The 123769-nt window shown below is 38.2% G+C and overlaps 3 protein-coding genes and 2 long non-coding RNA genes across 6 annotated transcripts; 2 read left to right on the top strand and 3 right to left on the bottom strand.

Moving 5' to 3' along the window:
- Positions 1-779: 779 nt before the first annotated feature.
- LOC119727141 lies at positions 780-5239 on the bottom strand. The gene is made up of 2 exons (XR_005270903.1): positions 3714-5239; positions 780-3383 (listed from the first exon to the last, which is right to left on the bottom strand). It is a non-coding gene; the product is annotated as an uncharacterized LOC119727141 (long non-coding RNA).
- Positions 5240-9923: 4684 nt separating this feature from the next.
- On the top strand, positions 9924-46149 carry LOC119727401 (periodic tryptophan protein 2 homolog). 2 transcript variants are annotated; one of them, XM_038199266.1, is made up of 19 exons: positions 9924-9987; positions 11831-11902; positions 12126-12238; positions 12599-12693; positions 13037-13136; positions 13695-13838; positions 14344-14479; positions 15103-15293; positions 15527-15670; positions 16265-16472; positions 17430-17581; positions 18375-18522; positions 19163-19313; positions 19891-20071; positions 20460-20607; positions 22225-22393; positions 22868-23086; positions 34258-34483; positions 44502-46149. In XM_038199266.1, the coding sequence occupies exons 2-19, from the start codon at positions 11885-11887 to the stop codon at positions 44677-44679; spliced, it is 2721 nt and encodes a 906-aa protein (XP_038055194.1). In that variant the 5' UTR covers positions 9924-9987; positions 11831-11884; the 3' UTR covers positions 44680-46149. The 2 variants fall into 2 exon arrangements, with proteins under 2 accessions (XP_038055194.1, XP_038055195.1); XM_038199267.1 differs by having other exon boundaries at positions 44480-44567.
- Positions 46150-68323: 22174 nt separating this feature from the next.
- LOC119729318 (muscarinic acetylcholine receptor M5-like) lies at positions 68324-76280 on the bottom strand. Its single transcript, XM_038201944.1, has 2 exons — positions 75579-76280; positions 68324-70886 (listed from the first exon to the last, which is right to left on the bottom strand). Exon 2 carries the CDS (start codon positions 70750-70752, stop codon positions 69385-69387), a length of 1368 nt encoding a protein of 455 aa, XP_038057872.1. The 5' UTR covers positions 70753-70886; positions 75579-76280; the 3' UTR covers positions 68324-69384.
- A 2838-nt stretch (positions 76281-79118) lies between these two features.
- On the bottom strand, positions 79119-92771 carry LOC119727182 (mitochondria-eating protein-like). The gene is made up of 11 exons (XM_038199046.1): positions 92549-92771; positions 91310-91415; positions 90123-90351; positions 89222-89317; positions 88316-88450; positions 87624-87834; positions 86806-86964; positions 86060-86235; positions 85562-85694; positions 84508-84610; positions 79119-82671 (listed from the first exon to the last, which is right to left on the bottom strand). The coding sequence occupies exons 1-11, from the start codon at positions 92633-92635 to the stop codon at positions 82604-82606; spliced, it is 1503 nt and encodes a 500-aa protein (XP_038054974.1). The 5' UTR covers positions 92636-92771; the 3' UTR covers positions 79119-82603.
- Positions 92772-95921: 3150 nt separating this feature from the next.
- LOC119727183 lies at positions 95922-120099 on the top strand. Its single transcript, XR_005270918.1, has 3 exons — positions 95922-96049; positions 98474-98608; positions 105890-120099. It is a non-coding gene; the product is annotated as an uncharacterized LOC119727183 (long non-coding RNA).
- The last annotated feature ends 3670 nt before the right edge of the window (positions 120100-123769 follow it).

Raw genomic sequence — 123769 nt, forward strand, 5'->3', positions numbered from 1 at the left:
AAATTTAAAATGAAAAAAATAGAAAGTATTCTCTCAATTTAACACAGCAAAGAAAAAAAATAGAAGTTCCACTTAATTCCATGAATGATACCAATTGATGGAACCAATAGGGGCCTAGTATGTGTATGAAGCTGTGCCAACTGACAAGGAAACACTTCTTCAAGCTGAGTTATCACAAAGTATCACTAAACTAAACTAAATATTGATGCAAGTCCAATCAGTAACTAACTACAAGTCACGACAGCAGCAGTCTTCAAAGCTTTGATTAATCCACATGTTTGTGTGATTTATGCGTATGTCAATAAAGCTTGCTTAATTTAATCAGTATGACAACGTGTAGATTCGTTTACTTTGCCTCAAATTTCACAAACGTTGCAGGACACAACATTTAAATGATAACTTCTGACATGGTTGATCAATCTGTATCTCCCTAAATTGACCTACATGTATCACCGTCTGCGAGTTTTTCCACGCCCCTAATTAGACAACCCTATTGAATAGTGTGCATTAAGTTTTGTTTGTCTCAGATTTTGCACGTTCCGCATCCATTTGTTTGAAAATATTTCACAAGCTGCGTTGCCGACAAGATTCTACCACGATAGGTTAATTGCCTGTCAATTTTCAAAAACAATTTTTCTTTATCATATAAAGAGTTTGAATCGCAAAAGAAGACTTTTGTTGAAAATGGCATGTTGAATTGAAATATTATTTTCCGGGGGGGGGGGGGGGAGGAGGGGCCAAACAGGAGGAGAAATAATTAGTGATAAGACAGTAATTGCAAAGTCTAGGAATATAAGGTGTGCCCCTATTAACTTTAGATTTTAAAACAATGCCTCCATCTTTATATAGAAACTTATTGTTCTCATGGTTCTTTTACTCTGCTTTAGATGGACATAAAAGTTACTGAAATGAATTGAAACAAGATCAGACAAGAATGGAGGCAAAAAGCCTAAGAAAGATGGAGTAAAGAGATGAATAAAGAATAAATACTGAGGGCAGAGTACCAAAGAAATGGTTGCCCAAAAGGAAGGGAGGGGTTGACTCTCAGAGATGGCTAGCAAACAGCTTACATGACCAGGTCTACCACAATATGAACGACCACTGACATTCAGTAATAAAAATTGTGTGCACAAGACCGACAAACTACGCGAACGCCCCTAGCATCTTTAATATACATTTGTATTTAAGTAGTCTTCGAAAAATTATGACCTATTAATGATTGCACTTAAATGGCTTCCAATACCTTCTGAGAGCACCCCAAAGACATCCTTTGGTTTGAAAAATAAATAAGTGCAAAGTTTTGCACAGAAACACAGGTGTATGTACTTTGCATGTGATAAAAGTTGAGCTTTTGGTTGTGTTGCAATTAGATGTAAGATGAAAAAGAACTACAGTTTAGCAGAGGAGATACAGGCAGAGGAATTGCACTGTAAGACACTGAGATTCAGCTTCACATAGCTTGATTTTGGTTTCAGTTTTGATGTTTCTTTTGGCTTAAATGCAGAGCTGTGGTTGTTGCATTGCAATAGCAAACTGATGGTTAAGTTGGCGAGAAAAATGGGTGTAACATAGAGAATGAGGAATTTAGGAAATTTGGGGGTATTTAGAAAGGAAGCCAAAATTTAGCCATAGATTGAAAGGAAAAGCAACACATATTGAACTTATTGTCAGCTACATGTTATCCTGATCCAGACTGGCACCTACAATTCACTAACATAACAGCATGGCTTTCTCAAATTTATCATCAATCTCAATCATTTGCAGAAACAAGAAACATTTTCACTTCATTATCTGTCACCAAATTATTATCAATATTAAAGTTAATAGTTAAGACAGTTTTGTTTCCTTGACTAAAATCTTCAACCTTCAGGTAGCTCAGAGATTTAAAGTGTCTTAACTTTTCCATCAATGATTTAAGAATGTTTAGGCAGAATGTTGCAACTTAATGCCACTTTTTCCTCATATCACTAAAGGTCATTCATTGCAAACATGTTGAAAAGACGTGAATCTGGGACTGTGAAATGTTTCCAATTTTGTTAGGAAATACTTAGTTTGGCTAACTACATTCCTCCCGAATGTTGAAATGTTGTTCTCAACATCAAAGACCGAACCGTTGGGATAAAATGGCATTTGCAGCAACAGAAACTACATTTTCGCATGCTCAGAAAAAAAAATCTATTCACATATTTCAGTTTTCAGAACCAGATATTATCAGGTTAATAAAGTCATAATTTTTTACGACAAAATGAAATCAATATGAAAATGAAACAAATGAAAATTAATCTTTTCTAGCAACCAAAGATATAGAGTATGTGTGTACAATTTGCTATGGAAAATTTTAAAACTAATAAAGCAACAACTAAAAAAGGCATAAAGGATCATTTGCTATTCATGCATTTTCTTTGTTTCCAACAATAACATCAACACAATCAAAAGAAGAGTGTTCAAAACCTAATCAGTTGAACTTTCAGCTCTGTAATTATTTCACATTTCAAGAAAACAGTAAAGCAGGACCTTTTGATCACTACACACTATTTTGTCAATAGCAATCTTTATTCCCCAAAAAACAGTCAAATGGCTGATTGTTGGAAAGCACCTTCATTTCTGGATTGCATTTGAAATGACAGCATGCCAGATAGAATTTACGGGTCGTTTACATGTAGTACCAGTACTATCCTTAATCCAAGTAAGCAATTTAAATATATTGTGTTAGGTTGATTGAGGGTCAAATGCAAAATGATCCTGTATGTCTTTAAATAAAAAACTTTTCAATTCATAACTGTATTTTTCACTTCAATCTCTCCTATGAAAACCTGCTCCATCATATTAACAACATGTGCACCGGACTGCAAGAGCTTTGCGACAATTCCATCTGCTTGCAAACCGCTATGAAAGTCACTGGACACTTACATGTACTGCAAATAATTAGGTTTCTCTTTGACAGTTCACACAAATGAAATTTCTTGATTTGATGTATATCAAATCACACAGCAATCTTTCAAGAAGGGAAACTTTCAATTCCTGTCTTTCAGAAATGACTGTCATGACCATTGCTTAGAAATTATTCTCATTTCTCTTTCTTCTTCAAATTACAATGTATTTTCCATGATGCTGTCATGAAAAGTATCAAATTTCTTTCAATCAGAACATTGAGGACAAACTCCAATTCACAAGAATAAATGAGAGAATTATGGTCATTTACAAAGGAGGTTGTTTGGTGCACATTGTGATGAGTTTTGATGGAGCAGGTTGCATTCTTGGTTTGACTCACCCTTAAGGTCATCCCAGTCACCATGGTGATGGTCATCCAGCCTGTCCTGCCTAGTCTAGGCACTGGTCTGGTCCAATCCAGCCTCAGCATGGTTTGCAAAGATCAGTCTCTTCTGAGGACAGATTTCAAAACCAACAGTCAAACCTCAATTCTCTAATTTCACTTTCAATTCCATTTCCCAGTCAGCAATGAAAAGAAAAATCAGAAATTTAAATAGAAATTGTGATTTGTCCTTAATTAGATCAACAGGGAAAGTTCAACGGGAAATGCAGACTCCAGTCTAACAGGATTTCATCTCAAAAATTCCATTTGTGGACAATATACACGTGTAGTAACACATCTTATAATAAAAAGGAAGATAATGATTCTTCGTTCCAATTGGTTTTTTTATTTTTTGTTTTATTGATAAAAGTAGACTACAAAGAATTCACGAGACACTTACCAATTTGGAGCACTCGATCATCCTGAGAGAAGCCAGAAAAGATGTGATGATGACCTCAGGATGGTGCCTCATCCCTCACAGACAGGTGCGGTCATGGCGGATGATTTTTAAAAGAGCCGTCTCATTCTCACCAGGTTCGATCATCAACTTCAAGCACTACGCTGGTCCTGGTCCGCAATGAATCCTTGATGAGTCATTGTTCGTGATGAGGCCTCTGTTCTTGGAGTCAAAATCCTTAGGAGAGATGATTATTTTGCAGGCTTTTTGCAGTGCAACACAATGCCACTCGCCAGGCTGGTGGAAAACTCAATAACACTCACTTGGCACGTGTACCGTACTGGATCAGCGCGTGTAAGGGGGTATTTGTTCACTATTGTGCGATACATACAGGGTGAGTCAGAAAGAAATTACCTAAATTAATGATTTTGTAGTATTTTTAGGAACAAAAGAATTTAAAAATATGTCTGAAAAGAACATCTTCCACTCATTTCAAACAAAAGTAACTTGTGATTGATCGATGCTACTTGGAGGAATGAATGTTTTGCAGAAAGAACCCATTTTTATGAGTGTCGATGGAATGCAATATTAGAAGCTATCAAGCTGCTGGGCTTGTATCAGTGGCTGGGGGGGGGGGGTATGCTTTGATCATAACTAAAGCAACTGAGTGAGAAGCCCTAATAGCGTGGGGTCACAGAAGGTGTCTGGGAAATCTTGGATTTTAGATGCTCAGTGGTGAAGTCTGAGGCAATTTCTAACCACTTCAATGTTTTGAGCACAAAAAAAATCATATTTTAAACATTTTCGAGTTTGAAGTCACTGAATCGGCTAATCTGAACTATAAATAAAGCTAGAGTATTTTTTTTTTCAAGAGTATTTCCAATTTTGGAAACTTTCTTTTGACTTGACTAGGAAATTGCATAATGCAACATGACGTTATCATCATGACCTCAATTATAAAAACTTAATGGAGATTAATGAATTTTCCAGTGTAATAGCATCCCCTATTTGACAGCTTTAGTTCAGGAAATTTCCCTTTAACAGGAAAGCTTCCCTTAACAGGATCACCACCGGGAAGGTAGCTGTCATGATCCCATGTTAGTAGAGAGAGGAAGAGGGAGGGGGGGGGGGCAGAAATAAGACGGTGCGTGCGAGAGATGGAGAGGGAGGAAAAGAGAGGAAGGAGAAACCAGGGAAGAGGAAAGGTAGAGAGAAATGTAACGGTGCGTGCAAGTGACAGAAGGAAAGAGTAGGTGTAGAGAGGAGGGGAAAGAGGATGGAGGAAGAAAGGTAGCCATGGACCAGTGCGTGCAAATGATGATAGACAGGGGATGGAGGAGGGGATGGAGGGAGGGGAGGGGGGTAGGTGGAAGGAAGGGAGGAGGTATGGGGAAGGAATGTACGGTGATGAGCCAGTCAGGAATCACCAAGGGGAGTAAGGGAAAGTCTTGTCTCAACTGTGGCTGCAGTGCAATGACTAGCTCCAGCGTTTCACAGGTGAGAGGCAACTCAGCAAATTGAAGGTCCATAAACTCAAGCAATTGGGTACTACCTAAAAGTCACTGTAAGCTTATCAGATAGTCAGTTGGCTTGTGGTATAAATCAAGAGTACACAGTTGAATAGCCATTTTCCCCTACCTTTTGGTGGGTGGGGTTTCTATTGGAATGGCAAATTAACCAAAAGCACAGTCAAATCAAGACTTCTTGCAGAAATTAAAGCTAAACTAATTAAAGTTCAAATTACATGAAAGCCACAACTTTGGGCAAATTCCCTCTTTTGGGGGCGGGACACTAGTCATAATTAGGGGGTGGGGAAATTAGTCCAATTTAATTGTTCTACTTCCATATTTACACACCTTTAAAGTTTCTTCTGTTATTGACGTGATAATTTTTTTTTGTCTGTATAATTATTCTTGTGCATTTTACTTTTGAAAAGGAATTGTATAGACTTAGATTGTAAACTGCTGCAAGGATGCTTTTTAATGTTTTGTTTCAAGTTGAAATTTTCAGCTCAACATGTATTTTCAGTCGTGTCCCACCCGGCTGTCATAGGAAAGCGCACATGTAAACAAAGAGTGACAGGACTATCGCTCAAACATTTTACAGAAATGTTCTTGGTTTTAATTCAGTCCAGTTATTGTTGACTTTGAGTGCACACTAAATCTTAAACTTTCAAGTATTTACAGTAAGTATTCACATGGTAAGTTCACACAAGTTGAACTCATAAAACCTCAGCGATATTGCACCCTGATGGCCTTTTGACATCAACATGTTTCACATTTTCATTCGTGGCAAGTTTTCACACGGCATAACGCAACTCAACCAAACCAAGAAAAACCATATATCATTTAGTCAAATATTTGGAACTTCAGAAAAGAATGATTTCAATGAGAAAAAGTACATGTACATACTGTTGTGGTTGAAATGCACAAGATCTGCAAATTGTTTCAAGGACTCCTTGGGCAGATGAAGAGCAGACATCGGCACCTCCCGGCCGGAATGTGCGGACAGACAGCTGCACTCAGACACCCAACCTGATATCAAGATCAGAAAAATCAAACATTAGCACTTGTACTACATTGTATTACATGGTGTCTATTCTTATTGGATGGTCTGAACCCAGCGATGAATGTACCAAATTACAGATACCTTCACTCAGACACCCAACCTGGTATCAAGATCAGAGAAATCAAAAACACTAGCACATTAGCACATACATACTACACTGTATAAGCCTGTTATGTACTTTTGCAATTTTTTTGGGGGGGGGGGGGGCTCAAGAAGTCACACACGCAATCAATGGATCAGCAAAGAAAAGAAACATTTAATTGTGAGCGGTAAGTTTATCAGAATACTTGTGAAAATCAATTTGGTAACAAGTGAATAACACTGTGAGTAAATCTTGTAGTGTGGCCTTCATTAACAGAGCTGCTAGTTGGAGGGTACCATACATGTTGTAGTGCCAGCGCTCCACTCAGTAGAGCTAGGTGGCGCCCTGCATAAGCTGTTTCGTTGATACCGCCATCTTGCTTGAAATTGTGATTGCGCAATGGATCGGGGGGGGGGGGGCACACGTGACCCACACTGAAAATCCGTAACATGTTCTTTTTCATGAAAAGAACTCAATTTTGGATACAGAGTTTTAAAAACCCGATAAATGGGACATTAAGCTGTCCATAGGTGAAAAAAAACCCAGAACCGCTGCACCTTTCGTACCGTAATATCAGTACTATACTTCTTGACATACTCATGTAAGTTGCGCCCATAGAGCTATATTAAATTACTTGAGTGCTAACTTCGTGTATAAAGTAATGCCTGCTGGGCGCATCCATGTTTGTGCACAAACCTATGGAGACCTAGAAAGTTTGTACGGCTTTTATACGGCTATTTGCATATATCTGCGTTTGTATTCCATACCAGTGCGTTATCGAAGCCAATATGCCCAATTTGCTCAACGCAAACAGCGCAATGCGTGCACGTATTCGCTGCAGATGCTTTTTGCTGTCACATTTTTTTGAACCGTCAATGACACGCTTAAGTTGTTTGCGTATGTTCTACTTGCGCGTTGCATGTAGAGTACACTTTCAAAATTCAATCAATCTAATTTCATTATGTTCTACAAACACGCACATGAATTCAAAATGCCTGCACCCAGGAAGGCTTCAAAGAATCTCCGCGCGCAGAATGACTAGTTAGCGCTCTAGTAATTTAGAATAGCTCTATGGTTGCGCCTAACAAACATGGCTGGATTATGTCAGTTTTTAGACCAAAATGCTGAAAAATATGCCCTTTACGCACTGCGGCAACCTGACACGGAAAAATTCTGCCAACCGGACACCACTTTTTTCAATAAATTTTCTAGCGCCAAAAGTTACCTCTTTTATGGTTATTCCCTCCACTTTCCAACCTCTACTCTCACCCCCTCCTTTCCTTAATTTCTATTTATCAATCAGTCGCTCACTTCTTCGAGATTCGAACCTCGAACGCTTGCTTGATACACGAGTCTCTTAACCGCTAGGCCGCGCACGATCGCTGTTGCAATGATCAATCTTTGGACGTATTTGAAGTATCCATTGAAATAAACTAAATATTCATGAGAAAATAAATATTCATAATGACGTATTGCACTATAATTGGCCGGCTAATGCGACATCTCATGCGACGTCATGGTTATCGATGTCATGCGTACAACGTACCGCTGTTCCAGACACTTCAATCAGTTTTGACCGGCTGCTTCAACTCAGATCTGCACTACATGTGCATGCAAAATGTGCTCCAAAAACACATTTTTACCAATTTTTTTTCGCATGTCCACTCTTTCCTGGATTCCTCTTGGTTGAAATCACAAGGTGAGGTGAAAATTTGGATGTTTGGCGGCAGGTAAGTGGTGTCCGGTTGGCAGAATTTTTCCCCTGACACTTGCAGGTGCACCGCGGGGGTTACGGTACTTGCACTTGTACGCATGCGCATAATATCATTTTGCTTGTACCCCGCGGCGCGCGGAGGAGGGGGGGTATGGTTTTTCTATGCTAATTAGAGTCAGTTTGCTTCAAAAGCAAAAATAAACTACAAAACAAAGCCTAAATGTGAAAATCAAAATTTGACAAAGTTCTGCATGTTGGGGTACATGTTCCAAAAATGTGGCCTTAATTTACGGAGGTAGTCCAGTAAATTGGCCACATTTATGGGGCTATGACCTCCCCATGCCTTTATTCACGTGTGCCCCTGAGCCATTGCGCAATCACGATTTTCAAGCAAGATGGCGGTATTCGTGAAACGACTATACGGCTTATTCTAAATCGACCGAATCGGCATCATTCATAATTATTGGCAAAATTAGTTTCAAACAAGGTTCACTTCTACACTCACCATGTTGGCGGACCCTTAATTCGTCAAATGATTGTAATTTTATGACTCATAAAAGTTATTTACGGCGTAAAATCACCCAAATTCGAAGATGAAACATGTCGATTTCCAGTACGGGCGAAAAATTAAAATGGCTGGCCGAATGAAAAGTCGGCCGGTACCCGTACGCGGGGATGCACACAAATGCCGATAGGTTGATGTGTACCAGGGAAACACGTGTCGCAACTTGACAAATTCAAAGCAAATTCGGCGCGCGCAGCGCTTGTAGCGGGTAGTGCTAGTGGTACTCAACCTTGCTCGTATTCCAAAACAGCTTGTCATACTGACAACATCATAATGAAAAACTATGCAGATTTATTTATAATATCTGTTATCATTTGACAGGCACACGAGGTATTTTTTTTTCAAATCATGGATCAGTTTCCATCTGGCCTAGTTTCGTCGATTCAGCTTCATAGGCGGATCCAGGGGGGGGGGGGGGGGGTCTACGGGGGCCGGCCATGTCCCTCCAAAAGGAACCCAATTTCGGTTTCTTTTTGTGACGTTGCAAAAGGGCAGCTACTTGCATATAACACCCACACAAAACCGAAATTTTGTTGAAACAATACTTTAATCAAATTGTGTTTATTGATCTTTGTCACAATATATATTTTATATATGAGGGCGCTATTCATATTTTTTTTGGGGGGGGGGGGGCAGGGTAAAGCCGCATACTTGAAAATAAGCGCGGATCACAAGCAGGGCTTTGGGCGTTATATTTTGATGTTACAAATTAACTTCCGTTTCATTCAAACACAAGTTTACAGATTATAAATGTATTTTCATAATGATATTAATTTCTAGCATGGTAAACCTTGTGATATTAACATAGTGGATAAGTACCATCCGCAATCCGGGCCACGCCACCATAACATCGGCTAATTATCACATGCATGCATTCTGTTCGCGGCTTCGATATCTTTTAATTCTTACCGTCAATTAAACAAAATTGATACTTTTTGCTTTAATAACTTGATCAGTTATTCAGTAGCAGATGGCGCAGATTATCGTTTGATCTCGAGTTTCAATGTCCATTGACCAGCAAAATCATGAAACAAGCTCTTGCCTATAGGCCGGATCCAGAACACAATTTTTGGGGAGGGCCATTTTTTTTCCTCCAAAAAAGTGGGCCCAAAAATTGTCCGCTCAAATTTAATATGAAAATGTATTGGTGCATGGTGGCGCAGTTTTAATGCCTGTGCCCTGGCCTTCGAGAATCTCATTTTCTTAGGCCGACCGTACCGACCGACCGACACACCGACACTCGAGTGACCAAAAAAAAAAAGAATAAACAAAACAATTCGTATCGAAAGAGGGCGCTGTTGCACGCACAATCGGTCGTCTGGTCGAACTCTACAGCATGGCAAATTTGGTTAGTAGTAAATTATCAATTTAAAAAAGTACGTTTGCATAATTTCTGGTATAAATGTTATAAAAAATACGCCTCCGCGTTTTTTCTTCAAGAAATGGACATATTTGTTGGCACCAAATGCAAATATATATCAAATTTTCGGACTAGAAATTTCGAGTCCCAATTTCCGGACAAGTCAAGAGTATGGCAATGCACGCTACGTGCACACGATCTCTTTTTATGGAATGGTTTTAATTTAAAAGCCGCTTTTTGTGTCAAGTGAGAGGATAAGGAATGATTCCCAAATCTGGTCATCATTATTCACAATCACACTAATTTGTCCCTTGAGTGGTTTATCAATTAGAAATGTCCGAAAAACTTAAAAAAGCCAAATTTACTAATGGCTTTTACTTAAAGGGAATATACATCATTTGCTTTTGCTGTTATTTTCAGAAATGGATGGAATTGGGGGGTTGGAAATATATAGCAAATATAGTTACACTGACTTTTTTGAGGTTTTGGGTTCGAAAATGATATAAAAACCAAGAAAAACAATCATTTTCCTGTAGTCTGGTTCCCTGACTCCATATATAAGAAGAAACAGCAGTTTACATACATTGGGGAATTGTAAGGTCAGGGAACCAGTCTAGCTGTCGTGTACCCGTTCATAAGTGCGATGGTCAATTGGGGCCAGTATTTGAAAAAAAGTCATTTTTTTTCCAACGCTGGTCGGCCGATCAGCGTTGGAAATTGATACAAAAATACCACTTTTCTTGAAAATGACAGAATACTAGGTGCCATGATTTTACAGGATGCTTTACACTTTCATTCACTAACAGTCCAGCAAGGTATTTCAAAATGATTTGGTAGTTTTATTTTTTGATGTTTGCAAATGTTGTATTTTCCCTTTAAGCAATAGTAATAGTATGAGCATGACTAGTAGCAGAGAAAATCGAACTTGAGTTGAAGTGTTTATGTGGGCTTATAGTAGGCCTATAGGCCTACTGCCATTTGAACTTTCAAAATCACTAATCAGATGAGCGATAAGGAAATGGGCCAACTGAGATAGGCCTAGTCTGAGTAAAACTAGCATGAGTACTGGTTAGGACTCAATGAATCAACTTTTTAAACATTTGGACATGACTTGGACATTGTCTGGCGAGTAGAGTCCTAGGTCATTCCTTTATTGCGTGTACCATTAATAAAATTCCAATCATTTTCATCAGTTGCACTCATTAGTACCCCCATGCCCCAATCAAAATCTTCAGTTTTTACCCCCAAAACAGTCCTGAAACTGCCTTATGCGTCCTTGTAGTTGCTGTAGGAATTGAAAATACAAATGGTGGTAGTTAGGTTCATGTAGGGTTAGCCTTAAAAAGGAAAAGAGAAATTTCACCTTCAATTGGGAAACTGATCCTTGTCATGCTGGAGGGCGCCATTTTCGATGTTGTTCGATGTTGTTGTATGATTCCAACTGAAGACATAACAATGCCCTGACATTGCGTACGCTGGCAACTGTTTCTGAACAAAAGAAAACAAATATTAAAGGTATTTTGCTGTTAGTTTAATGCTGTTATTCTAATGGGTAAGTCACCCCCTCCCCCATGCTCGTTCGACAAATACTGTGAAAATATGTGACATAACATGTGACGAATGTTGACAAGGCAGACTCATATGTTAGGCTACCTACATTGTATTTTTGCATCACTTAAGTTCTAAACACCAGGATGGGCAAATGCATAATTTATGCTCACCACAAATGACATTTATTCATCCCAGAAAATGGAAGCTTCTGCATGAATTCAAATGAAAAAAAAAATGTAATTTAAGATGTTGACTAAGTAAATGTTCATTTTTTTCCCAGCTGTGATTCTACACAACAATTTCTGGTAAAAAGGAGGAAGAGCAGCCAATCAAAATGAGATTTTCTTTCAAGGTATGTGTTCATGTGTAAAGTGTATGTGACATGCATTGACAGTGCAAGACTCCTACAGTACAAAAGTACATTTTAAATGATTAAATAAGGATTCTAATTTATGATCAGAAACCACTGGTACCTCACACGCTTAGACTTATTCCCATTTAGTATGTGTTCATTAACCTGTCAAATCCAACGGTTTGATAATAATTTTCTAACCCAACCTTATTTTACCTTTTAGTTTTCCAATCTGCTTGGAGCAGTGTATCGTCATGGCAACCTAAACTTCAGCTCTGATGGGAATTGCATCATCAGTCCCGTGGGCAACAGGATCACCAAGTTTGACCTCAAAAAGTAAACAACTGTTTTTCTTTGGAATTATTCATTACAAGCTAAACCCATGAACAATACAACAAGGGGAAGATTAGCATGCATTGTACATTGCTACATTAGAACATGCCATTAAACCTCACCTTTGTGAACCTTACTGTCTATTTGAGAGTGAATTTTTTAATATTTGGTTGTCAGTCCCTATTTGATGGTGGGACCGTGGGAATTTTAATTACTCAGAATTAATTTTCTTGCGTTCCCCTCCACATTTTTCATCTTTGCCTTATTGATTGTTAACCTGATATTGTGATGGAATTCCTTTGTTCACTTCCAGAAAGAAAAGCATTTTTGACAATAAGCTTACATGTACATTGTTTATTTTAGCAACAAGTCTGAGACCTTCCCTATTGAAGCACGGATGAACATAAGCTGTGTGGCTTTATCCCCGGATGGCTCCACCTGCATCATTGTTGATCAAGGTAAAAATTAAGTCTGTAAGAAAATAACTTACAGTTGTAGTTAAGGTTCTGTGATAATGCTCACTGAAGATTGTTTTTCTTACAGTGAACATGCTCTTTGAGTCCAAGTAGTACTTGCTATATGAATAGTCTCTATCGAAAGCTTTTCTCTGAACGTTGTCTGAGAATTACAAAAAAAACCTCAATTAGTTGATGATGTAGCAATTCATGTTGCCAAGCTGACTGTGAGCCATGCCCTCGGCAGGACAACATCTTTAAGTAATATTTATTAGGTATTAACGCCTTTTCTCTTTAGGAAATGATGTTGTTTATAATAGGATTGCATGTATTTTCTCTTTCCCAGAGGGCGCCACAATGTTGTGCAGTCTTATCAGCAAGACAGTATTACATCATCTACACTTCCATCGACCAGTTACTGCAGTCAAATACAGCCCCGATGGAAAGTATGAATCAATCTTACATATTAAACACATTTAAGTAAATGGTGAACAAATATTGATTAACTGACATTAAATGCCATTTATTGGTCAATTTCCATTTATATGTCAATCTCCATAAAAGTTGTTGTTTACGTCTTATTACTCGCAAGCTGGACACTCCATTATATAGCTAGAGATGAGTTTCAAACAATAGAAAGTAAACTTGTTGAACTTTGTACTGAAAGTTTTGATTTTTTGACTGAAAAGGTATTTATGAATTATCTTGGAATTATCTGGAGTGCTGATAATTACCTCAGCTTCGCTTCGGGTAATTATCAGCATTGCAGACTCCAACCAGTCTCCCAAGCACATATAAACATGTATTGGCTAGATCTTTCTTTGCAAACACTACTGGATGTAATTAAATCCAACCATCTTGACATCAAATCAGAATTTAAAAGATGGCAAAGTATTGTTGGTCACATATTAAAGCGCCTCTAGATATGTGCCGCTAGGGATTTTGAAGGGAAAAAAAGTTCAGCGTTTTCCATTGAGAGATTATTTGCCCTGACTTTTCAATAGGAAAATTGCATTGACCAAGGAGACACTTGTGCAGGTATACCATGCACCAGGCAGCACCAGAGAATTCAACCCATTGTTGTTACATCGGACGTACTACGGAGCATATGATGATACAACATGTATTGATTGGTCTTCAGATTCCAGGTATGCATGCTCATATTACAACGTTTTCTTAAAACATTAACATTTGTAATGTCCACCCCTTCACTGCTGTAATCAATACACAGTGTATTCACAGTGTTGTCTGACGGCTTGTGAGAACAATTATACAAAGTTATGCAACTATCAAATGGTTTTGCTAAGTGCATAACTGCTTGTGTTCGTGCCAAAATGTTCATATTATGTATCTATCGACAATATATAATAATACTGTGCAACGAGTTGGTCATTTTTTGATAAGAATGTAAGGTAGCACTTTGTGACCTACGCACAAGAGCCAAGCACAGTTCCAAAACTAGCAACTTATTCATGGCCAATTTGCAACTGAATCTGCACTAAACCCCAGCATCTTGAGAAGTTTGGGCATGTTTGGTGCTCACATTTAGGTGTCTCCTGTTAACAGTATTAATTTCAATTTTCACTGCTGAGAAGGCACTTCCAAATGTCACTTTTTAAAGTTTAATCTGATTTATTTTCAACCTTGTGACAGGGTTTTTGCTGTAGGTTCTAAGGATATGCACACTCGTGTCTTTGCTACATCAGACATGGAACAGTTGGTTATCTACACTCTAGGAGGTCATAAAGACTGCGTTGTTTCTGTCTTCTTTGAAGAAAACTCACTGGATGTATCCTTATGTAATACTAACTCACTCTGTAAGTTGGCTTGAATCCTTCTTGAATTATTAAACACCCAACACCTCATGGTATCAATGGCCTTTCCTTAGCACTTAAGGAATATGGTGGCAGAAGTTCCATGTTAAGTAAAGGAGCATCTCAAAAGTCCTGGATGTTCATGGTTCAGTGGAACATTCCCGTTTGAATACCAGACAACCCAAATCCTTCAAAACCAGTGATCGGCCATGAGCCAAATCTCTATCAGGGCTAGAAGTTCAGGTTTGTCTTACTTTACTAGGGAAACAGCAGGACGACACCGTCATTTTGTTTCCCTTTATTTCTAATTATGTGCAAATGATGTGGCGTGCACAGGGTAAATATCAATTAACATGTTCAAAAACTACTTATAACTGAGAAATGAAGTTGCCACTTAGAAGTTAAGACGAGATTGCACGTTACAGGCTTTGGCCCACGCCTTTAAAACTTACCCTCAAGTGACGCATATTTTGCAAAATCGGTTGGATTCAAAGGACACTTTCCATGTCTTTGAAGCGTTGAGATGATTTCTTGTAAAGGCTCAATGAAGGAATATAAGAACTGTTTTATCTATTAATTCTTAACGTCTTCATATCAGTTGTATAGCATCAGTCGTAAAGGAGAACTTGTGATCTGGGAATGTGATACGGACTTGAAGGATCTACGACCTTTGGATTCATCAGCGAGTAACCATAGTAACAAAGCAGAAAGATCACTGTCTGCTGAACAAAGAACAAAAGAGAATGAATCGGTTGATCGGAACAAGGCACTCTACAAGAAGATAGCCAGGTACATTGTGTGATTATATACACAGTAAAGTAAAGAAGTGCACTATGCAAATGTCTTGTCTAAAGCTTTTGTCTTGGTCTATCATAAGTATATGAAAATAATGCTTAAAAAATAGAAACTGCCAAAGCTCTGTACAACACATTTGTACATGCATGACATAAGTGAAACTGTGTACTGCTGTCTAGTTGACTGCTTTGCATATATTCCATTATTATATATATTTCATATTGCAGACACTACCTCAACAAGGAGGGGGACTTCACACAGTTGACATGTGCTGATTTCCACAAGAAGAATCACATGTTAGTGACAGGCTTTGAATCGGGGACCTTTCATCTTCATGAGCTACCTGACTTTAATCTCATCCATTCACTCAGGTATGTTGGTTAAGTCAGAATGCCCATTTGGGATTGAAATTCAAGTGTTAAATATGTTATACAGTGTTCAATTTAAGATGGAATTTTGCTGTTATATGCCATTCACCTGAACAGCCCAAAATCCTTCTGTATGCAATACATGTATGTTGTTCACTTTCCGTTGTTGATGCCTATATTTTATTTTGACTGTGAACAAGAGCAAGATCCATGGACACACCCTTCTCCCTCCCCCCTTTAAGGTTTTTTTTAAGTGTTAATGTCAAACCCTAAGTTAAGTTTGACAGCATAACATATTTGCTGTTTATTGTGAAAAAGTTAAATATAGCACACTTTTGCCCACAATTTGTACCCATTAATCCTTGTATGTGGAATAGCTTGAGGGATGTTTGGTTGTGAACAGTTCTCTATTCTCAGCCAGTCATAGTCCAAGCTGAGTCTCATCCACTCTATGCAGTTGTCCATCCATGTCTTTGCCATATCTGTTTCTCTGCAAAACCTACTTCCTCCCTACAATGTAGGCTACCTTTCCATCTGATCAAATGCTCAAACCTAAATGGTTTCAGGTGTATTTTATTTATTTGCTTGTCTTCCCAGTATATCCAACCAGTGCATAGCAGCAGTGAGTTTTAATCACCCAGGGGATTGGATTGGGTTTGGTTGCTCAGGACTTGGACAGTTACTAGTCTGGGAATGGCAGAGTGAATGCTACGTCTTGAAGCAACAAGGTCATCATAACAACATGAATTGTTTGGACTTCTCACCTGATGGTCAGCTGATTGTAACAGGTGGACAAGATGGAAAGGTGAGATTGAATTGAGATGAAATCAACTGTCTCTAGGAAGTTTTCTTGTCTTGGTTTCTCTACCATTCAAGGGATCATCTGGGAAGATTTGTCTCTTTCCTTGGATTAAATGTCTTTTGCATGCAGTAGGAAACCAAGAGGTCGTTCAGACATTGTTTGAAATTCCCTTAACCAGTTCGTGCCAGGATTATTTTGACATAGACTAGACCCAGGTGCAGGATTGTTTTCATGAACCTTGTTGCCAGACGGGCTTTAGGCTGTCATCTGCGGGTAGCACACCCTGATATTTCTTGCGTCGCTCACTGTGAGCGGGTCACAGACACATATTTCTGGCCTTGTTCGTCATCATGTTTGCCGCATGCCGCAAGGGCCAGCCGGCCCTGGCTACGATGTCAACAACGGTGACACGTCACGATGGCGAGAGGTTCAGACTATGTAGCGAACTGGTAAACAAAATGGATGAAGTAAAGGCTCTATTAGCATGCGGTTTTGGCTGAGGCAGGAGTTCTGGACGACCTTAGATACTGAGACAAACCACTTCGAGTTGAACTTGCTGTATTTAAAATGATATCTGAATGCTCAGTAGTTTTATCTTTGCAACCAGCTTCCCGCTGTGAGCAACTGCTTTAACTTTTACCGTTTTTGCTCAAATAACATGGTCTGAAGTTTGCTGACAACTTTAAACCATGAAGTTCTACGTGTTTCAGCTTGCTCACACTTCTATATCAGTACACAAAAGTTGCCTTTGGCTGTGAAGAACCTCATATATTTTGTTCAGTCTCAAAACTACATGTATGTAGTGCAAGTTTGGTAATAATCTGTACGGTTCAACAAGTACCTCAGTTGATATTGCTTGTGGCTTTTCAGGGCTACATATGTTTTGCGTAATGTCTAAAACTCAATGGGGCAGTTTTCATGGTTTGACAAGAATCCTGTTTCTTTTTTCATGAAATCAAGGTGAAGGTATGGAATAGCAGCAGTGGTCTATGCTTTGTGACATTCAGTGAACATACTGCATCAATCTCAGGAATTACATTCAGTGGTAAAGCAGGCAAGGTGGTGGTATCCTCATCACTTGATGGTACAGTCAGAGCGTTTGATTTACACAGGTAAGTCCTACATTCTTGCTCTTTGACAGTCCATTTTTATCAAGTAAAATAGCCTCCTTCTTAACTTAGCTTAAAGGTAGAGTACATCATTTGTCATTTGAATATTTTTTTCATTTCAAGCAACAAAAGTGCTCAAAATCTAAGGAAGGATGCTGAACAGCTAACTTGATGAAGTCTTAGCTCAATGAAACAATTTTTTAGGATCTCACTTTCAATTCAAAAGTTACATAGTCATGTTTTGAATTGCGCCTAAAATTATATTCCAGATGTTCTCATTCAGCCGATTGCGATGCGATGTTACGCACAGAACCAACGAATAATAGCAACCCCGCATGCGTGTGCGTCTTGTTGATGCTAGTGTACTCTTATTCACTGATTCGCCAAATTTCAAAGAAACAGTACTAACGGAAATTTTTTTTAAAAATGTGTCACTTGACGCATCTTTGGAAAAGACCGTTTATTGTTTTCTTCAAAATACCAGCATGCCAGAAGGAATAACTTCACACGGAATTAAGTCCCATTACTCTCTTTATAGCAAGTATGCTTTTCAACAATAATTTTGTCACTAACTTTTTGGATTTACTCTACCCTTAAATCATTGTCTGCTATAATATTCCAATTTATAGAGTAGGATTGGGTGTAAAGTCAAACTTGTATACAGAATGAACTGCAATCATATTACCGACATTTTTGAATTATCATCAGTGGATCATTGTGTTACTGTTTTAAGAATAACAAATCTGATTGCTTATGATTGTATACATTATTTGTTTTCCTGATTACTTTATTCCAGATACCGTAATTTCCGCACCTTTACATCTCCTCATCCTGCTCAGTTTGTTTGTCTGGCTGTTGACTCCAATGGTCAATTAGTGTCTGCAGGAGCTCAGGATAGCTTTGAAATCTTTGTCTGGTCCATGCAAACTGGACGTTTACTAGAGGTAAGAGCAGATCCTATGTCATGTGAATGCAACAGTGAAGTGAAATTTATGAGGTTAACAACTGAAGTGTCTGGTGATGTTCATCGTAACCCTAAACAATTCAATCCACACTGAAATTTGCATTAAGTATGAACCCTTCTCTGGGGATCTTAGCATCAAACCATTTATAAGAAACAACAAGGCAGTTGCAAACAGCATTTCAACTGGAATGATAAAAGTTATCAAATGTAAAATGAAATATCAAATGAATCCTATTCTGGAACGTATGTTTTGCAACTTAAGTTTTAAGTTTTGCAACTTGTGATGGTTTGCAACTTGTGAGGTTGTGTGCGAAATCATCGGGCTTCCATATATCATGTGACCATCCCACTGGGTCATCAGTTGCCTGACGAAGTCCAATGGCTTGGGACGCAGCATCAAAGTTGCAAAAGTTAACTTCCAGAAAAAGATTTGTTTGATATTTTATCTTATACTGCTGGATGTCTGAGAACATGCATCATGAACTGTAAAAGTTTGAGGGTTGTGGCATTCTGATCCTAGCAAACTCTACTTATTTTGTGAAAGATTCCTCCAGGGTTGAAACATCAGTCCCTTCTTAAGTGAACATATTACCACACTTCTTCCTCGTCTTGTCTCTCAGGTTCTTGCTGGCCATGAAGGACCAGTATCCAGCCTCAGCTTCAGCTCAGTGGCAGACATATTGGCTAGTGCATCATGGGATAAGACAGTCAAACTCTGGAATATTTACGAGCACAAAGGTGCAAGGGAGACTCTACAGGTCTTGACTGATGGTAGGCTTAGTTTGTTATTGGTAGTCATTTCATCTTTTGTTTATTTTGTGTTATTGGCATGTGACTTATAAAAGTTATATGGTGGAGTTTTGTGTGTGTCAGCAAGATGTTAAGTGTAAAATGTGATTTTGCATAAACTGGGTCATTGTCCTCCAAGAGTTATTATAACTACGCAACAAGTAAAAAAAAGATATTTTAATGGCAAATTACAAAGTACAATGGGAACAGGCAAGGAGAAATGCCCCACTTTGGACCCTAAATTTATAGAATGACATGTATTGCTCAATTGAAGCATTACCATTTAGGCAAGTTTCAATATTTTCCAAACTCGTACTAATGAATGAAGGGTTAAAGAACCATTCCTTTAGTTTCGAAATTTGTTCACCTGTTTTTTTTTCTGCAAACCTTTCATTCGTTAGTATCTCCACCATGCAAAGCCTCAAATGTAATATTTTAGGCTTTGCATGGTGGAGTATCAGTATCGTTTTGGTTTGCGGTAACACCACGTGTTACCGCAAACCGAAACGATAAAGCCATCAATGTTATTCAAACTGTTACTGTTTTGACATTGTAACAGGTCTAGCCATAGCCTTTAGTCCTGATGGTCAGCAGTTAGCCGTAGCCACATTAGATGGTCAGATCACATTCTGGAATGTTCAAACAGCCACTCAGACAGGATCTATTGAAGGCAAGACGGATCTTGGAGGAGGGAGGAGAGAAGGTGATATGGTTACAGCTAAGACATCAGCTGCTGCTAAGTAAGACATTCATCTTGACTCTACTATTCATAAGATGGAATCTACTATTGTAATCTACTACTGGATACAGTGCCTGAGCAACCGTATCAGGAGATCTGGTATTGAGTAGCTGAAAGAAATATGGAATTTTTCGTTCACTGTTGACAATGTAAATCTTCTAGGTTTACAAGTATGTATGAAGCAAACTATCCTTCAATGTCAGTACTCTTTTACTCTTCGTTATTGGTATGAAGCTTTGTGTGGAGCTTTGGAGCCATTATTGACACTGATGTCCAAGTTATGTACCGAGGGTGTGCCTTTGTTAAACTTAATTATTGTTGGATTATAATAGATTTGGGAGTGCTTCTTGCAAAAATTAAGAATAAGATGTTTTTTAATTTGTTTGCAGATCCTTCAACACTTTGTGCTATTCAGCAGATGGGACGTGTATTCTTGCAGCTGGTAAATCGAAGCATGTTTGCATCTATAACATACAAGAGCAGATGTTAGTCAAGAGATTTGAAGTGTCATGTAATCTCTCATTGGATGCTGTGGAGGTAGGATAACATGTGTATTGGCTGTGTGTGATAGCACATGGTGATAGTTCACAAGAGCACTGTGCACATTGGAGGATGCATGAACTACTTATTCTGTATATGTACAAACTGGATATGTCTTCCCGTCAGCAGCAATGTGTTTGTGTATCTCTTTAGAACATATATGATCTTTTGCATTCATGCATTTGGTCTGTTTCCAATAATTATAGCCACTCAAAATGCCAGGAAGAATGTTCCAAACCCGACCAGTTGAATTTTCACCAAAGTGGATATTACATTTTTTGAGAAAACAATGAAAAACCATGCACAATATTTGTTCACAGAACACAATTTTATCAACTGCAGTCATTGTTCCAAAAGTAGTCGATTCAGTGATTGTTGAAAATCACCCAGACTTCTTGATTATTTTGAAATGACGGCAAACCTGACAGAATAATTTCACGATGTAGTTAGTACCAGTTTGATCTTTAATCCTTGAAAACATCTTTTTGATAATTACTTGGGATAAATGCAAATAATCCTATATGCCCGTATATAGTTAAACATTGACTGACTTTGAAGTTATATATATTTGAAACAATCCACATCAAAAAGTAAACAAGGAGAGTTTCAGTCTTCAAAAATAAAAAGTAAAAATCTGCCCCGCCCCCTCTGCTTAAAGCCTGAGTGTAAAATTGCATCAATGAGGGCAGCAAACAGAAAAGGCCTGTTTGCTTACGTCATGGTACAGCTCCAGCACTCCTACATGTACAAAACTCAAAGCTGCTTGGCCTGTATTGGTTCTGCATAGCATTAAGTATACATGTACAGTACATGATGCATGGATGCTTCTGTTGTGGCTGAATTCTCAAGCTTCCCAATATTTTATTCATTCTGCTAGACAGAAGATTTTCGTAAAATCTCTACATCTTACCTCCTTTGTTAAATCTTCTTAACTAGACGCGCTGTCAACAATAGGCCTACATTGTTTCAATTCATGATCAAAATTGAAATATGTGAAATGCATTCATTATGCATATGTAGAAGTGTGGCACAACACAGTCGTTTGATTGTAGAGCCGTACCTTGATGGCTTTCGTTTTCCTTCTGGTTTTTAGCAGAGTTTTTTTACTTGTATATGTTTTATGGCTGAAACCCCTTATTTAATTTTCGATGTTGTGGATTGTTTCAAATATATGTAATCTTGAATATTAGTCAAAGTTTGCCACATTAATGTGGTTAATCTTTAACTCTCCTTGTAACTGAGTGAGAGGGTACTTGCTTTGGAGTCTATTGGCTGTGTGCATGAACCAATGAGGGCAGTATTGCACCTAACAACGGCAACTGGAGGGTATGAGATTGTAATGGTCTACTTTAATAAGCTGTCATCTGCTTACCTGTAGGTAGCAGTGACATTGCAGCAATGAATGATGTTAAGTGGACTGGTTCCTGGACCCTCATGGTATATTCTACACTGTCTTAGGAGGCACTAGAAACCTGGGTAGAAATGAAAGCACTTACCTCTCTAGTACGTGTAAATTGAGAGGAAGTTTTAATCTCTTACTATTTTGTGACAATGAGGAATACATACCGCTACCAGTATGATTTGAAGTTTCTCAATTCTTCTTGATTTTGGCAGGAAATGTTAAATCGTCGTAAGATGACAGAGTTTGGAAACATTTCTCTGATTGAGGAAGATGGTGATAGTTCTCAAGCAATCAGTCTCCCTGGTGTTACTAAGGGAGACATGAGTTCAAGATTCTTCAAGCCAGAAGTCAACGTATCGGGGGTTCAATTCTCACCAACAGGTATCCACACTTCAAACTTTTGATACTCTTGATAGTTTTGTATAAATGCTTTTTGACCACCCACAAGAACTATGTGTATGGGAAACATTGCACACACCCTCTGGACAGTGCAACACGCAGGCCAATTTTATTTGGAATGTGCACCATCTTCAAACGTTTCAGCTGATGGGTACATGCATGTGGTACAAAACACTTTCATCAATTGTTGATCCATTAGGTACAGTTTCAGAGATATCCTGTTGTTAAAATGAACTGAAAGCAACACAAATGAATATATGTATTTCGATTTGAATTCTAAAATCTATAACTGCAAACGTCATCCTGATGTTTCGTTCTGTGTATCACACAGAAAACATCATTTATTAGCAGGTTGGGATGCTTAAACTTTCAGTTGTTAAATATGTGTAAGGAAAGCCCCATTGCTAAGCAGTTAATTATAGTTCTAACAAAATGAGGAATTGTGGATTTTGACAGGTCGTCAGTTTGCTGCAACTTCCACTGAAGGTTTATTACTCTACTCATTGGACAATGCCTTGACCTTCGACCCCTTTGATTTGACGCTTGAGATAACCCCCAGCATGGTACGTGATACCTTACATCGTAAGGAATGGAGTAACGCCCTTATGCTGAGCTTCCGAATCAATGAAGCCAAGCTGATTCAGGAAGTGGTAGAGTCGATTCCATTTGAACAAGGTAAGATTTCAGGGAATTATTATCAACTTAACCTTAACTCCCTATGGTGATTTCCCAAGGAACCTTCCTCGTTGCAAATCCCAACACCATATGGTAAACTGTGCACATTAACAGTTGGACTCTGTTTATATGTGGTATGCCTATTCCCGTGTAAAGCACAGTCAGTTTACTAGTGCAGTACTCATCCTAACATATTCCAACAAACCCTGGTGTTGGAGTTTGGCTGGTTGGGGATCGTTAGGGTTCATGTCTCCACATCAAGTCCCATAGAGCCAGACTTATTATATCAGATCCTTAGATGATTCTCTCAATGGAAGCACTCAAGGAAGAAGCCATCTATCATGTTAATGAAATCAAGGACTCTTCCAGAGTCCACAAGCACTGTAGAGCAGAAGCCTGAAGAAACCTAGAGGGAAAAGAAAAGCCATTGAAGAAATGAAAGAATGAAACAATTAGACTTTAAAATGACCACATAATGGTCATCAAGTGATTTTCATGAAGGATGACTCACTGCAATGTCCTTGTCTCTGTATTGATGTGTGCTGTGATGTGTTGCATGAGATATTTCAATGTAACTTGAACCTGTCTATGTCATGCATAAAACATTGCTTTCATCATTCCCAATTAATTGGGATTGGCCTTGATTACTCAAGGGTATACATCCAGGTTAATCAGCCAAACTACTGGTCTCATGTATCATTCAAGCAATAAGGAGTGCACATTATCCTGACAGCTTTCACCTTCACCATCATACACCTGTCAATTTCTTTCAAAATTTAAAGGAAATTCAAAGGAATCTGTAAGCACATTCATTCTATCATATGAAGCTTCAATTTGTACCTAATTAAAAGATCGTAAAGTAATTTAGTATTCTTTTAGGGCATTATTGGGGGGGGGGGGGTTGAAAAATATGTATATATATAGTAATGCATTCTTCCAGTTTGTCTCTTAAATTGAAATCCTTTTATCTCTTCAAATAAATGTCTGTTCTCTCAATAATAGAGTGTATTAATCTTTGATGTGCCTCCAGGCTAGCTACATGTACATGTACATGTATCCTGAATTCATTTAAATTTGACATGCGTGATCTCATTAGCTGCTTCTATTGTATGCCCCCCTGGCTGTCAATCATGAACAGGTGTATGGAAGTCATTGTGAAATTGTAATAGCTGGATGGCAGATGTCTTTGACAGTTGGGTACGACAGAAACATTTATGTAAGACTTGGGATCACTTCCCTGAAGTGGTTTTATTCTGTGCTGGGGAAAACGTCTGTTTACAAAAACATTCTGAGTTGTATACTTATTCTGAGTTGTATGTATACATTCGGCGTTGTAAACATAACAGTAATTCTGGTGATGGATTTAAACAAATCTGCAGCTGTTGAGCTGCTTTCTTATGTTCTTTTAATGTTTGTCTTCATCTTCATCGATATGCTTCTTCATACATAGCACTGGATACAACGTGCTGCTATAGCTATAGTACTTGTGGATCAGATTAATTTGGATGATTAGTCATTGTTTAGAAACGATGTTGGAGAAAAAGTTTCAAAGCTTTCACTAGTGGGACTACTGACCCATGTTATCTTTTTGCAGTATTTTCCTCCTTTTCTAACTGTACTATGAATCTTGATGTTCATTAAAATGAGTTGTTATTAACCCCCACTACTCCCAAAGTGGGTCCCCCCCCCCCTCCTGGCCATCTTTCAATACAGCAGGTCAGAGGAGGCATTTCAGACAGAGGGTCTTAATCCTGACAATCTTCATCCCTCTTCAATCTTCAACTACAGACCTACACTGTTTATGGACATTTACATATACAGGACATAAATACCTATATTATAGAAAGTATGGGGACAATATTAATCTCTTTAAGAAAGATGAATTATGGGCCAGTGACGCATACACTGGCAAGATGATACTGCGTTATAGTCCAGCAGCCTGGAGTGACAACATTCACAAGATTATGAAATACAAAACGTCTTATATTGCCAAGCTGAGGATTGAATGTCTTAAGGCTGCAGGTGATGATGAAATCCAGTCTATGGATTCAACTTGCTTCAGGTTTTCTTGATGCAGTCAAAGACTTCACTAAATCTCCTGCCATTGGCTGCACCTGTCTGAGAACACCAAGTGAAGGGTGCAGGACCTTTACCATAACACAAGTATTTATTCTGCTTTCCGTACTAGTTCACTCACAATGTAAAACTCCTGTGTTAATAAGATGGACAATTCAGGCCAACAGAGGGCTCATTAGTTTAGACCAGAATGAGGATTGAGTGCTTTCAGTCTATTGTATTTCTTGTACTTAAATACTTAGGAGACAGCACTCCTGTAATCACAGAGTTGCACAATTTGCTTTGGCTACATTGGCCTTTCTCAGCGAGGGATGTTTTGTATCACGTTTTGATAACGCCATGGAGCAAGCTTCATGATCCACCATACATGTACCAGCTGATGACACCTGTCATTTCTATACATTTCAAAATTTAAAAAAAATGTGCCCCTTTTTATTTTGTTGGCTCTTTGAAAGAAAGCAGAATATTTTCGCTGCTGCTGTTGAAGAATAAAAATTTCAATTAGGAAAATTGTCAAGAATTTTCATCTGATACACACGTCAGTACGCATAATTAACAAGTCTTTTTATTCTTCAGCCTGCAACAGAAGATCTTTGTAAAATGCCAAGATCATCAAGTGAAAGTATCTTTGTACAGTCTAGCATCAGTTTTCTTCCTTATTTGAAAGTCTTTCAAAAACACCACAAAAAAAAGACAGTCCACACTCATTGGAGGGTTCATAATTTTGAATCTGTTCGTCTTATGATGACCTCATTTATATAGACTTTTGGGGAATACCCCGTTTGCTACTAAAGACTGTAAATCGTCTTAGATTGACAACAGTTTATGAAAATTGATGCAGTTTGAAAAGTTGCAAATTTAAAGATTACGCGAGAAGAAATTGCTAAGCGCAACCACACATGCCCGTAATTGGCCTCTATCGACTGCTAAGTGCCGGAACAAAACACAGGTAATTCAATTCGCATGCTCCCATGCATGCAAGCACTGTGCGATCGGTATTCCCTGCCGTTTATTTCGGGCAGTGTGACATTGTCACGCAACAATTACCACTTGCATACTGTTTAAAATTGCAACTTTTCAAACTGCATCATTTCTTTCACAAACCGTTGTCAGTGTTGGATGATTTACAGTCTTTGGTATCAAATGGGGTATCAATATGTAGCTAACAACATTCCCCAAAGTTCTATATAAATGACGTTATCATAAGACGCTCAGGTTCAAATCTCCAATGAGTGTGGACTTTCTTTTCTTACGGTGTTTATTTCACAATGACAATCTTGAAGCTGTAATTGAAGCCCAGTCCACTCATTGATTAGCATTGCCCACAGTCCATCATGCACTGTATTGATTTTTATGCCGATAGTCATAGGGATGAGAAGACTTGAAGCCACTTGTAGAAACCTAATCACTGTGTAATAGTGAGCTGTTTAGGTTGTGCTGACCTCATGCAGAGGTTTTATCATTGTGGTTAAATACGGAGCTAGCGATGGTGCTATTGACCCGAACAGTTTAGGCCAAAGCACTACTGTACATCAATAACAACTGATTTAGCACTCTAAATCATTGGCACAATCCTCTAATTTGTTTGTTGACCTACTGAGCACTGGCCACTGTAGCGACGTAATTAATGTGTTTTGAAGGGAGGGTTCATTGAAGAGAGTCTGTCTCCGCTGTTGAAGAAGGATTTGAAGAAAAGCGGAGAATATTAAACCAAGGAGGTTTTGTACGTGGCAAGCTTTTAAAAGATGAATAATGATAAACAAAAAGGATGTTCGACAAAGGATGTTGTTAAAGTATGCTTGTGACGTTCTTGTGCGTACAATTTTTGTCTGTTTTTCTGAATAATAAGACAGATCTGATCATTCAGATCACTGGATCCTTTATTCACCCTGGAATTCTAAATCATTTTCATATGTGTACGTGAAACGGTATAAAAACAAGTTCTTTAATTTCATAGCTGGAGGCATCAACTGGTGGGTATTCAAACTAATTATTGACAGCATCCCAGCAGAGATGTAATGAATCCTGAAAGACCAGGTCATTCACATCAAGGGCTTGGATTCAGTGTATTGCTGAGTAGAATTGAGAGTTGAAGCTCTGAAAAATTGTAATGTCAAACAGTTTAATTTTTGGCGCAAATATATTCTACATCACATAAGCGTCATTTTTTGCTTGCACATCGGTTCATTACAATTCTTGAATTGAACACATAGACCTACAAGTCCATGTAGAAGTGGACATGGCTGAAAAGTGGAAATGTTTCAAGTTTATGAACTACACTCATAACAACCTCAAATTTGCCATCAAATCAAAGGGGACAATAAGACCCGGGCCCATGTCATGGCTCTGCTTACATTTAGCAAAAGTCCATGCTCTTAGCAGAAATTCTGTGCTTACGGTAAGCGTATTTCATGGATTAGCGAAGAATCTTGGCATATGCGTATCAGTATGAGTAATTCCGTAACTAAGGATGCCGTGCTTTCCGGTAGTTGCAGAATTTTTCTGCTAGTGCTGTTAGCAAAAAATGGTGGTCATAAGCACTGAATTCCGTGTCCTTTTTTTGGGGGGGGGATGGAGTAACTTTACAACTAACCAAGATTACATGTCGCATTACGACTCACAAAACATGTACATTGTACAAATGCTTTTTCTTACGGCTGTGTTATAAGTCGATGTATCGATCGATTGTACCAAAAATGGGGAATTAATGGCTGCACATGTTGATGAAGGAATCTAAATTGGTGCTACATTGCTTGATATGTAACAAAACTAACAAACGAGTACAAAACAATCAGTGACAAAAGCACAAAAAACAAAAGCATTAATCCCAATGATATTACTGTCCAGATTGCCATTGAAATGTCAGATGCAGAATGTAGTTCTTTTCAGTTGGAATTGAGGAAACAAAGTGCACATGAATCAATGTCCAGTAATGCGTGATCAGTTCCAATAGAGACCAATATGAAATCTGAAAGGGTTAGGGTTACATTGACGTAACATGATAGGTGGGCAAAGTCTCACATTTTCTGATGAATAAATAAATTAAATTTTTGCATGTCGGATTTGATAAAGTCCTTACTTTTTCTATTTCGTGGTTCTAAACTATTGATTGATATCTGAAACCTTTCCCAGTCTGTGCATTATTCAATTTCTGGAGGATCATTGCATTCTGCTTGAGGAATTCTTCATAACATTCTAAAGATTTAACAGAAAAACTTTAGAACACCCAGAATTTCATAATGCATACCTTTGAAATTGTATACTCTGCTGCAAAAAAAAAACACCTGAATGTTGCTGAGAATTTGTATTAGGGTAGAGGAAAAGATTTGCAATGGTATTTGACTGTTTATTGAATATATTACTAAATTACAGGTCTGTTTCGGGCTAGAAAAAAAATACGGCATCCCATAATTGTAACGGTCAATTTTGTGAAGCAGGTTACATTGTCAATCATTTGGTTTTCAGTTTTTGGATTGTGCGGAGCACAGATTTTACTTTTTAATAAATATGTAGTTTTACCGGTATTTGAATATTGCTTTCTTCATCCATTTTTATCATACGTGTGTCAAATTCATTCTGAATGAAACAATCTTCAATCAATGGCTTTGCCATGGAGTCATTTTGCAGACGTGCCGAATTGAAAAACGCCTGTGCTTGTAACTTGAGTAACCCAAGATAGAGAGCGTGATGTTTGAAGTGATTGTGAGCAACAAAGTACAGTAAAAACAAACCAGATGAGACGTGATACCCAACCGGTCTTTGTCATGCTTTACCATACTGAAATTTGCCCCATATCTGCAATCAATGATAGTAAAAGATGGTGTTTTTGGACTCAGTTCTCCTGGAGTGTCTGAGCATAAGAATCCTAAGTTGCTCATCCCCAAGGGTTTAGCTGTGCAGCCAAAATGACTATTGCTTTTGCACTTTGAGGGAAAATACCTGGTGGAAAATAATTTGGCCAGAGTCCCCGGTGTGTTGAATTTGACACTGTAACCCAAATAATAGCCAGTACATTAGAGGACTATTGATTACCGGGAAAGGCTGGTTGGCCGCTAGCTTGTCAGCTAGTCAGGGAGCTGGGTCAAAATGAGTGTTAATAAGAGGCAGCACCTCCGGCTCCTAATCAATTAGAGGTAAGGAGGGAAGGGACATTTGATAGGTCTCCTCAGGGCTCCGCTCCCAATCTTAACTGGCTCTGAATGTGTCCCTAGCACTCATTGAAATAAATCAAAATATCCTACCCATCTCAAATGTTCCTGTGTACTTGTGAACCGGTATTTGTTGACATATTTGTTTTAATTTCAGAAAGGTGACTTATACATGACACTGGTGACCCTTTTGGTCATCGATGAATTCTTTTGATGAGTGTACACAGGTGTACATGTACAGGTTCTGTTTGAGTTTAGGGAGATAAGCCCTCTCCCTATCTTCAACAAGTGCACAGATATTTTGATGCAGATTACCCAATTTCTCCCATTTTTGTCTGGAATATTTGTGATTAGATTCTTGACAAAAGTCTATGCATCCTTCACTTATATATGTTTCATTCATTACAGTAGCATGATTGTGATTCTCCCAATACCTGCTCAACATTGTTTCATTGCTGTCTTTAGTATATGCAGTCAGAGTTGAATACTTCCCGTTACAGCAGTGTCTCATTGCCTGAGCCTAAGGGCTTTCCTCTCATTGTCCATGCTTCTTCTTTCTCAAATCGCACTCTGCGCTTCAGTCATAAATGTCAGTCCGCTCTGCTTTCTCCCCTTTCCTCCTCTAATGTTCGGTAATTTCTGCCGTTTTCCATTCCCTAAATTGACTGGATGATGACACACTTGCTGCTAATTTGCTCTCGTGGGTATGCTAGTGACAGCTACATGCAGTCATTTCATCTGAGCTGCAGTCCAGAAACACTGCCTGAGCTTTAAAATGCTAATTTTATCAAGTTTCTCCTAAAGTGTATTAATCATTGGAGAAATGCTACTGTAATTTATTTTGACTGCCAAGTCTTAAATTTCTAATAAATATCTGGTGAAGATCTGACTTCAAGTATATATTTTATAAACGTTGAAAACATATAAGAAGATTCACAATATTCATGATTCCTGATTTCAACTGATAATGTCTTGGCTGTGATTTACATTATTTTACACATATTTCTCTGGTCATGCTGGTGGAACAAATAGTACACTGAAGGGTTACATGTACATGTACGTTCCCCAAGTATGAATGTAAGAGATACTTATCTCTAGAATAATTTACTTCTCAAGATTCCTGTGATGTCACATGAATTTCATTGAAGTTACGGGTAGTCCTTTAGGGAATACAGAAGGTTCAACGATCGTAGAAAGGTTTCAGTCAAGTTGCATGTAGCTGAAATTTAAAGGTTTGTCAAACTGAAGCATGAAAGCAGTGTTGAATGAGCACCGTACTTTGACTGAGAATGAATGTGAATGTCTGAACTCGCAGTTTGACACAGCTACATATAAAAGAAATTTACATCTATGATTGGAAACAGATAACAAACTTTTTTCATTACAAAGATCCCTACCCATAATCCCTACCCATGATCAAACCAAAGTTCCTGGACAACACAGTCCATTATTCCAGTACCGGTACTTGGCTAACTCGAAAAAAGAGTCAATGACAAGGACTGTTGTACATGTAATAATGACAAAGCTCTTAGTAGCCAGTGCTAATTGCAATTTATGTATAGGTTATTTATAATGCAATACATCTTGTGATTTACAATGTATATGTAAAAGCAGTTTCTTTGGTCAAATTGCACTTTTGACCATCATGTGGTTGTAGTCCATTATGCCCATGTATCCATCACAGTCGATAGAACAGATTGGGGAATAAAAGCCCATCTAGTCCCGAATGATTCACGCTTACGTTCATCGATTGTGCAGTAATGAGGAGCGTAATAAGTGTATCTCATGAGGCAGGAACAGCCTCAGAGTTTGTCGATTTTCCACTGTATAAATCAGTGGTGTGCACTGCATGGCAATGTAACATAAAACAACCACAGCAGGAAATGTATACACAAGAAAGTCTCTTGGGAGTGACGGTAGTAGGCATTGAATCATGCATGAACACTTGATGATGTGTGGACATGGTGCCAATATGCATCCTATTCTTGCTTCTCAAGATGGGGAAGCGGCTAGCCTGCTGGGTCATCTTACTGGCTCTTTCTTGTTCCTCATTGCTGTGTCTTGAGGGGCTCCATTGAGATCTGACCCAAGATGTTCTTTTTACCTGTGAGGTGTTGACACAACAGAGCTGCTAGACCATTAAATGGGATGAGCAAAGTTTCTCTACACACTTCGGGAAGATTCCTGTTTTTCAAGCAAATTGATGGGATTAATGCAAAGTACTAAAACAAATGTGAACTTAACCTGTGGCTAGTTGCAAAATCCGTTTATTGTCTGAGAGTTAGAAAATCTAGCTTAGCTTACTAACCTGAAACATGTCAGCAACAGAGTTGTAACGAGTCACTAATTTTTGTGACTCGAGTCGTGTCGAGTCATTTTAAAGAAGTGACTCGAGTCAAGTCGAGTCATTAGGTCAAGAAGGTCGAGTCGAGTCGAGTCGAGTCACAGTGTGTAGTCGAGTCGAGTCGAGTCAAGTATTTAGCTCGAGTCAATTCGAGTCACAAATATTTGAACACTATACAATAAATAAACACAAGAGAGAAAGTCTTTTGGGGCTTTTTTAATTTTACATTCGGGCTACTACATGTGGTGACACCACATTTGACTCAATGAAAATAAAACGGGGGTGCCAGCTGATCGCCATTCAACTAATGGGGACACTGATCAAATCACGTATGATGTACATTATTCGTGAAAATTCTATCGTCACGTGAACAAAAACCAGCACTGGCGCAAGTAATGCAAATATTTTTCGCAAAGTTTGCTTTTATTTTTGGGACTCAAGTCTTATTAGCCTTCCTCGAGTCGAGTCGAGTCATTCTGATGAGGGACTCGAGTCGAGTCGAGTCATTTGCTCGTAGTGACTCGAGTCGAGTCGAGTCATTTGCCCTTAAGGACTCGAGTCGAGTCGAGTCACCAAAAATTGTGACTCGAGTTGGACTCGAGTCGAGTCATTGACTCGAGTCATTACAACTCTGGTCAACAAACACACAAAATCTTCCACATGTGTTTCCATTGATGTCTGCAAGGACGTACAGTTGTTAGGTCATGTTTTCTGGTTAGCATCTCTATGAAATGAACTTTTAGTTTGCCTTGTATGACTGGCATTTATGTACCTGAAGATGGGAAAAGACTGAACATATCTTGTCAGATTGGCACATCTTTACAGGACTTGTTTAACATTAAACATGTTGCCTGGCATTTGAAGCCATGAGGTCATCGGCAACAATCCCATCTTTGCCGTATCGGCAAGTACCAGTAGAAGACTTGATCAATCTTTTTATCATCACTTGAATAACCCTCAATCGGAATCCTTCACACTTGGCTAGGCAGGTGCTGATGGAAAGTTTCCAATAATCTTTGGCCACAGCATGCTTCAGGATCCTAACACACAGTCCATGTCTCTTTGTGGTTTGTGGTACCTCCTTGTGGCTTGGGAGCTCTTACAGCAAAGCTTTTTTTAGCTTGCATTTTGGATGCAATATGCATCAAACTCAAGTCCAAGAAGGCTTGTTTTTTTTTGTCTTACTTTGGATCCAATCCATTTGAATCCGTCCATTTGAATTATAGAAGATGACAGTGTTTGCTTTCACTGTCCTAGCATTGATTTTGTCCTTTCTGGTTTCTGTCCGTCTGCAAGTATTGGCTGATTCACTGTATTGCTGTTGAGTCTTTGAAGCTCGGCTTCCGTTAGCCGGTCCCCTGTCGGTTTGACCGGCCCCTAATTGAATTGCTCGCTTCTCTTCTCTCGTGTCTTCTCCTCACTTTCTCTATTGTTTTAGGTTAAGTAAACCTTAGGTCACAGATGTGGGTTCCTCCAGGAATGTTTGTGTCAGGCTTTTACTAGGAAGCTTCTGAAAATGAACATTCAGTGACTGAGCAATACACCTCTGAATTCCCATGTTCTTTGCATTAACTTCAAACGACATGTGTATGTACTGTGCTACATTTAGAAATGTGAATTTGTTGTGCTGGGATATGAGTGAATCATTTGTGCCTTAATTTTGACCGATTTAAATCAATCCATGCCAGCCACTCAGCAGTACTTAAACGCACCATATCAACATGTATAATACTGTCAGTCAAGGAATGGTACCTTCAGTTGACAAAATTACCACAGCCTGTCAATTGTACCAATATGAGTCCAATTTTCAAAACTGTTAAAAGCTGTCACCTAATAGATATTGACAGATAGGGTATCTCTCTCTTTTTTGTTACTGAGAGAGGGAGGACACTATATGGTGGTGCAATAAAAAGGAAAGCCACTTTTGACAGCAGTTTTCACCTACTTGTTGAGCATATTTCAAAAATTCAATTTAATGGTATTAAAATATTGATCTTTAAACGTAAGTGACAAAAAAATGATTGCAAATGCATATTTTTGTTCTCTGAGATATGGTAGTTTAAAAATTTCATGTGCCAAACATGTTTGTCCACGGACGGCTTTATTCTATCCGATTAACTGAACTCAGGAGCTTGATTTGAAGACAAAAATACTACACTAGACTTACACATGGACAACATTGATTTTGGTGATTTGTATTCAAAGAAGCATAATAATACTATTCTTGCGATTTTTTAAAGATTTTTTATTATAATGTACTACATTATAAAAAACAGTTCAAATATAAAGTTAAGTAAGTACCGGTATGTAAAATTTCCTGTCAAAAGTGGGTTTCCTTCTTTTTGCACCACCCTGTAGTATCTTGTGAAGTCACTTACATACATGTTAAAAGCTCACCACAGCTTGCTCGTTTGAAAGGGTTCCTTCTTTAGATCAATGAATGTTGACAAACAAAACAATAAAACTACGAAAGAGAGAACTTTGCCATGCCACATCAGAGGTCTCCGCTAATACCATTTCCTGTTTACATGTACTATGCTATTGAACCATTCAATCTAATTTGTGCTGTTTACTCTCTCTTTGTTCTTTTCTTTTTGCATTAGTTGAGTCAGTATGTCGGAGCCTTCCAATGACCTACATTGAGAAGATGTTGAGTTTTTTAGCAACTCAACTTGAGTCATCAGCTCATCTTGAGTTCTATCTGACTTGGTCTGAGTGTCTCTTAACCCTTCACTGTCCAAGTTTCCAGACTCAGTCTAGCTCTACCCAAGCATTGCTGAGATCACTGCAGAAAAGCCTGACTAGAAAGTTCCAAGATCTGGGCAAAATGTAAGTTCTCTCTGATTTCTTATGTTATAAAATGAATTCCAATTCATGTGTTTGATATGAGTAGGTACAGTTGCCACCTGCATTTACTGATGACAACCTTGACCAGCATGGTGGTGAGTGGCTAAGACATCTGCACTTACAAACAAGAGGACTTAGGTTCCAGTCCTACTACCTGAATTGTGAACCTCCCCCCCCCCCCCAACTCACTTACATGTATACATCACTAAAAAGCAAATTCTTGGTTTTGGTGCCTAACTAAACTTTGGCAGAACTCATTTATAAGTTGGTAAGTAATCTGCTACCTCAACAGGTTGTAATGTAATTCATACATGTACATATATGTGCACATTCTCCACAATTTTTTATTTTTTTCTATAATCTATTCCGATTCAGAGTCAAAGTGTGTGCCTAACAAGGAAATTTGATTACCACATTTCTCATGGCATATTACATGTATCGTATAAACAAGCTGCTGAGATATTGTATGGTAAATGTTGTCTGCCTCTACTGGCAAATCGTGCTTAAACTAATTACACGGAGCTGAGCGCGATCAAAGCATGTGATAGAGAGTAGTAGTAGGTGTGTAGACCATGTATGTACAGAAACAGCACCTGCTTGCCTAAGGGATATACACCCATGCCACTTTGCACCCCCTCGCATCGTTACATCATTGATTATCCATGTACAATCTTCCGAGCCCTGGAGCATCATGGGAATGACAGCTGTTTGCTGTTGGTTACCGGGTAAGCGTATACCAGTTTGTGAAAGGATGCCCGCGGGTGCATCTTGAAAGATGCCTGGTACCGTGGAAACGTCACACAGTTACCGTGCCGTCTAGTCAATAATCGGCCTCCTCCTTCCATTATGTGTTTGCATGAAGTGATTGTAACTGTGTTTGATTGCTGCATGTCAGTCTTAAAAGTTTTGAAATGGGTGTGCCTCAAAGATAGTTTTGCTTAATTGCCATCCTCCTATTTCTATTCCCCAAATGATGTGGCTGCAGAATTCATAGGAACAATTTGGTGACAAGCATGCAAAGATGAAGCTTTTTATTTTTTCTGTTGTGCATACTTGTACGTGTACTGCAGTCATGTTAATGTTGTCCAACGTTTTCAACTGTTAGCTGTCAAATCTCCGGGTCTGGATAACCCTTGCGTAAATGAAAAGAAAATGTCCATCCCTTGAACTTGTCACTTGATTCGTTTGTGGCACTCAAAATCCTGGCTAACTAATAATAGAACAGCTGAAGTGACCATAATTTGTGCTGAGTTGTGACATTGGAGCTGCAGAAGGATGAATACATGCGGCATGTGTGGCGCTCCTTGTTATGAAACATTATGGCCAAGTGTGTTGTGATACTTTGTAAAGAGCTTTGAAATGATAAAAGTGTGACTAGAATTTATAACAATAATGTGTGACACTAGGAATGTAATAGATACAAAATTCTTTCTCACCCAAACATGCAGGTCTACAGGTTTATGCAGGAGTTAAAATGAGATTGTTAAAACAAGGCTATATTTTAAAACTCATTTGGCGTGATTCAGTATTAAACTGGCAAACATCTTCCTCCCCCACTACACAAGGAGTCAGGACAAAGCCATAACCAATCCATTTATCATAAAAATAAACGAGAAACGTGAACAGGAAACATTGCATTTAATCCATTTTTGTTTTGTGAATATTGATTTTCATTTAGGTGTGAAACATTTGGGAAGTGAAAATCTTTTAGAAATGATTGAATATTGGTCATTAACTAAATACTCATTGTTATTGGTTTCTGTTGATACACAAAGCATGTATTACTATTTTTGGATATAGACCTAAGTAAAAATGTTTACTTCTGCAAAACAACATCCTATAGAACTGACTATGGTTTAGGATTGCTAATCAAGCAGACAGTCTGCCTGTAATGCAACCCTGCCATATCATGCTATTCTTTGTGTCACTAACTCGCCTTCTTACCAACCAAAGTGCATAACTACCTCCGTTCCAGACCTCCGTTGCATTGCCATAACATTTCCTTTCACTAGGAATATGATTGTAGTATAATTTGATATGACTCTCGTCCCGATGGCACAATACACCTGCAGTGTGAGGTGGATCAGGTTCGTCAGCTTTCTAAGACATCGCCAACCTTTTCTAAGGTGTCCATAAAGAAAGTGCATTCCCTCTGATTATGAGTCAGTTGTTGGCTCTAATAGGATCCGTTCTGCTTGACTTGGGAGCAGTGTGTTAGTGTGGGCGTTTTCTTAGCTCTGCTTCTGTCTTAATTATGAATAATCCTCAGTAGGGTTCCTAGTGTAGACGTTACTTCATGAGAGTCAATGATCTTCCACGTCACACTTTGCTGAGATAGCATGGTCACTCGTGTTTGGAAATCACAGCTTTGTTAAACAAACAATAAAAAGGATATTTTTATTTTGACTACATGTGGCCAATATGCTAAGTTTTGAATTACCTTGTGGTAATTTCAAAGTTAAGCTGAAAATTCAGTTTTTTGTAATATATTTAATCCATATTAGGAAAAGGATATCCTCAAACTCAATGCATTTTTCTTTAGGTACATTCCACTACCAGCATAAACTACGCATGTACATGTATACATTGTCCACCTTAACTTTCCTGAGCACCCAGAGCTAAAAGATGGTATTAAAAGAAGAGATAATCTCTGGATGACTCAGGTATGAAATGGACTGCCATCACATGCCTGTCATTCATAACACTCTGGCTAACCTACCCAGAGAACAACAGGTTTCAAGTGACATATCTCTGCAGGTGATTTGCTTTCACTCGCAGAGAAATGTGACGGAGGATTTAATATCTTGAGGATATGAGGCTGCAGGATCAAAATCAATACGAGGGATTGGCTGGGTTTATAAGGAATGGATTCTACTGATCTATGAGTATTAACTGGAAATTTGAAACGGGAACAATCTGACGTATGACTAGGAGATATGCCAATTCACAGGTCCCCACACTTAAAATACAAGTTTGTTTTTTTAGTTACAAATTTTGCATTAGGAGAATTCCATTCCATATGCCAGTCAGAAGCCAGGGACTGTATGTGACAGGGTACTGGGTGCAAGAGTTTTTCTTAGCAAAATACAGTTGTGCTTTTCAATTCTTTGTGTGAAACAAATAAGGGACTTTTATGCATTTCAAGAAAAGATGTAATAGTGCAATACTTCTGAAAGCATTGTCCTCATTAAATAATACATGTTCTTGCCAATGCTTGCTTTCTTATTGCACTCTGAAAGGACTGAACATTCCAAAGCTCATATCAGATTTCTTTCATGACAGAGCTTACAATTATACTGTGTCTTGTAGTAGTGCAGGCTTGGATCCCCAACAGATGTGACTGAAAGAGGTACTCTTGTCCTGGGAGAAGCAAGTCTTTTATTTCATTTGAACACTTAATTGATCAAATTCCTTTTAACAGATTATCTGCCAATCATTTCTGGATGTTTTTGACTCGTATTATTACCAGAGCTTGTCAGTTGTCAAGGTGAGAGACTGCTTGTACTAAATTATTCAACTTGGCGTTACAGGAGTCATGGTTGAATAAGTTGCATTCATGCTCTGTCTGCAGTCTTGAGTTTGTCTACCCAGCAAACGTTTGTTATAGTACATTCCTCATCTGTCCTTGAGTCAAAGTCTTGGCAAATACAGCTGTGTCTTTATTCAATTCAATGAATATGTTTGTTCAACTCTAACTGTTCTTGGAATTCAGAGAAATTGAGAAAAATTAGCCATTCCTTGCTCATTTGAGCCTCATTTATTGGATATTAATTCCATAAAAACAGTCATCATTTTCTTTAGGTTTGTGCGTAAGGAAATTGTAAAGCAGCAAGGCATAGGTTAATTAATTTCTGTTGGTTTGGTTCATATGGGATCCGTGTAGTTGCGGACATGGATCATTAAGCAGATGATCACAGTGTAGGCAGAGGCTCATTCAGTTGTAACTAATTAATGTCTGTTCAGCCTTCATGGACTTTAGTGGGTGTGTGTCTCTTGAATATTTTATGCCTTTGTGCTTTGCATAAAGGAATTATTTGTTGAGTCGTATTTTTCACTGGGTAAGAACTGAGAAAACATGCACTTCAGATACACATGCACAGTGCATAGGAATCCATTGTGTGAATACTGGTTACATGTGAAGTGAATCATTGGGCCTGAACTGTGAAGTCACAAAACACAAGCACCACGGTTTGGATAGATTAGGATTCGGATTAGGATTATTTCTTTTATCATTTGTCCATTTTTTATTCTTAGCAGCAGTGAAGCATTTGATTAGACCATGAGAGTTCACATTTTTGTGAAGGTTGCTGCCTTGTTAGCTCTTCTCTACACCTTTGGTGACGTCTAGCTGACGTTGTCATTGTTCACATTTGCACATATACACGTAAATTAACAAAAAAAGGATGCACAAAAGGCTTACTCATGCCAATCCCAGTGACACCAAACCACCTGCCACTAACTCCACAGGAGTGAATGGATACTGTAGTCCCTACATCCAAAGTCAGGCTGTGGCTCTTTAGAAGTGGAAGGATTGATAAGTAGAGGCATTAGTGCCATCAACTTGATGTTTATGGTGAAACAAATGAAATGCCATGGTCATTTGTATCATGATGTGACTTATAACAGCCGTGCCAGTTATTACACAAGGCTGTACATACAGGTCTGCACACATATCCCATAAATCAAGACAAGTCATAAATGACTCACCATAAGTATCCATGTGAATAAATACAAGCCTTGAACGTTGATTGCTGTACCATTCCACCCTTGGCTGCAAATATGCTTCCTCGTCCTGATCTTAATTAAAGATAAATTCCCCAGATAGCAGGGGTCTACCTATCGTTCAGTTTGTGTTATTAAGGCTTTCCTTGGACTGTTTAAATTTAAAGAAATTAAATTGGATGTGGCGGCATCAGTAATTGGAACTATTTCAATGATAAATCCTGCACACAGTTGTATGCTTAGTTTACCTCGTAATTTATTATTGGAAAGCTTTGATGTCTCACACAAAAATCACTAAGCCTTGATTGATTATTAAAGTTTCCATTCAAAATGACAATATAAATAATTTCAAAAATGAACAGATTGCATTTGTTTTAACGTGTTGTATGTAAACATATTCTACTGCCATAAAAAAATACAGCTAATTTTTGAGCCCAGCTTGTAATTTCCTCAGGTTTAAAAGGCAATACTGAGGCTTTGATTGCCTTGTGGAATTGTTTTAGAAACTTGATACAGTCACTCGTGGAATATTATTTCAGACAACATTTCAGTAGAATCTGAGATGTGTCTAATCATACACACAATTACCTTTGCCATGCCTAACTTTCCTGTTACTGTTAGAATAATATCAAGCACTTAAGATAAGAGTTTGGATAAATGTTTCCCTCTATCAAGGGATATGAGTTTTATTCATACACGTCCTGTAGACACTGATAACATTCTGAGACACTCAACAGCTTCTTAAATGTCACATAAAAGCGAGGAAATCAAAGACGTACACACATAGAGGAGGCTTTGTAACTGTTTTTGCACTACAGTGTCTACTTAACCTCTCAGTTGGGTGTGAGTTTTGATTAAACCCAGTGGCTTGAGTCCATTGTCTACATGGTTCAACTTGTCAGTTATGTTTACAGTCTGTCAATGTGGTCATTACCCTCTGCAAGACATCTTGTCCTCTTGGATTTCCCAGCTACACTATCTATCCTTATATCTGCCTGTCCTCCTAAAGTCGTTCAGCACCGCACATTTTAGATACGCAGTTGAATTTAATTGTAACTTAAAAGGCAGAGTTATGCCTATTGTGATTCAAATTGGAGTCTGATCAGAAGTTCTTGTTTTTTCCCTGCTGCCATTCTTCCATTCTTCAAATCCCCAATTTCCCAGCACTAATCACTTATCTTCCTCTTGAGTCCAGACAACATACATACCATCCTCCAGTTATTGGTCACCAGAGACAGTTGCTTTGGAACCTCTCATTTCATATCCAAGCATTTCCTCCTTCACACACACACACACACATCACTTCATACTCCCCAAAATTCACGTCACTGCGGTGCTGTGATTGTCTCTTTTGATACTTGTGCACTTCAAAGGTCCCAGTAATTTGATTTCAATTCCCGACAGACAAGGCCTGTGGGATATTGAAATGCAAAGTTTCTCTTTAACAAGCACCAGGCGTGCTAAGTTTCACTTCAAACCTGAAGAGAAACGGTCGTTGTGAGTATCAGTTGACCATTCCTGAGTGTCAACTTGAAGAGAACTTCTTATTGGAGATAACATTTTTGTTTAAGCAGATGTTAGGTCTACATGTACCGGTACATGTACATTTGTAAAAACTCAATGTCCACTTTCAGATATCATCAGTGAGCTTTTCCAAGAAGTTATCTAATCAGGAGTTTTAAAAAAAGAGATTGTTTTATTTAAATTTCTTATTTTTGATAACGAGCATTTTAAACATTTTGGGAACATGTCAGTTTTACATGATTTTTTTTTCTGCTGTTGTAAAAATGTGTGAACTACTCAACTGCCCTCTCTTGTTCAATGACAGACATCTTGTTTAATTATATAGCTTAATGCATACATTCACTAATTAACTACTGTACTTCATTTGATGATTTAGTCTCCAGAAACTGTGTATTTCCTGCCACTGCCATTTTGTTGCCAAAGAGGATGGTATACATGTTCATATGCAGCATTGTCCCACACATGTAACTGTTGGCAATATGTACATGTACTTAGGAAAGCCTTTTATGGCATTCCAACCTTTGTACATACATGTAAGTATGTAATAATCACAAACCTTGAGCACAGCTACAGCCATTCCAACTTAACCCTGCCCTCTGCTGTCTAAATTAAAAATGCTTCCCAAAATAGAAAACTCATATTCTAGGAATTTAAGGTCGCTAGTAAGATCACGTATCTGTGCTTTGCTTGATTACATTCTGAGATGACTTGGTCTAGTTGGAATTGGCAGCGTGTAAATGAAAAATATTGCAATGATACATTCAGAATGTCTAAGCAATCAAAATTTTAAATAAAAAAATAACGGTCTGCTCTTGTGTATTCTTGGAATTTGAGGTGGTAATAGACTTTGCTGTACTGAAACAGTTGGCTGGAGTAATTTGAGATTGTAAGATATGTTGTCATCAGTGATCATATCCTCATTAAACATCCCTCTGACCTTCTTAAAGCAGTCAAATACTCTTTCAAGATACACCTTTCTGGATTGATATCAATTGGTCTTTTATGTGTATTTCAGATGATTGTTGTTTCCCTGGTGTTCACTTTCTCATGTTTTTGCAGTGCAATTTCTTTTGCATTGGATGGAGGGCTCAAGACCAGTCGTTAATTTTCTTTTGGTAGGGTGATGGAGAATTTTAAATTAGACATTTAATGATTCCCTGTGTTATTAATAATGGAAATTTTACAGTTTCATTCAAATTAAAGTACTTTTGTTGATAATTGTCACAATAGATCAGGAATAATTTCTTTGGGGGAAAAAATAATGTTCTCAGAGAGAGAAAAGAGAGTCTAGAAGAGCACAGCCCAAAGAACAATCCCAGCTGTTGGCAAGAAGAATTCTCTAGTTTAAGAAGAAGTGTATCAAAAAGAGATGGTATTTCACCTCAAATAGAAAGTGTGACCGTTTTTGCATTAGAGTCCTTAGTGTCACCTACACTTGTTCATGTCTGGCCTGTTTGTCAAGACTAACTTGATTATCTCAATCAATTTGTCTACGTTGATTACTCTCAATTACCCCCAGTGCTTGCCCATTGCCTGTAGTCACCGCTTTTCCCACATTCAGAGTTCCTTTGTTCATCAGTATAACACCATTGGGCGCGTGTCTGTGATATGAAGTCAGTCATATGTAACGCAGGAATCTGCTGAAATTTCATTAGTGCTTGCAGCCAGAGATTAAGGTTGAAATGGAGCGTTGGCTGTACATACCAGACGTGCTATCAATTAGCCAAAGTGGCTCATGCATGCTATGAATTGAGCAACCAGAAAAACCATGAAATCAATCTCAGGAACATGAGGAAATGAAAATCAGCATTGCAGTTAGGACACAGAATAGTCATAAACAGCACTCACAAAAAGTTCAGATGGAACTCTGTACTAAATTAAACATGTCTCACACAATTTTGCTTAATTTTGGCTAGTTTGGTCTGCCATGGAGGACTGTGTCACAAATCAAGTAAATGTAGTCTCACAATCTAGGGAATTTAGGTTAAATCAAATGTCTCAATGATATAAACAAACTGATGCAGTTTTGATGATTTATCTGAAAGATTTTTTTCTGCGAGTGTGAGTGCCAGGACACCTGCTTTTTAACTCCAGTTCCTGTCCCTTCAAATAATTGCATCCTTTACTCTGAGCTACTTTCTGTTGTTGTCATCATGTGTTTTTAGAAAAGAAATATATGTTTGGTTTATTTGATTATTTTGGTTTATTTTAGATTGATCTGTGTACATTTATATGTGATATTTTGTTTGTGATATTTATTATTGATTGAATACCATAGATATTTTTTGCATACATGTTTGATATGTTTGATTTTATTTTGTGATATTTTGTTGCATTATGATTAGTTGGCTGATTTCACTTCATTTGAGTTCATTTATATTGAGAGATCTTTCCTTCCTTTTTATGGTGTCTATTGTATGTTTTGTCTAATTTTAATTTGTGACCCATTTTACAAATGTTCTGTGTTGTCAGAAAACTCAAGAACTTTGTGGAAGTCAGAACTATTGGGTCCTACTTTTAATTAATTCATATTTGTGTCTTTGTCAAAGTTTCTATCATTTATAACCCATCAGTTTTTGTCAGCTTACCAGCTTCTTTCTAACCTGCTCAAATCTATATTCATCACTTTCATTTATTTTTGCTATCTGTTTTCCTGATAATGTTTTCCTGATTCTCAACCTACCTTAAGACTGGTTCATACAAGATCAATTTTGTAATTACACATGTACTGCTGATGTCATGGCATTGCTTTATGTTAACATTCATAAGAAATATGAACTTCAGGGATGAAATTCAAGATAAAGCCAAATTATAAAGTCAAAGTGGGAAAATATCAATCCTTAGATACCGGTACACCGTGATGATCCTTAGATACACCGGAAGATTTAAATGTTTACAAAAGTAACTGAGGGGAAGTTTTCATTATTCACTCTTATAACTTGAGAACAGATAATAAATGCATGATCTAATCAATACAACTACATGTATGCACTATTGTATCACCATCCATAGACATGAATCATGTATAATCCTAATCCTATAAAGTATGGAGTCATAAAGTGACATTTCTGTAATGGTGTGCGGGGACTTTGTGAACGGCAATTTTTGCACTTACTTGACATGTGCAGCCTGAGACAAGAACTGATCTCTGGGTATAATTGGAATTAAAGGCCCAAGTACAATGCATTTCTCCTAAACCATCTAATTTAGTGCAATTTTGCTGCTTTTCTGACATGGCTTTCAAGATGAGATACCAATTTGATTCATCTCCAATTCACTTTGACTTTTTACTACAAAGATTCTTGATCCATCCTGATGTAAGATTTCATAAATTGTTCACTTTTATACTCATCTTTCTTGCTAACCTCTCAAATCACTTTATTTCCTGTCATCACTGTCTCATGAATCCTTCTAACACCCTGACCATTTTTCCACCAACTTCAAAGGATTTCCCCCTACCATCCACTTAATTAAGCATTTTCTCCTTTTTTTTGTTACCAAAGCCACTTGCAAACTAACAGTGTACAGTCAGTACCTGGTTTTCTTACAGGTTCTATGCCATAACTGCCAAGTAATAACTTGCACTTTTAATATTTCAATCCATCATCTAAATATCATCTAATCAGTCACTGCTTAATTTAATCAGTGCTGCTTCCACACAGTCATCAACTAATCAGTTGATCAGCTGGCTAATCAATCAATCGATCAGTCAGATCAATCCAATCAATTCAGTTCTTCTCTTATTCCGTATTAGGTGTGACAGCAATCGCTTCAGCTTACAGTATATCTTGACTCTTGGTAAACAGAGTTCCTCCAAACGATCGGCAAGTGAGATGGGAATAGAAGAGGTTGATTCAGAGGAGGATATTGAAGAGCAGACATATGAGATGGATTCCGATAGTGACCAATCGAATCTTGCCCTTCTTTATTGACCTTTGACCTGACTAACATAATGTCATTGCAACTAAGGAATCTACATCTGTTCACAGTTGGCTGCAGTTTCTTGGAATTCTGCAAACTATCATTTGCTCATGTTAAATCTGATGATGATGAAGTTATTGTTGCTATGGAAATCAACTGGAGATGATGCCCTGTTACCTTGGAAATGTTTACTCTGTTGGCTGCATACCTGGGATAGGATGGCACAACATGTACGTTATCCTAAGCTCACAACTGAACTCATGACTTATGTATGCAACAGTGCACTGAATCAGAGTAATTTACCTTGCTTATGGATATTCATGCCTTGTGAATGTACTTATGTGCCAGTTCATACTGTTGAATTTAGGAGATGGGGAACAAGACCAACTGTTGTTTATTCCTGCCATGTTTAATGGAACTTGTTTAGAGTCACATGATTTCGGGGAGAAAAAAACATGTTTTGAAATTAGAACCTTAATGGCCCAAACAGATCACAATTCACATTAAGTGGAAACACGCAGAAATAGTTTAAACAGCCATTTAGTTATTTAGGATTGTGGAACTTTGTGCTAGCAAACCCTTAGAAATGAATTTGTGTTTTGGTGTAACTTGGAGGATTTGAGATGTCATCATCCAGAGTTTCAAAATTTGTATAATTTACCTTGCAAATGTTTGAAATCAAAGATTATGTAATAAATCTTGTCATTTTGAGAGTTGGTCAAACTTGCCGCATTTCCTTGGAGAGATGTACATTTAACCTTGATGTACAACTTGCTATGAGAAACTAGAGCACATTGAAGTAAATTCTCTCGAAATCATGAAACGAAGGAATTGATTTGACTCCTTTTTTTTTCGCCTTTGAAAAAAGGGTTCTTTATATTGGTATCCCTGTATTCATTCTGAGTGCAGGTGTATGCATGTACATGTTGCTATCAGCAAGATACATATAGCTACGAGAAATCTCTGGAGCATTATCAGGATTAAAGGAGTAATCATCCCTCGTCTTTGTCCTACCTCACCACCTGCTGATGATAAGTCTATTCTCCCGAGTCTTGAGCTATGGCATTGATCCTTCCATACATGCAGATGGACCACTAACTCACGCTAGGAATTTGAATTACAAATTACATTCAAAATGGAAAGGGTTACTAGCAGAATGAGAATTTCAACCAAAGATAGTCCATTTTTTCTGGATATCCAAAATCGTCAAACTCACATCCTCAAGATTCCAAATTCAAATCTACGATCAAGTTGCAAAAATCCCAAATAACATCTTGTTTTCACACTAGTGATGTAATCTTGAATTTTTGGCTGTTTAACCTGATCTTCATGCTTTATAAAGCATATGGTGAGCTACTCAGATAACACTGTTAGAGACTGTGTGTGTTTTATGTCTGAAAAACATATGCTTGCGATAAAAAGTAGTTTATGATTGCTTCTTGTTAAGAGAAGAATAAAGAAACTCACAAAATACACTGATATACTGTTTGGTTTTTGCTTGATTTATTTCTTTCTGTTTTGTATTTTATCTGTTTTGTATAAGTTTGAGGTAAGCTTTTTAATCTGTTGCATCGATCAATATCACAATACATGTATGTATATAAAATATCAGCGTACAACGTATCTTCTCTCCCAAATTGCAAGCCCGTCTTTGTAATAAATTGACCGTCATATTTAGTAACATTGAATACGGAAGGGCATTATGAGTACACAGAGATATATGATAAAGTACAGTGACCATTCATCGCTAACATATCGTGACCTTGTCATGGCCTTAAAGCCCACTCGCTTTGTGCATGTTTAAACCTTGGCGTATATAATGCGACATTGATATACTAATTGCTTTGGAAAAAAAAATTATGAAATAATTCACAGTAAATCCTTATCTGTAGGAATTGTCAAAATAAAGACCCCAATCAATCCTATAGGCCTATTTAGAACCGCACAATCAAAGAACTTTTATGTGGAAAAGCAACAAATTCTCGGCTCGTGTTCTTATTATATCATGAGTTTTTAGGCTATATAGTTGAACAAAGCAAAGTTTGATTAAAAAATTTACTTGAATGCAGTGCCCAAAATATCTGGTACAGGTAAAATAATTCATGGGTTTTTTTGTGAAGTGGTATACACGTATATCGGTCAAGTGCTCTCACTCGTGTCTCGTTAACTCCCTTGTTTGATAAGTCATTCGCAGCACTCTTGATTTTCTTTTGCGGACTTTCAAAGTGCAGGGATCATTTTGTGGTGGCAGATCTGTTTTTGCAGCCACGAGGTTACGATTTCAAAAAATATCACTGTAGTTTCAAAGTACCTGTTTATCCAAAGGAGAACGAGTATTTGTAAGGTTTTTTGTGGGGGAGTTGTTAATTTTCTGGTTTGATAATTTTCAGACCTCAATTAATCCATCAATTTTTTAAAGTTCTAAACCCGTATTTTCTATGACATGGCTTCCATTTAGACGCATACTTCCCATATAATGTGGCGCATTCATTCATCATTTGCCGTCTTTACCCATTTGTTTCGTCCAAGAATCCAACGAGCATATAATTTTAAGTTTGGGAAAATTTAGCGTTCATTATGTTTGGACGCATGAGGGCGTCAGCGGAACTATTGTGTTTTCTTTTTTTCAAAAAGTTTTCCATATGGAAATATATGGGTTTGATTATTTTCTTGTTGGCATATTTGTAGTTATAAGACGATAGCAAGGTATTTGGCAATCTCTGCTGCTTTGCCTATCAATCATACCATCCTGTCCCAAGATACTTACCGATAATTGGCCAGAGGAATTGGCGAGGAATCAGTCTATCTTTCCAATCTGTCGAGATGGAAGCTCGCTCTAGATGAAATGCTTTAAATCATATTGGAGTTCTAAAAATAAGACTTGAGTTATTGCACCCTTGTAAACAGCCGTGTTTTATTGCTGCAGTACTACATTCAATTATAAGTCCCATGTAATCATTCCGTAAAAGCCACACAGAGCTAAAACACAGGGATTATAAGTGCAGTGACGTTCAACATGTCACAACAGTTATATTTCTCAACTTCAAAGCTAAACCAGACCTAATTTTGTCATTAATGTGAGTCTTTTCTCTCAGGTTTCCAGTTGGTAAAATTTGATAATGTAAACAGTTTTGACTGTTTTGTTGTACGTGTAAGTTGCGCCCTCGCGTGTCATATCATAGCAAACAATTAAATTGGTATACACATTTGATTAATGTAAGATTCTTCGCCAATTTTGTTGACACAAGACCGATTAATTTCGATCTATCCCCCCCCCCCCTTAGCAATCCTATTGAATTGTATACGTTACTTATGAGATAATTGCAAACGGAACTCTTTTAACGATTTGTTTCGCTCAGTGATCTTTGCGTTTGGTTCCAGAGAGACTTGCAAATGTAGCGTCATTAAACAGAAGCGATTAAGACAGGTTCTTTAGATAAAGCTGAAAGAAAAACAATCATCTCTCAAAAAGAACTTGAGTAATAAAGAAGCTTGTAATAATGAAACAAACTTTCCATCTTACAGTTGTAAGTGTAGGGACCAACCCATACTCACATGTGAAGCGGGAATTCCGCATGTTCTGTGCTGCACCCCTTTTATTAGTCTTGCCATGCATGGTGATGGCTGTATGACCCGTTACTGTAGAAAAGCGCTGCAAATAAGATATTAAGATATTTTGCCCCAATTTTCATTTCTAGCTATTTTCATTTACTGTCCCAATTTAATGTGCAGAGTTTGAGATTGAAATATGTTAAACCAGCCTGCGATGTTGCAATGCAACGTCCGCATTATCCTCTCTCGCAGCAACGGAGGTGCGCTGTTCATTTTGATTTCATGGCTACACGTATCCTGTGAATTCCATAGCATGGCATGGGGATTTATCATTGGTAGTAGGATGAAGGATTCACTCACCGCACAAGGTATAGGGAGGAATTCCCCAATTAAATATTGTGGATTCTGTGGATATCTACATAGAGTGTGATGTGATTACTTTACTTCAAGCATCCCTTCTCCCTCTGGCATACATGGAGTAATCTCAAGACACCACCGTTCCTCCCTCTTCCCGCCGAACACCTCGACCGCTCTCCGAGTCTTTGGATTCCTTCACATTTTTGATTAATGTTCCACACGCGTCCAGGTCGTTGGTAACATTTACGATGCATCTTGATTAAAGCCTGTGGATTGGGTGCTCGCAAGTGGCCTCCCAGACCCTAGCTCTGACCTTTTTGATGTGTATGAAATTTCTCTACACAAATAGTTTTCCCATGCACTTTGTTATCAGTTGATCAAGAAAGGGTTGCATTGAATATTTTACTATTTTCCGTAAACCATTTGTCAGTTACATAGTTGTATAAGCATCCTCTTCCTTCTCTGCAGTTTCAATGAAAGTAACCTTTGTCACCATAATGACCCTTTTCAGGGGAAATTGACTATCAAATTACTAACATTCAGAGAGTCTTGTTACCTAACGTCAATTAAATTAGCAAATTTGTCAATTACATGTGTCAAATTTAATCAATTCCTTCAGGACTTGCCTAATTATGGTCTCAATTTTCCTTTGCGAATGGCAATTGTTGGAATTGAAGTCAACATGAGGAAACGTATACCTAGCTGTGTATGAGGAAAGATGAGATTAATATCGAAGTATCCGCATGCAGTCATATATGCCCATTGGAGCAATCAAAAGACAGTCAATATATCTGACCATGTCCAGTATTTCAAAATAGCTTCATGGTCTTGCCTATCCTGTGCACATATCATTTCCCCGTCTATTTTACCCCTTTAACGTGGGCATTGCAGTCAATGCGCTCTGAAATTCCTCCGAAATATCAGCTCCTGTATTGTTTTCTGACATAAAAACGGCGAAGGCCAAAATTTCATTTTAAAAATACCGAAACAAGAGCGGAATATGTTTTTTTCACAATTAACCCAATAAAAGAATTAGGTTCAGAATTACCTTGATATTTTTCACAACTTAAATCTCGTCATTTCGGACTCTTCATGGCGAATCCGAGAATGTAATACCGTTGCTTGGAGTAAAGTATTGTCGAACGTGTGTTCTTGCATTTTTCTAAAAGAATAGTGTGTTTGTCCGTATCAGGTTGTGCTCCCTCATGACGAATGAGCCCAAGAAATTGGTAAGGAAGAGCGTCTGCACAGAATGCAATCGCAGTGATTACTCCATCTTTCAATAATGATCAATGTGTGTGTTCCTCCTAGCTTCGCATTTCTATCACAGTAGCCCTTGGTTGTCCTATTACACAGTTGTGTGTTTTTTTCTTTCTTGATAACTCGAAATGAATGGCCAAATCACTCGGGAGAGTCCCGGCGTGTGGGAGACAAATTAGAGGTCGGCAGAGCCTGGTCTCTGGAGCATAGTCGTGTATGATGGGATTAGAAGATGTAGCTGGTCGGTGAAAAAAAATGATAAATGGTTGCGTGTGTTTGACGTGCTTCTCCGTCTTAAATGCAGGCAGAGAGTATACCATTAGCAGCGTCTTACTGTTCCGTATAGCACAGATTTTCTCGGTATATTTGCCAGACAATAAAAAGGTCGTATATTTGCAGAGTAATCCTCGAATAGATGTTTTATTCAAAGGTTAATTAAAGTATAGGTCGCGATGACAGTGCACATTAAATTGGCTGTATCGTATTCAATGCTGGTTATAATTTAATTAATGACCAACAATTATAACGAATTTTGAACAGTTATTTCATTTTTTTTACACTATCCAATAATGGTTGAATTATCCGACGTAAAATAAAACAAGAAACACCATGCAGCACACGTATGAATGCTAGCAGTCATGCGTGGAGGATTGATTAATGTTCCTAATTCACTAAGAATTGTATCGGTAGAATTACCTGGAAAAAACGATTGTAGGCAATCACCAAAAGCAAACATACCCCTTGATAAAAGACAAACGTGATGAATTACGAAATTTTATTCACATATTATATTTTCACCATGCGCAGCGCCATCGTATTTAATCGATAACATAGGCCTAATGCACAGGGTTAAATTCATAGATTCTGTTTAAGCGTGTCTCGCGAGGAAACAAGATTGGAAGAGGGAAATTCGTTTAACCAGATGAAATAAAATGGCATTGCTTACGTAAATGCTTTTTATTGAGATGTTCCAATTAGGCAAAAACAATTTGTGAAAAGGGAATTCGTATTGCCATTATCGAACTTTGTGTTTGTTTGCTCGGTTTGTAGGTTGGTTGGTTGGTTGGTTGGTTGGTTTGCAAGTATCGCACGAACTGCCGCCCTTGAACATGGATCTCCTCAAGATGTTTTCAATCATGCAATTAAGTTTTGACCATTGATGCGCAAGAAAAAAAGTATCATGAACCCCTTCCTTATGAGCAGACTAAGGCAATATACAATTTGCAAACATCAACCAAAAAACTACCAAATTATTATGAAATATCGTAATTGACTGTACGTGAATAGTCTCAAGATTCTGTGAAATCATGGGGTGTGCTGTTATTTTCAAAAAAGTTGGAATTTTTTTATCTATTTCCAACGATGGTCGGCTGACCATCATTGGAAAAAAAATGTTTTCCAATATTGCATGCCCCCAATTTAACGAATTTATTTAGACAACTTTTTGTTTGCAATCGGTTACACATCTGTGAACGGATGCGAGCCAGCATGTCTGGTTCCTGACCTGAGAATTCCCCGATGTCTATAAATTGCTACGTTTTGTCTGCAGTTATAGGTCAAGGAACCAGTCTATAAGAACAGCAATTTGATTCTTGTTTTTTTCCAGCATATATGAACACAACACTTTAAACACGTCAGTGTAAAAATATTGGCTAAACAATTCTAACCCACAAATCCTTCCATTTCTGAACATTACAGCAAAAGTCAACGTATATTCCCTTTAAGTTTGTAATGCAAGCATTACTGGATACTACACGGTATTACAGCACCAGCTGTCTGTAGAAGCCGACTCAAAGCTTTGTAGATCAGGGCAAGTCGGGGGCTAAGCTGACCGTCTTACAAGCGCTATTTTCATAGGCGTACTTCCTGTAACCGTCTTGCCGTCTTCACGGTGTCAGGCAAACCGTGCTTGGAGACATGTTTCATTCTGTGAGTCATTCAACTCCATCTGCAATGTTTGGTTACCTTCTGCTTGGATTGGCGAAGAGGACACATCTCCGGCATGGTAAACTCAATCACATAACAAAATTGAGTTTCGTTCGTCAGTCGTCTAAAATTTACAATGTTTTCGGTACAGTGCAAGGACAACTGTGGTTTTCTCTGCACAATGCTTCCAGAAAGTTTCCCTTTTTCCCGGCTCGATATTCGACTAATATCACATTTCTCTCGCAATACATTGATTAGTAATCCTGTTGGATGGATTCATTACATGGAGGTTGAAAGGTTGAAATTTGAATTTGCTGAAATCTGAGTATTAATTTCATCTTTTTTTGGCCGTGTTGATAGAATATGTTGTTTTTTTCTGAGACTATGTGAAATGTTTTTTTTTTTTAAATATTTGATGGATGCTCCTATGAGATTCTGCATTTCCAAACGCGAAGCAAATAGAAGTTTGCCACTTAAGCACATCAAACTGACATCCGATTATGTTGGATTTGATGACAGAAATTGACTTTTTTTCTAGCAAACGATCAATAGTTCTAAGGCTGTTTTATAATTGTCCGTTTAGTATGCGCCTGGGAAATTCTTAATCTATATTTGAAGCTTAGAGACTGGAGTAGATTTTTATTTATTTCGGAAACGCTTTTCTGACTTGCAACATTATTATCGGGAAATATTTGTAAGGTCCCCCCCCCCCACATGAACCCCCCGAATAATTGTCCCTTTCCGCACACAAATGGATCCCAATGATGACCAGATTCGGCGTTGATTTCGACGGTTCTAGCGTAAAACCAATGACAAAGCTTAAAAAGGAAGCAAATTATTGCTTCAAGATTGTATGCATCTAATGGGAATTGCTGAAATCACAACTTCACCCCGAGTTGTTGAGATAGTGAGTTCACATCTTCCTACCGCTCATGCCACCTGCATCCTGCTATTCATTATGTGCCTCATCCAATCAGTCCATCTCTACTCAATTAAGATCCGAAATAACCTATGGTATTCGGGGAAATGGCAGGGCCTACAGATCTTATGGTATAAAAATATATTAGTGGTATAAAAATATATTAATATGAGATGACCGATTGCGTTGAGTGAGGAACGAGTCCAGATTATACACCCACGAGTAGCTAAGCTGAAAATGTGATTTGGATTGCAGACTTGTCCCCTTTATTTGTGGTCCGTTAGTCATAACCAGTCCAATATTAGTTTATATCAGTCAACTATGAATGATTGGTTACCACGACTCAACGAATTTCTGAATGGCGTTCAGACATAGCTTTTATTTATTTATTTTTTTTTTTTTTTTACAGAATGTGCACTTTTTTATCCGTCATTTTTTTTCTCAAAAGTACCCCTAACCTGAAATATCACAGGACGTTGACGTTGTAGTCACTTTTTTTCTCTATGGACTGGTAATGCAGCTTACCTAGCGGAACAAACGCCTCTTGACATGCAAGTAATCGTAAAACTTAATTCTGTCAAAATTTGCATAGTTAACAGCTCTTGGAAGATATAGGCTAGTATAGGTTTACGCGATTAACTGATACTGCTATTTTTTTATAAAAGTTATTTGGAAAGATTTTCCGATTGGTAAATATAGTAAAAGTGTCTTAGTATGTTATGGAGTTACTAGTGATTTTTCTTTGTGGTAATAAGTACCTGCCATATTCAGATAGATGCCTATAGAGGGCGCCCTCTATTCCTATTATCTGTGACAAACGATTTCACAAAAAGAACAGAAAGTGAAAAAATTAAGTCGTCTAGAAATGATGGCCTAATAATTTAGTTATCCATATTATATTAGTATACATGCAACAATTCTTCCTATACCGGCTCCATTGTTTATATTGAGCCTGCAATGAATTTAATCAATTAATTGAAGGAATTATTCAGTTTAAATTTGAACTGTAATCAAATGTAATCAAATGCTTTGAGGGAATGTGACATGTCCTGCAGATTAGCGAATTCATGGTGTCATAATCCATTAATCATGTATCAATCAGGAGTTGGGGGTGGTTGCTTTATCCAGTGTTAATGAAATTTCCTTTATTTTCCAAACTTGAAGTTTAAAAATTGAAACAACTAATGTATTGAATTCCGAAAATAAAAGAAAAAGTTGAATGTAATCGAATTCTTTTAGATCGAAGTTATTTTAAAATATCACTATTTGCGTATTTTGTTCACTCAACTGCTATAAGTGTAACTGTTTTTCATCAGAATAATGGTTAAGCTATCCGGCCAAAGACCCTGTATAGATCGCCACGTAGGCGCCGTATTCCCTCGACACGACAGATATAACTAACATTGGACATTCACAGAAAGCCATTTTCGTAACACCTATCGTATGAACCCGGACAGGAAAGGCGCTAGCACACTAGTTTCTAAAAACGGAACTTGTGGAGCTATCAGACACTGAAACAAAAGTCCAAACCGGTTGTTCGTAGCGCCAGAATTCCTACCGTGCAATATCAACCGACTTGAATTGGTTGGCAGCCCAGGGCAAGGAGTTTGAAATAACTACGGGCTTATAATTGATGTTTTATCTGTGCCGAAGGGAGTATTCTATTCTATAAAACACCTGCGGATTGAAAGCATCCTTATACTGATCAACTTTGCCTCGGTTAATCTAAAAGACATTGACCTGGGTAGGTAAACACATTGATGACGTCAATAGTGGATGATTGTCGTTTATGGGTATTGCTTCCAATTATACCTTTGAGGTATAGAATGGTTGCATCATGTTATCACATCTGTCATTGGTTGCATTGCTGTTATGTAGAATTCACACGACCCTTGTAGAAAATGCAAGCCCCTTTCTTAATTCATATGCAGATATAGCAATAATTATTATAATATAAACAAAGAAAAACAAGCTACGAAATACAAAACTGATTCATCTGGTCGTCCAAAGCTGTATAAGGCCGAAACATCTTATCAGAGCCGTAGCTAAAATTGTTGACTACTACCCTTTACGTTTTGAAGGCCTGGAGGTTTCTCAGTACAGCACACACGTATTTTTGGATTTTGCTAGGGACGATTCGTGATTCAGAAAAAAAAGCAAACGCTTCTTTAATAAACTGTTGCTTTTTATAGACTATGTATTCTGTGCTAAATAGACATGTTAAGATTGAAACATTTTACGTTTTGAAGGCCTGGAGGTTTCTATACAACACACACGTATTTTGGATTTTGCCGGGAACGTTTCGTGATTCAGAAAAAAGGGAAATGCTTCGTTCAATAAACTGTTGCTTTTTATAGACTATGTATTGTGTGCTAAATAGACATGTTCGGATTGAAATAATTATTTTCGTGGTAAATAGGCCAACGTATAATGTGATTGCAAAACGCAAATTGTCTGGAATGTTTTTATTACCATATCCATATATACCCCTCAAAGTTAATCATAATCCACACCTCTATAAATGAATACACATTAATAATAATACAAAAATACATTCAGTATGACAAAATGTCTTCCCAATTAATTAATTGTCATTGAAATGATAAATCTGACAGGGTTACTTTGGGCCAAGATGTTTGGGAGGTCGGGGAGTCCAATTGAAGAATAAATCCTCGAGAGTAAACAAGTGGTATACCAGACCAACTCATTTCATTGTGGAATGAAATTCTAACACCCTGCAGAGAACTGTTATGTGTGAATGGTGAGGTATAGATTCAAAATGCAACACCACAATATTCAACGACCACTCATAAATCAAAAAGTGTTTCTACAATTCTATTTTGCGTTCAGCTGAATAACATCCGCCATTGGGGAATCACATGTCGGAAACATTGTGAGTTAGTATGACAGGCCTGGGAAATTAAACACTTCCATAGAAAATTGTGACACCGTTGTTTGGAAAATCTATTTTAAGTTGAAGATATGGAAAGAACCAGTGTTTGCATTTTGGATACATTTTTCTGAATTGGACAAAAGTATGCACTTCTTTTGTCATAACTAATATCCAGGAATCTATTTTTACTTTGCGTTTCAACGTCAACTTATCTTTTATCCCGTCCATTGAAAAGCTACCATCATGGAAATTGATCCATTGCGGTTTGGATCACGTGGGTGTATACGTCATCATGTTTGCTGGTTATTTTTGTGCCTTACTGTGATATTTATGGTACTTGAACGTGTGTGATTGAGGTACTTTTTTATTAGACTTTCAGGAGGGGATGGGCTATAATTAATGTCAGTATGTAACCAGGACAAACAGGCTCTCAAGTTTGGAGGTGAAGGATTCATTATTTTATTTCTTCAGTTGCAGCATGGCAGCTGTGCACAGCCAGGGCTGTGAAAACGTATCTTTTCATAAAAAACATTACAACATGTGCTCTGGTCGGTGGCATCTAATTTTTAGAAATATGCCCATCACAAAAAGGTTGCAAATCTTTATACCCTTTCAAATAACATGGTCTGTGGGTGGCTTATATCTCAGTCCCTTCATTGGAACACCTCTGAAGTTGTCCAGGATATTGTTGCTTTTCTGCCACTTTCAAATCTACCTATATTCCCAACTGTTTTATTTCCAAGCATAAATACACTGACATGTGTCCGTGCTTTACGTTTTATCTGCCATGTTTAGTAAATAAATTGCTAGGGTCTTGATACATGACTTGTTTTAGATACACTCTGTGTTGCGAATTGATAAGATCAACACCGAATGCTAAAAACAATAACAAAAGCGGGTATAGGCCATCAAGAAGTTGACGTTTGATGTGAGAGTGCATCAGAAACGGGGTCTGCTGAAATTGCAACTTTTTCAATTAAAAAAAAATGAAATCAAGTGTAGCTGTAGAAATATTGAAATCTAAACCAACATATTTCCGAATAGCCCTGAGTCATAATGACGTCACGCTTTGTAGTGTGCGCTTCAAATGACAGTCACGTGTGGACGAGAGCTACGTACCAAGCGTTCTGTCCCCCATTAGAAAGCGCACATGTAAACAAAGCGTGACGTCATTATGTCTCAGGTCTACTTCGGTTCCCCCCATGCAAAGCGGTTACTTGGCAAATAGTCAGAGGGTCAGTATTTTAGGAAGATAAAATAGGTCTAAGTATGGTTCAGCATTGAGAAGATAAGACTCGTGACATTGAAACTACTTCAGCTCAATCCAAACGATCATACTCTTCGTTTGGTTGGGTATCTAACAGCTTCCATTGGCCTACTTCAATAATCCAGACTCCAAACCAATAAAGTAGTCGTATATTGCCTCTATGCACACTAGCCAAGCACCACAGCTTTGCACCGTGCAGTTCTAACCCACAGGGTCATATATTGATAATTAATTAGCTGAATCTGGGGAGCATGACGCCTGTCGCATATGGACAGCCTCATGTAGCCAAACTCAATCTAATTATGAATAATGTAACACACTTTAGAACCTTTCGGGATGAACCGGAGAAGACTTACTGTATCCTCGGGCCATACAAAGTGTTATACATCTACACGTACACTCATAAGAGTTCAGAGATGTCATGCAAAGACCATCTCTTTTTGGTTTTACGCTCGTCAAAAATCCAAAAATCAGTTTATAAATTAATCCAATATTGTGTCATAGCATCTTTGTAGAACACCGTTGTTTAAACTGCTTGTATCATAACTATTGCGACGATCGTTTAATGTTCAGTAATATCTCATTATGAAAGAAATGTCTCATTATGAAATGAGTTCATTTCTGCTTGGAAATTTGACAGAGGTAGCATGCTGATACACTGTACATTCCCCAAAACACGACAAACTCCGCAGTCTAGTGTAATATAACTTTATCATGCTGCCACCATTTCAGTCATGTTCCCTGTAACCAATAACAGTACTGAATGATAATGTTTTGTGTGAAAAAAGGAACCAGACTTTTTTTCCTTCCGGCCTCGCTTCGGGTTACGTTGATTTGAATTAAGAAAAATCATGATGGCCGCAACATGATAATGGTCTATGAGATGACTTTTAAAAGAATTGAATAATTTCTTTTAAGTTTAACGCAATATTCTTTGAAGATTGAATCCATTTACAGCGCATTTACAGGAATCGATTGGGGGGGGGGGGGTATGAAGCATTATCAAGTTAGTGTTGACAGCAATGTGAATACAAATCCAAGGTCGCGTCCAAGGTTGATGTCAATCATGATTAATGTGTATTTCCTTGTCATTGCTATTGTTCCGCAGGTGTTAGTATCCGTTCCGTCGATGCGTGTACTCCCCCGATTGGCTCATCACTTGAACGCACAACCAACTCCCAGTTACAGTACAGGTATGATCATAAAGGTTCACTAAAACGCCTGATTATAAGGCCAGTTACCAGACTAACATACACTTGAAATCTCTCAACATTTTGATTGCAGTTTTCTCAGGTCGGTCGTCAGAATTATATGGTATATTCCTACTTCATTATAGGTCATAAGTGTGTTTTATGTCGGTCTAATGATAGAATATGAACTTCAACTTATATGTCTTAGTTTTAAAGGTAGCACAAGAAAAACAAGAAAGTGTTGGTAGGGAAAATTCCTTCGTGTGCAATTGGAAGCGCTATATTAACATCATTTAAACAATTCTCATTTCAAACTTTTTTTTTAAGTCATCCGGCTTTGCTAAAGTGTATCAAGTGTTACATCCTCTTACGATACATATGATATAGCTGTCGGCCTGTCGGTATCTTTAAAAGTATGCAATTACGGGAGCTCACCATTTGATTACCACTTCTGGCCTGGTGGTCATACTAGTCTCAGTTGGCTCATGGAGTTTGTTATCGTGTAATTCCAAAGAGTGTCAATCTAATAAACTCACATCGGTTATACCCCTTGAAGCCCTGGCTGGGGTCCCGTTGGTTGTAATGCTGTTACAATACTCAAACACGTAATTACATCGGGTTTGCGGCATACAAGTAAGATGAAGGGGGAACGTTAGCCGTTGGCCCGGGAGCACATCCTTCCGACGCATCCGCTGTAGTCTTGGAAATCACCGCCTTGGATTTGCGCCTCAGTGCTCCCCCTCTCTCTCCCTACGAACTTCAATGTGTTCAGACGCCGCCTGTAGACTTGTATCCTCCTGACAGAGGACACCTTGCTATAAACTATCTGTAAATTTGACTCTAATTCACCGAGAAATTTGAGATTAATCGCTAGCCTTACCTATTGTGACATTTTTGTTTTCTTTGTGTTTATCTACGGCTCTTTTACTTTGAAAAGAGCTCTTTCTCGATATGTGAATATGCACACGCTATGCGTCTGTCGTGTTTTATTTCACGCATGGTCTGTTCTTGACAGCTTCTGGGGTGTTTCTTAATCACTTCGCTTGCGGGGGTTAAGGTGTTCAAAATGATGCGTATGCTTTATTGGGTGAAAATGAAATAGATGGTTCAAATGAAAGATGACAGATGAAGTAACTACGAATGTGCTTGGTGGTTCTACTTGCAATTGGCAGGTTTAGGGCTGCCTTTGGCGATATTGTAACGCCTCTCCACACCTTAACTACTTCAGAGTAAACACAGGCCTTGATTGCTTAATAACCATGACGTTAATTACAGTCAGCTGGACAAGAACCGTAGATTATAATACCGGTTTAGCTGAGACGGGCCTGTTGCGGTATTATTTTGTACCCTTTATCACGTTTGTTTTAAACTACCGGTGAATCAACTTTAATCTGAATATTCTACATGCATGTCATGTGGGGGTACTGTAGCTAGACATCTGATAGTCAAGTGAAGGTTCGTAATTCTGAGACTTCTTGTCAGATTTAGCACAAATGACGAAAATATGGAACTGTTCCAAGATAGTTATCATGAACATCAGGCATATCTTGGGTGGTATCATTATCTCAGTAGCTTAATTCGATTATCACGGTTTTAGACTTTATAATTCAATACAATCATGAAGATCAAATGCTATTGTTGTATGACTAAATACGGATATAAAAATGCCCCCCTGAGTGCTGTGACTGAGCTCAGTATCGCATCCATCGGTCGCTTCCGTAGAGCAACTCCCAAGTAATAAATTGCCGATTTGGATGACATTAAAACACAAACGACTGGCCATATCAGCCGCGGTGTCTAGAACTGAAACAATAAGCAAGAGTGGTTAGAAGCAGGGACTTTGGAACCATTGATCTACTGATATGAGCGCTTGATAAGATGTTTGTCTTGATGTCTTTCACTCATCAGTCGTATTCTTGTTGAAATTGAATCTATAGGACCATCTAAGAAGTTTACTGATGCTGTGTGAGGATTGGTACCACAAGGAGACCAGTGTTTGCTTGATTTATGAGTAACCTCATGCAGATATCCTGGAGTGCATTCCTCTTTTCTTTTTCGTTTTTTAGGGGGTGGGGGCTACCCGGGGCGTGTTGTTGTCAGGCAGCAGTTAAAAAGTTGATGTTGGTGAAAAAAAATCATCACAACAGATTTGGTTCAGCTATGTCAAAGATTTTCTTAGCCGCTTAATGCGTCCAAACAATCCGTTACCGGATATTGAGACTTTTCTTCGTATAGTAAATCAGCAATGGAAACTAAAATTCTATTTCTTAATTTATGAGTCGGATACCTTTCAGCTAGTCCTTGAACCCTCAGTAATGTTATGTATTTTCAGCAAAAAAAAAACCTCTTTATTAAAAAAACAGCTTGTCCAGTTTTCCGTAATTTGATTCTTAGAGTAATACTCTGCAGTGTATTGATTTTTCCTGTTTAACAGACATGGCGTTATTGATTTGGGTGGATCCCTTAAACCATAATCAGAACATCTCAATAACAAGGGAGTAACTGTGTCGTCACAGACCTGGTTCTTTAATCAAAGTATTAGACTCATCTTAGTCACTTCACGGTTCCTGAAATGATCAACAATATCATAAGGCGGTGAAGGAAGCTGGGTCGCTAGATTAGATGGCACACAGTCACCAGTCTAGGACATAAAATTGAACGGTCGTGTTTGTTTGGTCTGTTGCGGTGAACATCCATCCAATTTGTCCCATCTTGGGAGTGATAGTGCTATTAGTAGATCCTTCCTTGACTGATTAAAGAACGAAGGCCAATGCTGACTGCCGTTTGGTATTAAGAGTCTGCGGGAATCACCCAACCAGTCGATATATAGCAGCCGTTCTGGCGTCGGCTTGTGTACAACTTTAGTCCAAACAGCCCCGAGAACACTCAAGATATGAGAGCACATTTTCAGCAGGAGTCACGCATTAGAAGTACTGCCGTCGATTTTGACAGTGAAAATTGAAAACCGAGGTGAAGAAACCTACATCTCTTAAATTAGATAAGCTATAGTCGCCAATATTAAAATCTTTTTGCGTTAATCAAAACCTGAAGGCTAATGAATCTTTTGAAAGGATTCAGGGTTAGGCGAACGAAGGTTATTGAAGGTGAAAGTTTTTATCATAATATTACTTAAACCAGCGATCAGTCAGCAATCTGAAAAAGGCTTTAGAATAAAAATCATGATGCAAAAGTTAGCTCATGCTTAAATTCGTTGGATATCGTATTATGATAGCTGCCGACTATATTGGTGTAACATTAAATATCATATTAGCGTACAGTTTAACTATTTATATTTATAAATTGATTGTACTATTCTCTCCAAGAAAACTCCGAATTGTAATTCATCACTGTTACGTGCATTGATTCAGCTCCAAGCATTCTTAAAATGGATGGAGTGTAGTCATTACCACGGGTTGACTCTGTACATTTCCCTTGCAGCCATCCTTTAACTAGATGGGTTCTGGCAGTCTGTCTATGACCTTGTGTATCAGTTGAGCATAGCCAGATGCAATCCTCTACTATCGATCTGTCAGGCTCCATTTAAATATTTCTCTGAACCGGCTCACTGATTACACCGTTGGATGGTCGTGTACTTCGATTTTCGTCGCTATCTCGCTTCCATTTTGCCACATGTAAAGCGACAAGCTATTGCAAACAATATGGCGCATAAGAGGTGCATCTGTGAGCTATCGGCATTAAAACAATTTTTAAAAATAATGAAATACATGTATATAAAAATGATGAAGTAAATAAAACAAGTAAAAATTAAACATCAAATAATATACCCGTAGCAACAAATTATTCAATTGAGTGATTTCAAGTCCGATAATTACAGATTTCTGTTCTTTTTGCGGGAATAATCCTACAGACTATTTCGATTGCAAACAGTTTATTTTCGTTTTATCACTTTGTTTTCTGTGTGTGTAGCATTTAATGAGCTCATTTTGAACATACTGAACACATTCGCATCTGTTTAATATCAAGAGATAGTAAACCCAAGATTGGTTATATTAGCATTCGTTGTTAAGAAAATGATGACCCACGTAACGTAAGCAGGGGAATATCAACAGTGGAGAGACAAACAGCAACGGAAAAGTAAACAAGATGAGATAAATCTATTGCATTGGAAAAAAGAAAGTTGAATTCTAAATAAAACATAGTCTAGTAGGCGGGCTACTCGAATATCCCGCAGTAGACATCATCTGATATTAGAACAAATATCTGTTCACCGGTCTGTTACCATGGTAATCTGGCAAATAAAAGCACTTTTCATAAGTTGCAGGAGTTTATAGATATCAGATTTCCAAGGTATTGATTGGACAGGAGAAGATGTGCACCACGATAAGGCCAAAAGACGTAGGCATATCGTCTCTCCGTACGAGTCGTCATGGCTTTTCAAACCAGTTCATAAAACTTGGGTGTTTTTTTTTTTGACAGGACAAACATTCTGGCAGCTCCATTGCAAAGATGGAATTTTTTCAATTGGTGAATTCGGTAGCCCCTCCCATTTTTGTTTGAAAGTTGTTTTGTTTTTTTCGGGGAAAGGTGACCTAAATGTTAAATGACGATAAAGAGATCGTGACGTAGGGTTGACGTTTATGTTTGTGGTGCTTCAGTTGTTGTTGAGTTCAATTGTGGTACCGTTAGTATTCTTCCTGTTTCTGCGCAGCCGTCGTTTGTTGGTGGTGATGGGCGGTGATATCTGTAATGGTTCGCTGGTCGTACATACCGAGTCTATGTCGGCCCTTTATTTACGTCTATTGCATTCGTATACTGTTACAATTTTATGAATTAATTCCCTCGCATCGCTTACTATTAGAATTAGTATGTAACCTTCTTCAATTAATACTGTCCAACTATCATAAAGCCTAAATAGCCTAAATATGAGACCTGGGTCTTCGTTGTTCAATTTACCTTCTGACTGAAGAGGGCGTGTCTCAATTTCACGAGCCATTCTTCTGTGTATTCACTTGTGTATTATACTATAGACGATGACATTTTCCCCTGGAATAGCTTTACAATTAAAGGCTTAAAATAGTGTGATTGATTAAATCATGGAGAAATAAGAACAAGAACCAGCAATTTCCCTGTACTGATATAGGCCTATATGGCGAATTATCCTAATCCTATAAGCATAAACTGTAATTTTGTCTCGAGTACGATTAATAATCACAGGGTACAGCTGATAGTGATTGCTCAAATCACAATAGTGATTGCTCAAATCACTATCAGCACTATGTTTCAACATCTTGTACCTACTCGTAAAACTATTTACTATCTAAACGTAATTCCTTAAAGTGTTCCATTTGTTTTAATTACCGAGGTAACGATTTCTAGCCATCACTAAGTATAGTATTACATCCTTAAAACGAGAAAAAAATTGCCGGTTTTTCCGCTGGCTTGTTTTTCACTGTCGTCCGACTGATGTGATTACGAAAATAAAACTCCGCGAGCCTTAAGCGAAAACAAGTGTGGACAGCGCAGTGAAGGCGGAGGTACGGTGTCCTGTGTGATAGTAGCTCGTATTCTCTACGCACGTTGGTATCGCCAGCTCATTACATGCGTAGGCTTACTATATAGCAAGATGACGAAAGCTTGATCATTACAGTTGAGAGGTTGTTTGTTTCGCTGTGCAGTTTTGATGGGTTTTTTTAAAGAAAAACAACGCAATAGTGCACAAAACAATACGAACAGAATAAAAATCCAAGCAGATCGGTAACATCGAATGCAGCCAAACACTGACAAGTCTGCTCATTTGATCCACATTTGTTGTGTTGAACACCAAATTACTTGACCCAGAATTTGGTATTGGCCTGACTATATAAAACAAAATGTATTTAAAAAAAGAAGAAGACAAAAAACGTAATTAATGAGGTCCATCGAACTTGACCTGCTCTCCAGCCGCTAGACCCCAGCTAACCATGCGTATTATCAGACAGCAGTTTCCATCACCGGCGTCTACGCAACGGCTGATGATGAAATAATCGGTCATCTTGTTCCAAGTCTACCTACGACACGACTGCCAACATTATCCTCCGCTACTACCAGACAAAAATGAAAAATATGTCTCAATCAGACTTATTAAATATTTACCCGTAATTACGCGATGGTAATAACCAAACATTGATTGTTTATGAATTGCCAATTTCATAAGAATGTGTCAGTTGTACAATCGGCGACACGACATGCTTGAATTGTTCATGGTTGGTGTTGATATGTTTTCCTCGGGTGCAATGTATGTGTGACCGAATAGGTAAGAAAACGTATATAATTATGGCCCAATCAAAATGGTCAAAATGAGTGATACATTTCAAATCTATAGGGGACAGACAGGAAACGTACTAATAGCTTAGAATGAAGACTATGACGTTATTTATTAAACACCACCAGCATTAAAACAGTGACAACACGAACACAACTGTAGAAACTACATCCGTTTACAGTTAATATCATTTTTCGTCAACAAGGACAGGTTTGCCATTAAACCATTTTCGGCATTCTCTAACATCTATAATTGAGAATTCTTAGAAAACCACAATAGAGCTGCTGATAATAATATCATAACTCATTGTTTCAATTTACAATTCGTATTATTAAACAAAGAACTACTCTGGCAAAGCCTCATAATTTCCAGACTCACCATATAGTAATGCAATGGTATTGAATAATATGACATGTAGGCCTACAGTACCATGCATATTGTTATATACGCAAGGGTTGATGGGAGCTTTAAGACCTGTGAATTATTGTGTTATTGAATTTTCGGGAGGTAATTATAAATTTTAGATGAGAACTACCGCTTGCTATCCAGTTGTCATAATTAAAAACCACACGCTACAAATAACACACGTTGCTACCAGTCTCATGTTTAACTAAGTAAAATAGATGTGAACTTTTATTAATTCCAAATATGTCGTATTGGTTTTTGCATGTACTGATAATGTTCGGAATTAAAAGAATTTGTTTTTATGTGAAATTGTACTATTTAGAAACAACTATCATGTTGATACTGTACTGCGTATAATCCAAGATTTAGAGCAACATGAAGTGTCATCGTCGACAATTGGAAAGCGGATGATAGGAGAGCAAAACTTTGATCAATACCCCATGTTAATATGTATCCAATAGTCACAAGTTTTCAGATCGGTGGGTAGTCATTTTCCTGAGAAAAAGTTTTCCCTCACATTGATTTTTTACCTCTTCTAATTGAATTTAATAAAAAAAATTAAAAAAAACTTATTATGGCAGAACGGTAAAAACACTCATTTTAACAACCTTTCAATATTAACGTATGCGATGTAATTTGGTCTGCTCCAAAAATAACTGACACATGTTCAATGATTTATTATTCGGGTTTTCGAATACAAATTCGAATCAGGTTTCTATAGTATTGCCCTTTGTTAAATTATTCACCTATTCAGCTGATTAGGTTTTATTCTCTTAATCGTCCTAGTATATCTTATTATTGTTTATCATTATTCAAAAAACATATCTATACCCTCAAGCATTGATCACTTAATGTTACTCTTTGCGTATACATGTATCAGTCAATATTTTAAATCAAAGAAGCTTTCCGTTTTTATGTTGATTCATTAATATACACTAACCTGCTGGTATTTGTTTTGTAAAAAATATAGTTTCATTCCTTTGTTTTCCCAATAATGATTTTGTAATATCGTATACTATGCCGCATAATTAGCAACAGTATACAAAGGACACATTAGGAAGTCAGCAAGCACGGGCTCCAATTTGCCACCGAAGTACTTGTTCAAACATTTGCATGATACTCTAATAAGATCATGGAGTTTCTATCACGTGACTAGTCCTATATATGACTGTAGTTTTGTACAAATAGTGTTTTTTTGCGGCACTTTTAAAATTCTGAGCTTATTTCTAAAGCTGACATCAACAGTATTTGGTCATTCCGCATGTGAATAATTTGAACTTCTACTAACATTAACATTCGTCAATAGTGTTCTGAATGAAAATACATGCATTTTGAAGCACAGTATATACTAAACACATGACTGACACGGTAGATACATATCTCCTCAATAATAAGCATTTACAGAAATGTGTTGACGAGACATGAAGTGTGGGAAAGACATTGCTATACAAAGGAATTCCAATCAAAATACCAACATCACCCACCATACAGGCTAATTTTAATAATTATAGATCACAAGAAACCACTGCTATTGCTCAATAAGTTAGCAGACAACGTTTTCATGTACATCATGCTATCCTCAGCTGCTTAGTTACTTAGATCTAAGCGATAATTTAATTGCGTATTCTTTATCTAGGGTACGATCTGAATATTGCCTTTGGTAAAAACAAAGTATTCAGTATTAAAATAAAATAATCTTGCATTCTTCTCAATTATTATGTTTAAACATTTAATGCGTTATTCTCATTTTGGTGAAGATACGCACCCTTTCATACCCTTCCTCGGACCTCCCATCCAGTTATGCATCATACTTTTCTTCACGTGCCTGTAAACGAGCTATTTCTCGAGCAATTTCTTGATTTCCAACCTCGATGCAATCTCCAATATCGATGACAAGGTCTGTGGCCAGTAATAAATGGCCTAAATTAAGGATGTAACGAGTTATAATCAGTAACTGTCTCAGACGCGTCTCGTGCAAGTAATGCTAAATTGTAGCTGGTTTCATTTCCCTTGTCATGAATGGACACAGATTGGTCATCGAATCAAATGGGTTTTGGGGTATTTGACCATAAATTAAAGTCGGAACAATAAGGTGCCAGACAAGCACAATTAAGGACAAAAACATTCCCAGGATACATTGTGAACTCTACTAGGATGTCATATTTTACAGACTAATTTACTGGTTCTGTAGTTATTAACTTACATCTGTTTTAACCGTTTAGACAAGACGGCGAAATTCTCAAATTTGTTATGCCTATTGTGTAAATACATGTAAAAAGATCATCATCAATTAACTAATGATCATACAAGGCGCGATAAGATTGTCACACACATTTTGTGTGAATTTGATGGTTTTAATTTATTTCAATATAAACAGTTTGTTTCTTTTCGTCAAAAAGTACAAATAAAGAGTTTGTTTCTTTTCGTCAAAAATTACAAATAAATACAGCAAGGACCTACCGATTGTGTACTAAATGGCCGTTGACGGTCATTACTGTAGTACACGAAAGTGTAATACCAAAAAAAGTCCAAAAAGAAAATCATTCCTTATATAATGCAATGAATGCATTAGCGTTTAAATGTGGAACACAAATGTTACACTAAATGGAATAGTTGACGATCATTCGTTTCGTGACTGTATCTCGATTGAACTTGCATCCCAAATATCTTTAGGTAGGCAACCTTAGCATATTCAATCATGAGAACGGCTGTATATATCAGTAGCTTAACCTGGGAAACGTTAGCCTCAAATCAGTCAGCACTTTCCTCAGTTAACACTCTTCAATTACTCCCCAACCTAACGCAGCATTGATACGTGTAAGGCCGACCCAAGAACTCAATCTATTCCCTCCATCACTGATCCACCGAAACATAAACCGCTGTCATCAACCAAAAAGGAGTCTAATTCACGATCAGGGACTTACTTAGTAGTCTGGATACCTTGTAGGAATCCTCTTTCATAAATTGACGTCTTGGTTGGTTCATGATGAACTAGGTAACAAATATGCCTTGACGTTGTGTGCTCACAGAAGCACTCAAGTGGTCATGATACGGTGACGGCTTGAAATGAGGTCAAGTAATGCTCTGGGTTTCAAATGAATGTGTGGCCAGAACCTACAACCCCCAAAACCCCTAATAGTTGTGGTTTTCTGTAATAAACGAGCGTGACGTCAGCTTAATAGAAAGAATTTCTAAAGTAAAGTGACAGGTCAGATTTGGTCCAAAATGTCCTCGATTGATAAAATGCAAAGACCCACTCTCGAAACCTTTTAAGTTGATATTCCTGAATGTTAATATTTGGGGGTTTTTTTAGAGCTTGTGCATTTACCTTTTAACAGCCTGTACTGTTTAATTTGCGGGGGAGTGTGGCTTAGGGTTTGTGACTCGTGATCAGAGGGTCAGGGGTTCGAATCCAGCTGCTGGCCATATGTTGTGTCCTTGGGCAAGCCACTTCACCCACACTTGCCTCTCTCCACCCAGGAATATAAGATGGTTATCGGCACTAGCTGGGGAGTAACCTGCGATGGACTAGCGTCCCATCCAGGGGAGTTAAAATATTCTCCGTCGTTTCATGCTACTGAAACCAGAGATAAACGCCGGCCTGATGGGCCACATTGGCTCGTGACAGACTTGACTTACTTTTTACTGTTTTGTTTGCCTGCAACAAAAACAAAATGATTAATTCTGTCCATCATTCTACCTACAATGTAACATAAGTACCCGTTCTATTGTAAACTGATCTATTAATCGTTGTTGTCGTTTTGGTGTTTTCCCTGGTTTCCTTCTATTTCTGAATGTTCATTACAGAAAAAAATGACTAGAACCAGCGATATTATAGCTCCCGTGCTAAACTACACACTATACGCATGTGCAAATTTAACCACTGAACGGACTTCGAAACCAGCCTCACAAATTTTGCACTTTGGTTGTTTTTTGACTTGGTATTGATTCATAAGAAGATTCACAAGTTGAACGTTTTTGAGTTTTTTTTACCAGAAATGTAGACACTAAAGGCAATCTTGTTTCGCAAACACCGTTCATGACTAAAACAATTACAAATCGTTCATAATAGCCGGCATTCCTTGATTTGCCCTCTCCGTTATTTTAGTTCCATTGATTTTCCCAAGTAAAACATAACTATTAGTATTGTAGTTACATGACATGTAAAGTTGTTACCATTTTTCGTGTTTTTTTTTCATTTACTCTGGAGGCAAGAAGGGCTTGCGTTTTTAATTAAAGTGATAATTTTTTTTAACGTTTTGAAACGGACGGGATACCTAGGTATCTCTTCACATGCATCTGAGGGAAAGGGAATTGTTTTTGAGACCGATTAGAAATTAAAGAACAACTTCACCAGTTTATGATTCTTAGTATCGTCAGAGGAAACTTTTACATTTTTGGTGTGGAGTTTACTTTGGAAATTTTAAATAAGTTTACACCTCAATATTAATTTTGATGGGTTATTGTCGGCTGTCATAAAATTTGTTGAGGTTAAATAGACAGGATATACACTAAAGAATCGACTTTTCTATTATGCTCAGTATAGGAACTATTGGCATTGAAACAGATAACCATTAAAGACACGACTATAATGCGCAGAATATCTTTGCAGTTACATGAATAGTATAAATATTCGTATGGAAGTTACCATTTCCACGCACCATTCTTAAATTATTAATTCTCTCTCAGTAATGACTCGCCTTCCAGCCATATTTTTGTCCATCGCACAGTAAGATTCTCTTGAATGCGATCTTGAAATCCCTGTTGGCAAACGCATAACACATGGGATTGAAGGTGCTATTGATGTAGCAGAGAAAGTAGCTGAGTTCATACAAGTACATGTTGACGCAGTCAGGGCAGAAGCCTTTGACTATGACTAGGACACTATACGGAGTCCAACAGAGAATGAAGATACCAAGTATGGCACTAAGGGTCCTGACAGCCTTAGCCTCTTTCAAGCTGTTTAGAGCAGCGGACAGTGTCTTGCCTATGGTGTGATCTTTACTGTTGGGACTAGCTTTCGTTGAGGTTCGATGTGAACCGTGCGCGATTCTTTCACTCTCAGAAAACTCGTCTGTTTCTGACGGGATAGTGACTCTCCTTCGCTCACCATCGACGCCACAACCGTTATTGTAATGTTTGGAGCATGAAGCACGATCGCTTACGTCATTGTCTTCTTCAGGATGTGGCGGTAATGGCAGGTCCCTCGTTGGGAATGATACTGTCTGTTCATCTTCAGAGTCTAGCATGACACCAGATGAAAACTTGCGATCATGGTGGTTGTTATTGTGTGAAGTGTCTGCAGGTTCTACGTGGTGCCTCACACTCAGCCTCCCAATAATTCGTGCCTCACGCCTCACTAGACGCCTCGTTAAGAGGTATATGCGCATATACAAGATAAGAATGACAACAAGTGGTAACCAATAAATCATTATGATGGATCCAGCAGTGAAGAAAGCATCATTAGTAAATTGTACCTCACACTGATCGTGTGGTACGGTACGTTCTCCTTCGAAGAATTGCCAGCCGATGATCGGTACACCAAAGAGAAGAATAGTAGTGATCCAACTGGCAATTATTAAGAACAAGACACGTGTACGAGTCATGTCACTTTGATATGTCATTGGATGAGACAAACATCGATATCGATCAACACTAATAAGAAGTATACCAAGCACAGAAGCACCACAACATAGATAGTCTAAGAACAGCCATATGTCACAAATGACTGGTCCTAATGGCCAATGGTCAATCAAAAGATACATTGTATACAGTGGCATAGAGAATGCGCCAATAATGACGTCAGCAAACGCCATACTGATGATGAAGTAGTTACCAAGAACACGAAGTCGTCTCTCACGACAGAATGCGACAATGACCAATGCATTGCCACATATGGTGATTAAACTGGCTATTCCGGACAGTACGGCCATGCAGATGATCTTGACTATTTCCACGTTGGACAGTCCCTCATCGGGTGCTGCGCTGGTGCAGTTATCCCCAGTGCAATTGGTCGGTGCATCCATAGTTTCCACTGTTGCAGTCAGATCCATGTCAGTTGTTGTTGTCAACGGTCTACAATACTCCGAGTACCTTAGTAGGTCCTGTCGCAGGCCCTGTTCATGACCTCTGTCCAAAGGCTGAGAAGGTTCAAGAAGGTAACCATGGTTCTCAACGTCTTACATGCCTGCAGATAGATATAGCAACAAAAATCAAGATACTCTGATTACTTGCTCTTCACAATGGTACCGTTGTGGTCTTGATAACGTTTTCATTTCATCAAATGTTGGGCTAATTTCAGCAATGTATTTCTCTCCAACCGTAATTAGTTAATTTGGTTAGTTATGGAGAGTGAAATTAAGGGAGCATGTATGTCGCCGTTTGGCTTCTGATAGGCCTACGCGTTTCCCATGAAACGATTACAGTTGGAAAGATCAAAATAACGCTCATGCGCGCAGCTGTAATGCGGTTTTTGTGGAATTATCCTGCAATAAACATGATGATATTTGTCTTGGTATTCTTAAATACTTTCTTTGTTATCATCGTAGTCATTTTTGATAGTAAAGATATGAAAAGATAAAGATATTGACAATTGATGTGTTGTGCTTAGGGTTTACTTGCAGCTCTTTGATAGAAATATAAACAAATGGAGCTGACTCTGACGTCATCTAGGCCAATGCCAAATGCATTATTAAAACGTTTGTTGTTGATTGATACGTTGTGTGCGCTATTATATCGAGTGGAGTTTACAGGTGTGAAGGTAGAAATTGCAAACACGTCTACGGACGAGCCTTGATTGGGATTCCTTATCACGCGTCTAGTCCTAGTAGCATGAACGACCTTGATGTTCTGATAGAAACTAGACCGTGTATTCATGCATAATGATAGCATCATCTACTGCATTCAACAAGACAAAATGTATCTCTGTGATTGCAGAGTTAATGATAATGCTAGGGCATTGGAGAATCCTTAGAAATATATCACTCAGGATTGTTAAGACTTCAAAAGGCAAGTAATTGGTTGAAACCTAACGTTTCGGGCAGTGTCATCTAACCTTCTTGGTCAAAATGTCACTTCAATGGTTTCTTGACCTTGATGTTGACCTTAAACATTCATTTTTCTCAAAGATACTACAGTTCAAACGGTTATTACTGTTTACAATTCATAAGTAAATAACAATTACTTTCAATATTAATTTCACCTGTAATTTGAAAATATCAGCAGGAATTATTTTGAGGGATGGATTTAAATGAGAATTCGTAGGTAAAACCTTCAACGAACGAATATTTTGGTGGTTTGCAAAAAAAGTTGCTGCATATAAGCAGAATCTTTCCAGTTGAGATTAAACACATTCCCTCGGGTGACGGCAGGGGCGGGGAGAGGTTAACAACCCACTTTCCTGTTCGTTCACTACAGCATGCGACGCTTTCTCGTACGTTCACTACAGCATGCAATGTTGACGGCTGTGCTTTTAACCATTCACTTTCAATTTGCTGCTAGTAGTAATATTCAAGATCAATTCATCACTGGTTACTTTGTTCCTTTGATCTTAATGGATCTGGAAGGTAACTGAGCGTTGCTTGCCGCCCGAGTTAACTAATGCCGTGCTCTTTCACGTTACAAATGCTGACTACATATCTGAAATAGCTAGCGAAATAGGCTGTTTGAAACAAGAAACGATAGTCTCAGGATAAGATTGATTTGGGCCTTAGAGGTCCCTTTACAAACGTACGTCTAAACTTCGTTCTACTCGGTATCATGCGTACTTGCTTGACGCATTAATTCCATTCCGCCCTTAATTGTCATTTTATCAACAATATACATGAACATTATTTGGATGCGGTAATGAGAGAAGTATATTTGACACACTTTATTCGTAACAGCAAACGGCTTACTGATTGAGTGACCTGCGCAAATTGTATCAGTTGTAAACCTTAATAATATATAACGATTCAAATGTAAGTAGAAATGACCATAGCAATTTCATTCTGTTCATATACATGTATATATATATATAGTGTATTTTACTTATTTCACTTCTGGTTGTCTATCTTTCTGACGAAATGGGCATGACGCAGTGAGTTTTTGCATTATTTTAACATTTTTCTAAAATTGAACATTGAGATTGAACCGTGTTTCCTTTGCCCCCTTTTTGCCAAGGGTTATGCAAACCCAATTTCCGAATGCATTTACAAGCATCGTGTGAATGGTAGCGTTTTATTCATGTCTCTGGGTCAGTTACTTTGGCGTAAGTAACTGATTGATCATGTGACCTCAAGGGTGGAGATTCAATTCTGTTGTGTGGCCGTCGAAGATTTGACGAGTAAAATTAAAGGCGCCACGTTCTCCCTGTCGGGTTTTTTTTTATATTCGACAGTATGTTTTTTATCGCATAGGGCCCTATATTTAATTTGCAGATTTATGAATTTTGTCTTTGCACGGCAGAATTTGATTTACTATTTAGAAGTTCCATGTATTTTAATGCAATCCTTTAAACCATCAGTGTGTCCAGTTGAATTTATAGGAATTAAAAGAAGTCCAATTCAAACCGTCCATTTATCACTTTTAATTTTTCCCCTAAATAAATTTTATTCTAGTTTCATGAAATAACACTAAAAAAGGAATCATTTTGTGAAATATGTATTCGACCTCTTGGAAATAAAAATGAAAGCCAGACAGCACTTCAACTTGTCAGCTGTGTCCAACTCTTGCATAGTAATCTTCCAAGCTCGGGACTAGTGTCCATCATATCAGGCATACATTCGCCGTTTTCATCTACCAAGCGCGGAACTAATGTCCATCATATCAGCCATACATTCGCCGTTTTCAGTCTCAAGTATCGTACATTTTCGTCTTGTACTTTAAAAGCTTCGACCCCGCCACAGCTTCACGACTGAGCATAAAAGCCCGTCATTTCTCCCGACTCTATTTACCATCCTCAGCATATATAGGTCACCTTAACATTTCAAGTGCTCGCCGTTTTTTGCCTTCTGTGTGGCGTTATGGAATCGTTGACTTTCTTACTGACCCTTATGGACTTGAGTGGTTCAAACATCTTCACTGGACACAGCAAGTTCTGAAGAGGTTCTTGAAATAAAATCATATACAAATCAATATAGGCCTAATATTGTCTATGCAAAACAGTCGGATCTTTATTGTCCACAAGTTTCTATAAGTTTGCAGCAACGACTAACCACTTTGGTTTGGAGGTGAACCGACTTTCGAAAGTTAAGAATTATAGTTGATGACATCAAGAAAAGACGAAATGAGACATGAAGTGAAGGATGTCATTAAAAGACAGTAGTGATAAAGTCGAATACATGCATGCACTTGACTCAATTCCTCCGTTTTTATTATAAATCAAATTGAAATAAGACTCAAGCGGCTGCATCCCATCTGTGTTTTTGTTGAAATCCAAGCCGTATCTTACCCTTAACGTGTGGTCGTCTGTGCCGCTCTCTCATAGTTTCTCTGGTCATAAGAGAGCACTTATCCATCCACTCTTCAAACACGCAAGGCCTGGTACGCATCGTATAAGAAGCACACCCCTGGAGACATACTCCATCAGCAGCTCACTAACCACGTCCAACCCACGGACAAAATATAGACCTGAAAAGTTCTCAAGTATTGCGTCTGGCAGTGCACGACAAATTTGCGATGGAAATAATTATAGCTTCCATTAAGATTTGTGCAACGAATTTCAAACACAGTTATTGAGTGCTATTTTTAAAGGCAGAGTGCAGTGGCGAGTGCAAGATCTTTCAATGGAATTAATTAAACATAAGAAAATGCTTTCTGATTTCTCAAAGCGGCACACTTTATCACTGCTTAGGGGCCCGAACATTACAACGGAGGCAAAGTAACGAACGACAAGTTCTGAAAAGGAAGTTCTGAGACGAATTTCAAAGTTTGTGCTTACGATTGACCGAGCCACAGTGTTCATTTTAGGGTATTCTTGTAGTTGTTGGACGAATCGTCGGAAACGTATAGTCGTTATTTATTTTGAATATCAGTTAAGACAGAACTTTTGATTTACATCTTCATTGTTTATTTACATAGGACATTAAACTTGAAATGACGGAATAGTTGCGATCGATGACAACACTTCACTGAATTGAAGTGGAATAAAAACGTCGAATTTGTGTTTTGGTTTGGCAAAATTTCGATTCAATTTAATATGCGGCGAATGATAATCAGATTGAATTGCTGCCGTTGCTGAAGCAGCCAGGATATTTGACGTTGGTGACTCCGAATTAGTGATTATTCGTCGCTCAATAAATATCGGAAGTGAGCACTCTACGCTGTCAATCATTGGTTGGTTTAATGTACCGGTAATGAATTATATCAATTTCAGGATTACTAGCTGCCAAATCATTTACTAACTAAGCTTTTTGTACAAAACAGTACAAAGTTGAATCTGATGAAAGAAATCGTTCATGAGCATTAACCTCTCTATGTCTTTTTGTCCTCAGCTTTATGCCGAAAGTATTTCGCCACGACTAAATTTGTTTGTTAGAAATTGTTGATGACGTTTTAGCATAAATATCACGAAAATATTGATGTACAGTTTAGTGAGAAGAAGCGACAATTTCATTTGTCTTGTAGCTCCTAATCATATTTGATAAAGTAATGATTCTTTACTATTTCAAAGATCTGTTAGATGAGAGTTATTTCAACAGGGAAACCATTTAAATGAAAACCCTTTTTTCGATTTTGTATTGATCAGTCTTTAAATTTTGCTGCTGGAGGAACCATCACGTAAATGCAACTTGATTTCCTCACTCAGATTCCATTAATCTTACCAATATTTACCTAAGCACACGTAGCCTATAGGTGAATGCTATGGCATTCCCATTGGTCCTATATAGACAATTCTTACCTTAGTCATTGAACGTGATTCTACTTTGTTTCTTGCTTCAAGCCGAGCATCTTGTTATCATGTGTTCGCCTACGGAGAAACTGTTTCCTCAGTTGGTTGTCTCAAGCCTCTGGTCAAAGACGTTCATTAAAGAGAGCAGTCTGTAGCCTGCCCGTATACTGGCAGAAACCTGTCACATCATCATCACACCTGTAGTCAAATACTGTCTCATCAACACATTGTCGAAGATGACGTTAATGAATCGCTTGTGTATCTTTAAGTGAGTCTTTTGATATCAATCACTGTGTAGTTTGTTCCTGTTCTCCGCTATTCCTGTGTTAATTTACAGAGCCTATCATTTGTACATCCACATCATGCACTAGAGGTAATTAAACTCAGTTCGATTGCGTTACGTCATCGTGGTTGTATCTCCATGTTTGCTGTATGTAGCTCTGCAGACAGCTATGTAGCAATCGATTTGCTTCGGTGGGTGGGACTGGCCCTGGAGTTATCTAGGAAGCGAAATGACAGTAGGGTAGGGTTTAGTAGGCTAACAACCTGATGAAATCCACCTCATCACACTAGATTCTTCAAGCTAGAAGTATTGCCGAGATGTAAATTCGTGCAGGATTTCTGTGCGAGGGAGGATGTGAGTAAATTCAAGTAGAACTCATGGTTAATTGCTGTGGATAGTGCGTCGAGCGTGACTACCTCGCCCGGCCGTGTGTTCTCCGGTATCATTATGAGGCGAGCGTGGTGAGGTAGGCAGTACAGACCAACCCTCTTGTACGGTGATTCTACAACGCATGCTCCATAGCAACCTAGTGCTATCCACTACACATCGTGTCACGGTCCATCTCAATAGACAACTCGCTTTGTCGCTTTGTCATCTGCTTCTTATGAAACAAGGGGTGGGATGTCCATGCCAGGGTCAATACCAGCGTATACAATCCCACGAGATTATTTTGGCAACCGTTTCTATTTCACTCAGAATTCTTGAGCGAAAATGGGTTTCGGTATACGCCTACATTCGGATAACAAAACAACTTAATTGATTGCCTGAGTAAAAAAAGTACGGAATTAACCAAGTTGAAGAAAATAACTCCGAATAATTTTGATGGCTGCTATATTTTGGCACGGCTGTTTTTTATTTTATTTTAATGGTTCTTTGTTTACCAACATTCTGCACTCCGCGAAGATACCTGTGTCATGCGCTTTATATTGCGCAGTTCCTATTTCATTGTCTTCAACATCGATATCATGGATTCATACTTCTTGAAATATATGCAGTTTTAAACCTCTCAAGTGTTAACAGTAAAAAAAAAACCCAAATACATGTACTACATACTGTATTGTTATAAATCTCATCAGATTTTCTGGTCAAACTCTGGTTAATTGCTCCGTTGTAATACAGCTGCCGCATTAATTAATGTTATCTTTTCCATTCTACACGATCTCCCTTGCCTCAGTTGGCAGTAGTAGTTTTACAGTTGGTCCGCGTCATATAAAAGCATTTTGCCCCCGTGTAAAAAAGTTCTCAACAGTTCTGAAAACTCATTCTATTTTTTGGTTACCAAAGCAACTTTCATAGCAACTTTTGATCGTGCGTATGTATTGACGTCTGTTTTGCCGCTTTGTTTTATAACTCAGTTATATTTCCCCAATCAATATTTCGTGTTGCACACCTGCATTGATATTCATCTAGATTCAATTTGAAACCAACGGATCGAATTAAAATCTCGACTGAGTTGGACTAAAGGCACACCCTTGACTATGGGTATGTGCCACTGAGTGGCTAAGGGGACGAGGGTTTTTCACAAAGTCATTGTCTTGAATGACGAAGTGGTTAAGTACTACCTGGGACAATATAAAAAGATGATTGAAAAATAGTTTGAAAAAAAAAATCTGACAATTTTGAAGCGTTTAATGATTAAAGTATGTAAAACGTAATAGCAATTAGATTTTCGTAGGTCAACGTCAGTAATTGTAATTAACATCATAACGACCCCTCCACATTTATTAATGTAAATGTTGACAACTTTTTGAATGCCGCGCTCTGATAAGTCAGTCCCGACTTTTCGAATATTTGCCGAGGACATGGAGTAAGCGAATTTCCTTTTCTTATGATAACTGGGGAGGTAATCTACCACGTCCAGCTCTGGATTGCTGCCCAATTATGGAACGAATGTCACTGTACATTGCAGCAGAAGTCAGAATATTATACCAGATGAATGTGATCGTCTTTAAATCTAAACCATGTTGATATCTACTTGTTTACCACCAACCCCTCCATATCCCATCTGTGCGATTATTTGCCCCAGATTTTGACTTCCTGATGCACACTTGTAGAACTGAGATCTCTGGAGCATATCTTTGTTCTTACTCCAGGCTGCATTACTTGCATGCTCAGCGGTTCAAAAAATTATAACTTGTATCGACGTCATGGACCTCTCCTCTACGACATCTTGCTTATCAGCTTTCTTAGATCTTTGCTGAATCTTGCCTCTATATCTAGTTAACGTTTATAATAATATTCAATTTCATTTTGTTGTGGCCTCCAGAATGAAGTCAGATGTTGTTTCCGCGCAGAAAACTTCGATTCATAATAATGTCAGCGAAGTAGACCCTTCGTGATCAATTTGGAGGTTTGAATGATCGCCTTTTTCAGTAGTCATGAACCAGTTAATTGAGTTGGCCGAATAGTACATTTGTAACGGAATATTATACAGGAGCAATTGGCTGCGTGAACTGGGAAGAGCGGGATGTACCTGACCCCACCGGATTAACTGTCATCTATAATATATTGTATGTGTGATGAGATATGACAATGATATGAATTCAGAATGTGTAGATTGGTTGGGGATCGTTGTGCGGATGAGGTGGGGCGGCGGGGGAGGGATGAGATGGGGCGGCGGGGGAGGGATGCACATCCAACACTCTCTTTGAAATGAGGGTCAATCTTTAACATTTCACTCCACAGCAACACGAATATTAAGACGTAGAAATAATGGGAAAGCTAAAAGGTGATTTCAATCAAGCATAACATAAATAAACACGCAGTGAGCAAAATATCATCTTGCTCGCACTTCTATCCAATACGAAATGAAATGGTAAGCTCAAGACATCCTGTCGTCTTCCTTGGTTGTTATACAGGAGTAAAGACTAAAGAAAGGCAAGCAATACCCCTAAGACTAGGTCATGCATGCATGACTGGCAAGTCTACAGGCAGCCTTCATGTCTCATCATAAAGGTTGAAATAGGTTAATTAATTATTAGTGGACGCTGTGTCTGCATGGCCCATGCTCCTTCGTAAAACAAATAAGGTATATGTTGCTGGAATGGCAATCAAATTGAGAATCCGGTTCTCGAAACCGGCTGAGGCTAAATTAATTTTGAAATATTACCTTATTCCAAAACCGGTTATAAAGAAATACATATTTTAAGGAGTAATTCATTAATTAAAATATAAAATCATTTGTAATTTGTTTTCCAAAGCAACTTCCCGCGACTGTTAATAATTTCGTCAAAGCGCTTTTAAAAAAAATAGTCAAAATTCTGAGGTGACTTTGCACTCAAACCTGGTTTATTCCTAAACAACTTTTTTTTCCACTGGAACGAGCAAAATATATAAATTCACTCAAAATGAATAAAAACGCACAGATACTGCAAAAGTGCAAGACCTCAATTATAAAAAAAGTTAAAATTTGTTACAAATCTTGAAAATAAATCTTTTATAAGATAAAATACAAACTTGGAATGGCTCGGATTACATCAGTAATACTGCTCTTCTTGACCAGTTCATGAAAAGATTAATAGAAATTCTTGTAACTGAAACCTAGAATAGTTCTTGAATTTTACGTTTTTACTTGCAGTTTTGTTTAAAAAAATCCTTTTTATCAGCTGTATTAAATCCATAGTAACATGCCTCAAAATAAAAGCATCAGCTTTGTTTAATGGCGTGATGAAGATAATTAAATACTGTCCGTAAACATTTAGGTAAACTTTGTTTTCTCAAAAGTGGTGACACTGCAAACAATTTCTAGAGAATAATTTCAACATATTTCTGATTCAAAAGAATAATTAAAAAAATCAATTACTGTTTAATGAACAATTAAATAATACAAACATCCAAAAGAATTTAAAGCACACTTTCTTAATTTGGTTATATTAAGGGTAATGATTAACACATGACTCTAATTGTTTCGATAACAAAATCCAAAAGCAGCATTTAACAATCTCACTGTTTGGATGTTGGTTTTGAGTCGTTGGGAAGAGTAAGGGTCTGGACACAGGCAGACATGTCATTCCGTGCCATAGTCTACAACCAGACAAACACTCTCAAGAGCTGCTTTATTGAACGAGGATTTCTTTGCCCAGAAATGAAGAGTAAGGTGAGTGTTCACACATAGAAACGGAGAAGTTCTTTCTATGGACTCGGGCCTTGAAACTGCACTACCGCAAAATGTCTGCATTATCAACTTCTGAATTATATGAGCTCAACATGACCTGGCCTATTTTGATAAGACCTTCTCAGTATCTTTCATCTTCAGCTCGCTGCTACCAGAATTGCTTTGATTCCATTCTTAAGTTCTTATGAGACTCAAATCGATAACTGGATAGTAGTGTTTGTTTTGACCTGGGGAAAGAAATGTAATTCGTTTTTCACTGCCGTAAAAAAAGCCAGTGAAATGTTTGGTTAAATATACTTGTTTCTGGCATGTGAGGGTAATTTGATGTAAAAATTGGTAAGAGAGCACCAGTCAACCGGAAACATTCATCCATCTCACCAAGAAATCTTCTTCGATAAAGTAGCTCTTTCCTTTTGCTTTCTACTTACTATAGACAATTACTTGAAAGTCTATGTTCATTAATTGATATCCTGGGGTTTAATGCAAGAAGCAAGTTACCACTCGCAGCTCAATCCACTCAATACATCATAAACACTGGAATTAATTAAATATACATTCAGATTACATTGTGTATTTATACTATTCTATTTGTTTATACAAGTAACTCCAATCTGTGGCTAATTGAAAAAATGGGATTAAAAGACTAAAGGCACTTCTCCATTCTAGACAATCTCAACAAACTCAGTATATATGACACATCGGGAAAATGTGAAAAATCTGAAGCACTCTAAACAGGGCCTATATCCAAATATGGAATGCAACAAATATAATGAATGCTAGCTGATCACTTGGTAAACAAGACGTGGGTTGGATTCCCCGACTTCAAGGGTTTTTTTTTTTCTTCTACGGTTGCTGGCTATGAAAAACCAGATGAACAAAGTTACCATCTTTGTTTTTACAAGTCAAGAACTCTCAATTTCACTCCACTCTTAAATGTCCATCCCCATTTATAGGCACATTGTATTGTGTGCTTCCTATATGAAACTGCTTACACACTTTAAATAGACAACGTTTGTTAAGCCAGAAACTTTCACAATTTACATGACAAAAGATGTGTATAAACATTTCTCTGAGTACTGTACCCCCCTTTACAGATTACAAATTGTATTATCACAAGAGTTATTTTTAGCATTAACTCTTTACCACTCTCGGAGTGAATTTAGGGTATGTGTTTCTTTCACCAGCTCTTGGCATTCTGTTGATATGTACCATTCAGAGTAAGTCCCTACATGTGGACAGGAGTATTAAGTTGGATCTTTGTTTGTTAAACTGATGAACAAACCAAACGACTTGGTAGAAGGTAAATAGAGAAATGAGGCAAGAACTACTTAAGGATCCCCGCTTCCTTCCTCTCAACTCTATCATTACACACTTCAACCTGCATGTATCAAGCTGTGAAAATAAATCTAAAATCATGTGTGAGATGTAGGATGCTAGGGGAGACATTGGCATTTATATGAGATATTGGCAGACCACTTGAAATCACTGTGAAGACATTGGGTAGATATTCATGATGATGTTATTACAGTTGGGGTGAAGGAAGGTAGGCAACTGGGTAGGGGAGGGGCGGGTAGGGGATGGGGTGGGCAGAGTAGGAAGTCACTGTCTTTAACCATCACATTTCATAGATTTAGATGATTTGGCTGCATCTTGTAAAGGAGTAGCACATGGCATCAGTAGTGAACACAAGATTAATGCACTTGTTAGTGCAATAAATTGCATGATTGCCCCCAATCATCATCATATTGGCCAGTCATTCATCATCACTGTGAGTCATCGCACTATTAACAAAACTATAATACAGTAGTTCCATCACTAATAATATCTGTGATCCTTGCTATCTCAGTGCAGATGCAGACTGCCTATTATAAATGAGCAATAAAAATATAATACTTAGTTCATATTCAAGTAAAATGCACTGAGGAATTTCAGCTCTGTGAGGTTCCTTAACAAAGTTTGCATAGCAACAATGGGTTATGGACGGATATGGAATGTCACTCCCAGAATTAATGAAACTCTAACATTTTTGAAACGATTACATTTAATATATTTTAAAAATACAATAAACAAATACATTGGCACTTTCACATATTAGTTGAATCATTAATCAGAATACATGTACATATTCTTTTCATACATCTGGACTAATCAATTGGAAAAAAAACACTCACGTCACAAATATTTGCACAAACACTTAAAATCTGGTTCTTTTAAATCACATCTCATACAATCATTTCACTGGTCTTTTACATGTGTGTCACACATCACAGCAGTCAAGTTTAAGAAAATCCCACTAAACCACAAGAGAAAAGCAACTTGGGTCTCTTGAATCATAGATGGTATTCAGTCAAGCAAAGAATTCTGATTTAAATGGGATTCATGCCTGCAACCTTCCTGAGGTCGTAGATTTAAATCCCTCATTCAATTTAATTTTCATCAATAATGTAAACGGTAACTATTTTGGACGGATTACGTGCCCTGACAATCCCTTTGCCAGAAACTGTGTTCACTAAAGAACATATTGACCACACCAGAAAGCTAATATGGCATGTCCATTATCTAGAGAGGCTTCAAAGAAATGATCCTCATTTCGCTGGATAGGATGGATATTTCCATTGGCAACTATCACTAGTTACCTTAGTAACTGGAAAATGAGGAGGAGGCACTCATTGGTCTCGGAGACAAACTACTGCCAGGACGAGAACCTACGAACAAAAAAAACATGAAAATGAATATTTCTGGGTGAACATTTGAGTGATTTCATTTTTTTTGTTTAAAAAACATTCAGCAAATTAAGACAAAAAAATCAAACTGCCAAATTGAAAACATTCACTATTTTTTTTTTTGGGGGGGGGTCAACATTGACATTACATGGGACAAAATAACAAATTAAGTACATGTACCTGAATAGATCATTGCAGTGAATGCCTATTTTTTTTAAACCTCAAGGTTTTGACAATGCTGAAATGCGAGTCGTACATGTCCATTTCTACTGTGTACAATAAAATTTAGCTTGAATACAAATGCAATGGTGAACCAGCAGTCCTGAATTCAAGTACACATACACTGGTTGCCAATAATGTCAAGTACCAATAGCAGTTTGTGTTTCAATCATTGTGAATCATGTCATTCAAGTCTGCAACCTACTGGCTAAATTCTGTCGCTGGTAAAGTGACATAGAGTAGCCTACATAGCGTAGACAAGCACATCTGCACTATGTACACAATCACCAAAGCTGCAGGCTTTTCATCCCATGGCACGTTGAAGAATAAATAGACTATGTGTGGAATTACCGACTAGCTAGCGCGCTTGTCTGCCTCTCTGTTTGACTGAAATGGCTTTTGTTTCCCCGAGCTATATATAGCCAGCTATTGATTTACACCTGTATATAGGTCATACTGGTAATTAACGAGCAGAGTCAACTAATGTGCATAGAGAGAGCTAGGATATGGTGGTAGAAACACAGGTTACATATCAATTAAGATCAATGCAAATATGAATGGGACAACTTAACCTGTGCCAGATCTAGACATATCCCATTAACAAATGAATAGGAATCACACCTGGAATTCATGTGCATAAGGCGGCCTAAATACTTGTAGTTTTTTTTTTTTTGATAGTTTATTCATGATATGTATTCTTAGTCCGTCCAATCATATAACTACACGTACTTTTAATTAAATTCAAACACCTCAATTTGCAGGATTTAATTAATTCACGACTGTTCAGCCCGGCAACTATCTTTCTTCACACGGGGCAATTTCGTTCAAGTATGTATAATGAATAGTGCATTTTTGGCACATTTAGGAAACGTCAAAATGAAACACACATGAGTTACTTTAGGTCTAGTAAATATTACAGCACGTAATTAACTTAAGTCGTTTATGTTAATAAAAGGAAAGATGAAACACAAAATACAGAACCCAAAATGTATATGAGAAATAAAATTAAAAACCATCAAAGGAGAGGTGTCATTGACTGATACTGACCGACATTGTGGTTTAAGTTTACATTTTCAAGAGAATCTTGTTGCCTTATGTTGACGCTGTGTATAATAATGTATTGACATGAAGCCAGAAGGCGTGAACTAGTCGTCTACTCGGGTAATTCTATGATCTAAAACAAACACACTCTGTTTATACTCCAAATAATTTCAAATCAGTAATGCCTCTGTGGCGTGTAGAAACCTATTAAAGGGGAAATTTAAGACAACACTTTTGAAAGGCAAAGTCAAATAGAAACTTGATACACTGCTCCAATGTGTTTTTCCTACAAAAGTATTTTGTTTCCACTTGAGACTAAAAAGCATAACAGCCACTTGGAGTAAAAGGGGCTTAACTATGAGCAGAATGAATATGAGGCAACGTCATATCTCATGTTAGACAATCACTTGGAAGTGAACCCATGACCTCCAAAGTGATGTAATAGTACCGTTCTTTTAACACAAGGTCCACATTGTGGAAATGAAATGATCATTCTTCGTAACTTGAAAGGTTGAGATGCCATGTTTCTCTCCGGATGAGTGGAGATTGACTTCTTACCTGCAGGGCTGAAGGATCCGTTCATGTTTCGACGAGGACTAGGTGACCTTCCACTCCTTGGAGTTACAACTCTGCTTGGACTACGACTTCTTCTTGGAGAAGCCTAGTCAATGAAACAAAATACAAGGAAATCATATAAACGAATTCTACATATATACATTGTACCTTGTACAATAAGATTTGATCTTCAAAAAAAAGAGCAGTTTTATGGATCAATCCTGACCTAAATCCTAACCTAAATCACTGGCTCCCACAGCAGTCAACCTGGTGGGAATACAGACATGTCTGTGCATGATTTGAGGGTCGTGTTATTGATTTTAGCATGAGCATCATGTGTGGTTAGAGTTATTATTTCAATAGCATCAGAGGTTTAATTATAGAGCGTATGTACATTCTGAAGATCAAGTGATCATAATACTCCCCTGGCTCAGCTGATATTGGTTTAGTAGTCTTGACTACACACCAACTGTGTATACAAGGCACCTGAATTCACTTTGTGATTGTATTATCATCTCTTAGCATCAATTACAAGGTTGAAAGCCATTTTTATCATGGTTAATTTAGAATAATTTCAAAATATTCAGCACTATTTTTTATTTCTCTTTTTTTCCCCTTAAAAATGCAAAATGTGATGGTAATGGTGTTGTAGGTAGATATGTTATTTAAATTTGATCTTGTTTAAGAAGCTGCTGCTAGTGCACACGCTGATTTGAAACACTCAAACAACTTGACCAGGGCCATGTTATTACACAAATGAGTGTGGACGTGCATGATGGCATATGCTGTTCTTGTTTGACTAGAACTTGACCTTCTAATGTAGTGTCACCCTTTCTCTCCACCTAGGGATATTATGGGAACCTGTGAGGGCAGTGTTTGTTATATACTCCTCAGAGATTTGAGATGAATGGAGGAATGAACAAATCCATGTGACAGTATCAAAATTAAACTTTTGATCTGATTGAACTGCTTCTCACATTTTACTTTACATCACACACACACGCAGTACAAGACAACAGGAGAATACCAGATTGAAAAATAAACCCATGTGACTTACAAGGGTAGCGCCACGTCTGGTTACAGCCTCTCCCTTGAGTAGAATCTTGCCTGTTATAACCTCCTGTAGTGCAGGCCAGATGTAGTGACTGACCAGAGCAGCAGAATATTCAGAGTCGTAGCTGCGACGGTACCTAATAGACATTGAAAACCAACTTGATTTGAACTTTACGGAATGTGTCACAAGTTTGCTAAACATCTTTCACAAGATTGCATGATGAAAATAAAAATGATGTATGCTTAGACTTCTGAAAATTGCCCAAATTTAACAGCTAATTTTGATTGACCTTGTTGATACTGCCCTATACTGCCACAGTGGCTTGGCTGTGAATGCTGCAAGATGGAATGGGGAAGCTGTCTGCGTTAGACGAAAAATATTATAAACATCTAATCTTTGGCCAAGAACACCCAGACAAGACAAGTGTTTTGTGGATGTTGAATAGAAGCTTTGATTGGCTTTATAAACTCTAGTCAGTGATATTATACAATTTGTACTCACTTGAAGTCATCAAACAGTTCACTCTTCCTAGCTGGTGCGATATCCAATGGATTAGGCAAAGCACTCATTTCCCAAGCAACCTTGACCAACTCACGAATGAAGAGAGACAGAGACTTGAAATCCACCTCAGGAGGATAGGACAGAACTGGATGAGTGTTCATTGCCAGTAACACATCCTGAAAACAAACAAACAAATAAGATGCATGTATAAATAAAAACCAGAGTGATTTGACTTGATCAGAGTTGTAATGATGTCTGTGCAGTAATTCACTGTATGAGTGGTCTTATGCTGCAGTTTATTTCGGTAGTTGACATCAATTGCAAAGAGTTTACAGTTGGAGGGGGAATACCACAAGGACTTAAATTAACAGTAATTATAATAACATGTCGTTTAAATTAATAATAAAAGCGGCCCGATGTTGCGAACTTAACAAGTTCTTCTTCAGAGGCCTCTGAAGAACAACGTGTTAAGTTCACAACGTCAGGCCGCATTCACTGTTTAGATTTGTATATTTCAGGTCAATCCAGTCAGTAAGCAGTCTGCAACAGTCCTATTTATTTTCTTGTTTATACATGTATAAGTAATATTGATAAACACTTAAGCAACTTTGCTTGTATTTGGTCATACATCTGTGTTCCTCTGAAATGCCATACAGACCTGTATGAACCAGTGCACCCTATCAATGAGTTCTCTCTCAACTTTTATGAGTAGGCAACTCAGTGCTACCTACAGTCAACTGAATTACCTGCACAATGCTGTGAACATCCAGTAGCTGTCCATTCTTATTGATGTAGTTTTGTACAGCTTCTTCCAGGGTTTCTGGCCCAGTGTGAGTGAGTTGCAGAGTGCTGCGGACCTTACTACGATACAGACGATAGGCTTTCTTAGCACAGTGAAAGGCTTCCTGGATAGAGAGAGTCAAAGGTAAGAAAAGGACTGGATTATGACATAATATCTTGTGAATTGACTGAATGAAGAGGGCACAAGCATTACTACAGATAAATGTTCTAAACATAATTGCTCACTGTCCCACTGCTTTCAGGGCACTTTCGTGTGTTTTACTGCCAAAAGACAGCATTTTCAAACTTTTAATAAAATTCAAAGAAAACAATCCATAACTACATAATGTGAAGCAATTTATCATTAACCTGTGGTGTGTCAGTAGTGCGCCCTCTAGTGGGCATAGGCAATGAGTTATCACCACGTTGGATTTTAATTGCATAATAAGAGTTGTATTGTTGATCTGTTTGTATCTGTGTTCACTACGTATTGGCAGTGAGGATTTGAAATGGCCCACCTTGAACCTCCTCCATCATTGCTTGCTACTGGGTAATCCTCCAATACGTTGGAAACAGTGGGACAACATATCATTTGATTTCACTTACCAAGCAAAGTAGTAGCTTAATGAAACAACTGTTCACATATAAATGATGCCTAAATTATGGTTTTGCCTATGTGTGACCTAATGTGCTATAGCTGACGTCATTGTCCAACTTGGCTATTGGTAAAATTATTGCCTGTTAGTGGAAGGGCTAGCTTAAGCTATATTCTAAATGTAATTACCTCAGCACAAGCAAAGACAATCTGTTGATTGATGTCATGATCATCAGACAATGTACGGAGGATATCCATGGCATCCATACGATCACGTGAGAACATATCACCAAAACGAGTAACCAGATGAGATTGACGTACACGCTGCACAACATCACTACTGACTGAAACAGTAGACCTTGGGCTAGTAGGAGGCAGGGACGATGTCAGATAATCCATCCTGAGCAGACAGAAACGATAAAAGAAAAAAAATCAAAGTAGTTAAAGCTTACAGTAGCTTTCTGACTGAGGCTTTGAATTGTTGGGAACTGTATTGCAACCTATAATTTATGCCGCTGAGAACAAACTGTTTGAGTTCAATATTGGGTTTTGTCCTTCACCGACATATTTTTATAAACACTGTTTACCCAGTGTTGTTGTCCCGAGTGACTGGGAGAAAAACTCACTCGGGTGGGACTCGAATCTACCACCTCCTGCTTACTAGTGCAGACGTCTTACCACTCGACCACTGAGCTTGCCAGGGTCGGCTGGCTGGTTTGAATCAGATATAGCAGCGGGTACTGCAACGTACAAAACTATTTGTAAGATGGAATTTGCAAAACCCAGTATTGAATTATGAATAGAAAAACTGTTGGGGGCATTGACTGAACTTCTCATACAGTTAACTATCACAATTTGTAAGGTAGAGAAAGTCCACCCACCTCCCTGTTAGAATGGCCTTCTCTTCTCTCAATAAGTTGACATCTTCCCTCAATCTACGAGCTTCAATCTCATAGCTCTCCAGAACACCAACGCGAGACTTGTACACCTCAAGCTCATCCTTCAGGGCTTTGATGCTATCATTGAGAAAAAAAAACACATGGTATTTAAAATGTAAGACATAATAGCAGTAGCACAAAAACGGAGAGGGGTAGGGAGGTTAATTTGCACCCTCCAGGCACCATCCCTTTCTTAGAAATTTAAGAAGTAATTTTCATGTACAGTAGCAGGACGGCGGTCAAACTGAGGGCTTCATGCATACAACTTGGTCCTCAGACACAAGAATGCAATGTCACTATGACTGCATCCCTCTCTTGCAAAGACCTTACACAGGGTTGTGCATATTCAGTTGAAGAGTAACCATGCACAAGACTATTCACCATGTTTACATAAAACTAAAGTGGAAAAGTGACGTGCTCTTCTTTGGCTCTCATAAGTTAGCCATGCAGCCCTTTGTACATGCAACCATGCAACCCAGTTTCTGGTATGGAGCTTGCCCCAAAAGTGGTGCAGCGACGCAGCTTTTTTTTTTTCTTTTTTTCTTCTTCAAATGTCGGCTGATGACTGCAAATGGTGCCAGACTAAACTTAGTGCAAAAATATATGGGAGTCCGGTGAGGCCACATAAAGCTAATACTCGGATCGTAACCCCATTTAAAAACACGTTAAAATTATGCAGCAGCAGCATTCCAGTCAAACCAGTGAGTTGGCAGTTTTGAGACATCATCTTACATTGAAAAAATAAAAAAAAAATTTATTTTGCCGATGCGCATGGCTATGGCGCCACGCCCGCATACTAGAAACCGGAGCCTTGGTTTTTTATCCGTACTCATTTTATTTTGGACTTACCTAGAGTTAAGTCTGATTGTATCCTCTTCATTCAGTATTGCCTCTCCCATGGATGAGGAACGCTCCTCCTCCAGCTTGGATTTTGTGTCTTGCAATCTTTGAATACAAATATAAAAAGAATTTACAAATGTAACACACATAAAAATCAGCTGTAACCTGATTCCTTACTCTGTCTAATTAATTTTACATTTCTTGTCAATGGTGTGGGTCTATGTGTAAGCTGATCAAAAACTCTATTTTGCTTCCACATATTTCCTTTTCTTGCACTGCCTTTTATGATAAATTCTTACCATTTTTTTTCTTATTTTGCTTAGAGAAGTGGAGGATGGCCTCACATTTAATACCAGGATATTTTTCAATGATTCATTTCACAATTAGAAATCAGCAAGTATTTCGAAGCAGCCTTTTTTTCATAAAATTTGTTATTTCTGCCAGAAAAATGATGTAGGTGCCAAGTGCCTCTTAATAACTTAATTCATAATTAATTTCAGTAATGACAGGTGTTCAAGAGTGCTACCTGCAGGGTCAATTACGCACAAACAACCTTTTCAATATCGGTATTGTGTTAGATGCTCTGAGTTTTTCAATTTCAATCAATGCATATAATGAAGTACATGTGGAACTGGAAATGAACAGGAAATTGTCAGAAATGTTGCCATAATGCTAAACTTGGAGAGCAATTAGTTGGTCAGATGGGGAAATCAATTGCCTAACTTCACTCTCGGCTTCTAAATAATTTATGGGCAACAATTTTTATAATTCTATCTGTCGGCCTTTCATAGAAAGGATAATTAAATTGGACATTTGAAATTGAGCCAAGTTTTTTAAGGCAAGACAGATGAATTAATTACCAGTTTAGATATTTTGCAAAAGTAGCATAAACACTGACTGCTAAACTTACTCTTGTTTGAGTGAATCTGACACATTCCTGGAGGTATCCAAGTCCTCCTCAAGGTCCTGCAATTGAGCTTCAAAATCAGCTCTCATCTTAGACAAAGCTCGGTCTTTCTTGGCAACATCAGCCATCATTTCTAAGCTTAAGTCTGTGGTTGCAATGCTTGATGTAAAGCCTTGAGTCAACCAAGGCAGCAGACGATTCTTCAGTGCGTCACATCCACCATATATACCCCCTGTACAGTCATTCCAGAAAGAAACATTCATACCATGGCTTTCACTTTTGTGATTAGAATTCAAAGTTAGAGGGATTCAAATGCTATAATTGTCTGTTCCACTTGCCATCAATTGTTTGAGTTGTATTTCAATTACATTTTCAGTCAATGTGAAAATACCTTTATATAACGTCTGTACATGTAAACTGTTCATATGACCAGGCATTACTAAGGTGACGAATATACATGGACATGTGTAACCTGAAAAATGGTTCACCAGATCACTTCAAAGAAAATGTAGTTGGGAGAAAAAAATAAAATAACTTGCAAACTTCACACTGGTTCAGGAAGCTTTAATTTGATCTGAACAAGTAGGGACCAAACAAACGTTAGTTCCTTCAAACAAACACAAACAAAATCTGTTTTAATCGTTGCTCAACAGTGATAGAAAAAACAACTGAATAAGTGATAGGAAAAAAAACATTGTTTGAGACTTTCCAACTCAAGTTATACCTGGAGAAGAAATAGTTTGATCCCAAATAACTAGACAAGTGAAAGGCAAATATTCAGATCCTAGAATTAAAAACAAAAACTATCCAAGTAAAACACACAACATGAATTATAAACAAATGAAAGAAAAAGGTAAACAAAAGAATTAGCACAACACAGATGAATTACTAAGATTTTAAGAAGAGTACTTGACAACATCCAAGTCATGGAGCAGACCAAACTTTCTTGGCAGATCTAGTACACAGTGGGGAACACACTACGTACTTGTACATGTACTAAAGAATAGATGGGCGTAGCTTAGAAAAATATCAATTTTTCAGTCTTCACAGGGGTGACACATTTGCCTAATGTTTATTTCAAGATTCATGTTTTTCATACAGTTATTCTGAGTGGTATTTTCTTAATAATAAATAGGGGGAAATTGTATACGGTTTACTGCTGGTCAATCAAAAGATTGAAATATACTTGCCTTCTGCTGCTGAGAGATTAAGAATTAGGAAGAGTTGACCTTGCAAGCGTGATGTTAGCTCAATCAATTCACAGCAACGATGAACATTCTCATCACATGTATTCACCTGCATAGGGTTAGAAGTTAATCCTCAATTGAGTCAGAATACCAAGGTGTAGTAAACAGAGTATGCCCACATGAACTGCAACACTTCACTGAAATTTTGTTAGACTTTACATACATGTAGTTTTATCCACCATGTTTATAACACAAGTTTCAGTCAAGTGGGGCTGTCCATTTTGGAATAACTTAGTATTCGATTACTGGAAACTGAGTTTGATCGAATATTCAGCTATACGAAACTGCCAGCTATAGGCCTACTGCGTGCCCAGCCAGTCAAAAATTGCATACTGAGCACGCTAGCACCAGATAAACTTTGCTTGAAGCAATCGATATGGAGTGTTTTGCAGTAAGTCTAGGGTTTATATTACCTGCTAAAAGGAAAGACACAACAAACAGTCATTGACAAAAAGATACCGTCGTCAAAAAGGGGCCCCTGACAATATAATGCTGCAACGTTTTGATAAAGCTTAAAGTAACATCACAGTCCTGTGTGTATAGTGTGTAATTTTTTTTGTTTTCAAATATTCAAAGTGGCTAAAGCTATTTAAATTTTCGGTTGATGATGGCTTATTTGAATATTCGGTATATTCGGAAAGCCCTATCATGATGTAGGCACTACAGTGTGCAGGAATGTTGTGGACAGAGGGCAGTGTTGAGATTGTTATTAGGGAAATGGCCACATATTTCCGTGACACAATATGTATGAAATTGAAAAGTTTTAAGTTAAACTGAGAAATGTAAAATAAGCACAGATTAATAGAAGACGGTTTTATTGCTAAATAAACACTTTGTATTAAACAAAGACTGCTTCAGCTTAGGTTGCAGACCCACTGACTGAGAAGTCATTTGCCAATTTGGAATGATTTTAAAACACTGACTTTAATTTAGCAAGGAAAAAGGCCCAATAGAAAGAGGGTAAAATTACACTACAGATGCGTCGACCTGTGTGTTTTATTTTCTTCTTTACTATTACGATATAAAAACTAAGCTCTATCTCCTAAACACTAAAAACGGCAAAAAACTTAAATAATTCAATAGCGGCGTCCCTGATTGCCATGGCAACCCATTTGCCGCGGCACGGCCGCCGCATTGACAGACAACACATTTTACAAATTAAAGTCAACGTTTAATACCAACCAAATAATTGTCACACCACTGGTCAAGTTTATCCTGAAGGGTGCTGAAGCCTCCAGTCTTGACTAATCTTCGCAGCGATTCAGCCATTTTATGACTATGAAATCAGTCTGTAGAAATGTTCGAAGTTCCTGAGCTGTTGTCGATTTTGCGATTGACGTACCACGGCCGTAGTACTGTTCCGCGATTCCGCTACCGATCTTTAATCGCATCCGTCAACATTGCGGGTACGCTACGCATGCGTACGACCGAACACGATATGTCTTCTAGGTACCAGATCATGTATATCATGCGATCTATACTCTATAGGATTTTTGCTTGGACCAGTCTCAAAAGAATGGCTCAGCTCCCTGCACTCCATGTGTTAAATGACTTTCCTATTAATATTTTCCTTCTTTTTTTAAATGCATGTTTTATGGAGTAGGCTATTTCAAATTAAGATAATGTGCTTTGTAGTTGTGCTTGTTGAAACTCATAACTAAAACTTCTAATAACTGTACCTGCCGTGAACTTTTTGTAATAACTATTTTGTTTTACTTATATATGGTGACACCATAGATGGGCCAGCCAAAATAAAAAGATCGGAGTGGCCCAACTATAGATGGGCCAGCCCAACAGTGGAACTTACAGTTGGGACCGTCCCAACTATAGTTGGGACAGGCCCAACTATAGTTGGGCCAGCCCAACTGTGGAACTACAGTTGGGACAGGCCCAACTATAGTTGGGACAGGCCCAACTATAGTTGGGACCGATGCGATAGTTGGGGCGTGACACCTCCACTGATCTACCTAGCTCTGTCACACTTTTTTCTGTCACACTCATAGGCCGGCTGGGCCGTACATAATGAGTTGAGTCCCTTTAAAAAAAAACAGTTTTGAAAAATTGTATTGTTTATTTTGTAACAATACTAGGGCAAGCTTGGATTGACACGTACACGGCGACGCAGATGGGGGGGGGGGGGGGGTGTTGACCCCGAAAACCCCCTGTCCAGAGGGTTTTTTTTGGGGGGGGGGGGTCAACCCCCTCCCCCTCCAGCTAGGTGAACCCCCACCCCCTTGCTCTGACACCCCAAAAATATACTGGTTGTAATGTCCGCCTGTGCCAAAAAGTACTAGAGCAAGCTGGGTTAAGGGGCTACGCTTCTGTAATAAAGTGTTATTAATAATGGTCTGATTTGAACAGCGCCCCCATATACGAGCGAATAATTTTAGCGCGAAAGTGCATGGGCCAATTTGCGGCCCATGCAAAACATGAACAACGCGTGCACGAACAGACAAATCTGTACGGACATTAATTACTCAGCAATTAATTATTCTATTATTCTGTATTTTTTTTTGAAGACCTCAGCTTATAATAAACAAATTAGTCGACGTGCTCTAAATATAGACGAATATATTTCCAAAAGTGACCAACTTGAAACCCGATTTTCTCGGAACCGCTGTTCAACACCCCGTAGCCAAATTCGTCCCTTCGTGAAAACGCTGACGATTTGTTTGGGACTTCCCAAATATTTTATTATTCGCTTGAAATTCAAGGATACAGCCTTAATTCCGTTCGACAAAAGAAAAATGTAACAGAGATACTGAAAATTAACTAATGCATGATACGCAAGGTTTGTGTACAGACTCAAAAAGAGCCAATCAGATTCGAATAACATGTCGGAGCTGAGCCCACCTTTGCGAATCTCTGGTGTTACAAGCGCGCGCTGAATGTCATCATTTTCACCTTCCAAAAATCATTTAGTGTGTTACGTATACGCGCTTTGTGACTCAGGCGGTATCGTGCAGTTATTCAGTGGGATCACAGCGTGTCTAAGAATACATCGATATAGATATCTGGCTGCGCTAGATATATCAATAAAAAGACTGTAGACCTTAGTCTTTTTTAATGATTTAAATCACTTTTTTTTGGTAAAAATCTTATATTTGGCAAAATAAAATGGTTGAGGTCATTTTAATCATTTAAACCAACTGATTCCACTTAATTACAGAATGTTAGAAGTTGGTAACACATTCAAACACCCCTATACTTCATCAGCATCGACTTAACTTACCGGCGGATCCAGGTTAAATGGAATGTACAACATTTGCTTTTGCTGCAATTTTCAGAAATAAATGATTTTGGAGGATTAGTATGTTATAGCAAATATTGTTACACTGACTGGAAAAACCAAGAAAACCAATCATATTATTGAAGTCTGGTTCCCTGACCCCACTTGAAACGGAGCAATTTATAGACTTTGGGGAATTGTAACTAGATCAGAGAATCAGTCTAGCAGACTTGTAGTCGTCACAGGTGTGTAATCAATTGCAAAGAAAATGCAGACGAACTAAATATGAAAAAAAAAAATTAAGAGCACTTTTTTGAAAAAGAGCCAGTTTTCTCCAACGCTGGTCGGCCGACCAGCGTTGGGAAAATACAGTTTTTCTTGAAAATGTCAGCACACCAGGAGCCACAACTTTACAGGATGTTTTAGACTGTCATTCCCTAACAATCCAGTGAGATATTTTGTGATAATTTGATCATTTCGTTTTTTGATGTTTGCAAATAATGTTGCATGTACATCATTGGCTTTTGCTGAAATTTTCAGAAATGAACTATTTGAGGGGTTAGTATAATAGATCAATTATTGTTTAACTGACATGTTTGAAGTGTTGTGTTCGAAAATCCTTGGAAAACCAAGAAAACCAAAAATGTTTAAGTAGTCTGGTTCCCTGACTCCACTAAAGATAAAATGGATCAATTTATAGATGTCGGAAAGTTGTAAGGTAAGAGAACCAGACCAGCTGGCCTGCACCCGTTCAAGAACATGTAACCAACAGCAAACAAAATTTGGACTGAAAAAATTTGTAAATTTGGAGCTGTAGTTGAAAAATAGTTAGGTTTTTCCAACGGTGGTCGGCCGACCATCGTTGGAAATGTATACAAATATACCATTTTCTTGAAAATGACTTGACACCAGGTGCCATAATTTTACAGGATGCTTTAGACTGTCATTTACCAACATCCTAGTAACTTATTTCGTAAAAACTTGGTAGGTTTATTTTTCGATGTTTGCAAATGTTGTATATTCCTTTAATAAGCTCAACGGAGGTTAGCTGTCAAGGACGGGGATAGCTGGCTTATGCTACTTTTTCTGCATGATTTTGGGGTTTTGTTTGTTGTCAAGTTATTTTATTTTGTTATTGTCATCATTGTTATTATTATTATCATTTTGTTTGGCGACCCGAGGGTTAAAAAAACTACAGGGAGATCCGCACTATTTTAAGTTTTTCCGCAGAGAAGACCACTGGTAACTGTTTGAATCGCGCTTATTACCAATTTTGGTGGCACATGCGCATAATCAGCGGACGCGTTGCGCGCGCACATTCAAAATGGCTGTGGATCGGGAAAATGCACATGGACACATGATTTCGGTTTCTTTTATGGGGTCATTTATGGTGCACTTGACGATTCTTAGGCATGTAAATACTTGGGACGTACGAGTAAGATAACCCCGTCGTGGTGAGTAGACCCAGAATTTTAGTAAAAGGTTGTTAACTTATTTTATTAACTTAATCATGGTGAATGCATGTTGCCCAGTTTCCGGACGACATTCCCATGCGTTTGCCTGGCTTGTACCCATTTTCCAAATGGGGGCGCTTTTCGAAACTGACCATTATATTATGCATACTTTTCACTGTAATGGTTGTTGAGCAGGTTTTCTTTGGTGGTATTAATGTCAGAAAAACTCTAGAAAAATTTATTTCAATCATTGCTGAAAAAAAATTGTCAAAAAAAATCTGTCATCAGGGGGGTGGCAAAGTAGGGCCCTAATCTGTATAAATTTGTAAATGATGTTATGACGTAATTGGCACATGGTTGATTTTCGGCAAAACAAAAAGTCTCAGACCTCTTTCTATGCATATGATTTAACAAAGCTAGATTTTTGACAAAAATATATTATAAGATTTTTGGATTTAATTTATTTACCTGAAATTTTCAATTATGATATGATTTTAAATATTTTGCATGCAGTTGTTTTTACTAAAATCGAAAGAAATTCATTTAGGCCCATTTCATATTTAAACAAACGTGTATTTAGTACAATGTCGGATGGCAAACAAAACTTAGTTTATCAAACTACATGTAAAGACCAAAGTTGTGCATATAAACTAATATCCTTTATATTTATTCAACAAACATCGATCCACATTGTTTTAAGAAGTAGGACACAATGGAGACTCCGTAGAATGAAGTTTTCCATTCGTGCGCGAATTATGGGCACGAAACTTTCGTGGCAGCCAATTTGAATTATCTGCAGATGACGACGTTCTTGTGCTTACTTGACGTTCGACATTGTTCAAACTATTTGTCCATGTACATGTAGTTTATGAGTCATTCTTACAATATTAAAGTCCATAACTGTGTAGGGTTTAGATTATGCAAGAAAAAAATCGTACTAAGTGCGCAAAAAAAAGGTCACAAGAGGATATGTACGATCCCCCTCTTAATTACACTGACCCTAATCTTTTTTTAAAATTTAGAACAGTTAATTGAAAGGAAAATCATTTTTTTTAACCTGAAACAAGCCTGCACAAATCGACACACCTACTGCACCACGCAGTATGGAAGCTAGTCTGGTTTCGGGGTACCAAAAGATTCTGAACAGTACATGTATTTCTAATGTGGAACCAGACTACTAATACTTGGTACTTGGAAACAGCACTCATACATCAACCAATCATTGACACCAGTCAGGGCCGAGTAACTTGGACCCAACTTATCGCCTTTTTAACATTCAGACATGGTCTGGCGGTAGTAGGGTCCAAGCAAAAGCGCTGCCATCGTGTGACACAATTCTGCCGTTGACCTAAAAACCCAACATTGGCCAACAAAAACATCAGATTTCAGCCTCAGAACAGCCTCCAAATTACTAGATACGCCACCTGAGGTACAAGTAGAGATCAATGATTAAGATTGAGGTACTAAAGTTTACTTACGATCCAAATGAAAAGTGAAATTTCTCGTTCAATTCCGAGAGCTTCCCTCGCGATCACGAACGTGTTCAATTTCAGACTTGCTGATAACAACAGGATGTGGTCGTGCCCAGGGTTCATTCGATGGTCCCGGTATCCCAGGCGCGATTCCATTACTGAGCGCGATGCATCGGTTTATGATAATGAGTACATGTAGATTGGATAATGAGTACATGTAGGAGAATTAGGACATTGTTTGCTTAATACAAAAGCGCGCCACGGAGAAGGCGTTACGTAACTCCCGGTCAATGCGCTGGCTAAAACGGGCAGCGCTTTAGTTAAAACCGTTCAGACATCGTACTAGGAGATAAACTCGTTCTGGTTATTCGCTAAACCCTCCCTCCGAGGGGGTTTAAGTTGCCGCTTTATTTTTGAGTTGAACTCGATTTGGTCTAAATAAAAGAGCGTTCAGACATCGTTTTAGCAAGAAAGTTACACTGAATCGAGTTCAACCGGTGTTTTAAGGGAATTTAAAACGTAGTCTGAACGACCCTTGTGTATTGTACATTGACTGAAAACGACAGGAAATGCGTATAATGAAAGGTTAAGGTTTGCGGAAACACCATGTGCGAATCATTTCTCAACTAAGAGAGTGGTTCTGAAAAGAACCAGAGGTACATGTATAAACTCGATGTTCCAGTCAGTATGCTCTGACCGTCTTCAGGAGAGTGCCTAAACTCTAAGAAAGGTTCAGGCACTCTCCTGAAGACGGTCACAGCAGGATTTTTGTGTCTTTTCTTGGGAACAGTAAGACATTACAATGTAGGTTTGCTTCCTTTCAGTTTTTTTAAATAAGATAAATTTCTCCTGATAATTGCAGGATGAGTCATGAGCATGCATTTGAAATTGGTTAAAAACTAATATAGGTCTACGTGTTTTAATATCTTGTTTTTAACTTACTTCATTACAGATCAATTATCCCCAAGACAATCACCATTCACCAACCCACCTGCAGCTGTTAGATGTATCCACCCAGGCACCCAATCTTCTCAACTGTCCATCAACTGTCGGGTATCATGGTAGTCACAGGGACCAAAGACACAGGGTAAGTACATGTACTTGCTCTTTGGTAAATGGTGCCAGTTTTTATGTGATGTAGGCATTTAGTAACTTTGTATAAAACTGGTCTGGCAACACAAAAGCAAAAATGGAGAAAAAAAACCCAACAGACTTCTTTTCCAAATGCAACAGAATGCAGTGCCAGCCTTGGTACCAAGCACCTACCCTGCCAAATGCAACGCACGTATGTTTCAGCCCCATAGACCGTGCGTGCATTTAGTTGCCTTCTCACGCATGCGCAATGGTTTCCTCCGCGTCGTCGGCTTGCAAACAGCGGTAGCAGACCACGCACTGAACGATTGTCTGGTTTTCATGTCTTAAAATGTATCCTTCTTGAATGTACTTAAAAGATGATTCAAACCAAAAATTATCAGTAGACCAAGTGAACAAAGATATAAATTGTCTCTACAGTGTGGTAACGGCGCTAAGAACCTTTTCAAATATATAAAAAAAAACCAATAATTATGGACACAAAACATACAAAATGAAAAGGAAAAACGTCGTTCGCTTTTGAGTTTGGTTTACACATTTGGACAATTTGCCGGGTTTACCTTAGATCAGCCGTAGTACCATCGGAAAGGATGATAGATTATTTTCATTTTACAGGTGATTTGATGTAAGAAGGAAACCTGTAGCTTATAAAAATCATCCTTTTTCGAGTAAACCCATTATGAAAGCTTCGTGCACAAATATACTGGTCCCAGTGCCCTCTATGATCGTACTTAACTGCATTTCAGGGCCGGGAACCAGTCAGTTGTAAATCGTTTCAGTTAAATGTACACATTTGCAACGCGTTTAAAGATTACAAACGGATCGCCGTGGCGCGTGGCTAGGTATGTTTACGGGCCAGATTCCAGGGTCTGTGTACAGGTACGTGCACAATAACATTACATTCAACGAAAAAAACGTATAACGTGAGACCTTACTTTTCTCACTGAAACGGTTTCCGACTTAAATAATATTTATACATCGCACTTTCCGTGGCATCCTTTACCATTTTTCAGTGAAGACAAGTTTACAATTACTCGGCAAAACTGAAAAATTATCTCCTGTTTTGAATTTGTGACCCAATACTTTCGTACTACACGACACGGAAAAACAAAAACAAATGCATCAAATACTCTCTGTTTTTTGCGCTAAGGCAATGTAACTTGTAAGGGGCAATTCCACACCAAAGTGGACATGACACCAAAAAATTCAAATGCATGTGATTTAAACAAGTTGATTTGGAGTCAAATGAAAGCTAAAAGTCTATATTTTTAAGATTTGAAGTCGGAATTATATTTTTGATACATTTCTAGAACCAAAAAATAGGATTACGTAATAATCCTGTTTTAATCCTAAAAATGTGATAAATAGTGATATAATAGTATTCTACCAATACACACACAAAAATATGTACTAATGCCATCAGTTTCTGTCATGAGAAAGTATTGGTCTTGAAAAACTGACTGAAACTTTTTTTTTATGTTTTGCGTAATTTGGTATGCTTCAGTGACTTCTAATATTTCAGCCTTCGAAAATGTCCTTCCGTTCCTGGAAAAATACATATTTTTAATTTATTTTCAAAACTTGCAGTATGAATGCAATGAAAGTTATTGTGCAAAGCAAGTTTAGGTAGGCCTTCAATATGACATTATAACTGACACTTCTGTACTTCTCGTTTCTTAATTACAATTAATTAAATCACGTCCTTCCGTTACCAAATTGGTAACAGAAGGACAGTAACGGGAGGACAAATGTTATTTTTATCAAATGTAACGACATTTGTGCTCATGTTTGAAAAATGAAAATCACTGTGCTACATGCATGTATAATGAGCATTGAAAGGACATTCATGTGACCCACCTTCACAAAGGTGGTATAAGCAGGGCAAGGTGTTTATTACAAAGGATGGCATAGGCATGTACATGTACATGTACATGTACATGTACCAGAATGTACATGTATGTCAATGTACCGGTACTCATACATGTATGGAGTTGTCATGGTTGTTGCAGAAAATCAAATCATTAAGTTGCTGCTATCACCATTCATGGACAATAGAGAAAGATACAATTTCTGTGAAGCCATTCCAGAAGCAAATTAAGTCAAAAATGAGATGGCAGAAAGTACCGGTACTATTGGGCACTTTCATACAATTTACATGTGTAAGACATGTGAGGTGCAATTTTTGACAAATTAAGTTAACTTCAGGCTGGATGTTTATAAGTTAATTATTGTTAATACTCTAAATCATTATAATTTGATTTCAAACATGGAATTTAGAGTTCGATTACATGTAAAAGCAACACCTAAAACATTTTTTAAAGCATAATGATTCTGAAGCCATCAGTTCTACCTGTAGATGTTTTTAATGTACATGTAGGCTGGTCGCCCCCCCCCCCCCCCAACTCTTTAGGTAAACCACTGAACCTACTGGTATTATTATTAAAAGTTGTTGGTGAACATTTAACCAATATACTCAAGTGCTCAAATACTGTGTATTTAAACTTATAAGGATTGAGGTGATGGGTTTGAAGTCCATTTCTGTAGTTGTCTTACATTGTTCGTGAATTACATGTTTTTGGTTGTTTTCGTTTTTCATTTGTTATCATTAATTAGCAGGCTTGTATCTTTATCTCAATAGTTTCTTGGGCAGTGTTCTAGCCAGGCATCAAATAGCGCTAGCACCCGCTACGCTTTCGTAAATAAGTGCTACGCTTAAATCGCGCCGCTACGCTACCGCTATGCTACCGCTACGCTATAAATTTTGGTTGCGAAAAAAAAATATCTGCCGTTTGTTCGCATACATGTACAAGCGTAGCGACTTTGAGCATTGCACACTGGCCGTACGACACAGCGAAAAATAAACAACGATCCCACCGCACGTACCCCGTACGATACCCCTACTGTGATGCTGCGCCACATGCATTCGCTATGATAGCAATAAGCACGTGCTGTTTTGTGCTGCGTAGATACAGCGCTCTGTACAGACGTACGTGTCACCAACGTGTCACGTACGAAGCACTCTGTGGACCACACCATTTTGCGCTATCGGGTGTGCTTTCCTAAGGTCAATATTTACAAGCATTTCAACTGTTTTAAAATTATAAATAATACTTTTTATCAAGTCCGAAACATATTACTGTTTGAAAATAAGTCCTTCAACGTCGGAACATAATTTTCGTAAAGGATTTATTTGAGAAACGATGTCCAAAGAAAGGTTAAGCACCCCTACGATATCAATGGATCCGTCCCCAAAGATGACCGCACGTGAAGAATTCTTCTCGAAGAATGTCGCTGTCGAAAATTTGGATTTTTGACTACACTACTCGTTGCTGATAATAACAGTTCAATAAGTTTGGTAGTAAAAACGGATCTGTTTGTTCTTAGGACAAAACCAATCAGCAAGTATTGCAACAAAGCAAGTTTCTTAGCGCTCCACGAATGCGTAGCTTTCTCAAATGCTGAGGGAAATTGGGTCGCGTAGTTCGCCGGCATAGCCAGTGTGGGCTGGCCCGCGCCCGCACACCAGGCCGGCCGGGGCCGGCCGCGGCCAGGATACACAAATGTAGGAAGCAATTCCCGGTGATTATTTCTCATCGTCATTATCTACAATTATATTTGTTAACATAACAAAAATGAGATTTCTCCTTCACATTGTGTTGTAGCATATTGAAATTGCAATCGCTGACGACTTTTTATGTCTGAGACCTCCATGGTTTTACAATTTCTCTCCCTGCCGATCGGATGGTTTTATTTACAAATTTAAAATCGGAACTACTGCCACTACGGCAGCGCTACACAACACAAGGCTAATTCTTGAAATATGAAATGTTCATGCGATTTGTTCTCACACTTAATATTGACAAAGTAAATCCCAATTTTTTATAAAACATTGAGGAACTACTAAAAATGGTTAAATATCAGAAAGCATCGATCTTGGAACAACTTATACATTGTTAACATAATCTAAAATTTGAAGACAGAAGAAACTTTACAGGAGCAAGAGTTTTAATCATTGAAACAAATAAAACAAAATTTCTTATAATTTTAAACACTTCTGCTAAAAAGAAATCTATTCTGCTTAGCCACGCCTCCTTGATATTGTAGATTTTGCGCATGTGCGGGAGAGGGGAGCGTCGATGGTTGGCTGGACACAGTGTTGCCCTCATCACCTGAAGGCGTTGCGGACCTGCGACGAACCCGGCGGGGCCCGGTCCCTTAAATTGCATGGTGAATGGTCTGGCCTTGCAGGGCACCAGCGACACTGCATGTTCGGCGGATCATTGGCGCTCCCCCCACTCCTGCCTCCATGCTTTACCGAACTGTCACTGCTTGGGTTTTTTTTTGGCATTTCTTTCTTTTTATCTCTCGCAGCTCTCACGAAGTGTCTTTGTTTTTCATGTCGTACGTCTTTTTTTGCTGATTAGCCTACAGTTCTGTAACGCAGAAGTATTGCTTATGGCACAGAGGGCACTAGGTTGCCGAACGTGCCATTACATTAACATCAACAACAACAACATAAAAAAAATCAGGGGAAAGTGTCAGGGAATCGCCTCAGATTGCACCACAGAGCATCTAGAGTCCAAAATTTTTCAGGGCCCTTAAGCGGGCCCCGGACCCCACGCCGTAAGGGCTTCGCGCTCCGCGCTCGCATTAGTCGCCAAACCAAAATTACCCCTACGCTATAATTTCACCCTGGCTAGAACACTGTTCTTGGGTATAATTATTTATGCCAGGTCTGCCTATTGTTGATTTCACATTCAGTTACACATTTCAGCAATTTATTCCACTTGTATAATTAGTGTAAACTCACATTTTGTTCATGCTATAATTGAGTAAACCTTTTGTCCTTCCGTTACCGAATTATAATCCACTTAAGACATTGTAATTATATTACCGAAACACTTAAAGTCAAATGAAAGTTGGTATAGTATAGATAAAGCTTAAGGGATTCCATTTCCTACCATTGAAATATGATTGCGGTTTTGCCCCATACAATTCACAGAGAGGTATTCATGCCCCCAAAAGTGTGGAAATTGAAGGTAGCATTATAGCAATACAATTGTGACATTTGCTTGCTGTAACTAATAACAGTGTCTGTGATATGCACATTTGAAATTTTGTTTAATGAGTGAAAACGTCCTTCCGTTACCGTGGAATTGCCCTAAGACTTTGATTGCCTTAAATTCCTGTCCACCGTCCTGGAAAAAAAAAATTTATCAAAGTACTTCGAGCGTGATGTTGACCGATACTTCTCAGTGGGTCAAACTGCGACTGCAGGCATCCATGTTTGCTGATTATCAGTATTTCATATTTTGAGTGCACATGAGCGCAAACTAAATAAGCGGCTGAAACATACGTGAACGGAATGCTGGGGTGGAATGCATCAGATCAGGAGGCTGCTAAATTCAACAACTTGCAATAACTTTTTACCACTGGTGCATTTGGCAGGGTTAGGGTTAAATGTACACAAATTGATTTCTTATTTGATGCCATTGTTGAAGTTGTGTTCTTCCTGCCAAAGTTAAATCACTCCATTGAAGAGATCCTGTTACAATTATTCTTTTGACAGTGTAAATTGTCAGACGTGCGCATACATATCCAGGGTTTGCCGGTGTCATGTGAAAATCGGACTCCTATAAAGAATAATCGCACTCCTCACGTAATTGGTCATTCTAATAATCATCACATGTTAGACATGCGCAATTGTGGAGGCTGTAGTCAATGGTAGTATGAAGTTGTCAGTGCCGCGACCTTCATAAAGAACGGACCAATCATACTAAAACATGAATGGGAAATGTTTTGAGCGCCGTTTTAGATGGCCAATCAGCTCGATCCATGCAGTGCGTGGGAATAAACACATGTCACGACGTGTGCTTTTGTACCCAGCAGAACGGGCGTGGGGGGCTTTTGTAACGTGATCGCACGGGGGTTTTCCCACGATGAGAAATCATGGCTTGATATTACGCTCTCTTTTGGAGTATTTTCTTTTCTCGATTTTTAATCTGGATGGCTCATCGTATGATTCATGCGAGTCCCTTCCCTTTGCACGTCGGTACCGATGAATAATCAACGGACCAATCGTACAAAAACATGAATGAAACAAATGTTCCGAGCGCGGTTTTAAATGGCCGTTCAGATTCTTTTAAAAGGGTGTTTTTAGATCGATGAATGCAGTACGTGGGGGAAAGCACGTGTTTCAACCCAACTCTGTACGGAACCAGTGTGGCACCGCGGGTATGCGTATCATGCACTGACATGTACAGCCACGCACATGACGCAGGTGTATTCGGGGGCTGTCGTAAACAAAGTTCAGTGTACGCTTTACGGTAGATCGGACAAGAGTTTCCCCATGATGAGAAATCATAGCTTTTTATTGGGGTTTTTTTTTGAAAAATTTTTTCTCTCAATTTCCCTACATCGGACGGCTCAGCATCGCATGTGAATTCAGGCGAGTCCCTTCCCTTTGCACGTGCACCTCGCACGCATATAGCACGGAATCTTGCTCCATGACTGAAGCCTGTAAGTTTTGGTGGTCATAGATATGATTGACACGTTTTTTCTTGTTGCTGATATTCTTGAGAACTATGTTTTGGCAAAAATTACGCATGATGCTGTAGATTTCAAATCTCTCAAACAATCACGGAGAAACAATTATCAGACTAGTTTTTTGTCGCGACCGTCAAAACTTTCCCATGTGTAAAACATTGTTTGAACTTTCCGTGAAGACACTTTACACACAAAGAAAACCGCAAACGGCAGCGTTAGCAGAACTACAAAGGCCTTTGTGGTATTGCAGCTGCTGAAGTATCAGGTTTTCTAGTCGAGCTTAACAATTGCGCCTTATCTGTCAACGGTAATTGACAATGTAGACATGAAAGTGGATGCCTGGAACCACAAAGAATGGAATCAAACACGTCAAAGATCAAGGTGGTTTGTCTTTCTGTTTGAATTAAAGGCTTTTGCGAAGATTCTGAACACTAAGGATGAATACCGCGGTATTGAAATTCCATACCGAGTTCACGGTTGCATAGAGCTTTCTTGATCTGTGATGCCCTTGCCGATTTTTTCGGCTGGCCAGCCGGACCACTTGGCAAGGTGTTGCAGCTGGTCCGCCGGCAATTCAACTGGCATTTGGCCAGCGGACCACCGCTAAGGTCGAATCCTGATATCTGTACATTTTAGCAATTCAATTATTTGTAGAAGTCATGGTATCCCAAGTCCCAACAGTTCAGTAAACATCTCCTAAAGATCTGTCATGTTTGTTTTTTTCACACAGATTCTATGACCCAGCACCACCCTGGCAGCTGAACCAACACCACCCTGGCAGCTGACCCAACACCACCCTGGCAACTGACCCAACACCACCCTGGCAGCTGACCCAACACCACCCTGGCAGCTGACCCAGCACCACCCTGGCAGCTGACCCAACACCACCCTGGCAGCTGACCCAACACCACCCTGGCAGCTGACCCAGCACCACCCTGGCAGCTGACCCAACACCACCCTGGCAGCTGACCCAGCACCACCCTGGCAGCTGACCCAACACCACCGTGGCAGCTGACCTAACACCACCCTGGTAGCTGACCCAACACCACCCTGGCAGCTGACCCAACACCACCCTGGCAGCTGACCCAGCACCACCCTGGCAGCTGACCCAACACCACCGTGGCAGCTGACCTAACACCACCCTGGTAGCTGACCCAACACCACCCTGGCAGCTGACCCAACACCACCCTGGTAGCTGACCCAACACCACCCTGGCAGCTGACCCAGCACCACCCTGGCAGCTTAAACTGGCATGATTTGACAACAGCAGGATGACTACTCACAAGCCACAAACCCATTTACATCTAGACACTCTTCTCCTGTCATGGACAATTCTACATTCTGAAACGCTGCTGGATGTCACTACAACATGCTGCCCAGTGAACTGTTACCTACTGCCAATCAACATTGGATCTGATGAGCTACATGCACCTAGTTTCAGTCACAGTAAATGTGAGAAATGTGACATTACAGCAACTGATTCCTGAAACCAAACAAGGAAGCAGTCTGGGATGCATTGGAGATCTCTCTTGTCCAGATGTTGCATTGACTGCATTGACTGGATGGAATTTGTGAGCTACAGGTAGACCAGCACCAGCAGGAGTCTGCAGGACTTGCTCCAGAATGACTTCCTCCTCAACAAATCTCTCCCGCTGGACACAAAACTGATTCTAAGGATACATGTAGCTCACATTGAGCCATGTATGAATGGACCTCGCAGGTCACACAAAACGTTAGGAAAACTGTTGAGATATGATGGGAGGGATACATGAACAATTTGTATATACAGTACCAGCGGTCATGAGATGACCATTATGCTGATCATGAGATCATCAAAAACTCTCAATAATTTAGAATGACTGTTGCAGTCTGTCATGAACAGAACTCTGAAAAACGGAACTCTTTGGAGAAAAGGACCTCTTTTGAATGACCATTTTATTTAAAAGAAGTAGAGGTCTCTCTCTTTGTGAGGTCACTGGAGGTCATTACAGTTAACCTCTGACCTGATATGCCAGATTGGTTGCCAAGGGTAACCACAGTTTGACAGAAGTCTAAAGTCTTGAAAAGAACTTGATACAAATCTTCAATCACAGTATTTGATGATGAATACATTATCACTCAGAGACACAGTTTGGAACATGATCCCCGCATTTGTTTTCCTGCAAGAAATTTATTTTGCAATCCAAAATCCTTGAAAACAAAACATTTGTTCTTTGTGGATCCACAGTTGATGTCACTCATTGTTGAGATCAAATTGAATCACAAAATGTGAAAATGGACGAGAGGCCTCTACACATTGCGCGTAACCAGCTTCTCAAATCAAACCTGTTTTGGCACAAAATTGATTTTTTAATCTTTTAAAAAAAATTTTGCTCAATTGATTTCCTTTATTTCATTCAGTGTCACCACTTACTTGCCTGAAATTGCAGCTAATCACCAAAAAGAAACCCACTTAACAAGCAGAGGCTGAGAGGCACTGATTATCGTCACAGTGCTGCATTTTTTTTCTGACTAATCTTTCTTTGAGCATTTGTGAAATTTCAGACACAGATTCACTCAAACTTTTCTGATGAAAACATTCATTCCCAAGAATTGTGATTATGAGAGAGCTGGTTACGTTTAATTGATATTTTTAACTGAAATATTGTTTATGGCATTGCCTGCATGGTAACAGCTGGGTGCAAGATTGGTTTCCTTGTTGACAAACTGATGACACACAATGCAAACACACCTCTTTAAACCAAATTGTTCTATAATCCACAAATTGAGCCCAAAATCTTCCCTTTGGACTAATATTTGGTTCCCATTAAAATCAAAGGCTATTTGTTTGGCATTCCAAAGCAAAAAGCTGAATTACATGACACCAAAATGGCGAGAAGGAATTCTCTGTTAAAAATGTCAAACGTTGCAAACAAGTACACAAATCAACCTCTGATCAATCTCCAAATTTGTTCAGAAGTGACTTTTCGGAAGTGACTTTTCTAAAATGTTGATGCATTTATCGCAATTTAGCTGCCTGCTTCAGCCATACATTGTACATGTACCAATCTTGTACCCAGCTTTAGTTTTATCAAGTATAGTCAGCACTGATACTATGTAGAAAACAATGTTTGACTATGAATGAAAAATATTGGCTCTATTCACACATTTTCCAATTCATCAAAATTGAGCAACCCAAGTTTTCCATTTTGTAAGTAAACGAAAAAATGTTTGCTAAAAATCATTGTTATTTGACAGTTAAGTACATGCAGGAGTTTTTGCGTGCGCACCTATGTTGAAAACTTGAGAAAGCAGTCTTTGTTTGGTCATTTGTTTGGCAATATGGATAAAAACTGTAGTAAATGATCAAAAGAGTATCCGAACTTAAAAAAAAGAACAGAAAGAAATAATGCTTCCAGTGCTGGCTATACATGTATAATCTTGTATGATAATTTGTTGAGTAACCCATATATACTTGACATTTTACCAACAGGCAATGTTCTGATATACACGAGCCCAACGCATGCAAGTCCCCCCGGGGCGTGCACGTGTGGTGTTCCCCGCCCGCAGATGCCGGCTCGTCTGGTGGGTCGTCCCTGTCTGCATTGACGATTGGTCTTTTGTTCAAGGTGTGTGCTAGCTTCCTGATCTTGTGGTCTGGATAATCGTGGATGACTTGGTCGACTTCAACATGGTAAGGATCCTTTTGAACTTTGACAATTAGTTTGCCTTTCTGCAAAGGAGATGTCTTTTTGGCTGTTTCTTTACCGAGTGTTGCTGTGGAAATTATGTACCATCTATCACTCTGGAGATTGCAAATCTAGAGATCAATCGAGCATCTACTCTTGATGTCCCGCTTGCATTTCAATAGTTCCACGGCATCATGTTGATCCAAATGATCTGCTAACAAATGGGTACTGTTGTTGGTATATCTGATGTTCTTCAATGCGGTTTGATTTTCGGACAGGTGTTTCAGCCGCTATTTATGTGAATAACTTCCATGGTATAACTCTGAAATCTCATTGCCTTTTATTGTGTCATCATGTACAATCAGTTCTCTCATAGAGTGTGTTCAAATCTTAGACATGCACGGATAAAAATAAGGAAATATCAAAAGGAAATCGTTAAAATTAACTGAATCAAACGTCAAATCTGCTCTAAATTCAGCATCTGATGTATCACTTTAAAAAATGAGTTTGCAAATAACATTTGTGTTTTTGGCAGCATACGAATCTTAACTTGATAAACATAAGCGAGTGATATACAAAATTCCCAAATTTAAAAAAGGCAGCTTCTCTGCCAGAAATATTCAAAATGCGAAATTTTGGTATCGTAAAAAAAGAGAGAAAAAAACGAAGAAGAAAATCATCCTCACTTCAAAGCAACTTTAAAAGAGACTTTTAAAAATTCAACGCTCTTTTAAAAACACAAAGGAAACAAATTCTTATTAAATTAAAAAAGCAAAGAATGGGCTATTGCCATCATATTTATCATCAAAACTGCCGTGCGAAAGAAAAAACGGAGAGAAAATTTTAAGAAACTTTGAAAAAAAAAGGAGAGAAGGCCAAACTCTTCAAATTGTAGGGGAGAAGTCCTGGTGTGCAGAGGGGGAGAACCATGCTGTTTCCTGGCCAGATGGAAGATGTGGTGGACAAAAAAAGCCCCCTGCATCCTAGCAAATAGAAGCTGTGGTGTCAGACACAGGGAGCCAGTCCTGCCAGATGGTTCCATGGTAAGTTTAATTGAAGTTTGTAGAATGAATTCATGCACTGTGTACATCCTCATTGCTTGCTAAACCCAACGGTAAAATGTGTATCTCATGGCTAGGAGTAAACGCTATCTGTCTGCATTACAGGAAAACAGTATTGTGCATTATAGTCTTCAGTCTGTGGCAATACCATTTAGCCTCAATTTGGCACTTGAAAAAACAAAGTAAGAGAAACAAAATGTCAGCTTTTTGTCAACTGTAGTCAAAGTTGGACAAAGGCATTGACATGACAATTCTAGGAACTGATCAGTTTTCATAAACTTTGATATTGCCGAAGAGATGTCAATACTCTTCTTATAAGTGTCCATTGAGTCCTACAATCATACAGAGATGCAACCAGTGTATTGGTGCGCAAACATCTCAACCAATCTCAGTAAACTTTCTGGACTCAACACTCACTGCAAGCACTCAAAGTGCTGCTACTCAACTCATGGTCAAATGTTTTGACCTCTACACTCCAATCCTTTGATTGGATAAAACCTTGGGCTTGAGCAATCACTGCAGCCCCCCATAGATTCATCACCCACCTGATAGGTGGTTGCATGGGGAAATCCCCTGCCAGGTCTGTTTAAGAGGACCTTTTGTGATCACAACTTTGTGATCTGAGCTGCTCACTTGTCTGCAGTGATCGAGAGCCATATCAAAGTGTGCTCTTGAGCAATTGGAAATTAACGTGCACTTTCAAAAAAGCCTTGGAAATCTAGGCTTGCAATAAAAGCAGTTCCATCTTCGCGAGTGACACAGATTCAGCTGAAAAGCCTTGAAGCAAAAGCTCTTTTCAGTTGCACGACCCCTTTCAGTGCAAAACTGAAATTGTTTATTCTCATTCTCTGTCAGTATGCATTTTTTAAGTGGGATATGAGACGTTAAAACAAAGGTCGTGCCATTGTGTCCACCTGTTAGTATTCGTTATTCAATTGATTTTAAAAACTAAGAAGAAGACATTTAACTTTGAATGTCTTTGAGAGTCCTGGAAGATCTTCACCTTAGCTTTGACTTTAAATCAAAACTTTGAAATACAGTGTACTCGGTTTTATTTTGTCTTATTGGCCAGTTCGCACCTTTGCACGCTACCTCAGAAAAGAAAATTCAGTATTGTACACTTCCATTCAGAAGAAAGTTATCATATGCTCTAAGTGTACCGGTACTGGAAACCTGAAAAACTTTCCCTGTACATTGTAAGTTGTTTGTGTTCGACATCTCATCAGAGAGCAGTAATTGAATACAAGTCTGATATCTGACAATTGTAAATCTTCCTGCAAAGAAGTCCAACATTGAGTAGATGTTACAGAACCCACCATAAAGTTGGTCTGCTCTGAGTTAGACCAAATTGGTGCCACTCGCCAAGAAACAAACACTCAAAATTGTGAATCTTTGAAAAGGTTGCTGAAACCAATCTGACATTGAAATTAATTTATCTTGTCTCACTAGCAGAGGACTTAAATTTATTTCTCACTATCTCATGACTTTGCAAAAATGAAAAGTGCAAAGTGATATCACACTTTGCATCAAACTGACACACTTGAATCTAATTTTAACTTGACTAAAACTGAAATTCTAGGAATATGGTCTTTGGGGCCTGACGGTAGTGTGTCAGTTGTCAAATAAGGTGAAGATCTTTCAGGACACATGTTGGTATTGCCACAGACTGAAGACTAGCTATGCTCCATGCTTTAACCCTTTAGTGACCATACCTCTCTTGGTGTACAACGCTACTTCTCCAAGTGCATTTTCCAGACTGAAGAAGACTAGGCTGGTATTGTGAATTGGGACGTATTCGAATGCTAAACCAACTAAAATCCTGTCGAACATGCAGTTCTTATTCAAGGCAAATGTTGTGAAATGTGATTTTTTTTCGAATACTAAAATAGCTAATCAGCTAATCTGGCAATTCAGTTCTCCGGTGGCTAAGGTCACTAAAGGGTTAAAAAGAAAAATCAAAGGTTGTTTGAGTCATTGTTCAGGTCAAGTTTAGATTCCGTTTAGTACTAAGAGGGCTGTACGAGCATACAAATGTAGGGCAGGTTTCTAAGCAAATATGCAATCTCTTCAGTTTCTTCAGTCTCTTTAAAATTGATCAAACTACTCTTAGTATTTTCATTTGTTATTATCAACAAGCTAAAAGGTAATATTAACAATTCTGTTAAAGGCAAACTTCAGCAAACCTCTTTAATTCAATATTGCAGCAAATAAATACGTCACAGAGTTAGAATGCATTATTTTTAAAATTGAGCAGAGCGTGTAGCATCTGAATATTTTTCCCTGTCATATGTAATGATTCATTGCATGTCATGTAAATATCGCTAAAGACCATCTCTGAGAACATGAATGAGTACAATGCAGTGAACAGTGAATTAAACATGATGTGATAAATAAATTATAAAAAAATTGTACGTTGGGTCAAAATCTGGCAAATGAAATAAATTTAACCAAATTACAAATGTACATGTAGGTACATAAACCTAATTACTAAAAAATAAAAACGTTGAACACTTCACATAATGTTCAGTAGACGCCTTTGACATGACTGAATTAAGGAGTAAATAAACACTTCAATAAACAACTCAGGACAGCTCAGTATGATAAAATGAAATTGGAAAACTTGCACATTTTCTTAGTCAGAAAATAACAATAAGGTTCAAGTCAGTTGAATAATTTATAGTAATATAGTCAGCCCACTAGGGAAAAAGCAAGCTGGTTTTTTGTCTCTATAGGGTTAATTGTTCTATAAACTAAATGTACAAGTGAGTCAAACTAATTTAACTTGATAGCCAACTGGGACAGGAATATTTCCTTTTTTTCCATGGAATATTTTTGCAAGCATGCATTTTTACAGTGTTCCTAACTTTATACCCATTAACCTTTACTTGGGCATACTCAGAGAGATCTAAAATAACTAGGACTTATTAATTTTGTTGACGTCAATTGGGTTGAATCTCAGTTTATGTACATGTAGGTACACCAGGCTCTGTGCAACTGCAAGAGGGATACATTTTATAACATTGTCCCAAGAAAGATAGGTTTAGCCTGTAAAATTAGTACTTTTTTGTCATTCCTCTCTTAAGTGTTTCAAAAGTGAAAGGTCGGTCTTGTCTTACAAGTTGTAAGGGGTGGGTCCCAGGATAAATCTTAAAATGAATGGCAGTTTTGCTGATTGAATGATTTCTGACAAAATGCATACTTTGAAAGAGCCTTATTTTGAAATTCTGCTCTTTCATTTGACTAACTTAAACTTGCAATTCACTTAGCCAAAAACGACCGTGTCAATCCTTCTGATACGCAGTCATCTTGATTTTAAATTATGGCAGTGTTCCATTTTCAAATCCTGCAGGAGCACTCAATTTTGTTTGCGAGACAAAATGGTTGGTCTAGTTCAATTGCTAAACAAAGTGCAGATAAAGTGATTGTAATTTTCAATCCAATATGTTTTGGTCAGGCAAGAAACCAAGAACATTTTTTGCCCAGTTTTGCATGCTGCATGCCTAAACATCACTGAAATGCCTTCTAAGTCAGTAGCAAGTGTCTTGTTGGAGAATCAGTCTCAGAAACTGCCATTAATTTGTCCTAGGGCCTGCCTAGGTTTGCATGTGAGCATAAATGTGCAATATCTGTTGTAATGTAGACATGTAGCAATACAGGGTGAGTCAAAAAGAAAGTGACCGAATGAGAAAAAAAGGCTTTTAAAACACGTTGCTTGCTCCATTTTATAAAAAATAACATAGGATAAAGTACGTGTCATTGACTAGTAACTGAAAATTTCTCGCAATTTTGCGTACTCTATGCCCAAGTTATGTCTATTTTAACAAAAAGATCACAAAATTCAGCTGTCCACCACTGATCATTTACCGTTGTATGAACTGATGAATACGCATTAAATACAGTGAAACATGGTCGTTTTCCCACCTTGATGAATGAACGAAAATTTGCAAAAAACTGACAAAACTCGTCATCACTATTTCAGGAAAATAAAAGAGTTGACGTAATTGTTCCTCAGATTAAAAACACAAAATCTGACTGAAAAAAAGAATGTTTCAGTCTTCACCCAAATGATCAAAATCTCATTTTTATTTCAATGCCTGTGTGTAATCTGTAATTATCACTCCACTCAATAGCTTCCAACAGCATTCCATGAACAGCTACAGAAATAGGTTCCTCTGGTAGCCTGGATCAATTTCAGTGATTAAGACATATTTCATTGATGCATAAAATTTGATCGCTTTTTAAGAAAAAAAAATCATTAATCCAGGTCACTTTCTTTTTGACTCGCCCTGTATGTTTACTCCGAATGCCATGATACACATGTGGGTTTAGCAAGCACAAACAGATGAGGATGTATGTTGTCATTGTACAGTGCATGAATTAATGAAAGCTTCAATTAAACTTGACCATGGATGGCCATGGCGGGACAAGGCTGTCCCTGTGTCATGATGATGCCACAGCTTCTGAGGATGCTGAGGGGCAGATTGCCACCACATCAACAGTGGCGTAGCTAGAATGAAGGAGGGGCCACAAAAAACTGGAGGGGCAAATTAAAGCCCATGCAATTGTCCATGTGGGGCCAACATGAAATTCGACATTATCATTTGAATGTACATGGCTGGTCGCCATGTTTGTGGCTTCATTTTTATGGGCCCATCTTGAGTTGGCCAAAATATGGGCCGAGCATGGAATTGAGATAGATCCCAGTTTGTCCAATTGGACAGACCGCCCCCTCCAAATGTTAGAAGGCCCCTCCCATCCCCATGAGCTACGCCACTGCACATTAACCAGGAAGTAACATGGTTCTTCAGAAACGCACATCGGGTTGCACATGGGGGGTAAAAAATACTCCCCCTCCAAAAAAAATGTTCTTTGACAAAAATCTAATTCATTTGAGGCTGGCGTACGGCTTCAAAGAATGTGACATTATAAGCTAGCAATCATTCTGTGCACAAAATGTGTGTTGATTTGGTTTGCCTATTGTCAGTTTGAAAAAACAAACAGATTTGTGAAGAGTTTCGCCCGATGTCGGTAGAAATGAAAGAGATCACTCAGTATTGAAATACTGTGTGAAATCCAAAGAATTCCAAAAGAAAAATTGTGAATGTGTTTCAGTACAACCAATTTCTCTCTCGTAAAACTTCCAATCAAAATGTGTGGGTTGATTTAGATTGTAACATGCGCATCATGTACATCATGTACATTAACATGTACATTGAGTGCACAAATTGAATTGTACATGTACGTTGAGTGCATAATTCAACAGCTTCGTTGAAGATATTTATGATGGCACAAAGCAAAGAAAAATTGTGATTACATTTCTCCACTGAAAGAACCGTTTCAGTGTATTTGCCCATATAAATCAGGACTGTGTGAGAAATGTCAAAAATTGACTCTTTATTGTACCAAATGTACGCAAACTTTGTCAAAAAAAGGAGAGAAAAATATGCGCAAAATTTACAAAATAACAAAAATTCTATCTTTCCGAGTCCAAGAGAGATAAAGAAAACAGTTGCTTTGAAATGGGACTTGTCTGACCTAAATGCTGGTTGAAGTTTTGGCTGAAAAATCTCACTTCTTAAAACCTGTAAATCCTACCAAGAACACTTCGGTAAATTTGAACGTGCAAATTGAAATATTTAATTAAATTGAAGTCCAAATACATTGGTGTAATTACTTGAATTTACTTGGCACAACTATATCTTATCTGCAAAATCCGACGTTCTTAAAACTAGTGTAAGTGCTGCCAGAAAACACCGACTTTTATTTGGTCAAATATATCTGATGGAAATGCGATGTACATGTACAGCATGTACATGTCATGTACATGACATGTCATGTCATGTACATGTACATGTCATGTCATGTACATGTACATGTACATGTACATAGCATGTACATGTACAGTATGTACATGTACTTACTACCCAAGTACAAAGAAGCTTTCCAAAATTGGCAAGGCTTTAGAGCTTGAAGATCAAATTTGATAATACTGTTACCTTCTCTTAAAAGGTTACGTCTGCCTCCTGTTAAACTTGTCCTGAATTGGTTTTTTGGTCTTTGCCAGTTCAAGTTAAACGTGCATGTCCGTCAAAACCAAATATATACTTACAAGTTCTTGTGAAAATCTTACGAATAATATGCATTTTGAAATGACACACTCATGAGATGAACTGATTACTGTACATGTTGATGTGATTAAACGGCAGGGAGATTTCAGAGTTATATCATCGAAGTTATTTGCGTAAATGGTAGCAGATATAAATGTCCTAAAATCTTATTGCATTGGAAATATCGGAGAAAGCTGGCAAATTGTAGCCTGTTTGTATTGCATTTCATTTAAATGGATCAGAAACATGATGCAACAGCGAACGATGGAAATGTTGAGTGAGACAATCATAAGTAGATGTGAGAGAGATCTCTACTTGGGCAATTTTTGGAGTGATAGTTGGTATACAATTTCCATGGCAATACTTAGTAATTGAAATGGTTAATAAGGCATTGACTTTGTTGGAAAAGTAAACTGATTGTTAAAAGTTCATAAGGATCCTTATCATGTTGGAGTTAACCAAGTCATTTGCGATTATTTGGACTTCAAGTTTGGGGAGTTAGTGCGCACTAAGATCAACTGATCATGAGTTGATGTAGATAGAGGGCGACTCGCTGGACTTGCTGGTGTCTGTGGGCGGGGAACACCATGCGTGCACGCCTCGGGGGGACTTGTATGCGTTGGGCTTTTTTTTTGGCCAAGTTCAAGTTCAAAGCCAAGTTCAAGGTCAAGTTCAAGGTCAGATAAAAAAAAATAACTTACACCAGATGTAAAAATAAATTCAAGTTGAAACAATTACTTTGGTACTTTTTTCATGGTTTATTTCATGGTTTATTTCATGAACAGCGCCCTCATTATTTTTAATTAAAGTCAAATTAAGAAGAGTGCCCTCTTATGGTATCTTGTATCTTATGCCCAAGCCACATTTCATACAAGAGCGCCCTCTATCTTATGTTTGTTTAAATATTTGTTTTTTAGAAGTTATTCTAAATTTAAACATGACACAAGAGGGCGCCCTTTTTCATTCTCAATTTGATTTGGTGTAAAAACTAATAAGAGGGCTCCCTTCCTTGCTGAAACTATGCACATAAAGAGGGCGCCCTTCGTTTAAATGAACTTGGGAAAACTTTAAACATACAAATGCGTTTGTGGATTTTTTTCAAAAGTCAAAGGGCGCCCTCATGTATTTTTAAGCTTCAAATAGGGAAGGGAGCCCTCTAGTGTCATACTGGACTTCAAAAATACCTGCTGTCTATTTTCACAAGAATAATTTGCAGCACACTTTCTAAAGCTTCACAGCGCAAGTTTGAACTTGTTGCCAATTACAAATAAAGAGAAAAAATTATCCCTTTTGTTTTTACAACTTCTGGCAAGCGCTAAACGAATTATCACGTTTGAGTGTATAGTCATCATGAACCATAACAAAAATACAAGTTCATTGTTTTCAATAGAGCAACATCCGTGTGGATATTTTAAGCTTGTGTACATCTTCATAAAAAAAACTAAAACCAACAAAATATGAACACATTCTTTTGTGCTGCTAACTTGTGAAAATAGACAGCAGGTATGTCAAGAATAAAAGAAACCATCACACCAAACCAACATACTTTTATTGGAGTCACAAAAAACCAACAATCTACAATGGCACATCATAAGTTATTCATTCATAAGCATTAAGTTGTCTTCTTAAAATGCAATCTTTCTGAGAGAAGAAAAAATGGAATGTTTGTAAGTGTTTTATCATCATGTCAAACCACATCAGGAACAGCATTACTTCTGAAAATTTTTTGTACTGGATTTTTCGAATTGATGGACAAAAGTTGTACGAGTTCCATTCTATAGTGAATTTCTAAATATACTAGTATTAAATTTTGAATAAAAACATCCACTTTCTTAAAGTGTGCGACAGACTTAAGTACTCATAAAATATTAGGAACCTTTTAGTAAAAGTTCACCGTAAAGTTCCTCTTCCTGTGCTCTTCAACTTACATTGTAATCTAATGTTTTCTCTCAGTGAATTTTCACATGTATCTTTTACTTCAATAGAAAAGTCTAGATTTTTGGGGGGCATGTTTTAAACCCTCTGAAAATATGCTTTTTTGGGTTTGCTTTTGCGCCAATGATACACACAAAAATATTATTATTGGGCCTGGTAAAAGTTAATATATGAAAGCAAATATTCCATAACTAAATACATGGATGGATTTGTTCGCTCAATGTCTTTTGCAAAAGAAAATAACATTTGAATTGCAAATAAATAGCAACGTAAAAAAAACAACTTTTAATTTCTTGGGGTGAAACTTGAAAAGAGCACAGGAACAGAGACTAGGCTGTTATTTCCAATAACTGTATGATGTGCCATTGTAGATCTATGTGTATATAATTATAAGCTCGATACATTTTTGTTTAAATACGTAAATAAGGCATTAAATCAATGTCTAACTTTTTCAAAAATATTAACCAGGCACATGTCGACAAATTTGTCCCAACAATTTGTACAAATTTTTGGGGAAAAGTTTCTAATTTTCTGACGTTTAAGAAGTACTTGTGAGTACGTAGTACCCCTAACAGTTCTGAATCCTCCAGGAATCTAGCTTGAATGGGTGGCAAAATGAAGGCCTTGCTCCAAAATTTGAAGAAAAAAGAAAGAGTTGAATTGCAAACACTTTGAAAAAAGTGAGGTGAGTTGTCAGAGTTTGCTTTTCAATGCATGAATATTCCTATGTCCATATCAAGACTAAGCATTTCGAAACAAACGATGCGTAATTCTGATCAAGTTGAAACATCAGGCCTCTTCAAGATCATTACACAACTAGGTTCTTATCGTTTGGGACGCTGCTTGTAATATGTGACATGTGCCTGGATAACTACAGGTCTCTCTCAAATGACGTCATTTCCTACAGACCAGCCACGTGCATCGGCATTTTGAGTGCCAACTTGCATAAGGCACATCTGCTGCATCGTATTTTGAACACATTTCTAGCAACAAGTGCAAATGTTTTGAACTTTTTCAACACTGCGCAATGCGTGCTTGATTACGTAAAATATGCAGTTGCAGTTCTCCTACAGAGATGGCCGTCTTTGAGAGAGACCTACTTCAAATTTAAATGGTCGCATCACAGACGACTTTGTGCAAATCCTTGGCAATGAAGGTGGTTCCTCACAGAATGCAAAATGGCAAACGTGGAACAAAAGTTTTGGACTTCAGATCTACAAAGTTTTCTTGCTCTGATGCACACAAGAACCTCTCATTGCCAAGGATTTGCTTTTGTCCAACGTCAGCCGCTCCAGGCGAGCCCAAGTCCTCCAAGCAGTCTTGAAAAGGAATCTGCAGGAAATCCACCAGCACCAGTGATTCAGTCAGATGATCGGTCACCTTATACAGGGGAGAAAAAAAAAGAGCCATCAAAATATCCTAACTGACAATTTGCTACAGTCCAAGAAACAATATTCACATGCCGGAACGACTGGTTTTAACACATTTCTCGTCAATTTAAAAAAGTATAGGCCTATTTGCCCATTTGTTATACATAAATTCTGCTGTCATTTGCACAGGTTTGTTTTCATTATAAACCATAGCAGCTGACCTATGAGCTGTATCTGTGGTCCAAGGAATGCAAGTTCCTTTTAAATTATTTCAAATGCTTTGTACAGGCATGCACCTTTTCCTCGGATCTGCTGATTTCCTTGGTTTTTTTACTTCTCGTGAATGCCATTACAAATTGAAATACACTTATACTGTACAAAGTCTTGTGTGGTTTGGAGTTTCTTCCTTTTATTTTTATAAATTCCCAGTTGCATGCCTGTCTGTAACTGATGATCACAACAAATATGTCATTAAAATGTTACTAGAATTTTGGTTATGTGCTTTGATATAAAGCTTGGAAATTGTTCAAATTGACCGGTCATTTTCAGCCATTAAGCGAGAGGTTAAAACCAGCCGTTTGAAGACGCCCTTATCAATGTGATCAAAATATCATTGTAATTAATGCAAGTAACAGTACACACATATTTCATTCAGCCTTACTTTATAGTATAAATATGTTGCTTTTTTCCATGACGTAAAACAAATATTTGCCTAACCCCTTTGGCACCTTTACACCAGCTCAATATCTTAATTCAGCCATAATGTAGGATATTTGAAATAAAATTACTATAGAACCAAGTTTTTCATTGAAATTTCAAAATGCGTTTTTTGTCCTCATATGGACAAATCCGGCGGCAGCCATTTTCTGTGGTGGCGCAAGGCTCGGCCAATGCATACCACCTCGTCTTTAAGAACGTGTGCAGAGCTCTGATCACCGGGTTCCGCTATGAACCCTGGCTATTTTCCACCAAGATTGTTGTGCAGTGTGCCAGTCATGATCTCAGGAAGAGTTTTATCAATGAGAAGGATGGGGAGAGGAGAAGATGGGGACCCCTGGCTAATCCAAATGATGTCAGTATCCTGACCATGAATCATACCTTACTAAACAGACCAGATCCAGAACTTGGAACTTTTACAAATTAAGTGTGATTTTTCTAAAGACTCCATGTTTTTGCTACAGAAATGAAATCAAGTGGATTGATCAGTGGCTTGTGAAGACCGACTGCTGTAACTTTGTAATTTACTTGACATTATGACATCAGTAGGCCTAGTTGAGGCCTGCATCGAGAATTTTTCTGCCCCCTAAGGCAAAGGTACAAAGTATTTTTTTTTACAATTTTAAAACCAATAGTTTACCCTGTGATATATGCCCAGTGATCGATTAGTATTTTTTTTTTACTTCAAAGTCCAGAAATCATTTGAAGAGTTCATTTTCAAACTGCGATAAATGCCATTTTGTTACAATTGCGAATCCAGCTCTCTTATGGCTGTCCAAAATCAGTTTCAACAGCTTTTACATAGACTCAGCACAATTTAAGAAGACAATAAAGCAAAAAATGAATTTAGGAAAGAGCTGTGTTCTTTAAAACTTTGATAAAGTTGCAAACTGTTTTCACTTCATTGGTTCAAATGGATATATCGTGTTTTGGAAATAAACTCTTCATTTACTTGTTAGCGAACAGCTTGAAAGCCTTGAGAAAAATTCTTGGCTCAATTTCATAGCGCTGCTTACAAGCCAATGGACCGATCCAGTAAGCCCCTCCCACTGCGCACGTGGGCAAATTAACACGTGCTCCTCTCCAATGCCACACTGCATTTCCCTGCCGCGCGCATCATACACGCGTGCACGCATGTCAGACTTTTGTGCACGCATGTCGGACATAAATCACGGCTGTGATTGGTCAGAACACCATGGGGCGGTGCTTACTGGATAGGTCCATTGTGTTAACAGAGCCTCAGTCTTTTTTAATAGTGACTGTTAATCAGTAAGCACAATGAAAGCATGCCAAACCACAGAGAAACAGTTGCTTAAATTAGTGGCGTAACAATAGAAATCTCAATGCGCATGCAACTGTTAGCATGTCCATGCCAGAAAATAATACTTTAAAAAGCAGCAGCATGATTTTCTTCTATAGCAAGCACAACTTGTTTGCTTACAGGTTAACAGCGCTATAAAATTGGGACCTGGTCTTGTTTTCAAAATTAAACAAATTCTATTAGAATTCATAAGGCAAAAAAAAAAAGTCTCCGGTTTCTGGTATGCGCGCACATCTGGTATGCGCGCGCGAGGTTTTTTTTCAATGAAAGATGATGTATCAAAACCACCAAACTCTCTGGTTTTGACTGGAATCCTGCTGCTGCACAATTTTAACATGTTTTTAGATGGGGTTATGGTCGAGAATAAGCTTTATGTGGCCTCTCTGGACTCCCATATATTTGCACTAAGTTTAGTCGGGTACCATTTGCAGTCATCAGCCGACATTTGAAGCAAAAAAAATCAGGTATAAAAAAAAACACTTTTTGGGCAAGCTCCATACCAGAAACCGGAGACTTTTTTTTTTGGCCTAAGAATTAAATTAAAAGTTTCTCCCAACCTTCTGTACATCACATCATCCAATGTAGTCACAAATTGTGATGTCTACTATGAACTTCAAATGATATACAAGAAAGAACAATTTTTGATTAAAAAAAAATAAGATGTATTCAAAGTTTCTTGTTAGTACAACACTTGCTGGAGGTTTAACATTTTCTTGCCTACGCCCCACTTAATTGTCAACAATTTTTCAGGTATGCAATATGCTGATCGATCTTGCAGACCAAGATAGTCACAATCTTGTTATCTATGTTTATAACTCTCAATTTTTTTTTAAAGAAATACTTTCATAAATACTTATTGTGAACCTACTATTCAAAGATAAGAAGGTTCTCTCATTGACATCATATCCTGATAGTATTTAACACAGCTTTGTGTTGTCTGATCAGTTGAATGGCATTATACTGGAAATGTTTATCGTTTTATAGCACTTCAAATACAATACTGACTCATGCGGTATGGGGCTACGCCATCTCCGTTACCAAGGCAATGGTAATTACCAAGACAACACCCTGAAGTGGGGCTATTCCAAGGATCAGACATGCCTCCTACCATGACAACAACAAGAAGGGCCAAGAAGTATCTTCCTACATGTACACCATAAATCACGAGGAAAACAACAGATATAATAGTCTCTGAATTTTGAATAATTCAGCAGAAGATGAGGAGCTGTGAATTCCATAATATAGGATGGACTTCAGTGGTAACGTAAACCTCCTAAAAATATTTTGATATTTATGTACAAGTATAAACCTTCTTGTTTAATTGAACTTACATGTGGGCAAAGAGTGTTAAGGTAAGATGTGATGGTGAAAATGCAGGAAATAGTTGTTTTCAGTTCTATATAGCCTACTTTCTCTCAAACCATTTGCATCTTCCAAACTTCTGTTGAGCATTTCAGTGAAAATTCTGACCCACACACCATGCCAACTGGGCTCCCACACCGCAGTTTGGGGTTACGCCATCTCCGTTACCATGGCAATAGTTACCTTGGCAACACCCTGAAGTGGGGCTATTCCGAGGATCAGGCACCCCTACCGTGAATCAACTCGGAGAGACAAAAAAAAGCATCTTTCCCCACGATCAATCATGAGGTATACAACAGGTAACACAGACCTGCTATATTTCCTGATCAAAATCGGTCAAATTTCCTGATCAAATGACAGTTGTTGCGATGATCGGTGGAGTAAAGTAACTCATCAGTTTTTGTCAAGTTTTTAAAAAATGTGTAACAAGTGACAGCATTTTTCCAGAGAATTACAGATCATTTTTGTGAATCAGGCTGATTAACAGTCACAAGTCAACCAATCACTGTAGTATCAGTCAGCGATGAATTCTAACAGTAAGTGGCAAATAATTGTCTTATAATCGTCTTCCACCAGGGAAGATAATGACTCAAACAGCAGTCAAGTTCTCTCCAAGTGAATGCTTATGGTGAACATTCAAATTTGTGACATCCGGCTGTTGCAATTTCATTGATTAACTGTGAGATGCTTTCCAATTTCCTTCATTTATCGATGTATTTCCAGTGATCAACTTTGACAATCAATTGTCACAAGTGGAGCACATTCTCCACATAAACTTCTTATCACAGGATCAGTGTCTCTTTCAAGACAGAGCGAGTTAATTATATTTCTCCACACATGTATGCGGGATGGATAACCTCGATCTACAATTCTTTCTCCAGCAATGAACTTTCTCTACAAAGGCCCTACACTCTCAACGTTACTTTTCATTATAGGAAGTGGTTTTAGTTTTCAATCACCACAGATGATCAACCATTTTTCATAGTATAGACCATGTGCCCTGTGATGTCATATCAATTGACCTATCGCGTTAGAAACGCGTCAACACAGCTTGTGAAATATTGTCCAA

This window comes from Patiria miniata, unplaced genomic scaffold (genome assembly GCF_015706575.1).
Source record: "Patiria miniata isolate m_02_andy unplaced genomic scaffold, ASM1570657v1 HiC_scaffold_20, whole genome shotgun sequence".
Lineage (NCBI taxonomy): Eukaryota > Metazoa > Echinodermata > Asteroidea > Valvatida > Asterinidae > Patiria > Patiria miniata.

What these genes read in the sequence shown, in the direction of transcription:
- LOC119727401 (XM_038199266.1), top strand. An exon ending in CAGGTGGACAAGATGGAAAG is followed by an intron (nt 16,473 to 17,429) that starts GTGAGATTGAAT and finishes CATGAAATCAAG; the next exon opens with GTGAAGGTATGGAATAGCAG. An exon ending in TTCCAAGATCTGGGCAAAAT is followed by an intron (nt 34,484 to 44,501) that starts GTAAGTTCTCTC and finishes ATTCCGTATTAG; the next exon opens with GTGTGACAGCAATCGCTTCA.
- LOC119729318 (XM_038201944.1), bottom strand. Translation starts at nt 70,752, where the DNA reads ATGGATCTGACTGCAACAGTGGAAACTATGGATGCACCGACCAATTGC.
- LOC119727182 (XM_038199046.1), bottom strand. Translation starts at nt 92,635, where the DNA reads ATGGCTGAATCGCTGCGAAGATTAGTCAAGACTGGAGGCTTCAGCACC. An exon ending in ACAATCAGACTTAACTCTAG is followed by an intron (nt 88,451 to 89,221) that starts GTAAGTCCAAAA and finishes TCTCAATGATAG; the next exon opens with CATCAAAGCCCTGAAGGATG. An exon ending in GAACTGTTTGATGACTTCAA is followed by an intron (nt 85,695 to 86,059) that starts GTGAGTACAAAT and finishes AATGTCTATTAG; the next exon opens with GTACCGTCGCAGCTACGACT.